General features: G+C 42.7%; 2 protein-coding genes across 4 annotated transcripts; one reads left to right on the top strand and one right to left on the bottom strand.

The window, feature by feature from the left end:
• Window positions 1–35,398: 35,398 nt before the first annotated feature.
• LOC126234601 (glutathione S-transferase 1) lies at window positions 35,399–108,033 on the top strand. Of its 2 annotated transcripts, none has more exons than XM_049943320.1 (6): window positions 35,399–35,538; window positions 66,195–66,366; window positions 82,755–82,813; window positions 83,028–83,169; window positions 98,632–98,749; window positions 107,679–108,033. In XM_049943320.1, the coding sequence occupies exons 2-6, from the start codon at window positions 66,223–66,225 to the stop codon at window positions 107,915–107,917; spliced, it is 702 nt and encodes a 233-aa protein (XP_049799277.1). In that variant the 5' UTR covers window positions 35,399–35,538; window positions 66,195–66,222; the 3' UTR covers window positions 107,918–108,033. The 2 variants fall into 2 exon arrangements, with proteins under 2 accessions (XP_049799277.1, XP_049799278.1); XM_049943321.1 differs by having other exon boundaries at window positions 35,512–35,538; window positions 66,183–66,366.
• A 1,955-nt stretch (window positions 108,034–109,988) lies between these two features.
• Window positions 109,989–138,690, bottom strand: LOC126236957 (uncharacterized). 2 transcript variants are annotated; one of them, XM_049946655.1, is made up of 6 exons: window positions 138,526–138,690; window positions 125,384–125,651; window positions 118,562–118,779; window positions 116,288–116,605; window positions 115,259–115,339; window positions 109,989–112,468 (listed from the first exon to the last, which is right to left on the bottom strand). In XM_049946655.1, exons 1-6 carry the CDS (start codon window positions 138,568–138,570, stop codon window positions 111,746–111,748), a joined length of 1,653 nt encoding a protein of 550 aa, XP_049802612.1. In that variant the 5' UTR covers window positions 138,571–138,690; the 3' UTR covers window positions 109,989–111,745. The 2 variants fall into 2 exon arrangements, with proteins under 2 accessions (XP_049802612.1, XP_049802613.1); XM_049946656.1 differs by lacking the exon at window positions 125,384–125,651.
• Between the last annotated feature and the right edge of the window lie 5,489 nt (window positions 138,691–144,179).

Below are 144,179 nucleotides of genomic sequence, written 5' to 3'. Positions count from 1 at the left end.
ATATTTTACCTCCGGAATATTTTACCTAAGAGGACGCCATCATCATTTAACCAGACGGTAAAGCTGCATGCCCTCGGGAAACATTACGGCTGTAGTTTCCCCTTGATTTCAGCCGTTCGCAGTACCAGCACAGCAAGGTCGTTTTGGTTAGTGTTGCAAGGCCAGATCAATCATCCAGACTGTTGCCCCTGCAACTACTGAAAAGCCTGCTACCCATCTTCAGGAACCACACGTTTGTCTGACCTCTCAACAGATACCCCTCCTTTGTGGTTGCACCTACGGTACGGCTATCTGTATCGCTGAGACACGCAAGCCTCCCCACCAGCGGCAAGGTTCATGGTTCTTCGGGAGGAGGTGGAAGTATGGAAGCGTTAATTTTGGTGAGTCTGTAGACCATTTTGCGTTTCCTGAACGATCGTTCGAATGATCTCCAGGTTCCATCGCAGCTTCTGCGGTATGGGAGGTACATGTCATGCTGGTACAACATTGATTGCCTTATGAGCAATGGGATGTCTTACAATAACTGCGGCAGCAGCATGCCTTAGGATGTCGAGATACTTCAGAGAATTTAGATTCCCATCAAATAAAACGAGGACCAATAATGCGGGTCTTGAAAAACACGCATGTAACGTTGATTCACCGAGAGCGGTTTTTTCATACACTTCTTTAAGTCAGAGTGGATTTTCAACTGACGATTAGTGCATATTGCAAAGACTGACTTTCCAGTGGTCTTGCATAGATATATAATACCATTTTGCACTTTTCGTAGTTGAAATGAAATGTCGTGTGACGAGGGCCTCCCGTCGGGTAGACCGCTCGCCTGGTGCAAGTCTTTCGATTTGACGCCACTTCGGCGACTTGCACGTCGATGGGGATGAAATGATGATGATGAGGACAACACAACACCCAGTCCCTGGGCGGAGAAAATCTCCGACCTAGCCGGGAATTGAACCCGGGCCCTTAGGATTGATAGTCTGTCGCGCTGACCATTGAGCTACCGGGGACAGACTTTTCGTAGTTAACATTAGGAGAACTGAAACCAGTTTTAGAAGTCAGAGCCAGGAAACTCTAGATGTAGCGAAATGTGAAGAGGGTAAAATGCAATGGAATGAAATGTTCACAGAACACTCATTTGGTTGATCTCCCTAGTACCCTAGAGATGTCGCTTAGTGACAATTGCACCGTGTGTTACTCCTGCTAAATCGTTGGTCTCGTTTCTTTCATCGGTTGTTTTTCTTTTTCCTTGAATATTTTTATTCGTCACACTTCCAGTGTCTAGAACTTTCTTATAAAGTTTGAAAAGACAGGTCGTGAGTGCTTGGCACGATCTGGATACTCTTCGGCACACAACCACACCTCTGCTCTAATAGCTTGGCCACATTAGCCATAAACGGTATTCACTTTTTTGATTGTCATATACATTGTGATTATCTCAATAGCTTTACGAGCCAGTTACCTGATTGCTACTACAACAGATGAGCTTCAGGGTGACAAATGAACACAAGCATAATACCTAAAGTACGTCTTGGCTTACATTTGGTATAATAAGGCAGACGCTTGTGAAACATCTTCTCCTGATGGCGAAACCTGTTATCTTGATACTACAGGACTATTCAAAAAGAAAGGAACAGATTTCAAACATTTATTGCTTTCAAACTACAAAAGATACCAACACAATCCAACGTTCATGGAAAGAGAAAAGTTCAAATTTTTGTTCAAATGGTTCAAATGGCTCTGAGCACTATGGGGATTAACTTCTTTGGTCATGAGTCCCCTAGAACTTAGAACTACTTAAATCTAACTAACCTAAGGACATCACAAACATCCATGCCCGAGGCAGGATTCGAACCTGCGACTGTAGCGGTCACGCGGTTCCAGACTGTAGCGCCTAGAGCCGCTCGGCCACTCCGGCCGGAAAATTTTTGTTCATTCAACGTTATCACTACGTGTTACACGACAAATATGAAAACGAGGCTCATTCCCTGCCACACATTGAAGCGGGTGGTCTCTCGTTATAGAATTCACAGCTTCAACAATGCGATCTTCCAGACTTTCAAGAGTGTCGGGCATAGGGGAGATAAAAAAAAGCGATCTTTTACATAACCCCACCTAAGGTGTGAGCTTTGGAGACTTAGCAGGCCACCGGCGATGAAGTTCATCTTCTGCTCTTCCTCTTCCATGTGACATTGTGTCACATTTAAGGCATAAAAATTTGAACTTTTCTCTTTCCATAAAAAAAATATTTGAACTTTTCTCTTTCCAGGAATTGTGTCTCTGTCTTTAGCATTTTGGAAGCAATAACTGTTTGAAACCTGTTCCTTCTATTTTAATAGCCCTGTATTTCATGTAGTAGCAGTTCTCTTAGTAGCTTTTTTCAGATCGAATATTTAAAAAAAGTCGGTGTCGTAGTTCGGCAACTATAAAAGATAAAAATTACTTGCAAATGTTAGGAAATTCGCCATATTGTCTGTTATAAAGTCGCGAAAACTGCACCTCGATGTATTATTTATTCTGGATATATTTGGAGTGGCCCCTCTTAGCTGACTCATTCTGCATTGAGGGATCCTACAAGGGAAATGAACTGGAAGACAGTATTATAGACAAGGAAGTGGAAGAAGATGACAATGTGATGGGAGGAATGATACTGCCAGAAGAATTTGACAGAAGACTGAAAGAGCACTAGGCCCAAACATGGCCATAAGAGCAGACGTAGACGGCATCCCATCAAAATTATAGAGACCCTTGGGAGAGCCAGCCATGACAAAATATTTCCACCTGGAGTGCAAGACGTATGAGATAGACTTAATACCCTCAGACTTCAATAAGAAAGTAATAATTCCAGTTCCAAAGAAATTAGGTACTGACAGGTGTGAATATTACCGAACTATCAGTTTAATAAGTCGTGGTTGCAAAATACTGACACCAATTATTTCCAAAAGAATGGAAAAATTCATAGAAATCGACTCTGAGGAAGATTAGTTTGGGTTCCGGAAAAGTGTTGGAACACGCGAGTCCATACTGCCCCAACGAATTAGAAGACACGCTAAATGAATGCAAACCTCCTTTTATATCATTTGTAGATTTCAGGAAAGCTTTCGACAATGTTGACGGCAATACACTCTTTGAAATTCTGGAGATATCAGGGATAAAATATATGGAATCGGAAGTTATATACCGCCCGTACAGAAACGAGACTGCAATTACAAGAGTCAAGGGTATGAGTGGGAAGCAACGGTTGTTAAGAGCGTGAGACGTTTGTAGCCTATCCCAGATGGTATCCAGTCTGTACGTTGAGCAAGCAATAAAGGAAACAAAAGAAAAATTTGGAAAAGGAATTCAAGTTCAGGGAGAAGAAACAAAAAATCTGAAGTTTCCCGATGTTGTTGTAATTCTGTCATGGAAGTAAAGGACCTAGAATATCAGCAGGAACGGAATAGACGATTCCTGAGGGATTTTCGTTCTGTAGTTGCAACTAAAGGAGATTGAGTGTTTCTTTTTCACCACACGTGTTTCCTTTATTGAGGTTAAGCATCATCAGTGCTGTGTAATTAAAGAGATATTGGTTTGTTTTTGAAATCGAAAAGCAGTTCCTTAATAATATTTTGATTTTTGCTTGCTGTCATTTGCGCTTGGTTTCTCGCCTACATCGGGAAATGCCATCTGCTACCACATCTTTGCAATTTTTCAGCAGAGAAAGCAACATATTGTTAAAGAACTGTGTTTCAACCTTAAAAACAAACAAATTATAAATATCTTTAATTACAGACCACTGGAAAAAAGCGCTGGTCATTTCCAGTTTTAAGAAAGGCCATAATACAGATCCACACAATTTGCAGACCTATAACGTTGACGTCAATATGTTGTAGAATTATGGAACATGTTTTATGCTCAAGAATTATGAAGTTTTTGGAAAATGAACATCTGCTCTATTAGAATCAACATGCATTCCGCAAACAGAGATCCTGGGAAACACAGCTCGCTCTGTTCCTCTATGAGATCCACAGCGCAATGGACAACAGCGCTCAGATTGATGCTGTGTTTCTTGATTTCAGTAAGACATTTGACACCGTCCCGCATTGCCGTTTAATGAAAGAAACACGAGCTTACGGAGTATCAGAGCAAACCTGCTATTGGATTCAAGACTTTCTTGCAGATGGAACTCAACACGGAACTAAACCGACAGATGTAAAGGTAATACCCGGAGTACAACAAAAAGTGTGATAGGACCGTTGCTGTTTATAATGTATATAAATGATCTGGTAAAAAGCATCTGATGCGCTTTAATATTATTCGCAGATGATGCATATGTTTATACCAAAGTACCAACGCCAGAAGATAGTAATAATTTGCAGAACGACCTGCGGAGAATTGATGAGTGGTGCAGACTCTGGCAGTTGACCCTGAACGTAAATAAATGTACCATATTGCGCATACATAGGAAAAGAAATCCACTACTGTACAGCTACGCTATTGATGGCAAAAAGCTAGAGACATAGTCTGCCGTAAAATATCAAAGCGTAACTACCGAGTGACGTTAAGTGGAATGACTATATAAAAGGGATAGTGGGAAAACCAGATACCATACTCAGAATCATCGAAAGAATCTTAAGGAAATGTAACTCATCCACGAAAGAAGTTGCTTATAAGGCGCTTTTTCGCCCGATTCTTGAGTATTGTTCATCTATCTGGGATACTTATCAGGTAGCACTGATAGAAGAGATAGAGAAGATCCAACGGAGAGCGGCGCGTTTCGTCACGGGATCGCTTAGCTGGCGAGAGAGCGTTACGGAGATGCTAAACAATCTCCACTGGCAGACGGTACAAGAGAGGCGTTGTGCATCACGGAGAGATTTACTATTGAAATTTCTGGGCAGCACTTTTCAGGAGGAGCCGGACAACATACATCTGGAGTATTGAACACGAAGAGAAAATTCGAGAAATTAGAGCCAATGATTGTCTTACCGACAATCATTCTTCGCCGGCCACGGTGGCCGAGCGGTTCTAGGCGCTTCAGTCCGGAACCGCGCTGCTGCTACGGTCGCAGGTTCGAATCCTGCCCCGGGCATGGATGTGTGTGATGTCCTTAGGTTAGTTAGGTTTAAGTAGTTCTAAGTTCTAGGGGACTGATGACCTCAGAAGTTAAGTCCCATAGTGCTCAGAGCCATTTGAACCATTTGAACAATCTTTCTTCCCACGCACTATTCGCGAGTGAAACAGCATTAGGTGGCTTGCGGAGTTATGATGTAGATGTAGGTGCTTTGCCTTAATAAAGCTAAACGCGTCTGTTGAAGAAAAAACGCATTTTCTTGTAGTTGCAACAACAGAACGGTAATGCCCTCAGGAATTGTAACGCAGCTACGGACAATATGGCCACACAAATGAGGAACAGACAGTTTCTTGAATAGAAATAACAAGATGAATGTCAGCAAAAGTAAAACAATGCTAATTGTAACGTAGTCAAATTAAATCAGCCGATGTCGATTATATTAGAAACAATGATACTGAAAGTAGTAGGTGAGTTTTACTAATTTGGACTGCGACTTGACTGTGATGATCGAAGTAGAGAGGATATTAAATGCAGTTTGGTTATAGTAAGAAAAACATTTGTAAAAACAGACGTATTTTTTAACGTTGAATATAAATTTGTACTAGCAAGTCTGTAATGATGGTATTTGTCTGGAGTGTAGTCTTGTAAGGAAGGGAAATGTGGACGATAAGCAGTTCAAACAAGAATAGTATAGAAGTTTTTGAAAAGTGTTGCTGCAAAAGAATGCTGAAGGTTAGATGGATAGATCGAGTAACTGAAGTGATTTGAGGAGGAAACAAATTTATGGCACAATTTGGCTAAAAGGAGTAATCGGTTGATAGGACACATTTATAGGCGCCAAGTAATTGGCTGTTTGGTGTGGGAGGCAGACCAACGGATGGAAACAGTAAGCAAGTTCAAAAAGATGTGGGATACAGTAGTTTCGGAGATGAAAAGGTTCGCGTAGGATGTAACAGTGTGGAGAGTTGCAATAAACCAGTCTTTGGACTGATGACCACAACGAAAATGTATGGATAACACACAAATGAAGGGCTTATTTCAATTGAGATACAGAGTCCTAAAGTTAAGTGAGCGCTGAAAAATCTGCAGTTGAGATACCAGATATATTCAAGCATATGCCTTCTTGCTAGAGATGAACCTTTCTTTCTGTTTGTTTGGATCATTAATTTCACAAGCATTATAGGCAGAAAAGTGGAGGTAATGGACTTGTACCACTATTGAAATAAACCCTTAAAATAAAAGATAAGTATGGATATCATGACATAAACTGAATAGTTTTAGTCTTAAGTAATGTCAATGTTAATAAATTGTCCCATAAGGATGACTGGGTGTCGTGTGATGTCCTTAGGTTAGTTAGGTTTAAGTAGTTTTAAGTTCTAGGGGACTGATGACCATAGATGTTAAGTCCCATAGTGCTCAGAGCCATTTGAACCATTTGTCCCATAAGGACCAGAGGCAGTACAACATTGCAAGGAGAGAAAATAATAAGAGCAAAGACCAGAAACATAATCACGTCATCTACATCTACATCTACATCTGCATTTATACTCCGCAAACCACCCAACGGTGTGTGGCGGAGGGCACTTTACGTGCCACTGTCATTACCTCCCTTTCCTGTTCCAGTCGCGTATGGTTCGCGGGAAGAACGACTGTCTGAAAGCCTCCGTGCGCGCTCGAATCTCTCTAATTTTACATTCGTGATCTCTTCGGGAGGTATAAGTAGGGGGAAGCAATATATTCGATACCTCATCCAGAAACGCACCCTCTCGAAACCTGGCGAGCAAGCTACACCGCGATGCAGAGCGCCTCTCTTGCAGAGTCTGCCACTTGAGTTTGCTAAACATCTCCGTAACGCTATCACGGTTAGCAAATAACCCTGTGACGAAACGCGCCGCTCTTCTTTGGATCTTCTCTATCTCCTCCGTCAACCCGATCTGGTACGGATCCCACACTGATGAGTAATACTCAAGTATAGGTCGAACGAGTGTTTTGTAAGCCACCTCCTTTGTTGATGGACTACATTTGCTAAGCACTCTCCCAATGAATATCAACCTGGTACCCGCCTTACCAACAATTAATTATATATGATCATTCCACTTCAAGTCGCTCCGCACGCATACTCCCAGATATTTTACAGAAGTAATGCTACCAGTGTTTGTTCCGCTATCCTATAATCATACAATAAAGGATCCTTCTTTCTATGTATTCGTAATACATTACATTTGTCTATGTTAAGGGTCAGTTGCCACTCCCTGCACCAAGTGCCTATCCGCTGCAGATCTTCCTGCATTTCGCTACAATTTTCTAATGCTGCAACTTCTCTGTATACTACAGCATCATCCGCGAAAAGCCGCATGGAACTTCCGACACTATCTACTAGGTCATTTATATATATTGTGAAAAGCAATGGTCCCATAAGACTCCCCTGTGGCACGCCAGAGGTTACTTTAACGTATGTAGACGTCTCTCCATTGATAACAACATGCTGTGTTCTGTTTGCTAAAAACTCTTCAATCCAGCCAGACAGCTGGTCTGATATTCCGTGGGCTCTTACTTTGTTTATCAGGCGACAGTGCGGAACTGTATCGAACGCCTTCCGGAAGTCAAGAAAAATAGCATCTACCTGGGAGCCGGTATCTAATATTTTCTGGGCCTCATGAACAAATAAAGCGAGTTGGGTCTCACACGATCGCTGTTTCCGGAATCCATGTTGATTCCTACATAGTAGATTCTGGGTTTCCAAAAACGACATGATACTCGAGCAATTAACATGTTCTAAAATTCTACAACAGATCGACGTCAGAGATATAGGTCTATAGTTTTGCGCATCTGCTCGACGACCCTTCTTGAAGACTGGGACTACCTGTGCTCTTTTCCAATCATTTGGAACCCTCCGTTCCTCTAGAGACTTGCGGTACACGGCTGTTAGAAGGGGGGCAAGTTCTTTCGCGTACTCTGTGTAGAATCGAATTGGTATCCCGTCAGGTCCAGTGGACTTTCCTCTGTTGAGTGATTCCAGTTGCTTTTCTATTCCTTGGACACTTATTTCGATGTCAGCCATTTTTTCGTTTGTGCGAGGATTTAGAGAAGGAACTGCAGTGCGGTCTTCCTCTGTGAAACAGCTTTGGGAAAAGGTGTTTAGTATTTCAGCTCTACGCGTGTCATCCTCTGTTTCAATGCCATCATCATCCCGGAGTGTCTGGATATGCTGTTTCGAGCCACTTACGTAAGACCAGAACTTCCTAGGATTTTCTGTCAAGTCGGTACATAGAATTTTACTTTCGAATTCACTGAACGCTTCACGCAAAGCCCTCCTTACGCTAACTTTGACATCGTTTGGCTTCTAATTGTCTGAGAGGTTTTGGCTGCGTTTAAACTTGGAGTGAAGCTCTCTTTGCTTTCGCAGTAGTTTCCTAACTTTGTTGTTTTACCACGGTGGGTTTTTCCCGTCCCTCACAGTTTTACTCGGCACGTACCTGTCTAAAACGCATTTTACGATTGCCTTGAACTTTTTCCATAAACACTCAACACTGTCAGTGTCGGAACAGAAATTTTCGTTTTGATCTGTTAGGTAGTCTGAAATCTGCCTTCTATTACTCTTGCTAAACAGATAAACCTTCCTCCCTTTTTTTGTATTCCTATTAACTTCCATATTCAGGGATGCTGCAACGGCCTTATGATCACTGATTCCCTGTTCTGCACATACAGAGTCGAAAAGTTCGGGTCTGTTTGTTATCAGTAGGTCCACGATGTTATCTGCACGAGTCGGTTCTCTGTTTAATTGCTCGAGGTAATTTTCGGATAGTGCACTCAGGCCGGCCGAAGTGGCCGTGCGGTTAAAGGCGCTGCAGTCTGGAACCGCAAGACCGCTACGGTCGCAGGTTCGAATCCTGCCTCGGGCATGGATGTTTGTGATGTCCTTAGGTTAGTTAGGTTTAACTAGTTCTAAGGTCTATGGGACTAATGACCTCAGCAGTTGAGTCCCATAGTGCTCAGAGCCATTTGAACCATTTTTTTGATAGTGCACTCAGTATAATGTCACTCGATGCTCTGTCCCTACCACCCGTCCTAAACATCTGAGTGTCCCAGTCTATATCTGGTAAATTGAAATCTCCACCTAAGACTATAACATGCTGAGAAAATTTATGTGAAATGTATTCCAAATTTTCTCTCAGTTGTTCTGCCACTAATGCTGCTGAGTCGGGAGGTCGGTAAAAGGAGCCAATTATTAACCTAGCTCGGTTGTTGAGTGTAACCTCCACCCATAATAATTCACAGGAACTATCCACTTCTACTTCACTACAGGATAAACTACTACTAACAGCGACGAACACCCCACCACCGGTTGCATGCAATCTATCCTTTCTAAACACCGTCTGTACCTTTGTAAAAATTTCGGCAGAATAAGGAGGAGAATGAAGGAATACATGGTAATCGAGTTTCTGCAGTTTAAGAGTCCTTCATTGCGAGTTTTAGATCAGAGAGAGGTTGGAAATAAGGTGGAGCGGTTTTTTTTTTTTTTTTTCTAGGTGGTGTACGTACTGTGCTGATTACTTGCGACAATTTAAAACTGTTCGCCGGGGCTGGAGTGGAGCACAACGCGTGCTTTCCGCGTGCAGTGGTATATCCCATAGCGCCATCCGAGTACGGCTGAATGAATCGTTCAAACTTTTTTCTTCCCACTATCTGCTCGCCGTTCGTTGTCGACGGTACGGACGCTCTCCGCGATGACTTTGGTGAGTAATGGATAGGGTTGAGAGTTTTTACAGTACTTCCGTTGTTGTAAATAAGGGTAATATTATTTTACTATTGGTAAATGATTTGTGCTATGAAGGACAAGAAGCCCGATGGCTGTGCACCTTTGGGTCATCAATAGTGATATATGCCACTGAATAATCGTGGACTGTAAAACATAAACCTGAATTGAAGTCGATTCCTGAGGCCACTGACACACACACACACACACACACACACACACACATACACACACACACACACACACACACACAGACACACACACACACACACACACACACACAGACAGAGAAAGGGAGAAGCACACAGCCACTTCCGAGCTGGTCTCGTCTGTGGCCGTTGATCAGGCAGGATTCGCTAGTCGTTATTTTCACAAAAAGGCAGAATACTCTCCCTCTCGCTTCCCCTCCTCTCCTCTCTCTACCATATAAATTTTGGCTCACACAGCAACTGGATAACCGCAAGTACCTGTATTTGGAAGCAAAGGCAGAGGCAAAGAGTGTTCTTTATTTATTTATTGAGATGTGCCTGCGGCAGTGTACACCAACAAGTAACAAGTTTGTCTGTCTGTCTGTGTGTGTGTGTGTGTGTGTGTGTGTGTGTGTGTATACGTGTTGGTGTAAATTGGCTTAAACAAAAAAAAATGGTTCAAATGGCTCTGAGCACTATGGGACTTAACATCTGAGGTCATCAGTCCCGTAGAACGTAGAACTACTTAAACCTAACTAACCTAAGGACATCACACGAATCCATGCCCGAGGCAGGATTCGAACCTGCGACCGTAGCTGTCGCGCGGTTCCAGACTGAAGCGCCTAGAACCGCTCGACCACACCGGCCGTCACTTAAACAAAAGTGTGTGGTTATAGACAGATGTAGAAGAGTCTTTTTCCCTAGTTTTGCGTCCAAATCCAGGTTGTCATATTTATGTGGATTTTGAGTGAACAAAAATTCCCCCCTCATAAAATATCTACACCAAAATTCCCTAGTTTGAATTTGCTATCAAGACAAATTAAGGAAATTTATCTACTTCTTAAAAATAAGTTGTATGTCAAGTTAAATGTTAAAAAAATTACAACATCTGATTGAAACACTCCCATGTGAGTCCCAGCGGTGAGTGTCTAGTCTGCATTCAGTTTCCATGCAGGTCCTCGGCAACGTGTTCAGAGGCATGGTACAGATGACGTCCACAACTGGAATACGAAGGTCTTGAATGTCCGCCGCACTGCAGTGGGGAACACCCTATTCTCCACGTAGCACCACGGAAAGAAATCCAGTTTTATGATGTCAGGAGAACGTGAAGGGCAATTCACTGGTCAACTCGTCCAATTCAGTGTCTTCGAAATGCCCTTCTCAGAATTGCCTTAACATTCAACGACCAATGAGGCGGAGAATGTCTTGTTCAAACCAAAGGTTTGGTTACAGGTCTTCAGCCTGGGAAAAGCTGTCATCTCCAACACATATAGGTATGTCGTTCCTGTAGCAGTCTCGTCAGCAAAGAAGAACGATCCAATTAACATGTAGCTCAGGAACCCACACCAAACGTTTACTTTCTAGCTGTCTCCCTACTTTTTCCTGCTACTGTGTGGATTCTGTGACCCCAAAAAGCGAACCTCTTGCTTATTCACAATTTCAGAGGCATGGAATGAGGTACCATCATAAAACATTACGCTTGACAAGGAAGCTCGTTTAATATCGATTTGGTTAAGCATTTCACATGCAAATTCATATCGTCGTTGCTTGATATCTGGCTTTATGGCCTGCAGAATCTGCATCCTGTGTGAATTTAAACGCAACAGTTACGAAAATTGTTGCACATGACACCTGAAGTTCCCGTGACTCGTGACGGATTGATTTGTGTGGATTTCGTTGGAACGCTTGGCGGACATTCTCAGTCTGTTCTTCAGACACACACCGACCCCTGCAATCCGCTTCAGAATGATGTCAGTGTCCAGAAACTGAGACACTGCCTATGCCACGATTTTATCGTTTTGGCTTTCTTCTATACAGAACAAAACTGTCTTTCCACTATAACAATGGATTTAAACTCTGCGTACCAAAGGGCATTCTGTCCTTCTCCTGAACTGACGTCATTTCCGCTTGGACGGACAACAGTGAATCAATGAAAACGCACTAAACGTTAACAAAGTTAGGCAGCAACTTTAAGTCCTTCTGCACGGACAAGAAGTACCTGAAACAAAGAAGGATTTACTGTTTTTAAACCGTCTCAAAAATAGGCCATTTCGGTATAGACAACTTGTACAATTTGAATTCTACTTGCCTGTGATCATATAGCCCATCCAATCTGGTGAAGAAGTCAACCTCATGGGATATGAAATGCAGTTGTACCGTTTGTCCTTCGTTTTCAGGATTTTCGTTACATTATGCAAAAAATAATAAACATAATGCATTCTAAAACGCTAAAATGTGCTGTTTAGTATTAAGCGTCCTAGCGCAAAATGCTTTGTATCCAAAATTTACGTAAAAAAAGTAGTTTGGAGTTTAGCATAACGTGGCGTAAATGTCATTATAGACAATGTGCTGGTTCAGTTGGCGAATAAGTAGGTCTGTAATCGGCTATGTCCCTCTTGAAGGAACCATCCCATTATTCGCCTTAGGTGGTTAAAGACAGTCAAGAAACTTAAAATGAAAAGGACAGAAGAGGACTTGAAATTCAGTTTTCCCGAAAATGAACCAAGCTTACTAACAACTGCACCGAGCGTGGTGGCACAGTGGTTAGCATACTAGGCTCGTATTCGGGAGGATGACGGTTCAAATCCGCGTCCGGCCAACCAAATTTATATTCTCAATGATTTTCCTAAATCGGCCCAAGCAAATGCCGGGATGGTTTCTTTGAAAAACACTGCCGATTTGCTTCTCCGTGCTTATAAAAATAAAAAAAAACGAGTTTAGTGCTCCGTCTCTAAGGACTTAGTTGTCGACGGGATGTTAAACCTTAATCTTCCTTCCTAACAATTGTTCCACCTTTCTCGATGTTTTTCTTTACTTCGACTTGTTTTTTAGAAAGAAAATTTACTGATGTGCTCTACTTCTTGTAGTATCCACTTATACTTCCCTATCCAACAAGTACTCCAGTACTACCTACTGAAAATTGTTTGTTTACCACATTTCACAGTCCGTTACACTCGCCAATATGTATTGTTATTAAACAGTAAGCTGAAAAAATATTTTAATGGTATATAGTACGCCAGAGCATTGTGGGCAGTTTAAAGCGGAACAAATAAATATTTAAAATGTGTTGCACAGATGGATAGGAAAAAGATCTTTCAGGAACTTGTACAGGCCCTACTCTGCTTCAACGAGATCCACAGAAACTGATGAATTAAATGGAGAAAATGCTTCTGTTTTACTTGCAAGGAGGAGAAACGGATAGTAGAAAATTTACAATCAATGGGGACGTGTCTACCGTCTATTCTTTCTACTGCTGACATGACAGCCAACGAAAACATGGTTTCCAAAGAACCAGGTCGACTACTCACATACAGGAGAAAACATATTAAACGTCAAACAGAACAGTATTTTTCGGAGCGTTCAAAAGAATTTCACAGTGAAGTTAACGTTATCCGTGTAGCCATGAACCGAAATTTCTGGGAGAAAACTAACGGTACGTCGTCTAGAGACGGTGGCAGGTTCTCCTATCTTGAGGAAGAAATGCATCTCACGCGATCACAGTCTAACGACAGAGGATATGTCGATGTTTTAAGCTTTCTTTAGGAATATGTTACCAGTGAAAATCTCAAAATTTCGAGACGCATTTTAACTGTTGAAGTATGCTGATGGACGGTGGAAACGTTATACAGGTCACGAGCCCAGGAGAGAGTTTAATCAGATTCCGATGTAGACTGCTACGGTCACCCTAACAGCAGATATAACTCCTAATACATTGAAGATAGTAAGAGTTGTTTTCATTCCGAAGCCAGGGGTAACTGATAATACGAAGGCCAAGGACATGACACCGACCAGTCTATTCTCCTCACCCTTATACGTAGACGTTAGAAAAAAGAGTTAATGTGCACGCTAGCGAAAGCATGCCAACTAAGGTTCCTCTATATGTAAAGCAACACGCATATCAACCAGGCAAATCATACGAAACAGCACTTCACCAAATTGTTGGTAAGTTGGAAAAGCGCTAAACTTTCAAGAAACTGTTCTCTGCATCTTCCTGGATGTCGAGGGGCTTTGGCAATAAGACCATCAAAGCCATGGTTATGGTTGCGGAAAAGCATGGCTGTGTGATCATCACATGTAGGTGGATTAAGATCATCTTGAGCAGAAGAAAGGAAGAAGCCACCATGATGAATGAAAAAACGATCAACAACAGCGGAGGTTGCCCACAAGGAAGGGTTTTGTCCCCAGTACTGTGGAATCTAATGGTTAATGAACTCGTTGATCAGGTAAATACAAGAGACTACTTTTGCCAAGGATACCCAGAGGTGTTAGTCATAGTAATACTTGTCAAATTTGCTAGTACTGTTAGATATATGGCACAATGTGCATTTAAAACAGTGCAAAAATGGTGCAGGCCAGCCCCAACAAAACTGTTATAGCACCATTTAGAGAAAGAGTTTCAACACAAGTACTGGAACCTTAATCATGTCGATGAAACTCTACCTTAGAGCGGTAGTGAAATATCTAGCGGTAATCCTGGATGTGAAACTATCATGGACTCCTCACCTACGATATCTTGTGAGCACTAGAAGAGCATGTGGAAACAAGTGGAATCTAAACCTCGAGAGTATGTTCTGAATATATACTACCACTATAGTGGAACATATGATTTATGAGGCTACAGTAAGATGGAACAAAGTACTCACCTACATTTACATCTCAACACATGCTCCGCAAGCCACCGCGTGGTGCGTGGTGAAGTGTACGCTGTACCACTACTCGACATTTCCTTTTCTGTTCCACTCGCCAATAGAGCGAGGGAGAAACTACTGTCTGTATGCTTCCATACGTACCCCAATCTCTTTAATGTTATCTTCACAGTCCATGCTTGAAATGTACATTGGCAGCTGTAGTATCGCTCTGCAGTTAGCCTTAAATGGGGGTTCTCTAAGTTTTCTCAATAGTGCGCATCGAAAAGAAAGTCGCTTCGCTCCAGTGATTCCCATTTGAGTTCCCGAAGCACCTCCGCAATACTTGTTTATTGTTCGAATCTACCGGTAATAACTCTAGCGGCCAGCATTTGAAATGCTTCGATCTTTTCCTATAAACCGCCCCGGTGCGGACCCCAAGCACTCGAACGGTACTGAAAAATTGGTTCCTCTAGTGTCCTACATGCGGTTTCCTTTACAGATGAACCACACTTTCCTAAAATTCTCTCGATATACCGAAGTCGACCATTCGCCTTCCCAATACAATTCTTTTATGCCAATTCTATTCCATATTGTTTTGCAACATTAGCCTTAGATATTTGACCGATGTGTTTGTGTCAAGCAGGACAGTATTAATATTTATTAGAAAACAATGGATTTGTTTTTCCTACTGATCTACATTAACTTACATTTTTCTACATTTAAAGCTAGCTGCCATTCATCACATGAACTAAAAATTTTGTCTATGTCACCTTTTATCGTCCTACTGATTTCATATACACCACGGCATCATCAGTAAACAGCGGTATACTGCTGCTAACCCTGTCAGCCAGATCATTTCTGTATATAGAAAATAAAAGCGGTACTGTCACACTTCCCTGAGGCGCCTGACGATAACCTTGTCTCTGATGAACACTCGTCGTCGAGGATAACATGCTGGGTTCTGCTACTCAATAAATCTTCGACCCACTCGCATACCTGGGAAGCTATTCCGTATGCTTGTTCCTTCGTTAACCGTCGGCAGTGTGGCTCCGTGCCAAACAGTTTATACAAATATAGGAATATGAAAGCCAAACCACCTGTTGCCCTTCATCGATGGTTTGTAAGGTTTCATTTGAGAAAAGGGTAAGCTGAGATTTGCACGAGCGATGCTTTGTAAAACCGTGCTGATTTGTAGACAGAAGTTTTTGTCTCTCCAGGAAATTTATTATTTCGAACTGAGAATATGTTCAAGGATTCTACAGAAAACGGATATTAAAGATATTGGTCTGTAATTTTGCTGGTCGTTATTTTACCCTTTTATGTACTGGAGTCACCTGCATTTTTTTCCAGTCGCTTGGGACTTTGCGCATGGTGAGGGATTCGCGATAAGTGCAAGCTAAATAAGGGGCCAATGCTGTAGAGCATTCTTCGCAAAACCGAATTGGGATTCCTTCAGAAGCTGGCGACTTATTTGCTTTCAGCTCTTTGACTTGTTTCTCTAGACTAGTGATACTTGCTATGTCCTCCATACCCTAGGCTGTGCGTGGTCTAATGATAGCATGTTTATACGATTCTCTTGCGTGAACGATTTCTTAAGTGCGAAGCTATCTCCTACAGAAAATGGCCTGCTAAGGAACTTAGTAAGCTGCAGAGACTAGCCTGCTCATCCGTAACAGGCGTATTCGCAGCACGTCCGCTGCTGGGATGGCAACCATGCTGGACATGCCGCTGTTACACCTGCGGCATAAAACGGAGGCAGCGGCAGGGGGATATAAAAATTCAAGTAACTGGGTACCTTTAGGACACCCTTAATCCGTCACTGACCTAGGGTACGTGATAAATATACGAATGGTCTGGGAAATGCCGGTTGACTACACAATAGCTTCTAGGTGCTTCAATAAATTTTGCATGCAACAATTGGAAGTAGGGAGCAGTGAAAGAACGAACCACGACACCGTGCGGGAGACAAAGTCTCGTTGACTGTCGGGTCGGAAACAGACGAAGGCACTGGGGTCGGTTTATACGTGGTACAGCCGAGACAGTCTCTCTAGGGAAGCTGGCCGCGCTATTCCTGGCCGAAACATCAGCTATCAGACTGTGGGCGGAGGAGAATTTGCGTAGGAGCTACAAAGATCATAGCATCTACATTTATTCAGACCGCCTAGTGACTCTAAAATCTACATCCCTTGCAAGATCGTCATACATCTTTGCAGACTATCACAAAGCCCTTGTGAGGCAATGGGAAACCAACGGAGTAACCCTGCTGTAGTTCCCTGGTCACTCAGAAATCAGTGACAATGAAGACGCTGACAGGCTGGCCAGGTCATTTGTGACAACATTTATTGGACCCAAACCTATTCTAACCATCACTAAGGTTCATCTGAAACTGTATCAGGAGGTACCATGTAGAATGTAGGACCATGATCGAAAAACAAAAACATGGCAAGCTGATGGTGCCAAAGCCATGTTATAAGGGAAGTTCTGTAGTCCTGGGCATGAACAGGAAACAGACTAAACTCATTGTAGGACTAATAACAGATGATGATGTTCAGATTTGTGTGGAATCTTATGGGATTTTACTGCTAATGTCTTCAGTCCCTAAGCTTACACGCTACTTAACCTAAATTATCCTAAGGACAAACACACACACCCATGCCCGAGGGAGGACTGGAACCTCCGCCGGGACTAACCGCACAGTCCATGACTGCAGCGCCTTAGACCGCTCAGCTAATCCCTCACACCGACTAATAACAGACCATGGGAACTTCAAGAAAGACCAACACATGATGGATATAGAGAAAGAAGCCCCTATGTGTAGCCTGTATAGTAAAGGTGATGGAGCTACACCACAACTAATAGTCCAGTGCAAAGCGGTGGAGATCAAAAGACCCATAATATTCTCGTAATCAAGTCCTGAAGGAAATATCTCTAATGAAGAACTAGTAAAGGGTCTCCTTCTACTCTTTAATGGTACTGGTTGGCTTTACTAGAGGCACAGATAATGAAACCGCACCATAAGCCCTGTTTCGGTGCCTGCAATAGTGGGTTAGGACTGCTGTTGGTTTTACCTGTGCAAATAAAATAAAATGAAATAAAATAGTCAACTGAACACCAGACCAACAGCCAATACTAGATGTCCTGATGTCGGGCAGCAGTGCCGCGTTCAACCCCCAGGAGCATACCAGTACGGTGGCTGATAATGTGTAAGTAGCTAGGAGGGTACCTTGGCGGACATCTCGCAGATGGACCACAGACAGCTTGGTATACGTCAGCCAAAGTCCCTCAGGGGCGGTGGCTGACCTTACACGAGTCTCGCATCGGTGAAGTTGGAAGACCAAATCTTAAATAAAGTAAGCATTAGGTTGGTTTAGTAGTTTTCTATCCACAGCAACTGTGGTCATATACAGGTTGGTCCATTGATAGTGACCGGGCCAAATACCTCACGAAATAAGCATCAAATGAAAAAACTACGAAGACCGAAACTCGTCTAGCTTGAAGGGGGAAACCAGAAGGCGCTATGGTTGGCCCGCTAGCTGGCGCTGCCATAGGTCAAACGGATATCAACTGCGTTTTTTAAGTAGGAACACCATTTTGATTACATATTCGTGTAGTACGTAAAGAAATATGAATGTTTTAGTTGGACCACTATTTGCGACTTCATCCAAGTGTCCTGACCGCCCGATAGTTACGTTATTTAAGGAAACAGGACGTGTTCAGCAACATGTGAAACGTCAGACACGACCTGCAACAAATGATGATGCCCAAGTAGGTGCTTTAGCTGCTGTTGCGGCTAATCCGCACATCAGTAGCAAACAAATTGCGCGAGAATCGGGAATCTCAAAAACTTCGGTATTGAGAATGCTACATCAACATAGATTGCACCCGCACCATATTTCTATGCACCAGGAATTGCATGGCGACGACTTTGAACGTCGAGTACAGTTCTGCCACTGGGCACAAGAGAAATTACGGGATGATGACAGATTTTTTGCACGCGTTCTAGTTAGCGACGAAGCGTCATTCACCAACAGCTGTAACGTAAACCGGCATAATATGCACTATTGGGCAACGGAAAATCCACGATGGCTGCGACAAGTGGAACATCAGCGACCTTGGCGGGTTAATGTATGGTGCGACATTATGTGAGGAAGGATAATTGGTCCCCATTTTATCGATGGCGGTCTAAATGGTGCAATGTATGCTGATTTCCTACGTAATGTTCTACCTATGTTACTACAAGCTGTTTCAGTGCATGACAGAATGGCAATGTACTTCCGACATGATGGATGTCCAGCACATAGCTCGCGTGCGGTTGAAGCGGTATTGAATAGCATATTTCATGACAGGTGGATTGGTGTCGAAGCACCATACCAGGGCCCGCACGTTCACCGGATCTGACGTCCTCGGATTTCTTTCTGTGGGGAAAGTTGAAGGATGTTTGCTATCGCGATCCACCGACAACGTCTGACAACATGCGTCAGCGCACTGTCAATGCATGTGCGACACTACGGAAGGCGAACTACTCGCTGTTGAGAGGAATGTCGTTACACGTATTGCCAGATGCACTGAGGTTGACGGACATAATTTTGAACATTTATTGCATTAATGTGGTATTTACAGGTAATCATGTTGTAACAGAATGCGTTCTTAGAAATGATAAGTTCACAAAGGTACATGTATCACATTGGAACAACCGAAATAAAATGTTCAAACGTACCTACGTTTTGTATTTTAATTTAAAAAACCTACCTGTTACGAACTGTTCGTCTAAAATTGTGAGCCATATATTTGTGACTATTACAGCGCCATCTATCACAAAGCGAAAAAAATGGTCCAACTAAAACATTCATATTTCTTTACGTACTACACGAATATGCAATAAAAATGGGGGTTCCTATTTAAAGAAACGAAGTCGATATCCGTTTGACCTATGGCAGCGCCATCTACCGGGCCAACCATAGCGCCATCTGGTTTCCCCCTTCAAGTTAGACAAATTTCGTTCTTTGTAGGTTTTTCGTTTGACGCTTATTTCGTGAGATATTCTGCCCGGTCACTATCAATGGACCACCCTGTATAAGGTTGTACCTGTCGATAAGTATAAACTTCTGAAGAGGGGCACTAAGTGCCCGAAACCGGTAAATAAATTAAATTTTCTTTATACAAGTGGTTGCTTATTATTTCATTATAAGTACGTTAACTGCAGTGATCAAACGAGTCTTCGGCCTGAAGAGAGCAACAACAACAATAACTGTACGTTAACCATCTCGGCGCTATGCATATTTCCTCGTATAGGATGTAAATTTGCGAACTGTGGAGGTTACGCCTATCGTCGTATACAACGTAGTTCATTTACACGTTCACTGAATTCATTTCGTAGGGAAGTGTCTGTTGTGACACCGTTTACAAAGCTTCATGTACAGCTATCTAAATGTAAGACTCTTTTTAATAGTGAAGCAAAAATCATATAGGCATGGATTGTAGTAACCATAGGCTATGCATTATATCGACTCATTAACCAGTGGCATAGATCTATAGTTTATTATTAATGAAATTCATAGGCGACCCCACTGGTAACATACACTGATCAGCCAAAACATGGTGACCTCTGCCCTCCGCGACGTTGGATGCCACCTTGAAGCGCTGCGGCACGTGCTGCGCTAACAAAAGCGAAGATATGGGCCGTAAATGCGGAAATCCATTGAGATAACAGACTGTGACAAAGGGCAAATTATTATTACCCGGAGCGTATGAACGAGTATCTCGTAAACGGTGCAGTTGGTCGAATGTTCGCTTGCTGCTGTAATGAGCATCTACGGAAAGAGGTAGGACAGTGAAACTACCATTACGTGCTAAATTGTTGGACGTCCACGACTCTTCACTGAACGTGGGGTTCGGAGGCTTGTCTGCTCTATAAAATAGGGTAGATGGTGACCTGTGGCATCTCTGCTGGAAGAGCACAATGCTGGTGCACGCACAAGTGTTTCTGAGAACACCGTTCGTCGTACTTTGATGAACATGGAGCGGCGCAGCAGACCACCCCTACTTGTTCACATGCTGAACCAACGACATCACCAGTTATGTTTGCAGTGGGTATGGTACCATCGGGATTCGACCGTAGATCAACGGAAACGTGTCGGCTCTTAGGGCGAATCATATGCTTGCTTCACTAGGTCGATGGTCGTCTCCACAAACGCGGTCATCGAACGGCGGCTCGAAACGTGCAGGTCACTACGGACGCAGGCTGGTGGCAGCAGTATTATGCTATGGAAGACAATCTCCTGTTCTTGCGTGGGACCTCTGGTAATAATCGAAGACACACTGACAGCTGCGAACCACTTCCATCCCTTCATACTTGATGCCTTCCCCGACGCCGATATCGTCTTTCAGCAGTGTAATGGTCCGTGTCTCGGAGCGAGAACAGTGCTACATGGTTTGGGAGCATTACAGTGAACTCACTTTGATGTCTCGGCGATCAAATTCGCCTGATGCAAATCCTGTGAAACGAATTACGTGATCTGTGCGTAGACATGTAATGCCACGTACCTCCATACACCTACCAACAAACTGTCGGATTCCTGATACGCAGTATCAGTGATTTATTTGGTTCAAAAAGGGACAGACAAGCTAATAAGTAGCGGGCCATAATGTTTTGGCTCTTTAGTGTAGATTACCAAATCCACATCTTCCTTGTAGTCGTTTGTTGTCCAGTGGTGTAAGTCCATGCCTTCCTGTAATGAATGAGTGGTTTTTTAACATTGTAAATTATGAATAAAAACTGAGTGGTTATTATTGTTCTCGAGAAAAACAACAACGTGAGCTCGATGCCCTGAAATGTCTCGCAGTTTCAATGGGTCAGTGATACCCCCTTCACTACAAAGAGAAAGAGAGGGCGTCCGTTTGGAAGCATACTCACATCGGCTATCCACACATGTCGATAGCCTCTCAAGAGAATTTCTTTAAGAGCTATTCAGAAAAGAATCTATACTTAGAAGATTCGCTTAAAGAGTCTCATCTAATTTTAATTATAATGATTAAGCTACCAGTAGCAGTGCAGGAAAATAAATAGGAATGGCAAAAAACAGACGTCAGTGCCGTTGTGGGGCGCTGGACCAGTTACATTCCTTCTCATGTAATAGTGAAAATCTGTAAGGTTGGCTTAGAAATAGGTGGAAAGGTAACAGACAAAACGATGTGCCAGGAAGAGGAGAATTACCGCCTCCTATTTTTAATATGAGACCTGTGCAGACAGACGAGCAACTTGACTGGAAAGCGAGCTCGCAGATGTCATTTCCACGTCATCAACAAAGCCTAACGACGGAAATACGACGTAACTCATGACACAAATCAAATTTCATGTAATTTTCAGCTATACTGCCAGCCAGTTATGCAGACAGTTCATTGCACTCAAATGATTTTGGGAGTCCCTCAAAAACTGACAGCTATGACTGCGTGCAAGCCTATGTATAATATACTGATTGAACCGCGATGAAAGAGGGTGGATTGGTAAAATGTTTAAAAAATTCAAAAACCAAAATCACAGGAGAAATCCATACATATTATTATAAAAAGGTATGTATGTCTGTTCCAGATCTCCTAAACCACTGGGCATGTTTCAAAGTAACTTCGTACATATATCACACACCGTCTGCATGCGGTTAAAACCACCTACTTGTCAAAAGGATAGACGTGCGAATACCCAGACTTTATTAACCCAGTTAAGAGAATGAGAGCACTTATTGACTTGCAACAAAGTTAACATATAATTTCAAAGATTTAGGAAACCTTTACTTCTTGATAATCCCCACAAAATGATTATAGGGAAAAATTTTATCACTTACTACATTTTCGATGATCGTGCAGTAAAACTGATCAGGTATGACGTTCTAATTTATTACATCTTCACTGTTGTTGTTGTTGTTGTGGTCTTCAGTCCTGAGACTGGTTTGATGCAGCTCTCCATGCTACTCTATCCTGTGCAAGCTTCTTCATCTCCCAGTGCCTACTGCAACCTACATCCTTCTGAATCTGCTTAGTGTATTCATCTCTTGGTCTTCCTCTACGATTTTTACCCTCCACGCTGCCCTCCAATGCTAAATTTGTGATCCCTTGATGCCACAAAACATGTCCTACCAACCGAACCCTTCTTCTTGTCAAGTTGTGCCACAAACTTCTCTTCTCCCCAATCCTATTCAATACCTCCTCATTACTTACGTGATCTACCCACCCTATCTACAGCATTTTTCTGTAGCACCACATTTCGAAAGCTTCTATTCTCTTCTTGTCCAAACTAGTTATCGTCCATGTTTCACTTCCATACATGGCTACACTCCATAAAAATACTTTCAGAAACGACTTCTTGATACTTAAATCTATACTCGATGTTAACAAATTACTCTTGTTCAGAAACGCTTTCCTTGCCATTGCCAGTCTACATTTTATATCCTCTCTACTTCGACCATCATCAGTTATTTTACTCCCTAAATAGCAAAACTCCTTTACTACTTTAAGTGTCTCATTTCCTAATCTAATCCCCTCAGCATCGCCCGATTTAATTTGACTACATTCCATTATCCTCGTTTTGCTTTTGTTGATGTTCATCTTATATCCTCCTTTCAAGACACTATCCATTCCGTTCAACTGCTCTTCCAAGTCCTTTGCTGTCTCTGACAGAATTACAATGTCATCGGCGAACCTCAAAGTTTTTACTTCTTCTCCATGAATTTTAATACCTACTCCGAATTTTTCTTTTGTTTCCTTTACTGCTTGCTCAATATACAGATTGAATAACATCGAGGAGAGGCTACAACCCTGTCTCACTCCTTTCCCAAGCACTGCTTCCCTTTCATGCCCCTCGACTGTTATAACTGCCATCTGGTTTCTGTACAAATTGTAAATAGCCTTTCGCTCCTTGTATTTTACCCCTGCCACCTTCAGAATTTGGAAGAGAGTATTCCAGTTAACGTTGTCAAAAGCTTTATCTAAGTCTACAAATGCTAGAGACGTAGGTTTGCCTTTTCTTAATCTTTCTTCTAAGATAAGTCGTAAGGTTAGTATTGCCTCACGTGATCCAACATTTCTACGGAATCCAAACTGATCTTCCCCGAGGTCCGCTTCTACCAGTTTTTCCATTCGTCTGTAAAAAATTCGCATTACTATTTTGCAGCTGTGACTTATTAAACTGATAGTTCGGTAATTTTCACATCTGTCAACACCTGCTTTCTTTGGGATTGGATTTATTATATTCTTCTTGAAGTCTGAGGGTATTTCGCCTGTCTCATAAATCTTGCTCACCAGATGGTAGAGTTTTGTCATGACTGGCTCTCCCAAGGCCATCAGTAGTTCTAATGGAATGTTGTCTACTCCCGGGGCCTTGTTTCGACTCAGGTCTTTCAGTGCTCTGTCAAACTCTTCACGCAGTATCTTATCTCCCATTTCATCTTCATCTACATCCTCTTCCATTTCCATAATATTGTCCTCAAGTACATCACTCTTGTATAAACCCTCTATATACTCCTTCCACCTTTCTGCCTTCCCTTCTTTGCTTAGAACTGGGTTGCCATCTGAGCTCTTGATATTCATACAAGTGGTTCTCTTCTCTCCAAAGGTCTCTTTAATTTTCCTGTAGGCAGTATCTATCTTACCCCTAGTGAGACAAGCCTCTACATCCTTACATTTGTCCACCAGCCATCCCTGCTTAGCCATTTTGCACTTCCTGTCGATCTCATTTTTGAGACGTTTGTATTCCTTTTTGCCTGCTTCATTTACTGCATTTTTACTAACTGTAAAAAATTCAAATGCCTCTGAGCACTATGGAACTTAACATCTGAGGTCATCAGTCCCATAGACTTGCAACTACTTAAACCTAATCAACCTAAGCCGGCCGGTGTGGCCGAGCGGTTCAAGGCGCTTCAGTCTGGAATCGCGCCACCGCTACGGTCGCAGGTTCGAATCCTGCCTCGGGCATGAATGTGTGTGATGTCCTTAGGTTAGTTAGGTCTAAGTAGTTCTAAGTTCTAGGGGACTGACGACCTCAGATGTTAAGTCCCATAGTGCCCAGAGCCATTTGAACCCATTTTTAACTAACCTAAGTACAGCACACACATCCATGCCTGAGGCAGGATTCGAAACTGCGACCATAGCAGCAGCGCGGTTCCGGGCTGAAGCGCCTAGAACTGCTCGGACACAACGGCCGGCGAATACAGTCAATGCGGTTCTAGGCGCTACAGTCTGGAACCGCGCTGCCGCTACTGTCGCAGGTTCGAATCCTGCCTCGGGCATGGATGCGTGTGCTGTCCTTAGGTTAGTTAGGTTTAAGTAGTTCTAAGTCTAGTTGGCTGATGGCCTCAGATGTTAAGTCCCATAGTGCTCAGAGCCATTAGAACCATTTTAACTGTATTCGCGATACTTTTTGCGGACAGTATTCTCATATACACTGAATGTAGCTGTAACATTGTATCATCGTACGCCATATAGTTTAGGGTATAAGGCGTAATGAACGCTGAATGCGTGAAAAACTGCAGCATCACACATGACGTTTAAATGTATTACTTCCTTGTAACCAACTCCATTCGTAACACATTTCGCATACAGTGACACACAAAATTATATCATTGTACGACAAATAGTTCAGGAGATATGTCGTCATAAATAGTGGGCTGCGTGTAAACGAAACTGCAGGCTGAAATTCACTAGAGATATATGTGAACTATCTATGCAAGTAATTGGTAAAAATGTAAAAATATGTGAAATTCCTGTGAAATGTGCGTAGGCAGGAAAAGCCACTGGTAGAAAGCTTCTAAACCCCTCGATCGACGTCAAGAAAACCTGGTACATATACTACGTACCATCTGGAAAGAAATTGTAGAGAGAGGAAGGATAGGAGGACATGGATTGACACATTGGGAAGAAGGACATGGATACAAGTAGGGGGAGAAGGAAATAGACAGAGAAAGGGGGAAATGCACAGAAAGAGAAGAGGAGGAGATCGATTGAGAGAAGGTGGATAGAAAGAGAAACGAGGAAATGGTCAGAGAGAGGGGAAAGGAGAAGATGTACTAATATAAGACTAGAATAAAAATATACAGAGGCAAAGCCGGGTACTAAGCTAGTGTGAAAATAAAAGCATTATCGAAATGTTATCGTTGACACACGTCAAACGATTTCGTTTTCTCAGGTGATTACGTGAAACTAATTGTCAGAATCTAATTATTATCACACGTGCATCAATTGAGCCACGTCAATTGCTTCAAAAGTCTTTCCTAAAAAAAATTATACTTTGAAGTATACTCTTATCAGCGTTTGCAGGATTAGTTGACGGAAGCTCTCCCTCACAAAAACATATTATGTGACTGAATATGAGGTAGTTCTGACTTCCAAAAGGTGTTAGTAAAGAATGAGGATAATTTCTACAAGAAAAACCAAATACGGAAACTTGAACCACACGAGAAAAGCTCAGATACTAGATACAAAAAAAAAAAAAAAAAAAAAATAAAGATCGATGTGGAAATAGACGGATAATTTTAAGAACATTTGTGTAGTGACAGAAAGTACCTTATTATGTTACATCAAAATCAGATTTCATTACGAGAGTTTAGGATACGATGAACGAATCAGAAATTGATTTGGAACAGATCTATTGGCGGCAGTCAAGCTCGGATTTATGAGAAGGGTGGCAATCTGGATAGAATTACACCAGTGAACCTCTACCAACAAATCTTTAAGGATCGAACTTCCGTGTACAAATAGTCATATCTGCCGAACTATGTTTCGTACAACGATCTAATTTTGGAAGTACTTTCAGTGGTATATGTTGACACTGCCTGCAAAATGTGTTCCAGATAGAGTTAGCGGTAAACAAGTACTTACTTTTACTTTTAAGGGCTTCTCCACTCTTTTGGAGATGCCCTCTACTACCGATCGTCAGCTATCACTATTATGGCAGTCTTCCCAATGCAGATCCCTCTTCCTCATCGTTGTAATTACTCCCACTCTTCATGTTAATCTCGGCTGTCCACGCTTCCTCCTTCCTGGTGGCGACTATTCCAGGATTGCTTTTGGCCATTGTCCTTTGCTCCATTTACCGTACATTGCCATACCATTGAAGAGCTCTACTCTCAGTTCTTTGCCCTTCATATCCACTATTTCCCTGATTTTCTCATCTCTTCTGTGCTCTGTTCTGGATATCCTGGCTGCCCTCCTTATTCCATTCATCTCTACTGCCTGCATTGTTTCTCTGCTGCTCCCCAGGGTCCATCCTTCTGCACCATGTGTTAATATAGTTTCCACTACTGTTTGCACAATCCTCATCTTCGCCTCTTTCGATATTGCCCGCTCCACAGAACTCCGTTCAACATTTTAATGTCTCCTCTTGCCAGCTGGATCCTGCGTTCCACATCTGCTTCACACTTCCCGAGGAATCAACAATCAATCCCAAGCTTTGTTTAATAGTTCTTCGCGGCAATACTATCTCCCTTCCATCTCCTCCCTCTACTAGATATTCTGTTTTGCTCATATTTATTCTAAGCCCGCTTAGTTCAATTCCTTCCCTTAACTTCTCTATCATAAATTTGACATCCTCTCTACTTTTTGCTATCAGTACTTGATCATCAGCATTATTAATGAGTAGACACACCACGCTGGAAAGGAATCCCCATACCTCCGCGTGGCTGCTATCGAACGTTCTAATATATACTGCATATGTATTTTTAACAGAGACGGCGAGATACTGCAGCCCTGTCTAAGTCATTTCGATAATCGGAATGGTTCACTCAGTTTCTTCCCTACTTAAACTGCTGTGGGCGATTGGTGTATTCTTCGAATTGAGGATATTTCTTGTGCTTCTGCATCTACGTACTCCATCGTTTCTCATAGCATGTTGATGGGTACAGAATCATATGCTTTTTCTCAAACGTCCGCAGCTCGTGGTCGTGCGGTAGCGTTCTCGCTTCCCGCGCCCGGGTTCCCGGGTTCGATTACCGACGGGGTCAGGGATTTTCTCTGCCTCGTGATGACTGGGTGTTGTGTGATGTCCTTAGGTTAGTTAGGTTTAAGTAGTTCTAAGTTCTAGGGGACTGATGACCATAGATCTTAAGTCCCATAGTGCTCAGAGCCATTTGAATCATTTTTTTTTTCTAAATCAAGAAATATTAAGTGTACTTTCTGACCCCTAGAATGCTTCTTCTCACTAAAAAATTATCCAAACAAGATTGTCCAGCTGTAAAACCTGCCTGGTGCTCTTGCATCTTTCAATCTCATTCTCCCACCTGTTTTTCAGTCTGGCCCTAAAAAGTCTGCTGATATTCCCCTGCAATTATTTGTGCGCTTCTAGTTTCCTTTGTTGTACAAGGTGATAATTATTGAACTATATGAAAAAAAATCGACTTTCAAACTGCACAGTACTCCGCGGGGTATCATAAGAATTAGTACGCGCTGTATGGTTTGGTTTAGCGACGAAGCCCACTTTCATTTGATGGGTTAGTCAATAAGCAAAACTGGCACATTTGGGGGACTGAGAATCCGCATTTTGCTATCGAAAAGTCTCTTCACCCTCAACGGGTGACTGTGTGGTGAGCAAAGTCCAGTCACGGAATAACCGGTGCGATATTGCTTGGTGGCACTGTGACTACCGAACGGTACGTGAAGATTTAGGTAGATGATTTCACTCCCATTATCCAAAGTGACCCTGATTTCGACAAGATGTGGTTCATGCAAGATGGAGCTCGACCCCATCGGAGCAGGAGGGTGCTGGACGGGCATTTCGGAGAGCGCAATCTGGTTCTGGGGCACCCAGAGGCCACTGGCAGGGGCGTCGATTGGCCGCCATATTCTCGGGATCTGAACAAATGTGACTCCTTTTTGTGTGGCTATATTAAAGACAAGGTGTGCAGCAATATTTTGCTATTCGTCTGCGCCACATCATCGCCAATGCTGGCAGGCGTATCGAACATGTCATAACCCAAATCCGAATACTGTTGCGATGTTTACATGTTGAATAAAGTGTGTACATGCTGTAATTTGTAATTAATTTACTTTTTTTTCATGTAGTTTAGTAACTGTCACCGTGTAGTCTAATGCTTTCTTGGACGACAAGAGACAGTGCGGTGTTGTGTTGCTCGACTCACACGTCTCTTCCAGTTGGCACACATCGTGCGTGCAGTCGATCCTCTTCTTTGGATTATCAGCTACGTCGCTCTCACCGTTTAATTCATCTCCGAAAACTGTATCAGGTTAACGTGAATGTTATTAACCAACTGTCTATACTTGAAATAAATTATGTACTCGTAGGCTCTTGTTATTTCAACAACAATATGTTTTCAACTCTCGTCCCAAAGTAACAATTATTCTGTACAAACTCCAGAAAGCCAACTAGTTCCAAGGTAAATGTCAGAATCGAGTAAACACTCATACAGTTACATACTTTCTGCCTCATGCAGAGCCAAGACATAAAGTAAAGTCTCTATATAACACGCGCTTCATCTGTCTCTGTAACAATCCTCATGACATCACACACCATGGAACATGATCCAAATACTCTTTGACTTTCTGATATAACTTCTACGGCATTGCTGGTAACCACTTGTTGGGGCCGCTCGTCTGACACAGCTCCTGCCTTCTCGTGACAGCTGTACTTCCTGCACACACAGACATGTGTGGCGCAGTAAAAAGGCTCTCTCACCCTTGTTATTAAAATATCGGGTGTTCAGGACGGTGGAGAGCCAAGTGTTTCTAGAATTTACCCCGAAATTCTCGAAGCACTGCAGCAGATAGCAGATATGTATGATACAAACCACTCCCTTGACATTTAGTCTCCCTCCACAATCCGACTTAACAGTTCACCATCTGAGGGAGCCCATATTGCCACAATTCCATCACAACTCATTCCGGTCTCCTTGCCTTTCCATTTCTTGCCTTTCTCAGTACCTCTCTCACTTCTCCTCTGGTATATGTTTTGTATTAGCTAATGCACTGTTTTTGTTGCAGAAGTATTAAATTAAAATGTCATAGTTGATGCCGCAGTTTCGCTGCACGAACAGTGAAAATGTAGTAAGCGATAAACTTCTTTCCTCTAATCACTCTGTGGGTGGTGTCCGCGACAAGATGTGACAATTACGTGAAACTTTGTTAGAAGTCGCCAAGTGCTCTCATTCTAAAGTACAGGGTGAATACTTGCTGATTTGATCGCCGTAAGTTACGCTGCATGAAGACATACACACAGTTTGCCACTGTAATATTGTGTTAAATCTTTGACATAATATTATAACTCTTAATCAGTATAATATTGCAGGATTTAAAGTTTTTGAATTTTTTTTAAAACGCTGGAAAATAACATTATTGTTACCCTTGGAAGCCACTGGATAGGCAACCTGCAACTAGGAGTTTGCCACAGGTTAGCCACTTAATAATATACAGGGTTTACGTAAAATCCCATCACGGACCTTGAGGACAGGTTCCTTAAAGCAAAGAGAATAAAATGTCCTGTAAACTTCGGTTCTAAAGTGCACATCTTAGGAGCTACGAACACTTCTTGATCTTCGATAGTCTGAAACACATCTCTTCTACTGCAAGCTCTTTGCTTTCCATATTCTGGGAGAAGGTAGTGTGGTACAGAATAACAAATAAATGTCCAGTAAACATGAGCTTTAAAATGCATGCTTCAAGAGCTATGAGTGCCCGTTCGTCTTAGCTACTGTGAGAAACTGCCCGTCGGCTGAACAAGCGCTCGGAGTTCTTACGGTATACGTCTTAGAGCTCATGTTTAATGGCCTTTTTTCCTTATTTCGGTCCGTACTAGCACCTCCCAAAATATGGAAAGCAGAAACTTGCAGTAGAAGAGATGTGTTTCACAGTATCGAATATGAAGTGCTTGTAGCTCTTAAGCTGTGCACTTTAGAGCCCATGTGTTTAGACCCTTTGTTTACTAGACTTTTTTTCTTGTTTTGGTTGAGGAACCTTACCTCAAAATCTGTACGGGAAATTTCGTTACACACTGTATAAGGGGCCTTCAAGCAGAAACGACACTTAAGGAATAAAGTGAACTGTTCATTATCTCAAAAGTAATCCTTATAACTGTTAATACATTTATGCCACTATAAGACAAGACGATCAATGCCTTCATGGAAACATTGTTCGCGGTTGCTTACGGAAGCATGATTGTGCTCAGGCGTGCACCTCTTCGTCAGAAGCAAATCGATAGCCACGAATTTCTTTGTTGAGGGCTCCAAAAATATGGAAATCGTATGGCGAAAGATCGTGACTCTAAGGAAAATACACTCCTGGAAATGGAAAAAAGAACACATTGACACCGGTGTGTCAGACCCACCATACTTGCTCCGGACACTGCGAGAGGGCTGTACAAGCAATGATCACACGCACGGCACAGCGGACACACCAGGAACCGCGGTGTTGGCCGTCGAATGGCGCTAGCTGCGCAGCATTTGTGCACCGCCGCCGTCAGTGTCAGCCAGTTTGCCGTGGCATACGGAGCTCCATAGCAGTCTTTAACACTGGTAGCATGCCGCGACAGCGTGGACGTGAACCGTATGTGCAGTTGACGGACTTTGAGCGAGGGCGTATAGTGGGCATGCGGGAGGCCGGGTGGACGTACCGCCGAATTGCTCAACACGTGGGGCGTGAGGTCTCCACAGTACATCGATGTTGTCGCCAGTGGTCGGCGGAAGGTGCACGTGCCCGTCGACCTGGGACCGGACTGCAGCGACGCACGGATGCACGCCAAGACCGTAGGATCCTACGCAGTACCGTAGGGGACCGCACCGCCACTTCCCAGCAAATTAGGGACACTGTTGCTCCTGGGGTATCGGCGAGGACCATTCGCAACCGTCTCCATGAAGCTGGGCTACGGTCCCGCACACCGTTAGGCCGTCTTCCGCTCACGCCCCAACATCGTGCAGCCCGCCTCCAGTGGTGTCGCGACAGGCGTGAATGGAGGGACGAATGGAGACGTGTCGTCTTCAGCGATGAGAGTCGCTTCTGCCTTGGTGCCAATGATGGTCGTATGCGTGTTTGGCGCCGTGCAGGTGAGCGCCACAATCAGGACTGCATACGACAAAGGCACACCCGGCATCATGGTGTGGGGAGCGATCTCCTACACTGGCCGTACACCACTGATGATCGTCGAGGGGACACTGAATAGTGCACGGTACATCCAAACCGTCATCGAACCCATCGTTCTACCATTCCTAGACCGGCAAGGGAACTTGCCGTTCCAACAGGACAATGCACGTCCGCATGTATCCCGTGCCACCCAACGTGCTCTAGAAGGTGTAAGTCAACTACCCTGGCCAGCAAGATCTCCGGATCTGTCCCCCATTGAGCATGTTTGGGACTGGATGAAGCGTCGTCTCACGCGGTCTGCACGTCCAGCACGAACGGTGGTCCAACTGAGGCGCCAGGTGGAAATGGCATGGCAAGCCGTTCCACAGGACTACATCCAGCATCTCTACGATCGTCTCCATGGGAGAATAGCAGCCTGCATTGCTGCGAAAGGTGGATATACACTGTACTAGTGCCGACATTGTGCATGCTCTGTTGCCTGTGTCTATGTGCCTGTGGTTCTGTCAGTGTGACCATGTGATGTATCTGACCCCAGGAATGTGTCAATAAAGTTTCCCCTTCCTGGGACAATGAATTCACGGTGTTCTTATTTCAATTTCCAGGAGTGTATGTAAGGGCTTCCCAGTGAATCTTCGCGTAGAAGAGTTGCATGCCTGCTACAATCATGGTTCCGTAGACAACCGCAAACATTTTTCCATGAAGGCATTGACCGTCTTGCCTCACAGCGGCATAAATATATTAAGAGTTATGTCGATTATTCCTTTTGAAATAATAAACAGATTACTTACTTTTTTCCATCTGTCCCGTTTTGATTTGACACGGTCCAATCAGATTAATGTGATCGCCATCTACGTCAGCGTACAACAGACACTGACAGACGGCAGATGGCAACAGTAGCAGTGGAGGGCATATTAAAGGCGTCAGGAGAAAACAGTGCAGTCGTTGTCGGATTGCGGGAGCGGAGCAATTTGTCTAGCGTCCAGTAGGGCGTTATAATTGGCTTTCAGGCCAAGGCTGTAAGTATTTCCGAAACAGCTAAGTTTTTAGGCTGTCCGCATGCCACCATGGTTAAATTACACCGTGCATGCCGAAATGGCACTATCCAAACCGGCGCTGTGGAAACTATGGTGCATCACTAGCCATAGACATCAGGAGTGAACGACTGCTGCGGAGGTATTTACAGGCGAATAGGCCGTGCGACTACTGAGCAACCAAGGAACCTGATGAACAAGCGGATACCAACAGTCTCTCCTCAACGGCCGTTCAGCGAACGTTTCTGCCATGGGCTTCCACAGAAATCGCTTGGTTCATGAACGCATGTTGGCTGGTGTTCATCGACAAAGGAGGCTGAAATTTGCACCCCAATACCATAAAGGGGCGTCCACCGAATGACGACAGATGGCCTTTTCAGGTGAATCCGTTTTATGCTCCACTGGACAGATGGACAGTGGCGTGTAAGGCGCAAAAAGTCTGAAACAAACATCCTGCAGTAACCGTCGGAAGGGTCCAGGCCGGAGGGCATTCGCTGGATGGTCTCGTCATTCTGGCAGGCACAATGGATCAACACAAGTATGCTTCTGTTATTGGGGCTCATGTCCACCTCTGCATGGAGTTTGTTTCTCCTCGACATGATGGTATCTATCAGCAGAACAGTGCAACGTGCCACACAGCTTGCAGCGTACGTGCGTGATTCTATGAGTACGAGGATGAGTTTCCCATAATCCCCTCACCACCAAACTCCCCGATTTAAATTCAGTCGAAAGTCTGTGGCACCACCTCGATTGGGCTGTTCGCGTCACTGATTCTCAGCCGAGAAACATAGTGTCGGCGTGGCTCCATACACCTGTCGGTACCTCTCAGAAACCTCACTGACTCTCTTCGTGTGCCGCGCGGGATTAGCCGAGCGGTGTAAGGCGCTGCAGTCATAGACTGTGTTGCTGGTCCCGACGGAAGTTCGAGTCCTCCCTCGGGCATGGGTGTGTGTGTTTGTCCTTAGGATAATTTAGGTTAAGTAGTGTGTAAGCTTAGGGACTGATGACCTTAGCAGTTAAGTCCCATAAGATTTCACACACATTTGAACATTTCTCTTCGTGTACGTCTTGCAGCGGTCCGCGCTGCAAATTGTGGTAATTCAGGTTTTTGAAAGGTTGTCACATTAACGTGACTAGATGCCAAAGAATTATGATGTTTGTTGCAAATGAACGTCTCCTGTATAAAAATCAACATGGATTTCGCAAACAGAGATCCTTCGAAACTCAGCTCGCTCCGTTCCTCCATGAGTTCCACAGCGCAGTGGACGACGGCGCTCAGGTTGTAGCCGTGTTCATTGATTTCGTTAAGGCATTTGACACCGTCCCGCACTGCTGTTTAGTGAAAAAATACAAGATTGCGGAGTGTCGGAGCAGACTTGCGATTGAATTCAAGACTTTCTTGCAGACGGAACTCAACACGTCGCTCTTACTGCAACTAAACCGACAGATGTAAAGGTAATACCCGGAGTACCAAAGGGAAGTATGTATATATATGATCTAGTAGAAAGCGTCGGATGCTCTTTAAGGCTATTCGCAGATGATGCAGTTGTCTGTACCAAAGTAGCAACGCCAGAAGATAGCAAGAATTTGAAGACCGACCTGTAGAGAACTGATGAATGGTGCAGATTCTGGCAATTGACCCTGAACGTAAGTAAATGTAACATATTTCGCATATATAGGAATAGAAATCCACTACTGTACAGGTACACTATTTATGGCAAACAGACGGAGACAGCGTCTGGCCGGCCGGAGTGGCCGTGCGGTTCTAGGCGCTACAGTCTGGAGCCGAGCGACCGCTACGGTCGCAGGTTCGAATCCTTCCTCGGGCATGGATGTGTGTCATGTCCTTAGGTTAGTTAGTTTAAATTAGTTCTAAGTTCTAGGCGACTGATGACCTCAGAAGTTAAGTCGCATAGTGCTCAGAGCCATTTGAACCATTTTTGAACAGCATCTGCCGTAAAATATCAAGTCGTAACTACCGAGTGACCTTAAGTGGAATGACTATATAAAACGGATAGTGGGAAGAGCAGATAGCATACTCAGATTCATCGGAAGAATCTTAAGGAAATGTAACTTATCCACGAAAGAAGTGGCTTATAAGGCGATTCGTGAGTATTGTTGATCTATCTGGGATACTATCTATCAGGTAGGACTGATAGAAGAGATAGAGAAGATCCAACGAAGACCGGCGCGTTTCGTCACGGGATCGTTTAGCTGGTGAGAGAGCGTTACGGAGATGCTAAACAAACTCCACTGGCAGACGTTTCAAGAGGGGCGTTGTGCATCACGGGGAGATTTACTATTGAAATTTCGGGACAGCACTTTTCAAGAGGATTCGGACAACATATTACATCCCCCCACATCCATCCCGCGTATTGACCGCGAGGAGAAAATTCGAGAAATTAGAGCCAATACAGAGACCTACCGACAATCAATCTTCCCACGCACTATTCGCCAGTGGAACAGGGTTAGAGGGATCGGATAGTGGTACAGAAAGTACCCTACGCCACACACCATGAAGTATGATGTAGATGTAAATGAGTTGTGTGAAACTGACATTCGTATTTCATTTATACTGGTGTGATGGAGCAGGATACGCTTGTGCGGCTGTGACGACGTGTGGAAGCATAGGCAGGCAGCAGACCGGCGCTGTTCGTTAGCTGTGAGGCGGTCTGCGAGGCGCGCTCTCCCACCCACCGCTGTGCAGCGGAGAAAGCGCGACCCACATTCCTGGGCTGCGCGGCGGCCGCTGGCCGGATCAGAGCAGGCAGTCAGTTACCTCTGTGCAGTTCGCGCCGGCACATCTGCCGATCCTCAGGTGAGTGGGATCGCCTGACACAGTATGTTAACGCTCACGCCCATTTCAACAGCACACACGCGCACACCGATGTGTAAGCAGATGTCTGTGATGTTACCTATACTGTAGGTAGTTTCTCATTGTATCTACGAGGGTTATTCAGAAAGTAAGATGCGATCGGTCGCGAAATCGAAACCGCAGTGAAAATAAAAACAGTTTTATTTACATCAGTTTGCTACAATGTTCATCTACTTCTCTACATAGTCGCCACTCCGACTTAGACGCTTGTAGCGTTGTCCCGACTTTCCAACATCCTCGTCGTAGAAGGCATCCTCCTGTGCTTTGCGCCGCTTCTCTATTCTGGTCTGCTATTGTCTATGCCCAAATGTTGTCTACATAACCAGCGGCTCATGTGAGCAGAAATGAATATCAGAGGGAGCTAAGTTCGGGGTGTATGGTGAATGATCAAACACTTCTATCGAGAAATCTGCAGTGGCTTCATCCATTGCAAGTGCAGTGTGCGGCTGATAATTATCATGGAGAAGGAAATGTATGACAGGTACGTTATGTGGGGTTGCACGAAATCAGGCGAAACTGCTCAGCGGAAGACACTGCGGTTCTAGGCATTTTTATGTGCTCACTTCGTTCTCAGAACGGAAAAGAGCGACGTGACGTGATCGACAGGCGCGCTAGAGACACTGCCCAAAATATCTTTGCAAAGCTTCATCATATTTACACTTCCGTTTCTATTTCGCGACTTCCTGGAACTTGTATTGTATTGTATGTTAACCGGGGACCTAGAAACGACGGAGAGGCTCCGTCCCCACCGCAGCCGCAGTGGTCCACAACCCCACGACGACTACCGCAGTCTACTTCACCCCTCCGCCGCCCCACACCGAACCCAGGGTTATTGTGCGGTTCGGTCCCCGGTGGACCCCCAGGGAACGTCTCACACCAGACGATTGTAACCCCTATGTTTGGGTGGTAGAGTAATGATGGTGTACGCGTACGTGGAGAACTTGTTTGTGCAGCAATCGCCGACATAGTGTAACTGAGGCGGAATAAGGGGAACCAGCCCACATTCGCCGAGGCACATGGAAATCCTTCTAAAAACCACCCACAGACTGGCCGATTCACCGGATTTCGACACAAATCCGCCGGGCGGATTCGTTCCGGGGACCAGGCGCTCCTTCCCGCCCGGAAAGTCGTGCGTTAGGCCGCATAGCCAACCGGGCAGGCTTTACGCATCAGAATGTTTATGTATTCAGGATGTTCTACGAGCAATGATCAACATTCGGAGATATGACAGAAACGGCCATTCGAAGCAAAAGAGGCTATTGAACCTGGCTCTCAAAGGCATACCTTAAGATCTATGAGTGCTTGTTTATCTTCGCTATTGACAATCACGTCTCTTGTACTGAACAAGTGTTCCTAGTTTTTAAGAAGTGCATTTTAGGCCCGATGTTTACCAGACATTTTTTCTTATTTTGGTCCCTACTACCTCCTCATAAAATATGGAAAGGAAAAGGCTTGCAGTAGAAGAGATTCGTTTCACAGTTTCGAAGATACTCATAGCTCTTTAGGTCCGAATTTTAGAGCCCATGTGTACTGGACTTTGTTTGCTTCGATTGATCATTCTTGTCATCGCCTTCAATATTAACCATTCCTCCTGTGACAGCCTGGGTAGAGAACACGAGCGGTTCTGTCAACTTTCCTGAGGCACTTCTGATGAGCACTCGTCGTTCAGGACAACGTACTGAGTTCTATTACTCAAGAAGTCTTCGAGCCTCTCACATTTCTGGGCACCTATTTTGTGTACTCGGACCTTCAAGAGTCTGTAGTGGGGCACCATCTCAAATGCTTTTCCGAAATCTAGGAATATCTTATCTGCCTGTTCCCCTTCATTCATGGTTCGAGGGATATTGTGTGAGAAAAGCGTAAGAGTTTTGCACGAGCAGTGCTTTATAAATACGTGCTGATTTTGGGGCAGAAACGCGGAAATTCATTATATTCGATCTTAGAATATGCTCAACAAATCTGCAGTAACTCGTTGTTAAGCGTATTGGTCTGTAATTTTACGGATTTGTCCTTTTACGCTTCATATATACAGGAGCCCCTTGCACATTTTTCCAGTCGGTTGGGGCTTTTGTCCTGGGAGGGAGATTCACGATAGATGCAAGCTGAGTAAGGGACCAAAAACGAAGAGTACGCTTTGTAAAACAGAACTGGGATTCCATTCGGACTCGCCGATGTATTTGGTTTCAACTCTTTCAGTTGCTTCTCAATGCCAGGGAAGCCTATTTCTGTTATCTCCGTACAGGAGTCCATGGGACGGTCAAACGGTGGTATGTCTGTGCGATCCTCCTGCGTGAATGATTTTTAAAAGCGAAATTTAAAATTGCAGGTTCCGTTTTGTTGTCTGTCTACTGAATAGACACTTTCGATCCGCTTAAGTGACAAACAACGGAAAAAAACAGAGAAGACGAGTCAGATATCATCTGACTAGCTCAGTGCTAAAAAAGGAAAACAAAAAACGAATGCTTCTTGGGTTCCCTGTTTAGTAACAACTTCATCACGATGAATTGTCGCAGAATTAGGACAGATTCGAGAGAAATCACACGTGTGGACCACTTTTTGCTTTATTCATAGACAACATCCTGCAAATAATGTGTGATGGTGAACAGGTAAATTCCTTCTTCCTAGATTCGCAAATGGCGTTTCACAGTCTACCACTTGGATAATAGGAACCGGAACTGAAATCAAACACGCCACTGCGGCTCCTTTATACACCTACCGTAGTTCCACCGCGCGTGCGCGAACATATCTGCCCTCTAGCGCAAGCACAACAGCATACCGGTGGTGAAAACTCGCGGAAACAATAAATCGCTATCAAACACTATTGACAGTTTTCGAAGACCGAGACAAGGACTGCTGCTTCTTAATGTCAAACAAAATAAGGTTCCAACTCTTACTTAAAGCATAGCCCTTACCTCTGTTTATAATATTGTCAGATAGCCGGATTTCAATGGCTTGTTTCACTACACAGTCCCAGTACCACGACGCAGGGGCAACCACTTGGGTCTCATCGTACAACATTTTATGTCCTTCAGTAAGACGGTGCCCCGCCACTGCAGATTTTTCTGGTTGAAATAAACGTGTGTGGCGTTGATGCTCCTCGTATCGATCCTGGACCGCACGAATCGTTTGTACAGTATAGGTTTTCCCGCAATGGCAGGGAATCTTGTAGACCCTGGGCTTTCTCAAAGCCAAATCATCCTTCACTGAGCCCAACAGAGCTCTGGTCTTAGCTGGCGGGTGAAATAAACTTTTAATATCAATATTCTTTAAAATTATTCCTATTTTTGAAGATAAGCTTCCATCAAAATGTAGGAATGCCACCGGATTTCTTATATTCTCTGCTGGTTCCCGTGTAGGTTGTGTAGAGCACGACGGATCTGTTTGTCAGTATAACCGTTCTGCTTGAACACAGCTTTTAGATGATCCAGTTCTTGTGTCAAACTATCTGCATCTGAGGCGGCGTAAGACCTTTTTAACAATGTACGTAGGACCCTATTGGGTTGGTACAATGAATGACAACTTGATGCATGAAGGTATCGGTACGTATGCGTGGGCTTATGATAAACACTATGTCCTAATGTCCCATCATCCCTCCATTAGACCAATACATCTAAAAACGGAAGTCTTCCACCCTTTTCAACTTCCATAGTGAACTTAATATTGAGATGCAGACAGTTAAAATGATCTAGGAAACGATCCAGAGCATCCCTTCCACGTGGCCATATCATAAATGTATCGTCGACGCACCACCAAAAACAAGTTTGCTTTAATAATTCCGTCTTGAGAGCCAAAATCTTTCATAAACAAACTGGCGACTATTGGGGATAATGTACTCCCCATAGCCACTCCAGCCGTTTGTTCAAAGTATTTGTCAATAAATAAAAAATGCGTCGACGTCAACACATAGCGGCAAAGCTTAGTTGTTTATTCGTCCAATTTTTCACCAATTAACTGCAAAGAATCTGCAAGAGAAATTCTGGTAAAAGGAGCCGCCGCGGCGTGTTTGATTTCAGTTCCCGCGAGTTAGTGCGACGGCTTACTCACCTGAAGATAGCGGCCAGATGGAGCGCCGAAATATTGCGTCCAGATGACGATATGTTCCGGCTGGAGACCCAACATGAATATCAAATTTACTACGCCGGGAAAGTTTATGGAGCCACAACTACACTAAGATTGGTCGGAGGAGTTCTGAGAAAATTCAGTGCATCTGTAAAAAAAACCATATACAAATCGTAAGTAAGACCGATTCTAGAGAACTGTTCCAGTGTCTGGTGCCCTTATCAAGTAGGTAAGGCAACAGACATCTAGCGAATTCAGATACGTGCTGCTCGGATCGTCACAGGTCGGTGTGGTCCCATTCGAGAGTGTAACGGCAAATCTTGAGAAACGTAAAGGGGAAGCGTTGGAAGGGAGGTGACACAGTTCTCGCGAATCCCTGTTGGAGAAATTTAGAGGACCTGTACTCCAGAGACACTGTGCGGCTATTATAATGCCACCAACGTATAATTCGCGTAGGCATGACGAAAACGCTCAGTACGGGAATGGTGTAGAAAAATAGATAGTACCCTCTCGCGCACTGTGCAATGGATTACATGGAATGTTCAAAAATTCAGTGACTAGACTGATAGATATTACGACGTAGCAAACAACAAATATATTTCGCTTAGCAATCAGGTGTCGGAAACACATTATGGTTGAGTACTAAGTATGTACCAGAACGCCCGCTGCGAGCACCATTACAATGGATTTCGTTTGAAGCACGTAGCGTTGTGACGTCCTGGCTTTCGCAGTGAGGTAGTACGAGGAGACGCTGATCAGTCCTTAGTTTTATAAAGAAAAAATGATAGCATGGCTTTGAAAAAAAAAAAAAAAACTCAAACATAACATATTTGCGCCATTCATCCGCGGCCAGAAAGGCCTCCTTGGTGTTCAGAAAGCGTCTCCTTTTCAAATATTTGTTAAGACTTGGGAACAAATAATAGCCTGAGGGGACTAATTCAGGTGAACTGGGTGGATGTTTGAGTATCTGAAATTGAAGAGTTCCAAATTTTCCCTCCATGATGGTCGCCTTATGAAGAGGGTATTGTCGTCCAGAATGAAGAACCATTTTCTCAGCTTTTCTCGCCCTTTGGAGACCAGTTGGCGGCTTCAGTTTGTCGATAAGTTCAAAACAGTATTTTTCCATGATCGTTTTACCATGTTATATGTCGTCAATATTTAGGATTTTATCTTCCTCCCAAAAGACGAATGCGAGCAAGTTTTCTGCTGATCTTTGTGTTTTGAACTTCTTTGGACGTGGACTGTTCTTGGTCTATGGATCATAATAATACATCCATGTTTCATCCGTAGTGACTGGACGATCTAAACCCCCCCCCCCCCCCGACCCCAAGATCCCGGCGAAATTGGTTCTAAATGGACTGTGAAGCAATCACACGTTCATGCTTTTGATCTGCATTGAGATATTTGGGAACCCATTTGGCTGAGAGGTTTTTCATGTTCAAGAACCCATGCATAATACGTCCCACACGTTATGGGGATATGGACAGGGTCTCTGCTGTCTTTGTAGTTGGCCTCCGATCATCCAGGATCACGGAAGGAGCAAGATCCGCGGCTTCCGGAACTGTGACTTGAGTTGGCCTTCCTCAATGCTCTTCATCTTCAGTGCTGAAATTCACTGTTTTAACTGTAGCAAACCATTCTTGATAGTGGAGTATGAAGGGTAGTTAGCATCAAATGTACTGTATGCATAATGATAAATTTATTTGGCAGTGTTCCCCTTAAAAAAAGAAAAACTTAATCACAGGACGACTCTCTTTCACCATGAGTTCTCTTTTATTGCGCCAGGTTCATAAAAACCAATGTTACTGGAACGCCGTTAATGTTGCATATAATGTAAACAACAAGGTATAATGCCAAAACATCAGAGTTAATCTACATCCAGTTTAGTTAGGAGAAGCCAAGGACTAATAAGCACCTCCTGGTCAACAGCAAGTATCACTGTAGTCGCCGTGTGTTCAGCAGTCGATGCTTAGGTCAGGGAGGACCTGTACATTGGTTTGCAATATCCCGGGACCTCAACCCATTAGAATTACTTTCTTGTAAGGAATAATATTTTACCGCCCGCATCTCGTGGTCGTGCGGTAGCGTTCTCGCTTCCCACGCCCGGGTTCCCGGGTTCGATTCCCGGCGGGGTCAGGGATTTTCTCTGCCTCGTGATGGCTGGGTGTTGTGTGCTGTCCTTAGGTTCGTTAGGTTTAAGTAGTTATAAGTTCTAGGGGACTGATGACCATAGCTGTTAAGTCCCATAGTGCTCAGAGCCATTTGATTTGAATAATATTTTACAAGCACGACGGTGGAATAATTATACTAGAAATTCCATGACTCGTCGCAAAGTCGTAATCAGGAAGGCAGAAAACAATCCTTACGGCAATTGGAAATCTAACTCAGTAGCAGGCAACCGGGATCCAATAGTGCGTGATGTGGATGATGTGTACAGTCTTCAGTCGGTGCGTAGAGAGACTGTGAGTCTTCCGGCCACTGGTTATACTCTAAGTCATTTGGTCACCTGGCGCTCTGCTTATCGTGTGCTGCTGGGCGCCGCAAACTCATTGCCTCGATAGCTTTGATATTTTCCTTGACAGAATGGAGACGTATCTATCCAGGTGAGACAAAAGTCTAAAAAACAAAGTTATGGAATATTGTAAGTAGCTTTATTACTGTGAAGCGTAGATGCAAGTAAATTAACAAGAAAATTATTTGAACTTTCATTGTGAGGTTCAATTTTTGGGTAAGCATTTTAACTGAACAAAATAAATGAAAAATTTGCCTGTTTGTTACATTCCTTTTGGAATCTTGTATTTTCTTAACATTACTTTTCCTTGTAATTACAAGACGTGAAACTTCTATATTTTATTCTGAAACTGCTGAGTAAAACTGAACGTACTGTCACTTTGCTTGTCTGTATCGTTTGAACACTGACCTACAGAATTTTCCCCGAAAAATACAGCCCAAACTTATTCTATTCATTTATGACCCATAATACACCAGGACAACGCAATCTGACTATTAATTAACACAAAAGAATGGCCTTGAATTAGAAGGAATCCTAACAATAACCCAAACATTTCATAAGTCACTTACCTCACATAAAATCTTCATGACACGAATCACAGCAAATACAGCAAGTATACAGCCAGCCAAATAAAAAGATTCTAACTACTGTAGGCTCTAACTACTAATAGGAACGTGGTTAGCAAAGGAAAGATTTTGTTGCCGAGCAGACAATGTATTTAGCAGATTTTACGTTAATCATGTGACATTCAGTTCCAAAAAATATATAATTGTCCATGACATCCAGTTGCATAAATTATATAATCGTCAATAATTCCATTACCCACATTTTACAATCCATGTCCGTCCAATATTAAATCTCCATGACGGACACACGTCCATGCCGTCCGCTCGCGCCAACAGTGCTTCCAACCTCCATCACTGCCAACTAACTTGGCACTGCGAGTCTGACCATCCACAGAGTCTCTTACACAGGCCGCAGTGCTGTCAATGATATTAATGCAGTCTAAAGTGCTGCCAACATACAAACATATTAACAGGGTACTCACAAACGTTATTTTTAAAATTGAATACTTATTTTTGCATGGGCAGTTTTTTACCTTAGTTCTTCAAAGTGTTGCTAATATATTTTGTTGGATGATTTTATTCTTTAAATTCATCAGGCCGGTCGCTGTGGCTGAGCGATTCTAGGCGCTTCGGTCCCGAACCGCGCTGCTGCTACGGTCGTAGGTTAGAATCCTGTCTAGGGCAATGATGTGTGTGCTGTCTACATCTACATCTATATCAACATTTATACTCCGCAAGCCACCCAACGGTGTGTGGCGGAGGGCACTTTACGTGCCACTGTCATTACCTCCCTTTCCTGTTCCAGTCGTGTATGGTTCGCGGGAAGAACGACTGCCGGAAAGCCTCTGTGCGCGCTCGAATCTCTCTAATTTTACATTCGTGATCTCCTCGGGAGGTATAAGTAGGGGGAAGCAATATACTCGATACCTCATCCAGAAACGCACCCTCTCGAAACCTGGACAGAAAGCTACACCGCGATGCAGAGCGCCTCTCTTGCAGAGTCTGCCACTTGAGTTTGCTAAACATCTCCGTAATGCTATCACGCTTACCAAATAACCCTGTGACGAAACGCACCGCTCTTCTTTGGATCTTCTCTATCTCCTCCGTCAACCCGATCCCACACTGATGAGCAATACTCAAGTATAGGCCGAACGAGTGTATTGTAAGCCACCTCCTTTGTTGATGGACTACATTTTCTAAGGACTCTCCCAATGAATCTCAACCTGGTACCCGCCTTACCAACAATTGGTTTTATATGATCATTCCACTTCAAATCGTTCCACACGCATACTCCCAGATATTTTACAGACGTAACTGCTACAAGTGTTTGTTCCGCTATTATATAATCATATAATAAAGGATCCTACTTTCTATGTATTCGCAATTCATTACATTTGTCTATGTAAAGGGTCAGTTGCCACACTCCCTGCACCAAGTGCCTATCCGCTGCAGATCTTCCTGCATTTCTCTACAATTTTCTAATGCTGCAACTTCTCTGTATACTACAGCATAATCCGCGAAAAGCCGCATGGAACTTCCGACACTATCTACTAGGTCATTTATATATATTGTGAAAAGCAATGGTCGCATAACACTCCCCTGTGGCACGCCAGAGGTTACTTTAACGTATGTAGACGTCTCTCCATTGATAACAACATGCTGTGTTCTGTTTGCTAAAAACTCTTCAATCCAGCCAGACAGCTGGTCTGATATTCCGTGGGCTCTTACTTTGTTTATCAGGCGACAGGGCGGAACTGTATCGAACGCCTTCCGGAAGTCAAGGAAAATAGCATCTACCTGGGAGCCTGTATATAATATTTTCCGGGTCTCATGAAAAAATAATGGGAGTTGGGTCCTTAGGTTAGTTAGTTAGGTTCAAGTACCTCTAAGTCTAGGGGACGGATAACCTCAGATGTTAAGTTCCATAGTGCTTAGAGCCATTTGAACCATTTGAAATTCATCAGATAATTAAGTCAGAAAATGCATAACAGAACATCATATAATTAAATTAAAAACCCCAAACGCTGCGTAATAGGCTTTTAATTTGGGAGTTGGTCTAAGGGAAATTTTTGCGGGTTAGTTGTTACACCTCCTGGTAGGTCTCACACTACACATTCAGCCTGTGGGTCTACATACGCTAAGTATGGCGGTGGCCAAATCCCTGTCCGCCAAAATCCCGAATCAAAAAATGGAGCACTGTGCGTTCATCAGTTGCTGAAGTGGTATGCGAGGACTCTAACCGCCCCAAACCCGACTGTTATACTCGTTGAATCACCACCCACTTCTAAATACGCCTTGTGGGTAGAGATGACATTCCCCGCAAAACTGTCGTCAACATTTTGGTTTACCAACACCCAAACGGCAAATTCATGCTATTTCAAATCGTCGGTTGGCGGCAACCGTTGCGTCTGTTATGTCAGGTACGGGAGTGGCTAAAGATCCTGTGTCAGAATTCACTCACTGTGTGGTGCTCGCTGAAATGTTCAGATCTTGCTTCCGATGGCCAGTCGAGGGTCGGAGGCTTTGATCTACACTCTTTTACTCAACCAATATTTGGACTAACCGACTGGTACGATTTCTCTTTGACATACAAACATCAGCAACTACTCACTTTTTCTCTATCTTTTAAATTACTCGTAGAATTGTTGGTTAATCTGGTACGTTTCGCTGATCTTAAATTATGAACAATTTGCGTAATTTGCTTAAAGAAAAGGAGGGAAGAGGTCAACAACGAGGTCTTTAGAGACGGAGCACAATCTCGGTTTGACACTGAAGAAGCCCTTTCAAAGGAACCATCACGGCATTCTCTAGTAATCGTTGTCCACCGATCGGAAAGAATTTGGCAGCCAATTTAAACTGTGTATAGTTATTAGAGCAACGCCTATATTCTGACTTAAGTTAACAGACAAGTGAATGCAATACAAAGGCAGCCGATCGTGGACGAAGCTATACTTTGTTTCGTCGTAGCAACAGTCACTAAAGTTATAACTAATCTGAGGCTAGAACTAAAAGCCACTGCAATTTCGTGGTCAGTCCCATAACGGAATTCATCCGATCTTCGCTACCTCGCATTTTAATAATCCGTGTTAAGAGTCGCAGACCAACGGGCAGTACTCGAAAGTCGGTCGAACGGATGTCTTGTGAGCTACTTACGAGTCTCATTATTCAGCAAATAACTTCAAATGCTACGATAAGGGCCAAGTCGAAATATAAATCACTCTGCAACAAGAATAGATTGGCACACATTGACAGATATAACATACTCAATGTAATCAGTATAAGTGCATCATAATTGTAATTTTTTCTTATCTCCTATCAGTGTCTAAATATACAGCAAGTAACCACAACGATCTGTACTTCATAGTCAGAGTTCGTGTTCTGTACAATTTGTCACTACAGTGCTCCTAAACGAGAGGTAGTGATATACGGTTTCTGATCAGAGAACTAGAGACCAATGCTGGACATCTACGATCTCTCCTATGCGTCATGTGGTGAGAACGTTATTTTTCCTTCAGATGGGAGACGATAGCCGCAGCGATGCCCTTGGCGCTGTTTGGGTCATACCGACACCAGATTTCACCCTCTCTGTTCTCTCTCGCTCTCGTCACCACAATCGTACGAGCACTCATAGTAGTCGTCTACACGACACGTGCCTCTGACATTACTTTGAGGTAAGAAGAGATTTCTGACATAGTATTTCAACATATTCGGCTAACAACGAAAATTTGTGAGTTCAGAATAGAAAAAATGGCTGGGCACAGCATACACACTGCTCCTCTGAAGAGTTGTCACATTGACCTCCGGTCGTTCAGTTCTTCCGTAAGGCTTTCCCATACACTTTTCAGCAAATGTTATCCATTTATTTTCACAGTTCTTCCTTTTTCTGTTACTTCACATTTCTCCTATGATATATTTGCTTGTCTTTACGTTCTACTGATTTTATGTCTAAACTACTAAGGCTACTGGCTTCCTTTTTAAATTCTGCGAATCGTAGGTTTCCTTCATTGACATATATTTTCGGTGTGTCTTAACTAACAAAGTTTGTATTTTCTTTTCCTTCTTGTACGCATAGAAAGCTATTCGAGACAACTTTTTTTCTTTGCGCTCTATTTCTGCCCAAGTAAGTGCGTCTCAGTGTTATTTTTCATCCGAGCTATTGTGCAATATTCTATAATAATAAAGGATTCGTTGACCTACTAGTGGCATGAATACAGAAGGAAACAATCAAGAACTCATCACCGAATAACACCTATTATATAACACGGACTATATATCTGAAAGGATAAAAACTTGCCATTGTACAAGTTTAATGTGAAAAGGTAAGGAAAAGTAATATGTAATATTTGTCTAACTAAACTATTGTATACGTCTTACAGTGACACTTTAAATAGTTCTAAAATTTCTCGGATATAGTTTACTTAGTTCAAGGACATGCTATGGCGAGCAGATTACCTATGAAGAAAACAATTCTGTCACATTTGACAATAGAAGGCCCAGATTCCAATCAATTACGCACATAGAATGCTTCAATAGTTCCTCCTTGATATTTGATGTTAGTACTCGTTACTGAATATGCTTAATGTAACATTAATCATTAGAAAACAACTGTCATGTTAACTGCATGTAAGAAATTAACAGTGTGTCCAGGAGCTGGGTATCAAAGACTTTCGCAAGTTGTGAGCGCCCATTTAATTAACAGCTCTTGGCTTTCTGGACAGAAGCAATTTTTAGCATGCAACTTTATTTGTGACTGTTCTTATATGTAAGAGATTTCATCCCCTTTTGGTGATTTATAGCACAAATCATGATTGTACGCTATGATCGCTTTCTCTAACCTACGAAGGGGTGAAAAGTAATACCTTAGTATTATTTATGTAAAAACTCAAAAGGTTTTTAAAATGAAACCAACGTTTTTAATATTCCACATCTTTATTCTTCATGTCTACTTATTTATAGCGTGTAACTTGCTGGTGTGTAACTTAATTATGTCTATGCGAGAGTAAGAGCGTGCTGTAACCGAGTATCGACTTTGAAGAGTTCATCTGCACACTGAGTACCCTCTCCTGCAGGATGACAATGACAGACCACAGGCGAGTGCTGCGATATTTGCAGCAATCTGACGCCTCTGATTCACATTCATCGGTCATTCTCCATTCAGTCCCGAATTAGCTCCATCGGATGTTCGGCAATTCCCAATACCTAAAGAGCACCTTCGAGAAATTCATTTTGAAAGTGATGAGCGGTGGTTGGGAAGGAGGTACGGCGTTTCTCCTCTGGACTAGAACATAGCTTTGGATATTCTCGGTCTAAAACTTCTTGCATATTTTGATATTGCTGTTTTTATTTTTGTTTTTATTGATCTTTGAAAACACCTGATACACCCGCCCACATGGAAAAAACAGATGTACATGCAAACGGTGCGCATAACGAAAGAAATTGATATAACGATGCAAAATTATCTAGTTTTCTTTGGTTTAGATATATTAATTATGAACTACCAACAAACTGAGAAAAAGAACATGCACATGCTCCTGAGATAAAAATAAAAATAAAATAAATATAAACAACATGCGTGAACCGCGCCAGGTTCTTTGATTTACATTTATTGGGATATGCATTTCTTTTGCGATTCGGTTAGGAAGGAATAAACTTCTTTATGTTTTCTACAGTTGGTGAGTGATAAAATTGTAGGCAGTAATTTCGATAACTGATACTCTCTTCTAGCATTCAATCATAACATTTTATATCAGGTCTCACTGGTTAATGCATCCAAGAAATATGTGATTCTTTCCCCCTGTGTCGCCACAGCCACAAAATAGGTGTGGTACAACACTTGTGGATGTTAGGTGCTGTGCAAGGCTGTAATGAGTGAGCTACAACCGTCCCACGGCCTGGCTGGTATTGCCGGTTTTATTTGAAACTTCCTGGCAGATTAAAACTGTGTGCCCGACCGAGACTCGAACTCGGGACCTTTGCCTTTCGCGGGCAAGTGCTCTACCAACTGAGCTACCGAAGCACGACTCACACCCGGTACTCACAGCTTTACTTCTGCCAGTACCTCGTCTCCTACCTTCCAAACTTTACAGAAGCTCTCCTGCGAACCAGGAGAGCTTCTGTAAAGTTTGGAAGGTAGGAGACGAGGTACTGGCAGAAGTAAAGCTGTGAGTACCGGGTGTGAGTCGTGCTTCGGTAGCTCAGTTGGTAGAGCACTTGCCCGCGAAAGGCAAAGGTCCCGAGTTCGAGTCTCGGTCGGGCACACAGTCTTAATCTGCCAGGAAGTTTCATATCAGCGCACACTCCGCTGCAGAGTGAAAATCTCATTCTGGAAACATCCCCCAGGCTGTGGCTAAGCCATGTCTCCGCAATATCCTTTCTTTCAGGAGTGCTAGTTCTGCATGGTTCGCAGGAGAGCTTCTGTAAAGTTTGGAAGGTAGGAGACGAGGTACTGGCAGAAGTAAAGCTGTGAGTACCGGGTGTGAGTCGTGCTTCGGTAGCTCAGTTGGTAGAGCACTTGCCCGCGAAAGGCAAAGGTCCCGAGTTCGAGTCTCGGTCGGGCACACAGTTTTAATCTGCCAGGAAGTTTCATATCAGCGCACACTCCGCTGCAGAGTGAAAATCTCATTCTGGAAACATCCCCCAGGCTGTGGCTAAGCCATGTCTCCGCAATATCCTTTCTTTCAGGAGTGCTAGTTCTGCATGGTTCGCAGGAGAGCTTCTGTAAAGTTTGGAAGGTAGGAGACGAGGTACTGGCAGAAGTAAAGCTGTGAGTACCGGGTGTGAGTCGTGCTTCGGTAGCTCAGTTGGTAGAGCACTTGCCCGCGAAAGGCAAAGGTCCCGAGTTCGAGTCTCGGTCGGGCACACAGTTTTAATCTGCCAGGAAGTTTCATATCAGCGCACACTCCGCTGCAGAGTGAAAATCTCATTCTGGAAACATCCCCCAGGCTGTGGCTAAGCCATGTCTCCGCAATATCCTTTCTTTCAGGAGTGCTAGTTCTGCATGGTTCGCAGGAGAGCTTCTGTAAAGTTTGGAAGGTAGGAGACGAGGTACTGGCAGAAGTAAAGCTGTGAGTACCGGGTGTGAGTCGTGCTTCGGTAGCTCAGTTGGTAGAGCACTTGCCCGCGAAAGGCAAAGGTCCCGAGTTCGAGTCTCGGTCGGGCACACAGTTTTAATCTGCCAGGAAGTTTCATATCAGCGCACACTCCGCTGCAGAGTGAAAATCTCATTCTGGAAACATCCCCCAGGCTGTGGCTAAGCCATGTCTCCGCAATATCCTTTCTTTCAGGAGTGCTAGTTCTGCATGGTTCGCAGGAGAGCTTCTGTAAAGTTTGGAAGGTAGGAGACGAGGTACTGGCAGAAGTAAAGCTGTGAGTACCGGGTGTGAGTCGTGCTTCGGTAGCTCAGTTGGTAGAGCACTTGCCCGCGAAAGGCAAAGGTCCCGAGTTCGAGTCTCGGTCGGGCACACAGTTTTAATCTGCCAGGAAGTTTCATATCAGCGCACACTCCGCTGCAGAGTGAAAATCTCATTCTGGAAACATCCCCCAGGCTGTGGCTAAGCCATGTCTCCGCAATATCCTTTCTTTCAGGAGTGCTAGTTCTGCATGGTTCGCAGGAGAGCTTCTGTAAAGTTTGGAAGGTAGGAGACGAGGTACTGGCAGAAGTAAAGCTGTGAGTACCGGGTGTGAGTCGTGCTTCGGTAGCTCAGTTGGTAGAGCACTTGCCCGCGAAAGGCAAAGGTCCCGAGTTCGAGTCTCGGTCGGGCACACAGTTTTAATCTGCCAGGAAGTTTCATATCAGCGCACACTCCGCTGCAGAGTGAAAATCTCATTCTGGAAACATCCCCCAGGCTGTGGCTAAGCCATGTCTCCGCAATATCCTTTCTTTCAGGAGTGCTAGTTCTGCATGGTTCGCAGGAGAGCTTCTGTAAAGTTTGGAAGGTAGGAGACGAGGTACTGGCAGAAGTAAAGCTGTGAGTACCGGGTGTGAGTCGTGCTTCGGTAGCTCAGTTGGTAGAGCACTTGCCCGCGAAAGGCAAAGGTCCCGAGTTCGAGTCTCGGTCGGGCACACAGTTTTAATCTGCCAGGAAGTTTCATATCAGCGCACACTCCGCTGCAGAGTGAAAATCTCATTCCGGTTTTATTTGTTTGTAATGATTTACTCTAGTTATCTGAGACATTTGCCACTCTTCGTCCCATTCTTTACGAATATTCTTCTCGTATTTTCCTGACTTATACTATACTCATCAGAAACAAATACATAACTTTCTTTACGTGAGATCACTGCTACATTAGCAAAAAGATCGGCATTTTCATTCACGGTACAGTGTTTTAATTAATTACGTGGAGCCTCTGGCGCCTTTCATTTCCAAATGGCTTCCACAAACTTATTATTCTCTTTTTTAATGAGAGACATGCTTGTATAGATGTATCATCAAACAGATTACAACTGTGAAGCGATTCGATTATCTCGAGGAGTATAGGTTGGTTTATACACCGTCGATTTAAGGAAAATCAGCGCAGATCCTACGACAAGAGGACTCTGTTTTGCACAGATACCATATGACAATGGTTGTGGACCCCCAAGATCACTGTAATCTCGTCATTATTGTAATTACGTTTCGCAGCTTTTACATAAATTCTTCTCGCGCATGCGAATAAAAGATTTAAAACCCTGTTCCTTGCTCGTTCTTTGAATCTTCTGGATAGAGCTTCCTCGCCTGTGGGTTACTGGATCGATGTTTGCTGAAGGGGAGTTGGGACGCCGTATTCCGACAACATTAAATTGAGTGGCTTGGCTTCCCTGTATTTCAGGAACCACTTTAGTCATGGACATGAAACTTTTACAGGTCTTTAGACTGTATGTTCTGAGCCTACTGAACAACAATAATTGAATTTCAGCCACTGGTTTCGGAAATAAAATTTTTTAATTTCACGGTAAATATTTTGTGTACTTTTTTGTACGTTATCCTAAATAATTTTAACTATACATAACATTATGTTCTTCTTTCAGTTCATTAGACTCAGTATATGTATTTTATTACTCCCTGAAAATTTGAATATTCTACTCGAAGTGGTTTCTGAGATTTAGGAAAAAATGCAACATAAAATTTAAATTTTTAGGAACGGCTTCTGGAGTTTCAAAAGATTGAAACTCAATATATGCTTAATTTGTTATTTTTAGTCATTCAGAAGCACCCTGAACCATACTGTATATCATCATCTTCATCTTTTTCCAAGTTTTTTCTTCTTTTCTTCTTTCTGGACTCCTTAGTGGCCAACTGTGCTGCATACTCTGCTTTATCTATGCGAACCTTGTCCATCCGTTCGAGTTGTCTGATGCAGTTTGCTGCAGGATTAATTGCCATATGCTGTAGCACTTTCACCCTACAGATGTTGCCATCATTAAAAGCAATAACAGCATCATTGACGCCCCCCCTGCCCCCACTTCAGTGTCTTCATTCCAAGAAAAACATTTTTTGGTAAGCGAGTCCATACAACGACTCAATGGGATTCTGAGTCTGACGATGCAGACACTTCTTCAGTAATTCAGGTTTGTCAGGTCTCTGTAAATAGGTTTTATGATATCCGTGACTGGTGCTGGGATGGACTGTTTACGGCTGTATGAACTGTTTGAGTACTGGGCATTTGTGGTAATTGCACCATGAATCAGGTCCAGGAGGGCAGAAGTGGTGTACAGATTTTTCATCAGTAAACAGTCTGTGGAAGAAGGTAGGCCATACTGCCTGTTTCATTTTCAACAAATAATCAGTATTATACCTAATGGCCATCCCATAATAATGCTGTAGTTCATCAATCATTGTGTCTGTCAGCCTGCCTGTTATGGTTTTACCATCAGAAAGTTTCTTGTCTCACAAACTTCGTTTCTCAACCTGGTGCCCATCCTCTTTTGGACATGACCTTTATAGCACAGCAGTCCACAGCCTTCTATACAAAAAAAATTATCGGTTTTATTAGATCTTGAAGTAATGCACGTAAAACTTTTAACATTTTCAACCAGTGTCATACTCCCCGTGTGAGTTTATAAGTTAGATATATAATTTTATTCGGAAAATTGCAAATCTTATAATGAGATAAAAATCCGAAAATTTGAATTTCTTTTTCTTTTTAACTCCCCTTTTTTAAAGTCGTTTAAAATAGTTAATTTGGCCGGCTAGTCAAGCCTCACATCGGGTTAAAAGGCGGTATAGAAGTAACTATAAGGTTTATAATTTATATAAAAAACAGCTACCAGCCACATGTATGGTTTAAAAAGGTTTATTATCTTCAGACCATGATCGGTTTCGGATTTTTCTTTACAAATCCATCTTCAGATGGCAGATTACAAGCATTCTTAGTTGGACCTAGTTTTGTTTGTGTTATTCGCTTGCTGCACTGGGAAAGAAAGGAAATATTTTTGTTGTCATATCGGTACTGGTATTTTTACGTAAGATTTACTTCTTTTACAAAATCTAATTGCTCATGAGATGGTTTTCATAAACATTAGTAAACTTGCAGGTTAGTGTACTTACGAGCTGTGTAGTTCTGCCTGACGAAATATTCGTGCGTTTATGTTTTCGAACGCAAGCTTAATATACTTTTCAATATGCACTATGCGAGTGCTATTCCAGTCAATGGACGTCACTTTCAATCTCATCATCTTAATTACACACGCAGCACACACGAATAACGTTTACAAAACGTGGCCCAGCTTCACATTACAAACGAGAACAATATTTGCAAAGAGCTTACAGTCATAACGATGTTAACTTACAGATGCTGTATAGTCGATATGGGTACAGTAAAATATCTCTTTGCTATTGTATGAAATTAATCTAAAACGGAATAAATAAAATTACAAACAATAAGATTACAAAAATTATATGTAGTACAGAATTACTGTCTGTTACTAATTGATTGTTACAATAGTAGGAGATATATTCTAATATATGACATAATATGGCATGCACATGTTTTCATTATGCAATTTTTCAATGACATATAAGCAGTTGTTGGGGCCTGTATACTGAATATTTTATGATGGAATATTGGGCTTAAGTTATTTTGAAAAAGTAAAAGCTTCTTCGAAGTTATTTAAGAAGGGGGTGTTGACTGACTCTGTCTGTTCATTCAAAATGAGATCAGGGAACCTGTTTTTATGTGTATGAATCTCAATCTCCTCTAGAAGATTCAATGTGAGACCTTTGTCTTTGAGGTGTAATATCTGCAGGTTGTTTTCTATATTCTCAACTGTATGATTGTTTTCTGCAAGATGGGTGGCAAAAGCAGATTTGCTTAGGTTTTTCAGACTTAGGGCATCAAGGTGTTCCTTCAATCTTGTTTCAAAAGCTCTACCTGTATGGCCAATGTAGAATTTATGACAGTTATTACACTTGAGTTTATAAATTCCAGATCTTTTATGGGGTATGCTATTGTGTGGAAGTGAGTGTATGACTCTTTGTTGGAGTTTGTTATTGGTAGAGAAACTGATTTTGACATGCTTCTTCTTGAATAAGTTGGAAATATTATATGAAATTGGGCCTATATATGGTAGGGCTACATATTTTACTGACTTTTTGTCTTTCATATTTATTGTGGCTGTTGCTTGTTGCAAAGATTTATTGCCAGCAATTTTTACTTTTGTTTTTTGAGAGAGAGTGTCTATGATTGAAGTATCATAGCCATTATTTTGGGCAATTGATTTGATTATGCTGATTTCTTTGTACTGTTCAGTGGGGGTGAGGGGGACTTTATGCATACGATGTAGCATTGACCGGAAATTAGCCATCTTATGTTGGTTAGGGTGGCAGGATGTGTTACTGATGGTAACATCAGTGGTTGTTGGTTTTCGAAAGATACCAAAATGGTGTCTGTTATTTATTTTTGATATTTTGAAATCCAGAAAATTGATGCTATTATTTATTTCATGCTCCACTGTAAATTTGATGTTGTTGTGTAATTTGCTCAGATCTTTAGCTAAGGCATCAATTTCGCTGCTGTTACCATCAAAAAGTAATAGAGTGTCATCTACGTTTCTCTTGTAGTAAATTATTTTACTGTTCATTTGGTTATTGGATGAGAAGAACTTTTGCTGAAGATGGTTAATGTAAAAATCGGCTAATAATCCAGCAAGACTGCTACCCATTGCAAGGCCATCATTTTGTTTATAGACTTTATTATTGAAGGTGAAGTAATTATTAGACAAAATGAGTGTGAGTATCTCTATTAACTCATATATTTCTGGTAGATTGATCTTCTTGTGTTTTAAAAGGTTACTTTTTATTATGTTGATTGTTTCATCTACTGGGATGTTAGTGTATAGGTTTACAATATCTAGTGAGGCAAATCTAGCTGTTGGTGGTATGTGGATGCCTTTGATATGTTCTACAAGGTCCACTGTGTTTTTAACTGTATAAGTAAGTTCAAACATGTAGTAAGTGGTAAGGAGATCCTTCAATTTTCTGCTTATGTAGTATGCTGGGCTGTTTCTTGAGTTCACAACAGGGCGTATGAGGGAATTTTCTTTGTGGATGTTAGGCTGTGACCGAAGCAAATCTGCTTTTGCCACCCATCTTGCAGAAAACAATCATACAGTTGAGAATATAGAAAACAACCTGCAGATATTACACCTCAAAGACAAAGGTCTCACATTGAATCTCCTAGAGGAGACTGAGATTCATACACATAAAAACAGGTTCCCTGATCTCATTTTGAATGAACAGACAGAGTCAGTCAACACCCCCTTCTTAAATAACTTCGAAGAAGCTTTTACTTTTTCAAAATAACTTAAGCCCAATATTCCATCATAAAATATTCAGTATACAGGCCCCAACAACTGCTTATATGTCATTGAAAAATTGCATAATGAAAACATGTGCATGCCATATTATGTCATATATTAGAATATATCTCCTACTATTGTAACAATCAATTAGTAACAGACAGTAATTCTGTACTACATATAATTTTTGTAATCTTATTGTTTGTAATTTTATTTATTCCGTTTTAGATTAATTTCATACAATAGCAAAGAGATATTTTACTGTACCCATATCGACTATACAGCATCTGTAAGTTAACATCGTTATGACTGTAAGCTCTTTGCAAATATTGTTCTCGTTTGTAATGTGAAGCTGGGCCACGTTTTGTAAACGTTATTCGTGTGTGCTGCGTGTGTAATTAAGATGATGAGATTGAAAGTGACGTCCATTGACTGGAATAGCACTCGCATAGTGCATATTGAAAAGTATATTAAGCTTGCGTTCTAAAACATAAACGCACGAATATTTCGTCAGGCAGAACTACACAGCTCGTAAGTACACTAACCTGCAAGTTTACTAATGTTTATGAAAACCATCTCATGAGCAATTAGATTTTGTAAAAGAAGTAAATCTTACGTAAAAATACCAGTACCGATATGACAACAAAAATATTTCCTTTCTTTCCCAGTGCAGCAAGCGAATAACACAAACAAAACTAGGTCCAACTAAGAATGCTTGTAATCTGCCATCTGAAGATGGATTTGTAAAGAAAAATCCGAAACCGATCATGGTCTGAAGATAATAAACCTTTTTAAACCATACATGTGGCTGGTAGCTGTTTTTTATATAAATTATAAACCTTAAGTACAACAGCCACGTTTCTCAACATGTCGACTTTCGACAAAATAGCGAGAAGTAACTATGTTTAAAAAGGTGCTGAAATGGAATTGCTACTTTCGGTACAGTCCCTCGCGGGTGGAGGCATTTTCCTACACAAGGATGCAATTGACTTTCAGGCAGGTGTTGTAATCTGTCCTCTGTGTTGCGCTTGTCACTGCATTCAGCACGTTGATATTCTCCTCATATTTTGTTTATACTTGATTTATATGTACTGTTATTACACCTGGCTTCGTAAACACAGAGGGAAAAATATTAATTTTTTCAATGAGATAAGTGGCTGATACCGTGCAACACTGTCTCCATCCTTGATAATAGCCTCAGTTCGACGACTGATGAGCTAAAAAATTGCGGTTAGATTGATTCCTTCGCTTCAAACGCTATGCCAAGTAGTCTCGGACATTTTCTATATAATTAAGATCGTGTGATTTAGCTGGCCGATGGAGGAGTGATAGGGTACGTAGATGTTCATCAAATAAGAAACGTGTGATGTCGTCGTCTTGGATGACGAGAAAGTCCACAGCATGCTCATCTTGAAGCTGTACAATGACCATTCACAAGAATGTGAGCACCTGCCAAAAGCCTGAATAACGCCCTTTTGCAACGCAAACCACTTCGAGACATGCAAGAAGAGAAGGCACCGACAGGAATGTGAAGAAGCCACGCCGGCCCATGTGCCGTGACCAGTTGCACTAGGTTTCTCGGATGACGATCGATGATGCGAGCAGCCTGATCGAGGTGGTGACACAGATTCTCGATTTATGTTTAAATCTGGTAGGCCTGGTGCCCAGAGGAGCACGGTAAACTCATAGTGGTGATCTTCGAGCCACGCACGTATACTGCGAGCTGTGTGATACGCTGCATTGACCCTTTGGTTGATGCCATCGTGCCGAGGAAAAACAAACTGCTTGTAGGGGTGGGCATGGTCCGTAAGAATACATGCATACCTGTATTGATCCATTCTGCCTCCCAGAATGACGAGATAACCCAGGAAGTGGCACGAAAAGATTCCCCAGACTATAGCACTCTCTCCTCCGGCCTGGATCCATCTGATGATTGGTGCAGGGCCGTGCACGCCAATGGCCATCTGCCTGATGGAGAATAAAACTTGATTCATATGAAAAAACCACCTGTTACCCCTCGGTGGACGTGCAGTTGCGGTATTGGTGTGCAAATTCCAGCCTTCGTCACCGATGAACAGCAGTCAGCATGGGTGCATGAACCAGGTGGCTGCTATAGAGACTTTTGCTGATCTGTTATGGATAAGACACTGTTGGTTGCCCACTGGTTCATCTGGACGGTCAGTTGCTCAACATTTGCAGGTCTGTTCACTCATACGTATCTCCGCAGCCATTGTTCACACCTGTCATCTACGGACCGTGGTGCACCGCTGTTGCCTTGATGCCAGTTTTGGATGACGTCCTTTTCCCATGCGCCCTATGCTTTAACCACGCGCGGCACGCGTACAGTTTACGAACTTCACCGTTTCTGAAATGCTTCCATCCTTCACCCGAAAGCCAATAGTCATACGCTCCTCGATGTCAGGTAAATCGCTCAGTTTCCCCATAGCGACAACGACTGCACTGTTTTCCGTGTCCCCCACAACATGTTTTATATACCACTACTACTAATGCTGCCAGTAGCCGTCTATAAGTGGTTATTGCACATTAAGGTCGAACATATGTGGTGGTCACGTTAATGTCCCTATACCATATACAAGAAAAGGCAGCACTTTGTCACTGAGAATGTTGAAATAAACCTTTTGGTCTATGTTGACGGTAACCCGAGTTGGTCTGGGTCATAGTACGCAAACTTGCATGGTTATGTGGCGCTGAGAGGAATGCCCTTTTGCAAGGTCCTTCGCAGTGTTCACTGCTACTGGTTGAGATCCAGCTGCTTTCCCTGATGTCAGCAGTTCCCATTAGGTTTGAAACCGATTGGCAATGACAGGGGTGACACTCGTCTCCGGTCCCCTTCGTTTAGTATCTTTATACGACCACTGTGCTCACTTCGCATTACATGATTGTGAATGGTACAACAATGATTGTAGAAATGTTGGACGGTGCACGTTGACAAAACAATATTCCAGGCAATTCCATTCAGGGTGTGGTCATAGCACATCCAAACGCGATAGCTCCTTTCAGTGATTGTATCGCGTCCCCACAGTGACTCACGTTACTGCGCTGATTCCGCAAGAGCGCCTCTCACACCATTTCACTGCCATCACCTACGTCAGCAGTGGAACGTCACATGACCACCTGGTACCAGTTCGACACCGTCTAGGTCTTTCCGAGGCGACCGGCGTACTGTTTTAAGGTTGTGACTAACACTTAATCTGGTGATACTACCCTGAGTACAATAAAAAATTAATAATAAAATAAAGAAGGAACTATCATGAAGGAATTATCCAAATAGGAAGGAAATGTGTAGATGTCGTGTACTCGTACAGACAAATAAATGATAATAATTTCAGAAAAAAATATTTATTTATTCAGGAGAAAGAGCTTCACATATGGAGCAAATATAATGCATTGGTCCACATCTGATGCTTGGCATTGATTGACAGAGTTGTTGGATGTTCTCTTGAGAGGTATCGTGCCAATTTCTAACCAACTGGTGCGTTAGATCGCCAATATCTCGACTGGTTGGACTGTCCTGACCCACAATGCTCCAGACGTTCTCAACTGGGGAAAGACTCGGCGACCCTGCTGTTCAGGATATGGTTTGCAAACACGAAGGCAAGCAATGAAACGTCGTGTGCACAAGGACATAATCTACCCGGTCATCGGGTCTTATTTCGAAGTGGGACTCATCACTGAAGACAATTCTACTCCAGTAACTGAGATTCCAGGACGAAGATTCGTATGGAAACGCTGTGGATAGCGGTGGGATACCAGTCTGACTGTCACCCGCCATACTGCCTGACAACCAGAAATCATGGTCTGGGGTGCCATTTCCTTTCATAGAAGGACCCGTTTGGTTGTTATATACGGCACCCTTATAGCACAGCGGTACGTCGACGATACTCTACACCCCGTTTTATTGCCCTTCATGGCAAGCCATTACATTTCAGAAAGATGATGCCAGCCCGCACACAGCTTGTCTTCGTGCTTATCAGATCCTACCTTGGACAGAAAGATCCCCAGATCTCTCCCCAATTAAGAACATTTGAAGCATAATGGAAAGCGTCCTCCAACCATCTCAAGATTTTGAAGATCTGACGTGCCAGTTGGACAGAATTTGGCAGGATATCCTCAGGAGGACATCCAATAACTCTATAAGTCGATGCCAAGCCGAATAACTACTCGTATAAGATGGGAAGTGGATCAACGCGTTATTGACTTGCTCAACTTGTGAAGTTCGTTCTCTTGAATAGATCATCTTATTTTCTGGAATCGGAATGGTTTGTTTGTCTGATCTACTAGTTTCCGCCATATTGGGATAATTCGTTCGTAGTGGTCGTTTTCTTCATTTTTTATTTTTATTCTTTTTTTTTTTCATAGATTGTATTGCATCGCCACATTCATCGCCAGCAATTATGCTCCTACTATCATGTTAGTGGAGATCTCTTGCATCCTCTTTGTGGTATATATACTCACGGCAGCCTTGTTCTGCGATGTAATTAACCTACTTTCCTATGACCAGTTTTCAAGAGTTATCACCTCTACATGCATTTCGTGATGTCGTTCTTCAAGGTTGACACTTGTTGTGTATAGACTGTTGTCGAAAATGACATGCACATCTACTGTGTACATATTATATAGCATTGATCGGAGTACTGATGTTTGTTGGATTTCCATACTCAACCCAATTGGTCCCGTGCTGTTATTGCCAACTTTCATGGCAACGAAAATAAACATTTGCATATCACAGCATCTTCTTCCTGCCGGTTAAATTTCGCGTCTGTAGCACGTCATGTTCGTGGTGTAGCAATTTTAATGCCCAGTAGTCTATTAAGCAGAGCCTGTGAACAAGTATCTCGAAAACCGCGAAGCTGATCGAACGTTCACGTGCTACTTTCGAGAGCATCAACAAAACAAACAGAGGTAGAAGGACGGTGAAACTACCACTATAATCTAAATGGTTGGACGTCCGCGACTCTTCACTGAACGTGGGGTTCGGAGTCTTGTCTGCTCTCTAAAGTAGGATAAATGGTGACCTGTGGTGTCTCTAAGGAAAGAACACAATGCAGGTGCACACACAAGTGCGTCAGAGCACACTGTTCATCGTACATTGTTGAATATGGAGCTCCGCAGCAGACCAGCCCTAAGTGTTCATATGTTGACCCGACGACATCATCAGTTACGATTGCAGTGGGCATGGGACCATAGAGACTCGACCGTCGATGAATGGAAGTGTGTCGGCTCTTCGGGTGAATCACATTTTTGCTACGTTAGGTCGATGGTCTTAGGCCGATGATCACCTCTACAAACGTCGTCATTGAGCTGAACGGCGGCTCGAAACGTGCCGCGCGCCACGAACGCGATCTGGCGGGAGCAGTATTATACTGAGGGAGACATTCTCCTGCGTTTGCATGAGACCTTTCGTAGTAATCGGAGACACGCTGACAGCTGCTAACCACCTGCATCCCTTCATGCTTGATGTCTTCCCCGACTGTCAGCAGTATAATTGTCAGTTTCTCGGAGGCAGAACCGTGTTACAGTAGTCTGAAGAGCATTATAGTGATTTCGCGTAGATGTTTCGGTGACCAAATTTGACTTATGTAAATCTTATGGAACCCATCAATGTCGCTATCGGGCGCCATCACCGCGTGCGTAAATCAGCGGCCCGTTATTTACTCTAATTATATTACCTGTACTTAGACATCGAATGCCATGTACCTCTACCAAACTGGCGACTAACTGTCGGATTCCTGATACGTAGAGTCAGTGATATATTTCGTTCCAATGACGGACAAACAAACCATTAAGTGGATGGTGATAATGTTTAGGTCCATCAGCGTACGATTATCATAATAAAATGAGAGAAATCTGAGCTTTCGCACAAGGTTGGCGCAGGTGGCGGCACCTACACCGTGCTGACATGAGGAAAGTTTCCAACCGATTTCTCATACACAAACAGCAATTGACGGGCGTTGCCTGCTGAAACGTTGTTGTGATGCCTCGTGTAAGTAGGAGAAATGCGTACCATCACGTTTCCGACTTTGATAAAGGTCGGATTGTAGCCTATCACGATTGCCGTTTATCGTATCGCGACATTGCTGCTCGCGTTGGTCGAGATCCAATGACTGTTAGCACAATATGGAATCGGTGGGTTCAGGAGGGTAATACGGAACGTCGTGCTGGATCCCAACAGCCTCGTATCACTAGCAGTCGAGATGACAGGCATCTTATCCGCATGGCTGTAACGGATCGTGCAGCCACGTCTCGATCCCTGAGTCAACAGATGAGGACGTTTGAAGGCAACATACATCTGCACGAACAGTTCGACGACGTTTGCAGCAGCATGGACCATCAGCTCGGAGACCATGTCTGCAGTTACCCTTGACGCTGCATCACAGACACGAGCGCCTGCGATGGTGTAGTCAACGACGAATCTAGGTGCACGAATGGCAAAACGTCATTATTTCGGATGAATCCAGGTTCTGTTTACAGCATCATGATGCTCGCATCCGTGTTTGGCGACATCGCGGTGAACGCACAATGGATGCGTGTATTCGTCATCGCCATACTGGCGTATCACCCGGCGTGATGGTATAGGGTGTCATTGGTTACACGTCTCGGTCACCTCTTGTTCGCATTGACGGCACTTTGAACAGTGGACGTTATATTTCACATGTGTTACGACCCGTGGCAATTCTCTTCATTCGATCCCTGCGATACTCTACATTTCAGGTGGATAATGCACGACTTCATGTTGCAGGTCCTATATGGGCCTTTCTGGATACAGAAAATGTTCGACTGCTGCCCTGGCCAGCACATTCTCAATTGAAAACGTCTGGTCAATGGTGGCCGAGCAACTGGCTCATCACAATACGCCAGTCACTGCTCTTGATGAACTGTGGTACCGTGTTGAAGCTGCATGGACAGCTGTACCTATACACGCCATCCAAGCTCTGTTTGACTCAAGGCCAGAGGTGGTTGTTCTGGGTCTGATTTCTGAGGATCTATCCACCCAAATTGCTTGAAAATGTAATCACATGTCAGTTCTAGTATAATATATTCGTCCAATGAATACCCGTTTATCATCTGTATTTCTTCTTGGTGTAGCAATTTTAATGTCCAGTAGTGTAATAATCTTCTTTTTGTCAAAGTCGCTTATCTCAATGGATTTGCCCGTTTGCAGCCCATATCTTCGCTACGGTGATCCCCCATCCGTGTACTCTCCGCTGACATATTTTTGTTACCGTGTCACGTGTCCGCAACGGCACATGGAGGCATTCAACGTCGCTATAGCCAACGCTCATAATACCTTGCTTCGTGTATCTGCCCATGTAGGCGAGCGCCAGAAAATTTTTTTCACATTCAGAAGACGACCCTGACGATTGAAATTTCATGAATATGTCCTGCCGCAATGAAGAACGTCTTTGTTTCAATGATTGACGCCCCAATTCGCATATCGTATCCGTGGCACTCCCTTCCCTATTTGAGAATAATGCAAAACCAGCTGCCCTACTTTGGGATTTTTCGATGTCCTCCGTAAACTCTATCTGATGCGGTTCCCATACCGTTCAGCATTACACCAGAAGAGGACGGAAAAGAGTATTTCTAACGGTTTCTAAGTAGACCTGTTATATTTTCTAGTCGTCTTTGGTTTGCTTTGCGCACAATATTATCTATGTGATCGTTTCAATTTAAGTTATTCGTAACTGTAGTCCCTAAGTATTTCGTTAAATTGACAGCCTTTAGATTTGTGTGATATATGGTGTAGATGGTTGGTTGGTTGGTTGGTTGGTTGGTTGGTTTGTGGAAGGAGACCAGACAGCGTGCTCATCGGTCTCATCGGATTAGGGAAGGAAGTCGGCCGTGCTCTTTCAGAGGAACCATCCCGGCATTTGCCTGGAGTGATTTAGGGAAATCACGGAAAACCTAAATCAGGGTGGCCGGACGCGGGATTGAACGGTCGTCCTCCCGAATGCGAGTCCAGTGTCTAACCACTGCGCCACCTCGTATCGTATAGATTCAGTTATCACCTTTCCTGGTGTAAATCATTTTGCAGTTGTTTTTGATCGCCTGATGACTTTAAAAGAGGGAAAATGACAGCATCACGTGCAAACAAACTAAGTCAGATGCTCCGATTGTCTCCTATGTGGTTTATGTAGATCAGAAACAGCAGAGGGTCTACAGCACTTCCTTGGGAAACGCCAGACATTACTTCTGTTTTACTAGATGACTTTCCGTCAGTTACTACGAATTGTGACGTTTATGACAGGAAACCACGAATCCAGTCACACAACTGACATGATACAGCCGAGTCACGCAATTTGATTAGCAGTTCCTTTTGAGGAACGCTGTAAGAAGCCTCCTGGACATTTAAAAATATGGAGATCCGCTGTCGGTAGCACTCATTACTTTGTGAGAGTAAAGAGCTATTTGTGTTTCACAAGAGCGACATTTTCTGAATCCGTGTTGGCTGTTTCTCAATAAATCGTTTTCTTCGACGTAGTTCATAACGTTCGAGCAGGGTGTATGTTGCAGAATTCTACTATGTATCGATGTTAGAGACATGAGTCTGTAATTCAGCGGAGTACTCCTAGTTCATTTCTCTGGTATTCCCGTCTTTAGCGATGAAACGGTTGTGCAGGGTAGAGCAAATAAAAGTGGCCCGAGAACAGAGTTCAAGGGTACACAGATGATGATCAAGTCCCCAGAGGTCCTAGTGGAGGTAGTTTGCCATTGTCTTCCTCCGACCGTAATGGGGATGTATGATGTTGATGAAGACGACACAACAGGTGAAAATCCCTGACCCCGCCGGGAATCGAGCCCAGGACCCCGGGCTCAGGAAGCGAGGACGCTACCGCGAGAACACGAGCTGCAGAAGGGTACACAGAAACACAGCAGAGGCACGAAATACCGTACTACCGTCACTATAGTTGATGTTGAAAGTGCTTACCAGTCATCTCTTGCCACTTTTCGTCCCTGGTCAGCAAGATGATGAAGCTGGGTCGAAGCTGGACTGCTGGAATTGATGCAACCTCAACTGAAATGTTCTGCTGCAGTTCTTGAAATACATCGGGGTTGATGTGATACACCTCAGACTTGAAGGCTCCCCACACATAGTAATTGCGCACTGACCGATCAGTTGACCTGGATGAGCAGATAGGGCCGCGACCAGACTGACCTCTGTTAACAGTTCTGTCAGTTATGAAGATTGTGTAAATGTGCTCCAAGGTTCGGCCGGCTGTATTGCCAGTTGCTCCATCAGCGTCTGACGAAGGAAGATGGGACCAAAAATGCGGCGTGCAGACACTGCACACCAAACCCCAACCTTCTGATCATGCAATGGTGTTTCGTAGAGGTTATGAGGATTAGCCGCTACCCAGGACCTATAAGTCCTTGAGTTGACATAACCACTCAGATGAAACCAGGCTTCATCAGACATGAAGAACAGATTCATGTCCACGCCATTCATTATTATCTCAGTGAACAGCTGCTCACAAAACCGGAGACTACTCCACTGTGAGTATCACAGTTCTCTTCGCACTGCTCCACTCACAGTAACATACACATGCGCTTATGACATCGTAGTTGAGCGCCCCACAAACCCAACTCACACGAATACAGCCCTCATATCGCTCTGAACCGGCGTCGATCACGTGGCGGGCGTACGCGTGTGCGTCTTACGGGGTGTCGTTGTATGCATACATTCACGTCCAATCGTATCCAGTCATAAGGGCTCTTTTATTTGCCCCACAGTGTGTATGACTGCTAATCGTGGAGCTGTCGTATCAGCATACTCTGAAAAGAACCTGACTGGTATACAATCTAGACTGGAGACCTTGCCTTTATTAAGTGATTTAAGCTGTTTCGCTAAAATCGAGGATATTTGCTTTTAAGTACCTCACGTTTGCTATTGCTCTTGATGAGAATTCTGGAATATTTACTTCTTTGGTGAAGAAATTTCAGGGAAATCTGCATTAGTGGCACTGTCATCAGTAACACCATCACTGTTATCGCACCCTGAAGGTACTATCACGTCTTGCCGCTGGTATACTTTACATACAACCACAATCTCTTTGGATTTTCTGCCAGATTTTGAGAAGAGTTTCATTATGGAAACTACTAAAAGCATTTCGTATTGAAGCTAGTGCGAAATTTCGTGCTTCTGTAAAACTGCGACAGTCTTGGGGCCTTGCATTCTTTTAAATTTGGCGCGTTTTTTTCGTTATTTTCTGCAATAGTGTTATGACCATTTTTGCGTAAAATAGAGCATCAGGACCATATCTTATTAATTTGGTAAATATCTCTCCATTGTTGTCGATGCTATTTCTTTGAATTTAAATCTCATGTGGTCTACTCTCACGTAATCAGACTGGAAGGACTGGAGACTCTCTCTTACGAGGGCGTCAAGAGAATTTTTATTTGTTTCTTTAAACAGATGTATTTTTCGTATATTTTTACTGGTTTTGGATGTTATGATATTAAGTGTTGCTACAACAACTCTGTGTCGCTAATCCCTGGATTCATTTTGACGCTCCTTCAACACAAAATCCGTGATCGGGTACACTCCACGTTCGAGCAAATGATTCTTTCTGTAACTTAGTAATTAATTAGAGCACAGAACATTCACTACGCGCTTTGGACGTGCTGTAAGTTTTTGACGTTTTCGTGACGCCAGTCCTGTTTGCAGGTGACGTGTCGTCCGTACTGTGTCCGAGATGCCTGGCCTGAAGCTGTACTCGGTCAGTGACAGTCCCCCATCGACGGCTGTCAAGATGGCGCTCGAGGCTCTAGCACTCGAGTACACCAACATAGAGGTGGACTTCGCAGCCGGAGAGCACCTCAGCGAAGAGTTTTCCAAGGTATGGCGCCACTACACCTTGCAGTCATTAGGACGCCAAAAACCGATCTATGTGTACGAGGAGAGTCGAACGATACAACAGTGTACTGCGACATACGTTCCTGAACAATGTTGAATTCCTTATCATTCTACTGAAGACTGTTGAGTCTGACCATAACCACCTAAAAATACTTTTAGCAGTACTTGTAATAAAATAAAATAAGCTTTTGAAAATATTTGTGGTTGTTTGCGGTAACCCTCAACGATCTTGAACTAATAAAGGTGCTAATTACTAGTAATTATTGCCTATAGGATTAGAGGCGTGACACAGTGAAGTTTGGTAAATCGTAAAGCAACTAAAATCGCGCAGGATTGGGTAACTCATAGCTTTCACATGAACTTTGTGATAGAATTGATCCTTATTCTTCCCACAGTTTGTTGTAGATGTATTGGATAATAGAGTATTCTCTATCAGTGGAAATGCACGCTTCGAAACAGTTTTTCAAAGCTGTGGCAGAACAGATACAGTTAAACATAACCGTAGCATGTCAGTCAGTAGGAACGTGCTTTGTTCTCACGTATAACAACTTCTCTGTATGCTGAACTGCCCGTTCGCAAGAATCATGTCGCCTTCTTAACACAGAACTTGTGAGTAGTTCGTTCTTCTTCCTTTAGAAATTCAAATGATTGCTGATAACTGGACCCAAGTTGATACTGTGAACCTTGCCTTCCAGAAAGCCTTTAATACTGTCCTGTACTACTGAGCACTGTTTCTTGTCGAAACACAACTCAGCAAGTCTTTCCTAACTGGGAGACATGGGAAGGAGTAGGGTATTTATCGTGGAAGCATAATATGATCGTCGCCATTGTTCACAGGATGCTCACATCATCAGAAAGTTGTTTAGAAATGTAGGAAAAGCTGCAGGTAATCCTTACGGGGAGAAAGGACTGTCGTAGCTGATGCTCGTCAGTTGAAATGGCCACAGGTATCCATCTAGAGCTGTTTCAGTTGGAACAACGACATAACTCTTATTACGGATGTAAATAAGATGACAAACAGATACATACATGCAACTCATCCACCATTTCTTGGTCGTTTTGGCAGTTTAGAAACTCTGTAAAGTTCTGTTAATGGAAGAAATAGGAAAACTTGCAAAACGAGCCGCTGGTTTGTCATGTGTTTGGTCAGAAATTGTGAAACTGTACGAAAAAGAAGTAACTTATCCTCGAAAAAGATTAGTACTGAAATTGTAGAGAACGCTAATGCACTGGTGTTTTATCCTGTTTCGAAACGTACCTGCTGTACTATCTCGTTTATTACGACAACTACCCTGTGCTTGGATAACGGAACAGTATATTTGGCGACTGCCAGGCGTATCTTTGTCCTTCGCTACATAACGTACACAAATACTGGATTCACATCCTGTCAAATGTAAGCATAGAACGCGCACACGTTAGTCATATGCTCTGTCTCAATCATACTTCATAGTAACATATTCAAACAAGGTAGCACGTTTTTAAAGTCCAGACATATCAAGATTGTACTGATATGAATAAATCTCTGTAATGCATGTGTAGGCAGAATAAGCAAACAAGTGTTTGACAAATTATGTCAGATAAGTAAGTAGACTGTACAGAGTCCTCCGTTGTGAAATCAGTTGTGATGCTTGCTTTTATAATTAATGACCTGTGGTAACAGACGACTCCAAGAAATGATTCCGTTAATCATTTAATATCCGACCCTCCAAAACTAGTTGACAAACGTAAATTGTTTACTGTTCTGCTCGCGCTATCCGTATGAAGTAATACATGATATTACAATGCAGTTAAGTTTCAGTGGTATGTCGAATGCTGTTACCAAACTGTCAATCAAATACTTCACTCGTCTCAAAAGCTGACTGTTTATATTATAGTCTATTAATTATGAGTTTTTCCTTTCTCTCTTTTTGTTTTGCTTATATAACAGTGAGTTTTCTTGAGAGTGAAAACCATCTACCTTTTACTAGATTTATTTCTGATTGTACATTAGTACTGGTAGTCGTAAATTTTACGCTTTTAAATAAATATTGTCATACGAGGGCGTCAATATCTGTACCGCCTTTTGGGGATGACGTATCCTCACTGGTGCTGCAGTAAAATCTGTGATGTCCGCTACACCAGGACAAAATGAACGATCTTGGCAATAACGTACTTGCTAAGGTTAATATCACGTTAAATCTTAGGGTTTTGAAGTTCTGCAGTGAGAGTCCACCGGCCGATCGTTCGCGACATGCTGAAAGCCTCAGCAGTTCCAACTAATGCTAGAACAGCTGTTTGGTGCTCAGTTAGGGCAATATACAGTTAACACAGCCAGCGCCCGTTGAAAGTTTATTTTATTACTGTGTTCACAGTTTAGTCCATACGCGCAACACATAAAGTGCAGGAATGGCCGGTACAGTCGGTCAGCTTCTGTCTGCTTAAACTTCACTGAAAAACAAATCACAGTTAGGTACACCTCAGCACCTAATTAACACAGTTCAAACTTCTCATCAGCGATTTTCACTTGTTAAACTTTCAGTTCCACGAGGACAGTCTTTCAATAATGTTCCGGTTTAATACAGTAGTCACCTCCATTTACATAATAATTCTCCGTAAGAAATTAGTATTCCACAGCTCCCTCGACGGCTTCACGTTCCCAAGTACAACCAAAGGGTCTCTGTCGAACCAGTAATTGAGGTCCACTCTCAAATCCGTTATCAAAATCAAATCCAAATGTCCACACAGCGTGTCTGCATAAACACGTATCCTCCTCCCTATAAGGCAACTCACTTCCTCTTGTTTCAACAACAAACTCCCCTGAATCTTGACATCATTTTACTCACATAAAATATCTCTTGAAATGAGCCATCGAATAATCTTAGATACAGAATAATATTTTTGGATCATTTTATAATTACAACCCAGACAGTATTTTACATATGTGGAAACAAGAGTATAATTCTACAGTTTGTCACATGACAAAAAAAGCCATAAGAGGAATTTTAAACACTAAAATTTAAATATGAACAAATGAATGCATATAAAAATCAGCTGATTATCTTAATTAACAAAAATACATCCGTTTGAAATACTTCTTAAATACGTCACGAAATATGTCTACTACTCTTACAAATACCTCACAAAATACAAAGAGAAATAAAATAGAGAGATTAGCTACGCACGGAAGGGTACATTAACGTGTACATCCATACTCTGCAAACCAGTGTGAAGTGAGTGGCAGCAAGCACGCAATATTTTACCCGATATTAGAGTTTTTTCCCGTTCCACGTATGGAGCTCGGGAAGGATGAAAGGATGACTGTTTGTATGCGTCTGTTTGTCCTATTATCAGTCTAATCGTGTCCTTATGAACCCTACGGGGGCGATATGTAGGGGGATCTAATATGTTCCTACAGCAGTATTGAAAGCCGGTTCGTGAAACTTTGCAAGTAGCCTTCCTTGGGATAGTTTACGTCTACCTTTATGTGTCTGCCAGTTCAGTCCTTTCAACATCTCCATGACACTCTCCATCACTTCAAATAAACCTGCGACGATTTGTGCTGCCCTTCTCTGTGCGCATTCGGTATCTCTTGATAGTCCTATGTATATGGCGCGGGTCCCACTCGTTCGATCGTCATACTTAGATGGGTCGTACGAGTGCTTTGTAAGCAATCTCCTTTGTAGACTGATTGCATTTACCGGGTATTCTACAAAATGATCCGAATTTGCTACCTGTTTTATCAACAACTGATTTTATATGATAGTTCCATTTCATGTCCCCGCAAAGTATTAGACCCAGTATTCGTATGATTTTACCGAGTCTACTGTGACTCGTTGATACTGTAGCAATAGGATACTGCGGGCTTTGGTTTTGTGAAGTGCACAGTTTTACATTTCTGAACATTTAAAGCAAGTTGACAATCACTGCACCACTTTGAAATTTTATCAGTGTCTTACTGAATATTTGTACAGCTTCGTTCAGGATGTACTTCCTTCTGACTTACTGCATCATGTGTGAAAATTCTGAGGTTACAGTTAATATTGTATAGAAAGTCATTAATATACAACACGAACAGTAAGGGGCCGAATATACTTACCTGTGGTACACCTGTTCTGTCACTTACTCGCCTTCCATGATAACATGCTGCGTCCTCCCCACTGGGAAATGTTCAGTCCACTCACAAATTTCGCTTGATGTGGATACGACTGTAGGTTAGATAATAACCTTACATTTAGTACTGATTCAAATGCGTTTCGGCAGTCAAGTAATATTACATCTTCTTGACGGCCTCGACAAATAGCATCCAGTATGTCATGTTATAAAATTATGGGTTTGGGTTTCAAGTGATCAACGTTTTCGGAATTCATGGTAGACTGGTGTGACCAGTGCTTTCTTCCAACTACTGGGAAGAGTTCTTTTTTTTTTTTTTTTTTTTTTTTTTGGTGGGTTCAAATGGCTCTGAGCACTATGGGACTTAACAGCTATGGTCATCAGTCCCCTAGAACTTAGAACTACTTAAACCTAACTAACCTAAGGACATCACACAACACCCAGTCATCACGAGGCAGAGAAAATCCCTGACCCCGCCGGGAATCGAACCCGGGAACCCGGGCGTGGGAAGCGAGAACGCTACCGCACGACCACGAGATGCGGGCTTTTGTTGGGAGGGGGGGGGGGAGCTATGGTATATTTTAGTTAAATGAGGAGCTAAATCGTTCTCAGATTCGATATTTCTGATTTTATTTTGCTACTCTCAATATCAGTTCCTGTCTCGTCCGTGATGATGATGATGATGGTGTTTGGTTTGTGGGGCGCTCAACTGCGCGGTTATCAGCGCCCATGTCTCGTCCGTGAGTGACTAGGCACTAACTTTAATGCGACTAAGAGCCTTTACATACGGTCAGAATTTCTTTAGATGTTGTGAAAGATCTTTTGACAATATTCTACTACGGTAGTAACTGAAGGCATCTTAGCAGCGTTCCCACGCCCGGGTTCCCGGGTTCGATTCCCGGCGGGGTCAGGGATTTTCTCTGCCTCGTGATGGCTGGGTGTTGTGTGCTGTCCTTAGGTTAGTTAGGTTTAAGTAGTTCTAAGTTCTAGGGGACTGATGACCATAGATGTTAAGTCCCATAGTGCTCAGAGCCATTTGAACCATCTTAGCAGCGCCTCTCTGCCTATATTCCTACGCTTTGTTTTACATCTATTTTGCAGTAGTCTCCGTTTCCTTAGAAGTTTATTTACAGTGACTGTATACAAGGGGAGGGGGGGGGTCTTTCCCATTATGAACTGTTCTACTGGGTACTTTTTTTTTTTTAGTTTGAGACGCATGCCCCCTATCCTGAGGTAAAAGTTTCGTGTCCTTCATTGAGATATGAATCTAATGCTTGATTGTCTAGTTCGCTGAATGTGTTTCTACTTGTTTCCCTTCCTACATCGTTATTCACTGTCGGTAGAACTGCCTCAAGAGCGGAATCCTCAAGAGGGTAGGTCTTTCTGTCACCATTAGGTCTGATACATTTCCGTGATCAGTGGGGTTTCGATCTACCTCTTCTAGGCAGTTTTCGGAGAAGGCATTTAGTAATACTTTAAAGGCTGTCTTGTCACTCCCACCACTAAAAAAACTATAATTATCCAACTGGAATGTTGGATGTACCAGTCATACCAGTACTTTATCTTTCCGGAATCGGGTATAACTTGGTATTGTTTCGTTAAGTTCTTTACATGAAATATTTAACAAGGTCTTGTGGCCTGCTGCTACATATGTACGTCTAGATGTCTAAGAAATAGACGAAGCATCCACAAATAGCCATCTCATACAGTGTGTAGTCACCGCTTAGCACATATGTAACATTGGTCTATTGATATCCTGAAGTTTGACATAACGGAATAAGAGAAATCTCTAGGTAACACAAATGGATGGTGTTGGCCTACCTGTATTACGTATTCCTAGCGTTTGCCGCTGTAATTCGCATACATCGTAGCAGTGACAATGCTAAACGAGGCCGATACATAGCTCTTCTACACAACATTGCTGCATACGTCCTTATTCATACTACTGTTATCATTTGATCAGGAAATGTTTCTAGGCTGGCTTTCTACATTCAGAAGAAAGTTCGTATTTTCTGGATTAAGATGTAATGAGCCACGACATTTCTATCGCTACTTATATACACAACAAACTGCTCCCCCTTTCCTAGTGAAGTAGTTACGATATTAGAAAAAGAATAGATTGTTCGCCGCAACCACCCGCATTTAACTTTGTTAATTTTTTACACATGCGCTTAGAGACTTAAATCGCTTACCGTCAGGTACATGCCACGTAGAAAGAAGAACAGACTTGTGCCATGTCATAAATGTCATGAAAACTTCGTACAGACAAACATCAACGCCAATATTATATATATCAAATATTTTACAAGATTCACGGTATTGAATCTCGAAGAGCGTCGTACAAAATTACTACATGATTTTTTTGTCAATGTGAACATTCTATTGTTATTAGGCTCTTACATTATACAGTCATAGTAGATATGTTCTACAAATATTTGTTTTCAAACAGAACAGTTATGAAATGTAGTTTCCATATGGTTAAATATGTCATCCACATATGATACACTTCTGAATTTTATTAGGATTCTAAGCGTATTTAATCTATAGGATTCTCCTAGTTAAAATTCTTGCCTTCCTGTCCTACTGTATTACATTTTGAAATTGTGAATGACCATTCTCAGTAGCCATTTTCTACTTCAAGGTTTTAATTTAAACCGACAGAGATGATTCAGTATTGTTCATACAGCATTACTTCTCTGAATAGTTTCAGCAGAGACATATTTGGAAACATTTTCACCTCCACTTACCATTTTAACTTTTGGAACTTACTCCTGTACTCAACCCACACCATTTTTCAATTATTCCTGTAGTCAAGAAGAAACAAAGGAACATGTGCTGAATATATACCATGAATTTACATTCATCTGAATTTTGGAAGAACATCTTTGCCTCCTGGAAAATGTCACGAAATGGCATTATTACATCTGTATGTAGGATAGTAATACAGCATACGGTATCTCTAGTGAGTGATCGTACATGAAAATTAGTTTACTTTGCTTATTTCCATTCGCTTATGTCGTATGGTATTATATTTTGACGTTCGGGCAATAGGGGTTGTAAGTTTACGAACCTCTTGTCGACCCCTCTTCACGAGTCCGGGTATTTCGACATTGGCCTTTAAATATATACATTTCTTACTGTCATTTCTTGTTAACAATATTAGCTTATTCCCAAGAATACTCGGCAGCGATCAAAGCTGCATTTGGATCGGACTTCCTTAACTCTTGTGTAGAAAGGTGTGCAGTATACTGCTGCATCCATTTTCAACAAGCTACCGCTCGAATTCAAAAATCTTTGCAGTAATCCAACCGCTTCCAAATCGAAACTAAAGAGTTTCCACATGGGTCACTCCTTCTATTCTGTCGAGGAGTTCCTTTAAAAATTAAGCTGATTCTTATTGTATTATTGATTGCGCTTACTTAAACTTATGGACTGACTTTTTCGGGTTCTTAAACATTAAGTTTTTATCTGTTATTACTTTTATGTTGTAATTTCATGTACTGACATGTTCCATGACCTTGGAGATTTGCTTCTCAACTTGTTCCTAAGAAACTTGACGTAAATAAATAAATAAATAAGTATACGTCGGATTGCACAATAATTCCTTGACTGATAGCAATGAAATAAGACCTGCTAAAAGTGCTCTAAATATTAAATACAAGCGATCTAAGGATAAACTCATAAATCTGAACAGAAATTAACTTAGTTAAATACAGAATCAGTTGTTATAAAATTCACTATTAGGTCATTACCTTTCTCAACATGGAACAATGTGATCTTTGCTTAGTAAAAAATATGATTACATCCTGTGTAAGAAAAGCATATATAAGATTCCGTGATATGTTCTACACGGAAAATCCAAAATCCAGCGTCTCAATGGTATCTGCGCCTTCTCTTAGATATTGCTCTTCTTGCTCTCTGCTCTTAGTTTCGGCGTTTGTCGCTTCGCTTAAGAGAGAATATATCAGCCCCGGGTGATGGACTTTACAACTCAGATGTGCTTAATCCCTGGCTAATACACACATCGCACGCTAAGCAACTTACGGGAGTGACTTTGCCTACGATTTCGGCGTTAGGCAACTGGGTGGTCGGTGCTGCCAAGCAGTGTCGTTTGCTTACAGGGTAAACCGATGTCCGCTGCCGAGCCTCAGCTGTGAAAAATAGCGCCAAATAGTCTACGGTCTCGTTTCGGTCGTTTTTACACTTGAGAAACCGTGAAGGTGACCGATATGAATGCTACTGACCGTAGGTTGAGTGATAATGGCGCGTTCAAGTAGAAAGACGTCAGAGGACTTGACACCATATACAAAGTGGGTCAGGAATTTCCGGCGCTTGCGACGTACCATGCATGAAGGTGAGTAAGTAACACTGCCAGGCAAAATGTCTTTTGCACATGGCAGCTACCACACAAAAACAGTTGACTGCAGCGATTCAGAAGAAATTTTTTTATTTCTGCGGAGAGCGGCTGTATCCATGTGTGAAGTTAGTATTCTAATAAATGTTTTGGTTTTTAATTCCGCGTCATATTTTGCCCTACCGTGTTTCTCAGTATATAATAAGGAAAGGTTACTGCTAAAGAGTTAAATGTTTCGTATCTTACAGTCTCACGTCAGCACCTTATGATTAAATGATTATTATTCCGTTATTTGCCATGATCAATATAATGTTTTGAAATTAATTTACCAAACAACAAATAATTTTGCATGGTAGAATGTGCTCGCTGGACATTTTACGTTTGGTACACTTTGTCATACTTTTCTCGCATGTGAAATGTAAGTAAGACTAAGAGAAACTTGGGTGGTAGGCCATTAATCCCTCCTTTCCAGTGAATAAACTTATTTATTCACTGGCGGAATCACTGTCGAAATCGCTGTACTCCAAGAATCTTCAATTCAAACGCAGTATAAACAAAATTTGCATGACATTTATAGTTAACTTTCATTTTCAAAGAGTCTTTTTGATCCAGACTCAGTGAGTTATTTACAGTCTGCAGTGTGAGATTTAGTCAACAGAAACAGTGTTAAATAACCAGAAATCTTCTGAAGTTTTTCGTTTCTTCTTTGAATAGAGTTCACACGTTATTGTAGCAGGAAGTTTTTTGTATGCAATACAGAAACGTCTGTGAAACAGTAGAGTGAACATTCATCATGCCTGAAGGACAACCGCGACCAATGACTGAGTCCGCATCATCATGTTATGGACAGAGGGCTTGTCAACCAGGGAAACTACGCGACGTGTCCACTGGCGTTAAAATGATGTGGTGCCAATGTGGAATAGACTCCAGCTGACAGATAGTGTTGAGGACTCACATCGCACAGGCCGTTCATGTCCGACAGGTCCACAGGACGGTCGATATCTACTGCTTTCGAGTCAAAGCATCCGTGGGCCGAGTACCCGGGACTGAATTCGGCTTTCGAAGAAGCAAAATGACGGCATGTATCGCATCAGACTGTCAGGAGACGATTGCGTGATATGAACATCGCGACCACTATGTCACACATCACAATTCCATGGGCTTCGGGACAGATGGGCAAGAAATCAGTGCAGTATGGACGCTTCAGGTTTGGCGTCAGGTGCTGGTTGCGGACGAATCTAGGATTTCTTTGTACCCTGATTATCGCGGACAGCGAGTTTGGAGAAAACCTGTTAATATAGACTACGGAGGCCAAAAACACGAATAAAAAACCAATAATATCCAACGCCCTCAACACTGTGTCCCACATGTGCAACAAGATAGTGGTGGAGTGAAGTTCAGCGATGGTATTGCATGGGACCACCGTGCAACTCTCATGGTTGTTGAGGGTGGGTCTCACTGCTTTATGCTACACGGACGAGATTCTGAAACCAATACTGGAACAGTATTGCCAACACATTGGTGGCAATTTCATCTTGTTGAATGAAAACCTGCGTGCTATCGTGCTGTTCTGGTGACTTCGTTCTTTCAGGATGCTAACTAGGATCACTAAAATGGGCCGGCCGAAGTGGCCGTGCGGTTAAAGGCGCTGCAGTCTGGAACCGCAAGACCGCTACGGTCGCAGGTTCGAATCCTGCCTCGGGCATGGATGTTTGTGATGTCCTTAGGTTAGTTAGGTTTAACTGGTTCTAAGTTCTAGGGGACTAATGACCTCAGCAGTTGAGTCCCATAGTGCTCAGAGCCATTTGAACCATTTGATCACTAAAATGGAGTTGCCTGCCGGTGTGTGTGAATTCCGAAGGGACCGAACTGCGGTGGTCATCGGTCCCTAGACTTACACACTACTTAAACTAACTTATGCTAAGGACAGCACACACACCCTTGCTCGAGGGAGTACTCGACCCTCCGCCGGGAGGGGCCGGGCAATTCGTGACATGGCGCGTATAACCGCGTGGCCACTCCGCGCGGCTAGCCTGCCTGTTTCTGGAACATTAACCCAATGGGAAATGTGTGGGGTAGATTGAGGCGAGTTGTTTTTGGACGTTGATATCTACCATGTGTACTGCGTGACTTACGCACAATCGTCACTGAAGGTTGGGACAGTTCGGAATAGGGCTGACCTGATGTTCCCATCGGTCGTTAGCCTAGACAAACTGAAGCCTATATCCGAGCAAGGAAACTTTACACCACGTATTGATGTTGCTCGGGAGTGTTGTGAAAACTTCCCCATTGGAAACAGACGATTTTGCAGTTCCACATATTTTTGTCGTATGGATACATTGTAAGTGGCTATACATGCTGGCCTCACAGCCATATTCTTATTTTTTGTGCCATGAATTTAGAATTAAAGGGGTGATGTAAAACTTTTGTTGATGGGTGTATATTAATGAAATCTTCTAGGTTATTACCCTAGTATGTTGTCGCAAGGTTTCGACCTTGAGGGTAAGTGTCGATTTCATCTACAGACTCCTTTGTCGATGATCCAACGGGTGGGTTAGTAGCTTGCCTTCGGGAAAGACGTCACTGCCTGTGGTGGACAGCTCCTCCGGTTTGTTACGTGGGACATGATTGGAGGGGGAGGGGGGGGGGTGTTCCAGGCGTCAAGTCTTGGTACAGCCTACCTATTTAGCTCGCTGTCGCCATCCCTTTCACACCGGCACTTTCCTAAGCGGAGACGAATTAGGAACTGTTGTACAACATGAGCGGCATGTGTGTAAAGCCACTGATAGCGACATCGACATAAGGCAGATTATTATGGCCCGGCGCTTAGGAAAGAGAGTCTTGGGAACAGTGAAAGTAATCGCCTGTAGTGAAAGACCGTGGAAGAGCGAGTAGTCGACGCAATGTTGGACCTCAGCGTCTTGTCACAAAAAGTGTAGGACGCAGACTTACCTTCTCTGTAGAGCAGGATGGGCGACTATATGTGGCAGATCTGATAATATGGAACATTTTTGGTGTAGGAATAAGGGTTTTCGGAGCAGAACACTGATCGCACATTTTTAATCACGGGGACCGCAGCAGAGGATCCCTGCGTGTCCTACGTTGACTCAACAACATCGTCAATTACAATTTCAGTAGACGCGGGATCATCGAGATTGTACCGTTGATCAATGGAAGCGTGTCGCAGGTTGGATGAATCTCGATTCTTGTTTCAGCAGGTCGATGGTCTTGTCTGGATACGTCATAATCCAGGAAACCAGCTGTTCGGAACAGGAAGCAGGACGGTGGGGATAGTATTATGCCACGGGGGATATTGACCTTGGCTTCCATGGAACATATAGCGTAATCGGATTTACCTTGACAGCTGAGGTCTATAAGAACACTATTGCGCACCACCTGCATTCCTTCATGCTTGACGGCGATGGCCTCTTCCAGGTGGACAATTACTCGCGTCTCAGAGGCAGGACAGTGCTCTATTACTTTGAGAAGAAAGTTAGTGAACTCAAACTGAAGTTTTGTGCGTCGACTTTGCCTCATCTGAGTCAGCTGGAACACATCTGTGACGCTCTCGGGCGCAAGATCCGTGCCCACAATCCACTGTCCCCTGATTTACGGGAATTGCGTGACCCATACGTTGACACCTGGACACCTGGTGCCACATATCTCCGGAAACGCACGTAAGACTCCATGACACGAAGATTACATGTCACTCAGCATCACCGTTGTTTTTCATTCTAGGTGTGAACCGATGAGCTATTTGGCAGATGTTCATAATGTTTGCCTCGTCAGTGTGGACTGGAATTTACTGTGATCTGCGTGTTATGACGTCCCTTAAAGCACTGACCTTCTACCTAGATGTGCCTACGAAATAAAATCCACACAGAAAGTCCAGCTCACTAACAAGCAGCGGAATGTAACTGAACTCGATCCCTTCTCTGCTCCCTGGGAGTGAGCAGGGGAGAACGTTGTGCTTGGAGCACATGTCGTTTTTTGGTCGGTACGTCAGTTTAGTGACTGATTTTAGACCCACACGAAGGAATGCGCACGGAAGACATCCGTAAGCAGTCTCCACTACTTTCTAAAGTTTTTGTAGTCATTTTACATGAGGTCGTGTATTGGGCAACACTGTGAGACAAACAAAACGACGTGGCATCAAGGAATTATTCCAATGGGGCGGAAATCGATAGATGTGAGATATACAGGGTGTTACAAAAAGGTGCGGCCAAACTTTCAGGAAACATTCCTCACTCACAAAAAAAGAAAATATGTTATGTGGACATGTGTCCGGAAACGCTTAATTTCCATGTTACAGCTCATTTTATTACTTCTCTTCAAATCACATTAATCATGGAATGGAAACACACAGCAACAGAACGTACCAGCGTGACTTCAAACACTTTGTTACAGGAAATGTTCAAAATGTCCTCCATTAGCGAGGATACATGCATCCACCCTCCGTCGCATGGAATCCCTGATGCGCTGATGCAGCCCTGGAGAATGGCGTATTGTATCACAGCCGTCCACAATACGAGCACGAAGAGTCTCTACATTTGGTACCGGGGTTGGGTAGACAAGAGCTTTCAAATGCCCCCATAAATGAAAGTCAAGAGGGTTGAGGTCAGGAGAGCGTGGAGGCCATGGAATTGGTCCGCCTCTGCCAATCCATCGGTCACCGAATCTGTTGTTGAGAAGCGTACGAACACTTCGACTGAAATGTGCAGGAGCTCCATCGTGCATGAACCACATGTTGTGTCGTACTTGTAAAGGCACATGTTCTAGCAGCACAGGTAGAGTATCCCGTATGAAATCATGTTAACGTGCTCCATTGAGCGTAGGTGGAAGAACGTGGGGCCCAATCAAGACATCACCAGCAATGCCTGCCAAAACGTTCACAGAAAATCTGTGTTGATGACGTGATTGCACAATTGAGTGCGGATTCTCGTCAGCCCACACATGTTTATTGTGAAAATTTACAATTTGATCACGTTGGAATGAAGCCTCATCCGTATAGAGAACATTTGCACTGAAATGAGGATTGACGCATTGTTGGATGAACCAGTCGCAGAAGTGTACCCGTGGAGGCCAATAAGCTGCTGATAGTGCCTGCACACCCTGTACATGGTAGAGAAACAACTGGTTCTCCCGTAGCACTCTCCATACAGTGACGTGGTCAACGTTACCTTGTACAGCAGCAACTTCTCTGACGCTGACATTAGGGTTATCGTCAACTGCACGAAGAATTGCCTCGTCCATTGCAGGTGTCCTCGTCGTTCTAGGTCTTCCCCAGTCACGAGTCATAGACTGGAATGTTCCGTGCTCCCTCAGACGCCGATCAATTGCTTCGAACGTCTTCCTGTCGGGACACCTTCGTTCTGGAAATCTGTCTCGATACAAACGTACCGCGCCACGGCTACTGCCCCGTGCTAATCCATACATCAAACGGGCATCTGTCAACTCCGCATTTGTAAACATTGCACTGACTGCAAAACCACGTTCGTGATGAACACTAACCTGTTGATGCTACTTACAGATGTGCTTGATGCTAGTACTGTAGAGCAATGAGTCGCATGTCAACACAAGCAACGAAGTCAACATTACCTTCCTTCAGTTGGGCCAACTGGCGGTGAATTGAGGAAGTACACTACATACTGACGAAACTAAAATGAGCTCTAACATGGAAATTAAGCGCTTCCGGACACATGCCGACATAACAGATTTTCTTTATTTGTGTGTGAGGAATGTTTCCTGAAAATTTTGCCGTACCTTTTTGTAACACCCTGTATGTACAGACAAACAACTGATTACAATTTCAGAAAACTTGGACGATTTATTCGAGGGAAAGAGTTTCACAAATTGAGCAAGTCAATAACGTGTTGGTACATCCCTAACCCCTATGTAAGCAGTTATTCTGATTGCTACTGGTTGATAGAGTTGTTAGTTGTCCTCTTGATGGATAGTGTGCCAAATTCTATCCAACTGGCACGTTAAATCGGCAAAATCCCTTGCCGGTTGGAGGGCTGTGTCCACGATGATCCAAATTTTATCAACGGCGGACAGATTCGGCGAGTTTTCTGGCCAAGGTAGGCTTTAGCAAACACGAAGACAAGCAGTAGAAACACTTGTCGTGTGCGGGTGGGCGTTATCTAGCTGAGATATTAGTCGGAGATTGCTTGCCATAAAGGACAACAAAACGGGACGTAGAATAGCGTGACGGGCCGCTGTGATGCAAGGGTGCTGTGAATGACAACCAAAGGCGTCCTGCTATGAAATTAAATGGCACCCCACACCCATCACTCCTGATCGTCGGGCCTTATAGCGGGTGACAGTCAGGTTGGGATCCCACAACTCCATGGGGCGTCTCCAAATACGTCTTCGGCCTGAAATCTGATTGACTGTCTTCAATGATGACTCTCGCTTCGGAGCGAGCCCCGATGGCCACCGATGATGGGTCTGGAGACACCCCAGACGGAGGTGGGATACCAACCAGACAGTCACGCGCCATGTGACCTGACAAACATGAGTAATGGGTCTGGGGTGCATTTTCTTTTGGTAGTGGAACCCCGTTGGCTGTTATCCATTGCACCTTTACTGCACAGTGGTACGTCGATGATATTATACGCCCCGTTTTGTTTCCCTTCATGACAAGCCATCCCGGGCTAACATTTCAACAAGATAATTCCCGCCCGCACACGGATGGGTTTGTAATACTTATCTTCATGCTTGCCAAATCCTACCTTGGCCAGCAAGACCGCCGTATCCCTCCCAGTTCAGAATGTTTGGAGTATTATGGGCGGGACCTCCAATCATCTCGTAATTTTGACGATAAAACGCGCCAGTTGGACAGAATTTGGCATGATATCCTTCAGAAGGACATCCAAAAACTCTAACAATCAATGGTAACACAAATAATTGTTCGCTTAAGGACCAGAGGTGGACCAAGGCGTTATTGACTTGCTCAGTGTGTGAAGCTTTTCCTTTGAATACATCATTCAATTTTTCTGAAATTGTAATCATTTGTTTGTCTGTACATGTACATCAGATTTACCGATTTCCGTCCGATTGTGGGTTCCTTCGTGGTGAGTATTTCTTTTCTTAGGGAATATTTCCAGCTAAACACATTTAAGTACTGCATAAAATATCAAACCTGCAAGTAAAACTGTATTTACCTTTACAACTAGTTACATAATACGTGAACTATTGAACCATACTTCGTCAGTCGTGCACCATCTTGTATCTTGAATAGGAAGCGGGTCTTTTACCGTGAAATGTGTGATATTTCTAAATTGACCGAATTTCGTTAATTTCTTAACAAATTTACTCATTTTTAGAGGGAAATTTGTGTTAGTATTCAATAGGTCCAGTTTTAAAATATATGTAACTGGTTTTTGATAATACTTCTGCTTAGTTGTATTTGATTCAATGGTTACTAGTCTTTCGTAGAACAATTAGCAGATATACGAATAAATAGATTATTTAAAAGATTTCTTGGACGGAAACGCGTTTAAATTTCAAAGGAATATTTGTTCCTAGGCACATGACTATGTTCTTCTTTGGAACATGTTTTCGTATTTGGAAAAACCTTAATCTTCCAGAGTATTTTTTGTAATTTCATAAAAAAGGCTGCAACACTTAAAAACGAATACTATTATTTAAAAATGGAATAACGAAGTATATATTAAACTTCTATTATAGGACTGGCTAGAGGAGAAATTCTGAAGAGTGCTCCAAGGTGCAACACTCTCTCCTACAGAAAGAGTTCGACCGTAGGAGCTGACGCTTCGTTATTAATAACCATTACCTATTGGCACCAGTCTACCAGTAACACATTTCATAATCAGCATGGCGAACAAATAGTATGTGCTGTGGATACCATGCTGTAATATGAAATAATGCTGAAAGAATAAGTAATGTCTTTTCTTTTATTGCAGAAAAACCCGCAACGAGAAATTCCTTGCCTGGACGATAACGGTTTTTTCCTAAGTGAAAGGTAAAAATACTTCTCCATTACATACGGTCTCTGTAATGTTTATGAGCGCTATACAGTAAATTTACACCTACAGAATTAAGAAACGTTAATTTATTTTTGTATGAGACACGCTTTTCTGCAGTATTTATTGTTACGCTGGAGAAACTAAGTTTTCGCGGTTGAGTAACGTAAAGCTGTGAGGTTCCCTCCCGATATATTGCATTTGTCGTTTCAGCATGGCCATCCTGCAGTACCTGGCTGACAAGTACGGCCCCGGACACAGCATTTACCCGCGGGATCCGCAGCAGAGGGCCCTGGTCAACCACAGGCTCGCCTTCAACATTTCCACGTACTACGCTCGAATAGCAGAATATGCGGTTAGTATGAGAAACCTTTGTAACACCAACATTTCTAGTGCATACCTTTAAAAAGTCATCTCACACTCGTCGCTTTACATCGGACGGAGCATAGGCAGTTATTATCAGATACAAGTTCTCGAAGAAGAAAATATTAAACCTGTACTTCACTTTCTGTCCATTTCCACCTCCCAAGGTCTTGCCAAGTTCACCTCTCTTCTTTCGTAAGTGGAAAGTAAGTGACTCCAAACGTGCCACAAACCTGATTTCAACAACGCCATCATGTCATCCTGTGTCTTCGTCAAGGTCAAGTAAAGTCGCGGTGTCATGACAAGTTAGATGCTGAGGTAAATTACCTAAGGGGTGTCGGTGGAAAACAAGTAGTCTCCAAAATTACGTCGAAACATTTGTTTATTTATTTATTTTTAGCCAAAGTACTGTGACACAGCACAAACCTCAGGTTCATTTCAAATGATATCGTAAGGAGGTCGGACCTTCTATTGAAAGACAAGGTTCTCTTTATCGACATTTCAGAAAAGTTAAGACTTAATGACGACTTCATATTTCACCATCCCTTTCCCCTCCACAATCCCCCTCGCGACTCCATCTCCGTCGGTAACACCACAATAAACAATATCAGGCAACTTTGCTATTTCTGCTTGAGGTAACTTCGGGTTGCACGTTTAGTAATTCTTTAATTCCAGTTATTGAAAAATAAAAATATACTTTTACCGTCCCGAATAATCAGCGAAATGTCAGGTGGAATCGAAACCTCTAAAAAGATCATGAAATACATAGCTCAACCTATGATTAGAGAAAAATTATTTCTTGTTGTATTATCAAATAAGCTATTTTTTTTAAGAACGGTCTTTTGAAACAGCCAGAAGAAATGTCTCATTTAAAACAGTGGAGAATTCTCACAATACAATGTTGTAGACGGAGTCGCGTGAAGCTCAAGATCGACGGGCTTAAGTTAATTTGTTTCTGAAAGACTCTTCCACATTATGAAATATTTTGAGCCAAGAAAGGTTCAGCTTTTGTCTTCACACGACAACTAATGTGCAATAGATGTACACCTTCTCAGTTATTAGACAGGACGATTTCCGTGTCGGTGGTACTAATTTTAACGCAGCTACGTACGACTGCTTTCTTGCCAATCATACATCTGCCCAGGGTCACTGCTAAGGAGATGAGGTGGGTGATTTGCGCCCAACAACCGTATCTCAGTCCGAGAGAGGTCAATGCTTCGATCTGTAAAGGAGGATTTTGATATTATGATCTTACCGGCACATAAAGGCAAGGGCAATTTCCGTCCTCTGCAGACCGATGTTCTTAAGCAAGATGAACCAGCTATATGATGACTCTGAATGTCACGTGACCTTATGGCCAAAATACGTAAAAAAAATTTGAGCTCGTCAAGAACAGCACGATCTCTGACGCTGTGGCCAAGAGGCTACATATACAGGCACCCCTTCTATCCCAGGCTACGTGGATTGCCTAAAATTTATAGCAGTAGCATTCTGCTTCGACCAGTTGTGAACAATACTGGGGTGTCAACAAACAAGTTGGCAAAACATCTAGCAACCCAATTAGGCCCTTTAATAGAATATGAGCTTAGAAGTCTTCGTTTGTCGGCTCAAGAACTAACGACTCGCACCATCAGATATGCTCCTGATTTTTGACGTAATTTCACATTCCACTCGACTGCCATTGCAGGAACCTCTGTTGCTCACTGGTGAAAATATGGAAGGGGAACTTGTAGATTTGTTCAAGTACGTGCTCACCTCGACCTATTTTTATTCAATGACCGATACTGACAGAAGTGTCGCAATGGGCAGTCCTTGTCACCCATTGTGCTTAATCTTCTTATGGAATGTTTCGAGAAAGGAGCACTCCAATCGGCTGAGCGACTTAAAACCTACGTCCTTTTGCTGATAGATGACATCTTTGTATTTTTGCTCGCGGCATTGCATCGCTGGACGTATTTGTACAACATCGAAATTCTCTTCATTCTAACGTCAGTTTCAAAATGCTCGTGGAGAAAACCGGCGAACTACCGTTCCTGGACGTGTTCGCGCGGACAAAAGAGGATGACACCTTGGGTCGTGCTGTATATTATAAACCAAAACACACAGACTTACACTTACAGACCAGCAGCTGTTACCATACAACGAATGGCGCACTTAGGATGTTGGTCCACAGAGAACGAGCCCAATTTGATTCAGCTTACCCGATGAGCTTCGTAACCTCCGTGTCGTATTCCTACAAAATTGACATGCTGATCGGGAGATTCGGCGTGTATTACACACGGCGCATTTTAAATAATATGAGAACTAGAATAAAATGAAGAAGAAAGAGGGCATCTTGCCACACGTCGGCGTTTCTACAAAAATAGGAATATGCTAATATTCCTAATATTCCAGATTTAGCTTTATGTTTCTTTGCTAAATCTGTCTCCTACCCGCCAACGGATTTCAGTGACGGACAGTCTTGGTTTGAGAAGGCTCTTGTAGCTGTGGAAAGTCACACATTGGACGAAGCTGTCACCTGGTGGAAGACAGATCCAACGTACATCGACGACACGCAGCTCCAGACCAAGCAGGGAAATCTGCAATGGCAAAGCACTGTCTCAGAATCGGGTGCAATAAGTACAAAAGGACCAAAATTCTCTCATCTACATCTTCTTTCTAGGATATCGCAATTAAAGAAGAGGTGGAAATTCGCAGCTTGATAAAGATTGTGAACGGAGATATAGGGTTTCAGCTTAGCATAGCATGGGACCCAGCGCTGGCAATATTAAAGTCACAGCGAACACAGGGAGAAACCATGGGTCATAAAACGAATTACTCTATGGTGGCGTCTTGAATATTCGGATGAAAACAGCGACGATGGCCGCATTCCAGCGCGGACGCGTATTTCGGGAGGCGGTTTCATACAGTCGGCGCTGGGGCGGCCTGCAGCAGCCTTAGCGCGTGTGTCGAGCTCCTTCGTTCATCATCTCTTGTGTGGTGTAGCTGTCCTTGCCAATATAGATCCGGAAATTTTCACTAATGGTCACCGAATTTGGCACCTTCATTCCCATGCGTTTACTACTTAGACTGACATAAATAGAATACTTCAGTCATAACTCAGCAAGTTTGTTCGTCGCACCTGAAGATGTCGGTCACTTGCGCCGATGAAAAATTGTAGGGATTTCAGAACGGCATCCAACGAGTACCTCGAGAACCGTTTCTAAAATCGGTCCGTCACGAAAGCCTCAAGCAACACATAGTATCCGTTATCAGGTTGTTCCACGGTATACCTTAAAGTGTGTCAGCACGATACCACCGCTACCGAATAAGTTGATTCTGAAACTACACGCACTTTTTTAGGCAACAGTAATTGATTTTCGGAACTTGTAATTTAACTGCTAAAAGCATATTTCAAAAATCAGTCGGCAGTACAATGCAAAGTTTACACGGCTTCCTAGACAGTTGAGAGCCACACACATTGTGCCATTTGCGACATTTACCTACAAAAACTTACGTCCCTGTCTAAGATAGTTCCTTGAAGGATCCCAGATATCAGAAAGGTTAAGGCAGTAATGTTTCGTTGGTGTCGACGTTGTTAGAGAGAAAGCGTAGCGAGTACAAGAGAAAATGTGCTGACTGTCCTAGTACATCGGTTCCGCCGCGAGATGTCAGTTGCTCCGCTTATGCCCCAACGAAGTAACGTACATGTCACTAAGGCGAACGCAGCACTCGGTCTATCCATTCGTGAAATTTATATTGTGATCGAACGGAGCCACTGCGAAGTGATGTGGAACAACATAGGTTTTAGAGCGTAGAACAATAAGCGCTTATAGTCACATCAGAAAATGATTTTATTTAATATAGGACCACCTGTGCCTATTTACAGGTGGTTTACATTCAGTTACATGTTTCAATGTGCTGGAGATAACTGTTTAAATCAAAAACAAAGAATATGATCATGACTAAATAGAGACAAATGAAACATTTGGAAGAGGCTAAGCGAAAGTGTAGCAAAAAATTATAATACTTAGATATAGTTGGTGTATCCATATCATTTTCGCGTTACATTTATCACCTTTTTGTACAGCAATACTTCGCTTTTTACACATAACTATATGTTAGTTACCATGATAATTATTGGTGCTTCCATATTATGTCTTTGATCAAATAGTTTCACTTCAGATGTCGGTAACTTCAGACACAAGCACTCACAATGTAGTTATTTGCAAAGCAGAGGTTATCTTCAATCAGCTTAAGTCAAAGAAGTAGAAAGATTCTGCATTTACAGATACATAACTGTAAAAATTGCTAGTTGTGAGGGAGCCATGCGTAAAGTTTCTTGATTTTTAAAATATTTCATTACAGATGTATACAAATGACTTTCGTTAAAACTCAGTTTATTCACTGAGAATTAGGTGTAGCGATCTGGACCCATGGACCTAAACTTCGAGCTCTTCAAGAAGATTCATTTTCTGTCGTTTATTGACAGTGTATACTATCTGTAGGTTATCTTTAACGTCTGTGGCTGAGTGGTCACATTCTTTTAGATGTGTTGCAAAAGTGAATTTATCAAAATTATTGTGCTAGAAGACATCCATGTGTTTCCAGTATCTTCTAGTGAAACTCCTTCCTGTGTGGCCTATGTAGAATGTGGACAGTTGTAAAATAAAAATATGTCAATATGTGATTAGCTGTGAGGCTTCCTGTTTGTCTTGTTACAGTGAATGATGTGCTGTTGTAGCTTATTCTCAGTACTGAAGATATTTGAATACCACTGTGATAAGAAAGGTTAGTTACTTGGTATGAAATTTTTCCTATGAATGGGCTGCAAACTAATGTGTGTTTGTTGATGTGACTCTGATTTAGGAGTGGTGTACTGTTTTTAATTTGTTGTGAAGTTTATCAATTATACTTGGATTGTATTCATTTCTGTGTGAAATTATTTTTATAATATTAATTTATTTTTGTTCATCAAGAGGACTGAGTGGGACTTTGTGTATTTGAATGAGTGTAGATCTGAAGAATGCCATTTTTTTGCTGTATTTGGTGACAGGATGAGTTGCTTATGGTAACATCACTGCTGACGGGTTCTGATAAATTTTGAAAGGTATCTTTGTTGTTTATATAAGAAAATGTGAGATCAAGAAAATTTATTCCTTTATGTACATGATCTTCTACAGTGAAGTTAATGTTGTTGTACATGCTACTAACAGTGTTTGCAAGTTTTCCCATCTCTTCATTTGTAACAATGAAGAGGACAGTAATATCATCAACACACATTTTATAATAAATTAACTTGTCTGTAAATGAAGATTCTGACTCTAAGAATTGATTTTTTACATAATTAATGCAAATATCTTCAGGGACTCTTCCTAAACTGCTATTCATTGCAAGACAATCTCCTTGCTCATAAATTGTGTTGTTAAAATGTAATTATAATGTGATATGACTAGTTTCAGCAGTTCAGTGAGTTCTTATGTCTCAGCCTTGGACAACTGTTGCGTTTTAATTGGTTGTTTTTAAATATCTGCATTGTGTCATGTATAGGTATGTTGGTGCTGTGGTTAACCATGTCCACTGAGTCAGATTTGGCACCCTGTGGTAGTGGTACATCTTTGGTATCTTCTATAAGATTTAACTATTTTTCATTAAGAAATTATTTTCAGATATATAAAATTTTCTGAGTATGTCTGTAGCTTCCTGCTTATAAAATATGCTGGACTATTTCTTTAGTTACATATAGAATGTATAGGAGAACACAACTCATGAATCTTTAGTTGTGCATGTAGCTTTCGTGCAGATGCGTTAATGACAAGGCATTTTAAGGCATCAGAGTCAGATAACAAGAAATCAGAAGAGTTCAGTTGTCTCCTGAGCTGATCTTGAAATTTGGTGGTGGGTTCACTCTGTGTCTCACCATGTTATATTTACGAAAAAAATACAAGTTTTTATTGATGTATTCAGGTTCATAGATTACAATGGCTGAGTTGATCTCGTCAGATTTCACTGCAACAACTTTGTTTCCAGATAGTTTTCTATTTGTATTTGTGATCAGTTTGGAGACAGTATTTGCATAAGGGTGTTTTTTTTTTATTTTGTAGATTTTTGTGTATGATATTCTTAATTTTGAGTGCAATAATAATCTGTTCGATTCTTTTCATTTCTGCTGAGTCACATGCCATGTCAGAGCAGACAATTACATGCTTGATATTGTTATTATCGAGCAGTGATAGGATATTATGTTTGATGCCTTTCTCAAGTAACCCACTTTCCATCTTTGTAAAATGTGATAGTAGTGGAGTTTATCACACTGTCATAAAACGTTTGTTTTGGTATGGGAGGAGATTCTAATTGTTGTCTTATGTTAGAATTGAGAGCAAATAATTTCTGATTATGTCTAGTTGACACAACTAGTTCTTCTTTGCTAACTTGGTCACTGATTTTATCTATTATCTACATGATATTATGTTTGACACCTTCCTCAAGTAACCCACTTTCCATCTTTGTAAAGAGTTACTCAGTGGCAGGTGCAATTTGAGCATTTGCATGTTGAGAATATCTTTGTATTTATATAATGTAATATTTCAACCACATAGTGTTACAGTTTAGCTTTGCAGTTTTGGCTGGCTGAGTGTGCTCCTTACGCTAATTGTAATGTAATTTGGTGTTACTTTAGAAAAAAAGGTAGTTTTTGTTAAATTTCATGGCCAGAATGGTCTTCATCATATTGATTCCCATGTGCTAAATGCACTCATCATTTGTGATGCATGGCTAGGTAACATGAACTGCATTTTATCCATAATGGATTCAGTTGAACTTTGTGACTGTTCTTTGGTAGAGTGTAGAATAATAACCACCGTGTGGCAAAATATTACAATACATACATAAAACTGTTGAATACATAACATTTTACATTACATTTATCAGATTTTTTAACAAAAATATTTCGTTTCTGACAAGATAACTGTACATTAGTCACTTTATATTATGTCTTTGATAAAGTAGTTTCACTTGTGAAAAGAATTTCTTAATTAAAAACAGCTATAATCTTATGGAAGATATCAAAGATGTACCAATACTACAGGGTGTCAAATCTGACTCAATGGGTGTAATAAACCTTTACACCAACATACTTATTCAAAACACAATGAACTGCGAGAACTAATCCTGTCACATAATTATTTCACTTTTAACAAATAAAATTACACGTAAGAATATAATCTTGCGGTGGGTGGAAGTACAGCAGGAATCCATGTAGATATTTACGTTAAGCATGTAGAAAATCAATTGTTAAAGTCAGAATCTTTATTTAAAGACAAGCTAATTTATTACAAAAGGTATGTTGATGATACCATTATCTTGTAGAATGGTACAACTGAAGAGATTGAGAAACTTGCAAATGCTCTCAGTAGCACACACAACATTAACTTCAGTGTGGAAAATGAAGTAGATAAAGGAATCAGTTTTCTTGATCTTACAAACTCTAATGTAAACAACAAATATGACTTTCAAATTTACAAAAAACTGATTACCAGTGATGTTACCATAAACAACACTTCCTGTCACCAAATACAACAAGAAAAAGACATTGGCGTTCTTAGATCTACTCTCAACTGTATACACAAAGTCCTACTCAGGCCTCTTTATGAATAAAAAGAAATTAAGATTATGAAAGAAATTGCATACAGAATGGATACAATCCAGGTATAATTGGTAAATTTCAGAAAGAAATGGAAAATAAATAATGCACCACTTCTAAATCAAATTCACAACAACAACCATACATTTGCTCACATCCTGTTTATGGGAGAAATTCAATGCCAGGTAGCTAACCTTTTTCGTAAAAGCGGTTTTCAAATATCATTCAGCACTAACAAAACATTACAACAGCACGTCATTCACTGTAATAAAATTATCAACCAGTGCTGCAGCTAATGAAGTATTTACAAACTTCTATGTTACAATTGCCCATAATTTTACATAGGCCAGACAGGAAGGAATTTCAAGGACTTCTGCCTATATGATTTTGATAAATCAACTTTTTCAACACATCTGAAAGAATGTGACCACTCAGACACAGACAATAAAGACAACCGACAGATACTACACACTGTCAGCAAAGGAATGAAAATGAATCTTCTTGAAGCGCTCAAAATTTACATTCATAGGTCGAAATCACAACAATTTCCAATGTACAGATAAATGTTACAAGTAAGTCATTTCTAAACAACTTTAATGAAATATTTTAAAAAACAAGAACTGTATATTATGGCCCCATCACAGCTAGCAATTTTTACTGTTATGTATCTGTACATGTAACATCTCTGTACTTCTTTGACCTCTGTTTTTCAAATGTAAACACGTTCTGAGTGCATGGTTGGCAGAAGGTACCAACATCTAAAGTGAAACTATTTTATCAAATATATGACATATAAGCACCAATAAATAGCATGGTGACTAATATAGAGTTAATTCGTAAAAAACGAAATAGTTTTGCACAAAGAGGTGATACATGTAATGTGAAAATGATATAGATATACTATCTTTATCTAAATATTACAATATTTTGCAACACATGTCACTTGGCCCCTTCCAAATGTTTCATTTTTGTCTACTTAGTCGTCATCATATCATTTGTTTTTGATTTAAATAGTGATCTCTAGCATTGAGTATGGGAACTTGCTACTGAATGTCAACCAGCTTAAGATGGACACAAGCCTGAAAACGGTCGCATGCTAAATAAAATAACCTTCTGTTGTGACTGGTACCAGTCATTACTCTACACCGTATAAAGGAACGGTCGCAGAGGTAAACTGCATCATTTACGGATAAAATACACACATTGTTTTCTTAATTATGTTTTCCTATTTCAGAACTCTATCTGTGTTCTTTTGCTGGAAATGTCTAGCTAGTCTCCGCATTTGCCTTATGTATAACGTCAACAAAAATTCACATTTATGTTCGCGACTTCCAGAGATGATAATGAAAGTTTTACAGGAATATAAATGCACTGCAACATGTGAAATTGAGGTAATACATTAATGATGGGTGATCATTGGAAGTCAGAGACCATACGACACTCAAATGACGTTGAAGTGGATCCTTGTTAAATTTTGCCCTCAGGACGTAGTGGGATACTCCGAAGGCACTGCCAATGTTTGCTCTTAGAGACTGGAGAGTTTTTTTGGGAGCGAAGCTGTTACTCTTACCAGCGAGAATACTTCTCCATTTCATCAACGTTTTGTGAGCCTTTTACGTTTCATACAAAACACCATTACGAAAATAAGTGTCTCCACTAAGCTGTTCATATATCGAATGACTCATCCCGTTGATTCGCTTTCTTCGAATCACATTGTTTTAATTTGCCTAAAGCATTTTACACCGTTAGCTATCGAATCATGGAATAACCGCAGAGCTAATCTTACATTCATTCGTTCAAATGACTTCTTGTCCAACTGAGCGGACGTTAACTTGTGGTAAACTTTCAATTCAGCGAATGTTTGGAAAGTATCTTCTGCATAAACTCGTCGAAAAAAATTACAGTTCATCATCTCACCGCTGAAAAGTACATAAGTTTTATCGCAGAAATTGTTTCTTACGCTACTAGTTGTATGACGTCTGAAAACATCCATACTCTAGAGCAAGTAACTGTACTTTTTAGGCCCTAGACCTGTATTTGGTTGACTGCCGTAAGAAGCGAATGCTATAGTTCTCGCTCCAGCTTGTTCTAGCTAGATAATTATTTGAATCAATATCTACGAGACAGCGCCAGGAGTTGTGTTGAGACTTGCATACGCAGCAACAGACTGAATCCAGTTATGCAGCAGAGGAAGAAACATCAACACCAAAGCATGATTTTCCAAGAGTATTGCAGTTGTTTGCAGTATATTCCCCTAAATTGACGGAATAGTTAACTTTCAGCGAAGTGTTTCTGGAGTAGTTTTCCTTGGAGCTTAACTTAATAAAACAACACTCCTTTGTTTCCATCTTGTCGTTCCTGAAAATAAGCCTTAATTGCTTCCACAACCTGTGTATTAATTCCACATGAGAATTAGACATCATTTACTAAATTTCGAGGATGCGTTTCGAAGGAAAGTGGCAACAATCCCTGATTCAAATAATGTCTGTATCCTGCGGGCTAAATAATTTTTAAGAGTACCCTGTCCAGAAGAATCTCATCATATGGCATCCCTTATTGTTTTTCAATTGGTTTTTCTTTAACGTAGTGTCAGTTATAATTTTCTATATCTTACTAAGTTTTCAATGAACTAGAACATTTGATTGAGCCGTGAGAGATGATTTCACAAGAGATTTATTCCTGCAATCGATGCTCTTAATTTGTTACGTAACCGCACAACTTCCAGTTTCTTGCATTTCTATTTTCTTTTTAATTAAATTAAGCTCCGACCGGTACCTATCAGATTTGTACATTTTCTTCGACAGAGGAAACGCTGCCAGACATCGCAACTTCATCTTATTTACCGCCTTCTTTGCCGCAGGTTCTCTTTCGCCAGTGTTCTACGAGAAATTATCCTTTGTGTAATGTTTTCGATACGTATTTTAGTGAAAAGAGAAATAAATGAGCAACCGTTCATGGTTTAAGAAACCACCTTTATCTTGGAATTCCGACTTCTTTACCTGTGATACATATGTCTGCTTTCGTTTTTCGTCGCCGACGTGTGACACGCATTCAGAACAATTGAGAATCATATCTCTGTCTTCACGAATAATTGCTCTAATACATTTTGAAAATTCTACTCCGTTTTTTAGCGGAGCAAAAAAATATTTACCTTTGCTTTCTCTGGAGCTAGATCTGCACGCTGGAACGAAAACAGTGAGCATACTTTGTTCTTACAAGGTAACGATTCAATCCGACAAGCCAAAACCCACCCTGAAATTTCTTTTGCAGGAACAACACAACGAGAGAAATGCGTTACAAAAATTTTAGTTGATAGGCCACACTACTAGCATCTTTTAAAAAACGTTGAAGTTGATTATTTTTGCCGCTCGAAGAACCGCATATGACAGCGGTTTGTAAAGTTCTTCCTGTCTAACGCGTGATCGGCCGTGAGAAGACAGCATATCACCGTTTAGTGTAAATATCCGGAGTGACACAAGCAAATTTGAAGCATCTAAACCATACAAAAAATTTTACGTATCATTAATGTTTTGAATAAAAGGCAGCTAGTAACGACATCTAAACTTTTGCATGTGTAATTCATATAAAGGTAACTAACACAGGAAAATAATTCAAGGCAGTCTCTGATGTTACATTACAGACGATTTTCATCAATGGTGACTTTAATTTATTGAAATGAATTATATCTTACACATACATCATTTCACACAAACTCCTGTACCACAGACCTTATGATAATTTTTGTATAATATATATTTAAGTAACAATAAAATAGTTCCTTATTTATTACCCATAGTCGTCACAATAAAGCGAAGTGTCATTTGTAACATTTTCCTCACATCAGGAACATCTGACGAAAGAAAATTTAATGCTTTCTGTACACAGTAATTACTATTTTTTTTAGACAGAAGTGCGTTGAAGTAAGAAATGGTTCTGGTCGTTGTTCTGCTTATTTATTTAATAAAATTGCAGCCAAATAGCCATATACAGTTACTTTGCTTAAGATTTTATATTTCCATTTCCATTTTACATTTTCGCATATTCATTTATCGATTTCACTCTTTTACTGCACAGTTCTATGTGATATAGCTCGCAGGTTGGTTGGTTGGTTGGTTCGGGGAAGGAGACCAGACAGCGAGGTCATCGGTCTCATCGGATTAGGGAAGGACGGGGAAGGAATCGGCCGTGCCCTTTGGAAGGAACCATCCCGGCGTTTGCCTGGAGCGATTTAGGGAAATCACGGAAAACCTAAATCAGGATGGTCGGACGCGGGATTGAACCGTCGTCCTCCCGAATGCGAGTCCAGTGGCTAACCACTGCGCCACCTCGCTCGGTGATATAGCTCGCAGGCTTCGTTTCACAGTTCACATACACATGTTATGGTTGGGTCGTGATAAGTTTCGTTTTTGCAAATTAGGTGATGAAAGCCGTGAGTAGAAATATAGTTACGGCATGTCGCAGCTCGAAGTTTGGTGCTGTCCATGTGCGGTTCGTCATTGCTTCGGTGCCATAGAACTCCGGTCATACTTTTTCTCGTTTCTCCTCCATGATCTTCAGTTGATTTCTCGAAGCCCTGGTGTGTGCCATCATATACCGAAGATTGATGTCTTCAATTACGAATGTCTCTCTCGCTAGCAGGTACACTAGTCTAGATGTTTTTTTCTGTCAGGTGGTCCCATACAACCTCCATCCCGTAGGCCAGGATTGGCAAGATTTTTGAGTTGAATAATTTCATGGATGTTTCTAGACTGAGTAGGCTGATCTTTTTGATATCCTGTATTGCTATTATTGCTTGGGCTGCACGTTTTGTTGTATGTTTTGTGAAGCATTTGGCTGTTGGTTGCAATGTCACCCCTAGGTATTTAAAGTCTGATGAGATTTTTATTTTTTGTCCTCTGATGTTGATTTCCGCATTCTTGGGTGTTTTGCCTCCTTTTCTGAAAATCACTATTTCTGTCGTTGTTATGTTTATGTGTAGTTTGTGTTCACTGCACCATCTGTCTATTTTCTCAATGATTTTCTGCAGCTTCTGTATATCTGCTGACCCTACGGCTATGTCGTCAGCTTATGCATATACGTATATATCTTCTTCATTTTCTCCAATTCGGAGTACTTCTTCAGTGGCAAGAATGTACAGCAAAGGGCTCATTGAGTCACCCTGTAAGACTCTGTTCGATTGCAGAATGAGATTCGAAAAAGAGAGGGTATCTGATATTGTGATTAAGTTGTATTCGAGGATTGACTTGACTATTCTTGCCCATATGCTATCTTCTCCCATTGTGTTTTCCAGCTTTCGGATTATGAGATCTCTTTCCAGTAGGTCAAAGGCTTTGGTAAAGTCTATGAACACTGTGTTGCTCTGCTTATTGTACTGCATAGCAAGCATACTCAAAGCAACTCGTAAATTGTGCCAATGCAAACTGATAATGCACAGATGACTGAAATTTAAGGATGCTGTTATCCTGATATACCTGAAATCACCCGCAGCTATCGGATATTACGTTGTTCGACAACTTTCTTACAAATACTTCCCACAGATGAAAAAATTCCTCATCGAGAGTTATACTGGTTGTTCAGGGTGGAATCTACATTATATCAACTGTCTTTTCGTCGTCCTCCTGAAAGACAGAGGTATCGTTATTTCCAGGCAAGGATCCAACAAAAACAATGAATTAATTTCTGCAACTGGTTAGAAACTGTTTCGAATAAAATGTTAAAAATTGTTGTCTCCTGTTTTTCCAGAGTTTGAAAGGTCGGTTATAATATTTTTGACACTAAACAGCATTACTTCAATTTTGGTCCTAAAAAGCCTTGAGTTCCCTGAAGACAGAGATAAAGCTGCAGTAACCCACTCATACTTATCATTGTCATAGTTGTATATGAATGTGTCATAGCATTAATTGATTGCACAACAGACTGTGTCTTTTTATCACCTGGAAATGATAAAGTGCAGTTTTCTCGCAGTTCTTTCACAAAACCTGACTGATCGTCGTTACACACAACAGATGTGAGGATAATGGAAACTTGGTGTTCAGGTTGACTGTAAATTAATGGCGTCTCCTCTACACTTTTACTTGAAGGAAACTTCGTAGTTTTGCAACTTCCCGTACTGTACGATTTCTAGAATTTGCTTAACTGAGTCAAAGAAGACTTAAAATCAGCAATGTTCATCTGAATTGCAAATCGAGGAGGCCAGTCTCGTAGACCTCCATCGGTAACAGTGCATCGCCTCTCACTAGCAGCTCAGAAACCTCCTGTAAATAACTGGTGTTCATGTTTTTTATTCGGGTTTAGGGGTTTATGTTGGTTCTTGGGGTAACGGGACTTCGTGGGCACCCCGTAAAGTAAATCTTTCGGAAGTTTCTCTTTCACAGTTTCGCGAGTTTCATTTCGGCACGTATTTATTACTCCGTGTAAGTCTTTCTTACATTATTATATCGTTCACCGCCAGCTTTTACCAAGCAAACCGGGTTTACACACTGCTTAACATTAAGCATTAAACAAAGTGAATGTTAATCATTTTTAACTTCACTGTTAACTTACATTAGCGCAAAAGCAACTGATAATTATTACGGATATTAAGTAAGTTGTAAATTTGAGCGAACGGTAACTGCAGACAATTGTTACAAAGAAATTATGACGAAAACTTAAATTCAACTTACACGTTACGATCGCACTGGCTCGTCTTAACTTTCTACCAATGTACCTTTAACCAAGGACATGCTAATGCGGTCGTCGCATGGAACCACTCCTAGGAGTCCAGCAGTTGGATCCGAAGAACCACTGCCCAATTAATGTAGACCTCGCACCCTCATATTCACGATGTGAAATCACAATGCAAAAGTACAGGCTCAATGCCGTCTTGGAGGCCTTGTTGCAGATGCACAGTCCGCTAGGACTCTGCTAGGGGTGTACATGTCTCCAGCCGCTTGGCGACCTACGAATCTGGCTATTTTCAACGTTAAAAAAATTGCAGGGCATATTAACAGCCAAAATTTTGACAGGGTCTTTCTTCTGGTGCATTGTTACTATATAAAAAAAATATCAGGGCATGTTTTCACTTTTCGAATTGAATTATTCCGTTGTTAGATTTCTATAACTACGTGCAACTATAACTCTTAACATCTCTTTATCGCCACACCCTTCCATCTTCAGCGTTCACTCATAACGCCGTAAACAAACTTACAAAATAAATGCAGACAAAAGCCAAAATTACCGTACGATTACGCAGTTTCAATCGACAGTGCTGCTCACAGTTCACGGGCACGCCACCACTCCTATGCTACCTGACTAAACGCGCGGGCAGTCAACACACTTTCTCTTTTGCTCGATATGGTGGAAGCATTGGCCCTGATGGACAAGATTGGACAGAAAATCTGAGAAACCGTAGGAATCATCCCAATATCCTCCTCCTGCGATTTAGAATAGCGACGGCATATCTAAATGATGATAACTAGTCGGCGATTTGAAAAACACTTCTCCAGAATATAGTCTGTTGCCTCAATTATTTGTTAGGATTCACCACATAGACCGGACACCACATAGAGTGTAGTAACAACCCTTCAATATAGTTCACAAATGGCATCTGAATCACAAATTTGTCTTTCGAGTGGAGGATAGACATTCTAGATCCGTCATTGAACATCTAGGCTCCTGTGTATAATTTATCTAGTAAAATGGTGGAAACGGAAACTATTGACATTCTGAAAACTTTGGACGAAGAGTGGTGAACGTTGCATAATAAGAACATTAAGATATCGTTAGTAGTAGTAACACTTTAATTCGTACTTTTCATTCATTTGAATGTAGGTTAAGACACATTTCTTTTTGCAGGTGGCACCGATATTCTTTGATTACAAGAGGACTCCCGAGGGTCTTAAAAAACTGAAGATAGCTCTGAACGTCTTAAACACCATCTTAGAAAGACAGGGAACCAAATTTGCAGCAGGAGGTTTGTATTAACTTACATCTTTATATTGTTTTGACCAATGCACAGAATCATTATTAGGTTTCTTACTATGTAGGCATATTTTATTGATGTGTATATTTCTTTCTCTCTGAGATTAATCTGTGTTTTTGGTACATTGAAATAAACTTAATACTCACCACTTGACAATGTAATCAACCACAAACACCAGGGTTGATAGTCGTTACCGTGTGACAGTTATAATGAAGCGTTTGTTGTGCGCTGTACGTGTACATACCTGATCAAGAAGAAACGATATTAGAGCTGACAGGCTACAACATATTATGAGAAAAATAAGGTGTAAGATGTATGTTTTCCAGCAGTTGTATTTTCTTTCTTTTTTTCTTGAGTGATATGAATATGGTTACCGTGGAGCAAAATAGAGCGACTGATGACAATTTGTCTGTGATCACTGACTGACATTAAAGAAAAAAAATTCTTCATTTTCCTGGTCCACTGCCTTTATTCCAACATCAGTTACACATTATTCTTATAAGTCGTTCTGGATGTATCTGAAATGCTCACACCGATTCCAGCAACTTGTATTCCTAACATATATGGTCTCTCTCAACATATATGGTCTCTCTCTCTCTCTCTCTCCCTCCCTCCCCACCCCCCTCTCCCTCTCTCTCTCTGTCTCTCTTACATCCCATGAGCTCTACCCTTTTCACTAGGTTCCTCTTTCCTCTCACGTATCAGTGTACCTAAAATATTTCTTGTCAGCCAGCTTTCATATCAACAACGTAGTTTACACCTCCTCACACAGTTATGAACATGTCAGCTAATTTAATCATCTGATTTCAGCTCACCGTGTAAATATATACAAAAAGTAAGATATTTAATATTTTATAATAAACTATCCGTACTGTCTTTGATCAGATCTTCTTGTAGCAATATCTTACTTATTTGACAGCTTCTGGATTTTCTAACGGTACCCATATGTTCGCAAATACATTTAAATGTTTTCGGTGCGATTTATTCTACTTTGGAACTTTCAGTGTTAGTAAGAGCTAGTGAATAAACTAAGATTGAGTGACATTACTATTTAAGTCAACAATCATCCTGGAAAATCTGTTAACGTGTGTGCGTTTTGCGTCTGCCCACTAGATCGAAGTATTTCATACTGAAGTGTGCTTTATGGGGAAACATGAATATGAGGCTTTATGATTATAGCTACGTCTCTCAAAATGCAAGTTTCGTGGTAATTACAATCACCCTCGTAGATTTCCCGTCCGAGTATAACAAATAAACTTTAATACCACTCAAATACGGAAACTGCAAAAAGTACTAAATTTTAATGTCTTACCATTGAATGTTTCGTATCCATTATAGATCAATAATTTAAAGTCATTCCAACACGCGACAGGATGCTGAAGTCTAGGAACATGGTTACTTACGCGAGAAACACTAGAAGAAAAACTACGATTTGGAATATACTTAAGTAAGCAGAGTAAAAATAATGTGAATTATTTGATAAAAACTTGAATTTCTCAATCTAAATGAAATCATAAATTACGTTCCCTAGAAGAAATTTCGGTGACATCTTACGGCACACTCTCATTTTCCTATAAATTCTTCCTACCTTTACACATACAAATCCTCTCGAATTTGCAATATGAAGGAATTACGTGCGTAAATATTCATTAGGCTCGACAACAAATCATACGAAAATTTCTTTGTGTCCACTAAAAAACGACATGTAATTGACTTTAATGTAGAAATACCAACGCATTTTGTCTTAAATTTTACGAACGTAGCTCATGTTATTGCATTCACTGATCGCATTTTTGATAAACACCACATCGCTATTAGGAAAATATTAATAAGTTGTTAATAATTTAATAATCAATTGAGTTCTCCAGTTTTCTGCTAAGTCTCACATTACAGCTTTGCAGAATATTCTATGTATGCTATACTATCAGTTTGAAAATGTGTGTGTTCTTGTGTGTGTGTGTGTGTGTATGTGTGTGGTGAGAGTGAGAGGGAGACATTGTTCTTTATATTTATGAGAATGTACGTGAGGTCTAATTCATGACTGTCCTAAATCTTTCCAAACGGATGCTGCCATAGATCAAGTCACATTTATTTTGTCGTATTTTCTTGAAAGTGCAAATAGATGAGTGCAAACATGCTAATACAGTCACGATGGACTCGATTTACAAATTTACACGATTTTCAGAAATGCGACAGCTAATGGTTTTATTGAAAAAGATTCCACGGTCACCACAAATTGTCTGAGCGATTAGATTGTATTACAGTGGCTGTGGAGCGAAGCTTAATTTTATTTCGAAAAGGCCTTCACATACGAAACTGTGCAGCAAATGAAACATAATATAGGGACATTTAACTTCGTCCATTCAGCGCAACAGTGGTAAAATGTGTCATCCACCAACAACAGTAGTTCTGCGTGCTTAAAGAAAGACATCCCCTTCTTCCCCTTGTGCCGCTGTCAAGTAAAACACAGTGTTCAGTTCCAGAACAAAACGAATTTGGCACCTCTGCTACAGCCTTCATCTTTGTCTATTTTAGTCTTTATTAGAGGAAATAATGACACCAGCCCAAAAATTTGTCACCCTCATAAGTTACCAAGCTAATAACTTCGAACACCAACTCAAGGCACGACAATGGCCTCACGTGGGCGAGTAAGGAAGTCTTCAGGTAGGCCAAATCGATTTGAAGCCGCTCATTGAAGATTAGATTCCGTAGAGGTAAAAAACAAAATGCGGAGGAGTATGAGTAGGGCTCGTTCACCGAGGTTTCTGTTCAATCTTCGTCATGTTTGTAGATAGTTCATCCATCCCGGGAATCGAGAATTTCGACGACTTTTGCCTCTTGTCGATAAATCTGGCAAGGTATCGAAATATGTTACATAAATGACTGTATCTTTTGATTGTATAGACTTACAAGACTAAATTGTGTTGCATTAACTAGGGACTGTAGACTTTAGTATGTAATATTAATTTGAAATTGATACGTCTATCTGTTCCTGAGAAAATGGTTCTTAACTGTTGGACAGACAGGTGGACAGACTGACAACAAAGCGATCCTACATGGGTTCCGTTTTTGCCGATTGAGGACGGAACCTTCAAAAGTGAGGGAATGTTGGCTGCTGTGTTTGAAAAGCTGTTGCAAATGGTATCAAACATTTTCTGTAGGATTAAGAGCGCGTGATTTAGAGGGGACAGTGCAGATGTGATTGGTCTGATAGTTACAAAATAAGGAACGTATGCGCGCATCCCTTTGAACAAGGCTGTCGTCATCTTGGAAGACAGGACAGACCACAGGGTATCCTGTATGAAGATGTACAAAAAGAGCAGCATGTGATCACCGATAATGATAAAAATTATCATCTTCATGTATATATGCAGACCGAAGCGACGAATGAAAATGTCTACCAATGCTGGGATTCGAATCCCAGATCTCTTGCTCATTAGGCAGATGAGCTAGCCACTATACCACCCTGACACAGGCTGCTAGAGTTTAGGGGGAATAGCAAGAGCTGAGGCTTTCAGTCCGCATATATACTGTCATAGATGTTTCAAACTTGAAAACATCTCTGAAACCATAGTTTCATTTGATTGAAGCACCTTTTCTCTTCCATTTCCAGTGAGGAGTCCGTCCCTGCAGTTTGTCGGTTTTATTAATGCTCACAGTACATTTATTCACTTATAATTTTTATAAACAATTCATCAAAGCTTTAGAGCAACAGAGATATTCAAAAGCACAACCCCAAAAGGGAAACTGATCTGCATTGCCCTTAACTTACAGACTTCTATATCCCCAAAGCTGGCAACAATTCTTACTACCAAAGTAGCCGAACATAAATGTTTTAGTAGGTCTACTATATGGTTTTTCATTGTCAGTTTTCATCAATACGCACATCTGAAAACTTACAATTTTCTGCACCGTCTATTATTTCTTGTTGGCACACTATGTTAATTGGTGGTGGGCTATTTTTGACAGTACGAAACTGTATGAAAAAATATTCAATATCTGTCTATATTTATGCTCTGAAAATCACTGTGAAGGACACGGCAGAGGATATGTCCTATTCTACCAGTTACGACGGTCGTTCAATAAGTAATGCCCCACATTTTTTTCAGAACATATTTATTGTTAAGAGTCAGAATTTCGCGACGTTCGCTGACCGTACGCCACCTTTGTGGAAGATCATTTATTCTCTGCTGGTAAAAGCTCTTCTCCCGTAGGCGTAGTCACTGCATGACTGACACTCTCGTCATCTTCAATGTGTGTTCCCCGTAGAGAATCTTTAAACGGCCCAAAGAGATGGATGTCCGATGGTGCCAGGTCTGGACTGTAGGATGAATGAGTCGATGATATCCAACCCAGTTTGGCGATGCGTTCCCAGGTTCGCAAACTTGTGTGTGGGCGTGCATTATCATCTTGGAGCAAGATTTCTGCTGGATTCTTGTCCAATCGAACACGTCGGAAATGTTCTTGAGTTTATTCAGAGTCTTCGCGTATGCTTCTGAATTCATTGTTGACCCTCTTGGCATCACATTCACGAGAATGACGCCGCTAGAATCCCAGAAGGTTGTCACCATGACTTTTCCGGCAGAGAGGGTTCTCTTGAATTTCTTCTTTTGTGGTGAAAGAGGAAGATGCAATTCCATGGACTGCCTTTTTGTTTCCGGCGCAAAGTGGTGGACCCAGGTTTTGTCCTCCGTAACGATCCGTCACAGAAAGGCTTCCCCGTCAGTCTCAAAACGCTCCAACAATTCAGCTGAAATGCCCTTTCTGTGCGCATTCGTGGAACACATCGTGAGCACCTCTCTAATCATTGCAGACGCACTTCCAATGCTGACCGACAACTGTAGAGCCAACTGTCGAGTTGTGATGCGCCGGTCGGCGTGAATAATGGCATCCGCACGATTCAGCGTGTCCGGAGAAGTGGCTGTGACAGGACGTCCCGAGCGTGGCTGATCATAGAGCTCTGTTTCTGCATTTCCTGAGACTGTAATTTTCTTTACCCATCACTCAGCTGTACTCCTATCAACTGCAGCATCGTTATACACTGCACACAAACGTTTGTTGATGTTCATCACGGTTTCTTTTTCCGCACACAAGAATTAAGTAAAAGCACCTTGCTTGTAACGTGAGTCGTATGTAGACGCATTTTGACGCAGTACTGCGGCACTACCATCTGCCAGAACGGTTAAAAACTCCACCTGTGCATAGAACAGACATAAAAAGTGAACCACCAGCAAGGACGTTTGTCTATGTATATTAATAGCTTTCTAAAAACAATGAGGGGCAATATTTTTTGGACGACCTCGTATTAGGACTTTTCCCATTCCGTTCAGATATGGAACGTGGGAAGAATATTTAAATGTGTCTGGGAGTGCTGTAATTATTCCAATCTTGTCATCGCTATCCCTACGGGAGCGGTACGTACGGGGTTGTAGTATACTCCTAGAGTCATCATTTCAAGGCGTTTCTTGAAAGTTAATAAGTAGACTTTCTCGGGATGGACGTAAACTATCTTCAAAGGTGTGCCAGTTTACTTCTTTCAACATCTCTGTGACACTCTACCGCGGGTACAACAAACTCGTGACCATTCGCGCTGCCCTTCTCGGTATCCGTTCAATATCCCGTATGAGTCCTATTTGGTAATGTTCCCACACACTTGAGCAATATTTTGGAATTCGAAGCACACGGGATCTGTATGAAATAACTTTTGTAGACTGACTGCATTTCCCTGGTATTCTACCAATAAACCTGCTTTGCCCACGAGTGAGCCTATGTGATTGTTCCATTTGATATTTCTGCAAAGTGCTACATTCTCGTATTTCTAGGAGTCTACCGATTCCAACTGCGACTCATTGAAACTGTAGTCGTAGAACACTACGATTTTTCGTTTTGTGAAGTGCACAGTTCAACTTTTTTTTTTAAGCAAGTTGCCAGTCTGTGCACTAATTTGAAATCTTATCAGTCTGACGGCAGATAACTGTATCATCTGCAAGGAGTCTGAGGTTGCTATCAATATTGCCCGCAAGACCATTAACATACAACATGAGTAGCAAGGGACCCACTAAGAAATCTTCAATTCACTCACAAATTTCGGTTGATACCCCAAACAATCGCATTTTCGGTTATCGGTAATCGGTAAGCGTATGTATCGTACTGAGTCAAACGATTTACAGTGTGACGTTATACTGCATCTCACTGCCTGCCTTGACCAGTAGCCTGCACGATGTCATGTAAGGAAAATGTGATTTGGGTTTCACATGATCAACGTTTTCGGACTGTATGCTGGCTGGCATGGAGGTCTTTCTATTAAAGGTACCTAGATCCTCAAAATATGCTTTAGGATTCTACAGCAAGTGGATGTGGAGGTGACCTGAAGGTAATTTTGTGGACACTTCTGCTGCCTTGTGTGACCTTTTAGCCAACTACTGTCCGCCTGCTTAGCGGCTGGCACGGTAGCTCAGCGTGTTCCGTGCGTGTGTTTGTGAAATCTTAAGGGACTTAACTGCTAGGGTCATCAGTCCCTAAGCTTACACACTACTTAACCTAAATTATCCTAAGGACAGACACACACACACCCATGCCCGAGGGAGGACTCGAACCTCCGCCGGGACCAGCCACACAGTCCATGACTGCAGCGCCTTAGACCGCTCGGCTAATCCCACGTGGCTCAGCGTGTTCTGTCAGACGGCTGCTCGCCCTCTGTGATAAAAAAAAACTGAGTAAAGGAATCAACGATCAACTTGAACGGATGTCTTGTGACGTCCGCCCAGACCAAACGCGACGGAAAAAAAAGGTACTGGGAAACGTACTTGCCTCCCGTGCAGCGGGCCCGGGTTCGATTCCCAGCCTGGATGGAGATTTTACCCGCTCGTGGAACAGGTGTTGTGTTGTCTTCATCCTCATCACCGGCACGCAAGTCGCCCAATGTGGCGTCTACTGAAATAAGACTTACACTCGGCGCCCGAACTTCCCCGAATGGGACCACCCGGCCAACAATGCCATAAGCTCATTTTTTTCTTCTTTTTTTGCCAACTACTGGGCAGAGATTCTTGTCCGAGGAATCTACAATAGATCATAGTTTACAGAGAGGCCAACTCAGCCACAAATTGGTATAGAATCTGATAGCGATTCGACTGTGGAGTTTTGTTGACTTTTATGATCAATGCCATTGACACTAATATCTGTTTCATTTTACGAGAATCAAACTGGGCAATACACCTGGGCCTTCCATTGTAAAAGAATATTTGAAAATTGAGTTAAGTATTTCTGCTTGTGCTTTGCTACCCTCAGTTTCAGTTCCTGTCTATTCGTGAGTGGCTGGACACTAACTTTGGTGCCACTAACAGCCTTCAAAAAAGACCAGAAATTCTTTGGGTTTTGTGAAGGATCACTCTGGGCGTCAATGCACTTTTGTGCTCGGTTCATCATATTTAGAGTCATCTGGCGCTAAACGCTACAGTCAGCTGCGTTGATTTCTCGTTGAATTTTACCCTACAGCTCATCGATATTGTGAGCATTAAATGCATAAAGTCTCGCCTTTACGTAGCACCAAAGCAAAGTATCGCAAATAGCGAACGCTGGGGAACGTGGAGGCCATTGTCCACTGCGATGAAGTGAAACGTCTGATGTGTGACAGGTTGCTCCGTCTTGTTGGAAGTGTGTGTATCCTTTTTTATTATTACTTAATTTCGCATAATTTTCTCTCGAAAATTGTTAGGTAAACTTCTGTACCAGAGAGTCCACTGAAAAAAAAATATTGGTTCCACTACACGATTACCGCCGGCCAGGATGGCCGAGCGGTTCTAGGCGCTACAGTCTGGAACCGTGCGACTGCTACGGTCGCAGGTTCGAATCCTGCCTCGGGAATGGATGTGTCTGATGTCCTTAGGTTAGTTAGGTTTTAGTAGTTCTAAGTTCTAGGGGACTGATGATCTTAGAAGTTAAGTCCCATAGTGCTCAGAGCCATTTGAACCATTTTTTTGAACACGATTCCCTGTAACGTCACACCAAACAACAATTTTCTCGTCGTGAAGTGGAGCGTGAGCTATCTCGTGAAGATTCCTTGCGAACAGATACCTGGTGTTCTGCGAAGTAACGTGGCCAGATGAATCTTTTCGAGAAGCCAGTTGCAATAAGCAGTTCGTTTTGAGTCTCCTGTCTGCTTCACTTGGCGCAAAGGTGCAACATACTATGGTTGAAGTTTTAAATCAAAAATTGGTTCAAATGGCTCTGAGCACTATGGGACTTAACATCTGAGGTCATCAGTCCCCTAGAACTTAGAACTACTTAAACCAAACGAACCTAAGGACATCACATACATCCATGCCCGAGGCAGTATTCGAACCTGCAACGGTAGAAGTCGCGCGCTTCCGGACTGAATCGCCTAGAACCGCTCGGCCACCGCGGCGGGCGAAGTTTTAACTGATGAAGAACTTTACGAAATTCTGTATATTTAACGCCAGATTGTTGGGATAACTAGCATAGTGACTTCTTTGGACTGGGTTTTGGAGTCCTTGTGGAAGGTTGCCTATTTCGTTTTTCATTTGAAATAGAACCTTTTTTTAAATTAAATCGTGCATTGTACTCTACGCTGGGGTACCAGCAATCAGAAATTTTTCTGTAATTATTTGATATGTTTCCTTTTTTTTTCTTTTTTTGTTCGAAAGTTTGAGGGCTAATATAAACCTCAACTACAGCTATCCTCTCCTGAGTTGGATAAGGCAGTTTGAAAAAACACAAATTCACTCGCAGTACAGTACAGTACTGTCGAACGGCAGCGGCAACCAGCAGTACCGTGCACATCCGCTAGTCGCGCTAGTTTTGCGAGAGTCTTTCGTAAACAGTGTCGGGTAGCGATATCATTATGGGATCGGTGTCGTGTTGCTCACACTTTTGATGCTGCTTTACATGTCTGTTTGGACAGAGCACGTGACTCTGGCGGATCTGTCGCTGGTGGCTGCGACCATGTGCCTGGAGGCGGTGGAGTTGGAGCTGTCGCCGTGGCCGCGCGTGCTGCGGTGGTACGCAGACTTCAAGCAGGCGGCGCCACGCCTCTGGGCGGTCGCGGAGCCCGCCATGCTGGAGCTGCGGACGTTCAGCAAGAGCCCGCCGGACCTGTCGTCGCTGCAGCACCCCTACCACCCCGTCAGGGCCAGCAAGTAGCGCGTCGTTGCGTCCCCGTGTCCCGAGCCTGCACCACGAGTTCCTTCTGATTTTTTCTGCAGTTTCCTATGTTTTTGTAATAGTGTCCAGATGAAAACAATAAACGGTAAAATTCTTGTGTTTGTCGATAACTTCACCAGTATTTCGTAGGAATTAAATTATGCAGGGCGAATCTGAACTCGACATACAAAATTTCTGAGGCTGCTGATGAATAGTTTCTTCAGCATTTTGGTGGAAGGGAACTGCAGTGCTCGGTGGCTCATTACGGAGTTATAATGTAACTATGATTTACTCGGTTTGTTAACCCAGTTAATTACCTTCGCAACATTGAAAAGAACCAGTAATTTGCAATCACCAAAACATACAACACAAAAAGCGAAGCGATGTAAATAATTTTAGACGAAACATATAATCTTTTTTCGTTCATCGCAATCGACGATTTTAGAGAGCCTGCAGTTGTGTCATTCATGATTTAAACAATAAAACAGTGCACCAGTTTTCCTTTACTTTCCTATGTAGCACTGCTCGTTTCGAGAATTTATAATCTTTATCAAGTGCAAATATTTACTTTGGCATATTATGTTACGTTCTCGTGTGTGTTGTCCTGCCTCTCTTGCGCTCCAGTCTTTTTGTCTTTTTATTGCAATCGAAAACACCAAAATATAAAATTTCTGATTTTTGCTTGTTAATATTAGAATATAGTATTTCGTCTGTCTACTTACCGATACTGTGCCGACTTCATTGCGCAGACAGACTCTCTCAAGCCGGCCGGAGTTGCCGAGCGGTTCTAGGAGCTACAGTCTGGAACCGCGCGACCGCTGCGGTCGCAGGTTCGAATCCTGTCTCGGACGTGAATGTGTAATATATCCTTAGGTTAGTTAGGTTTAAGTAGTTCTGAGTTCTAGGGGACTGATGACCTCAGAAGTTAAGTCGCATAGTGCTCAGAGCCATTTGAACCATTTTTTTCTTTTTTTTTTTTCGTACGTTAATGTGGTTGCTGACTACGAGTATAATGTGTAGCGGTGCTCCGTTGAGTGGAAGATACATATAGTTTTGTTGTGTAGATACTTTCAGTCCAATACAGATATAGAGATAAATGTGGAGGAGGGAGGTAATAAATCTCTGTAAGAAGTCTGTAAAGAGCCACAGGAGATGGCAGGTTCTGTGCACCAAAATACTCAGAAAATAGCCGTGGACAACTTCTGAAATTCTGTTGCCGGAATTCTCATGCACTCTGTATGTGTCAATTGAACAAAACTGTTTCTCACGTTTCTTCGTTTGGGTACCAATAAAGTACCAGGTTGCAAAGGATGGAAGTGCATTCAGATATAGCAGCTGTGGTGAAACATGGAAATTTAATATTTAGTGTGTCTTGTTTTAAGGGGCACACAATTTAAATCTGCTTTTTATCCGACAAACGAAGCAAAAATTCCAAAATTACGTTACGGATTGCGCAACCGGATGAGCATGAGTACACGCTAGTAAAGCTTTATTCAGTGTGTCAAAATTAATATTATGATAATGGAACAGGGAAACAGAAAGAAAATGAAAAAGACTCTGGCTATGGAATGCACTATACTCTTATATTCTGTTTTTTTGCTGTATTACGGATTGAACTCAAGTCTCACCACTTTTTACTGTCTCTTTCGTCCTCTATGTCCAGGGTTTTACCTTATGTTTACCTCAGAAGAAAAGTTCTGAGATTTACTTTCACTGGAAAGAACATACACCCAACAAATAATTGCAGTTTCTTCTGAGCTGCACCTGCTGATTTTGAGGTAGACGTTTCTGAAATACAGTCATCGGTATGTAAGAACTACTACTTTTTATATGTTTGTGGAGTAACGCGTCTTTTCAACAAATAGAAGCTGAGTTAAATCAATGAATATACTGAGTATTTCATACATATTTAACACAGTTTGAGTGACTAGTGGATAGGAATTTCATGGGTTATGAGGAAGATTGTTTGGGTAGCTGCGTACACTTCTATTCATATTTGAGACAGCTTAGGACCCATGTAACAGAAAATGACAGAAATATCTAAGACAATTTAAAAATGGAATATCTTGCAGCTGCTTTATTTTGCATCAACTACAGAGTTATCGAAACTTTACCGTACAAAAGAGAAGGATGTAATAGAAAATAAAATGTAGACTTCTTCACAGAAGGTAGTCTTCCATAAATATCAATAAATTAGCTTTGTAGCACCAAAACAATAAGTTAATGCACACAACAAGAAACAGTGCGGTACTGAGTAGGTTCAGAACACTGTTAGTGTCAACACAAAACAGAAAACATACTGCTAAATGAGTATCTTTATATATTTTGACTATCCTTAGGCTAACATTTAACCTACGTCTAATCAACAAACAACTGCTATTGTCTTTCAAGTACATATGAGGGCTACGCAACAATCAATGCGCAAAATACTAAAGTAGTAAACGTTTTTACGTTTAAGATTTGTACCTGCTAAATTTATCTTCACGTACAACTCTGGTATACAGTTATTAGTGCCGAAGTTGCGTTGTCCTCAAGTTCCTAGCACTCATATTTTAAAAATAATTAAAAATTAAAATCTAGTTGTAGATTTGAGATCAGAAATTTATGAACTCACTGGATGAAGTTCAACAGTGATTTAGGGGAAGACACCTTGTCTGCAGAAAAGGAATAGGAGCTGTTACTTTCTTGAACTGATATTCACTATTAGTAACCTTTTTCACGTCTACGCGACATAGGATAGTGAATTTTCATTGCCAAACAAGAGAAGTTTCAAGTTTCATATGGCCAGGCATATCAAACGGCTTACTTCTTGTAGCCTCTGAAGCCACAGAACAACAAATTTGTTCGTGTAACAACAGTAGAAAAGCAATTGCACCGTACAAACATACAACAAGTACAGTACCATAGAGCGCTATGAACGTCTTATTAACATGTCTATAAACTGTAGCACAAGGCAGGTAAATCCAAACTACTTCTGTATTGAACGAAAAAAAAAATTTGTTCCATTAGCAAGTCACCTGAGAAATGTTACTCTATTCTCAGCAAAACCAAACTAATTAACGGTAAACTTTACGAATAATTCCCTTCAACTTCTTAAGATATTATTGAGAGATCTCAAAATCGAGAACCTCGAAATGATGATTGTTATTTCCTATCATTTTCTATTACCGAAAGGCGACTACATGGACAATGGCGTGAAAAAAGTGACCAGCACCTACTTCACGATAGTATTATCGTGTTGATTTTGTTGGCATCACCACCTGGAATTTTTCATAAATTTTCTAATATTCTACAACTAGTACACTAACACTAATCGAATAAATATGCTGCACATTTATTTTTGTACTTCCTCTTCAATTACTCTGGAATAATCTTACATTGAAAGACATTCTTAAATTAGAGTATAAAGTCGCTAGACTGAACATGTAATAAAAACACTAATCTACCCCTGAGTGGAAATTATCACAGCTTTTCAAAGATGTAGCCATTATTTCTTTTACGAGCTACTGTGGACGTTCTGTTGCTGCTAATAGTTTTAAGTGTCTTCTAAAAACCCAAAATTAAACTTTTAGGAAAAACCGCCTTGTCTGGGAGACTTTTACAGTGACGCAAATGGGGTAATCGGATTTGTCCAAAGATACATAAAATACTTTGCACAAGATAGTTACTGAAATGCAAGCACGAAGCTTAAACATACAGCCAAATTGGTTCACAATTGAGAGCACCACGCGATTCTATCATTAAATTAAAAGTATCGCAGTATAACTTAAATTACGTCTTCAATGTCGTTACACACCTTGGAATCTATATTTTGCAAGTATACCGTCCTTAAACCATCAAAGGTGCAGCCAGTAACACCGGAACGGCGCTGAAGAGCGTGCCGGCGCTGTCCAGCTGAGCTGTTTTCTTGTTTACGATGTCAGACTCGTACAGAGATTCGTCGGAGAAGTCAGTGCTGAGGTTCGAGAAACTCCTGTAGAGACTCCACGTCCCGGAATCGTTGGTGGCAGACACAGCGTCCAGATCCACGTTCGACGACCACGAGCAGAGCGAAGATTTCGACTGGAATAGCAGACAGTCGTCTCCAAAACAAGAGTCGTGGTCAGCGTTGTCGACCTTTGCGAGCTCGACCGGCTCGGGAGAGCGGTCGCGGTCGCGGTCGCGGTCGCGATCAGAACAGTAGCCCTCGCTGGCTCGCTCCAGGCTGTCTGCATCTGGCTCGGGTTCCTGCATGTCGTCGTCGCTGGGGGGCCGAACAGCTGAGTTGATTTCGTCGCAGGGCGTGACGTCACTCCCACGGCCGTCGCCGACCTCCGCCGCTTCGTCGTAAGTGGTGTTGTTGAAGAGCGACACGGCGGCTGCATCGCAACTGTTGTTGTTGGCCGTCGTCACGGTTTCGGTGCTGGTGATAGGTCGCCTCGGCACGTCCGGCCTCGTCTTAACGCACACACAAGCGCAGTACAAAATGGTCAGGTAGAAGCCGGCCTTTCCGTGGGCCTTCTCTGGTGGCAGAAGCTTCAGCAGCATTTCTGCCTCAATTATGGCGTATATCTGAAAAGGAGATAAGCAAAAGGTCAAAATTCGTACCGAGAACAACACATGAAGCCTGTAAAAAAGTCTCTTTTGTGATGCGTCATAGCGCCATACTGTTGGCAGCGCTGTATTCGTCACAATCTGCTGAGTAACTGCATTGCTTCACATTGTAAGTATCTCGCTTATTTTCCAAGCTACTGTTATCGGAATGAGAGATACAAAATGGCTGCATTGTGTCGCTGCAGGAAGACAGGAACCTTATTTTGCCATCGGATGAACAAAGAACAGCCTACTAGCTCACCTATTTTTCATCGTGATGTTTGGTTTTGGGAAAAGTGGGCCAGATTCAGACCTAAGGACCTAATCCATTAAGAGGATGGCATTTTTTAGTGGTGGCATGAGCTGGCATGCCTCTCTCTCTCTCTCTCTCTCTCTCTCTCTCTCTCTCTCTCTCTCCTCTCTCCCCCACTCATTTTTACGACGTGCACCGCTTGATGCATGGCTAAATAGATGGCCTATTTCGCCGAAACTGATAACTGAAATAAGAATACGAGCCATGTACTATGCTTTGCTCATACATGGTGGGTAAGAAAGCACGCCCTTTTTCAGTCAATTGCGACTGCGGGTGCGTGCGAAGGTTGTCGGTGATACCCTAGCAGCGTTGAAAGGGAGTGGAAAATTCAGTTACGATGGAGAACTAGAGTGTACAAGACCGTGTCCTTGTCGTAGAACTTTACATTGAAACGAAGTCAACAGTAGCGACACAACGAACTTCCCGCAGATTAAACCATCCCCGTCCAATCGCACGATATCAACAGGACGGTGGAATACAACACCGCCCGCTTGTCAACGGACGAACTTCGTGAACCATTTGCTGGACGTATCACCCCAGATTTGGTGATTTGGCTTGGCCAGCGTGTTCACCCGATCTTACGACTCCCGATTTATTCCTCTGGGTGTTCCTCAGAGTGTTCGAAACCTACCCTGCAAACCTCCAGGCGCTGGAGGCGAACATCTGTGGGGAAGTCACCGCTAATCCAGTTGCAGTACTGTGTGAAAACTTTATGTAGCACCTTAATAGCTCGTCTACGTGAGCACTCCGACAAAGACGGTGCTCATCTGAGTGGTGTGAACTTTAAGAAGTGAGCGCTATATGCCGCACGAAACTCCAATGTCTCACTAACACGCTTGCACTTGTAAATCATGAAGATCTATGTTATTAAAGTTTTTGTAAACAGTTGTAAAGGGGTGTTCTGTCTGAGTCAACCTGTACAATGATTGAAAGATAGTACAATTTTCCTGGCGATATTTGCAATTATTTTCGATGTTAAAGACGAAACCTCAAATTTTTCCAGGAAGCGAGAATGACAATAACGAAAACGTTTCAACTTATGGTGAGAGTATAGATAGTGTTCTGGACCGAATGATGTTCCGAATGGCTCTCCTGGATCGAAATTAGTCGTCAATCAATCTGAAATGACTCTCGGCCAGGAAGGTTGTCAACGATGGAGCACAGTCAGAACATCAAGAAGCTGGGGCGCCAAATATCATTTTACTGCCAGAAAACCTGTCTGAATCTCAACTGGTTCGCCTCTTAGGATATTAACCGAGAAGCTACACATTTAAAGGATAGCAGTACAAAAGAATTATCAACTGTACGTTTGCAAGGTAATCCTTGAAGAAGCTTTCGAAGACGAATCATCAGGATTATAAAAGGAGTCGAGTTTTGGTTTTATGGCTATGACGTCAACACCTAAATAAAGTTATCACAACGAGCTGGTAAACGACTTCTATACCCAGGAAGATACAAAAGTCTCGGTTTACTCTTTCGATGTCAGTGGCATTGTTCCTTTCGAGTTTTTTGCCATAGAATCTTACAGCCCACAACCAATACAGAGTAATGATTTTGAGAATTTATCGAGAGGAAATTCGCAGAAAGAACCGCAGTTATAATAAGATGCACCATGGTTCACCATGGCAATGGGCCTGTACATTCCATTATGTCAATTTGCGAGTCCTGTCCAAAATTCAGATAATATTCAGCCCCTAGCGATTCTGCCCGCCAGACGTCGCTCCGTGGTACTTTATCTGCTTCGAAAACTAAAATCGGTACTTAACGGATGACTAAGAATTCGTCATGGGCACCGAAGATATTTCCAAAAAGAAAAGAAAACAATGTTACAAAAGACGTTTTTCACGACAGCACGGCGAAGCGGAATCACGACAGGGACAAGAGTGCAGATAGAGGAGGGGACCACTTTGAAGGATACAAGGGCTAAACATCTTTACGTTTATTAAAAATAATATTTTAAAAGGTTTGAACAGACTTCTTCATGATATATGTTTGGTATAATTATAGCAAACCCTCCTGTCCTGCATTTTATAGCTCATCTAAGTAGCTCCACAAAATACCTTGCAACTAACACCCTAATCTCCAGATGTAAGACACTAAGAGCGGTACCAAACGTCGTATGCCGATGGAATATCAACCAAAAGTCCGATGTAGTTCGTAGTATGTGCCGTCGTCCAGCAGAAGAGGCGTAAACGTTTAATAAAAGTAACACCAGAGCTACAGAGTACAGGAAAAGCATGCTGTATGTAGTATCAATGGCTTCCGTGAGGACGTCTGTAGAGATTTATATCGTCCTACCAAGGGTCGTGGGTTCATATCCCAATGATAACAAATTTTTTTACTCTATTATGGGTGAAAATGTTGTATGGGTGAGAAAGTTTTAAGAAGGTAGTTCTCAGAACGATAGATTCCTTATCTCAATATCCAGTCAACTTTTATATTTTTGTTTTACTCACCATGCCGATATCCATCAGTATCCAGCTGATCAGTGGTATCAAGTTATCAGAGTTGACGATGATTCCGTTCTCCTCCTCTGCCTGGAGACAAGAAACAAAAGAGGCACGTTAGCATCCCTGTAATTGACCCGCTTATCACGAACTGAAAATCTGTATTGAATCATTCTAGTAGAAAATTAAGGAGACGGGTCCAGGATAAGTTGAAAGAAACAGAGGTTGTTAAAAGTTTCAAATGGAGCATTATGCACCGATTCACTGAAAGAAGGAAAGGAATAGAGTAGACTACTGTACATCTGTCCGAGATGCCTAAAAGGGATGGTGTACCATTGGCAGCCATGTAACACGGCGTAAGAACAGTGGTCATAAAAGGACCCTAACCGAGAGGGAACAGAGACCACTGTCACGCGTCAAGGGGCCGAGTGTCTCACGATTACGATCGGATGGCTGTACACGTTCTCGAGCAGAGTGTGAGCAAGTGACTCGTGGCAGCAAAGCACAACGCAGGTGAAGCTATGCAACACTGTACGAGCACGGAACGGGACTCTTAGCCACTATCGTGCGATGTTAGGTCGTGATCCAATGGGTGAACTCACGGATCGTAATTCAGAGTTGGTTTCTGATGAGGAAATGGAGATGCTGATATTGCGTAACTTGCAAACAGAGTAATTCAAAATAGAAAAAGAAGATACATGAACAATAGGAGAAGCCACTGTGAATTCTCTTTGACGTCTGACTTATGATGATCTGTTCAGAAAGTACTTCCGTTTGGATCGGAGTGACTTACACGAGCCGGCCGCTGTGGAAAGTCTAGGGGACTGATGACCTCAGATGTTAAGTCCCATAGTGCTTACAGCCATTTGAACCATTTTGACTTACACGAGATTCAGCACTGTGCCACACTCGCTACTTTGTTTAGAAAGGACCTTTTGAGTCATAAAATCCACGCACTACTCCGCCTGGCCCAACATGACCGCCTGGATAGATAGAAAGGACAGGTAGAGAGAAAGAAGGGGGCGGAGTAGTACTCACTATCTTGGTGGCGTCCTCGGCGGCGGTGGCGAGGAACTGCAGCTTGTCGCAGGGCAGGCGCGCCGACTGCATCCTGAGCAGCGTGGCGCGCACGCGCTCCGTGGCGGCGGGCGACATGTGCGGCGCGCCCAGCCAGGCGGGCGACACGCCGACGCGCCGGTGCCGGCGCACCATGAGCGCCATGTCGCGCACGCAGGCCTCCCTCCACAGGCCCAGCATGGCGCGGTGGTACAGCTCCTTGAACACCGGCTCGTACAGCAGCTTCTGCACGCACCGCTCCAGCGCGTCCTCCTCTTCCTCGCTGCCGCCCGTGCCCAGCTGCGCAACAAAAGCGAGCGTTAAGGCGAGGAAAGTAGTGCACTCGTGGTGCACGTGGCGTACTCGAAGTCGACAGTACGCTAACACCCAAACCTCCAGATGTTACACTCTCATCGGTACCAAACACTGTGTCGAGAGTAGTTAGTGATGCGTGCTGTCGTCCAATAGAAGATGAATAAACGGTAAGTAAAAGCAACACCAGAACTACGGAGCAAAGGGAAACTGCGTCTGTGTGTCTAAATCTACATCAACATCTACATATATACTCCGCAATCCACCACACGGTGTGTGGCGGAGGGTACCTCGTACCACAACTAGCATCTTCTCTCCCTGTTCCATTCCCAAACAGGACGAGGGAAAAATGACAGCCTATATGCCCCTGTACGAGCCCTAATCTCTCTTATCTTATATTTGTGGTCTTTCCGCGAAATATAAGTTGGTGGCAGTAAAATTTTACTGCAGTCAGCCTCAAATGCTGGTTCTCTAAATTTCCTCAGTAGTGATTCACGAAAAGAACGCCTGCTTTCCTCTAGAGACTCCCACCCGAGTTCCTGAAGCATTTCCGTAACACTCGCGTGATGATCAAACCTACCACTAACAAATCTAGCAGCCCGCCTCTGAATTGCTTCTATGTCCTCCCTCAATCCGACCTGATAGGGATCCCAAACGCTCGAGCAGCACTCAAGAATAGGTCGTATTAGTGTTTTATAAGCGGTCTCCTTTACAGATGAACCACATCTTCCCAAAATTCTGCCAATGAATCGAAGACGACCATCCCGCCTTCCCCACAACTGCCATTACATGCTTGTCCCACTTCATATCGCTCTGCAATGCTACGCCCAAATATTTAATCGACGGGACTGTGTCAAGCGCTACACTACTAATTGAGTATTCAAACATTACAGGATTCTTTTTCCTATTCATCTGCATTAATTTACATTTATCTATATTTAGAGTTAGGTGCCATTCTTTACACGAGTCACAAATCCTGTCCAAGTCATCTTGTATCCTCCTACAGTCGCTCAACGACGACATCTTGCCGTACACCACAGCATCATCAGCAAACAGCCGCACATTGCTACCCACCCTATCCAAAAGATCATTTATGTAGATACAAAACAACAGCGGACCTAGTACACTTCCCTGCGGCACTCCAGATGATACCCTCACCTCCGATGAACACTTACAATCGAGGACAATATCTCTGCCAGATGATTTGGTAGAGCGTCAGATCACCGTACGAAAGGTCCCGAATTCGAGACCCATAAGCTTCTTTTAACAGATTACGCGTGAAAGTGTTGCACGGGATAACATTTTTCTGCCATGGAAAATGACGTTTCGGAGTTTGTAGCAATGTTGTTTTGGTAGACTGCTTCTGCTTCGTTAGTAGCAAAGCTACGGAGTCCATAGGTAAATAGGTGTTGTATTATCTATACATGTGTTCTATAGGTTTCCTACTTTCAACTAACGAAGTGAAAGCAGACTGCCAAAATAACATTGATACAAACTCTGAAACGTCACTTTACCTGGCAGTTACCTTTTCAGTTCTGAGCGCACAGTGACAACGAAAAGATGCCTAGGAAACAGTGTCTTCCGCCAAGTATGACAGCCCGGTGAGAGATTTCGCCTGATGTCGTGCAGACCACATAACATAACTGTCATGCGTTTCCTTCTGCATGACAATTCTAGGACGCACTCTGCAGGAGCAATGAAGATCGTCCTGCAGCGTTTGGGATGGGAGCTGTTTGACCAACCACAATACAGCCCGTAATTGGTTCCCTTTGAGTATTATCTCTCCTCACATGTACCGCTGGCTATGAAAACAACGAGCTGCAGACCAGCACAGAGAATTGGCGGAAACCTTTTCACAGTGGTTTCCATTTTGCGACCGATCGGACCTTGCTTTCCGAATAGCTCTGATAATAATAATAATACACAAATGTCTGAAGCACTGACCTTGCGGGCGAGGTAGTTCCTGGTGGCGGTCATCTGGTCGCGCGTGTCGTCGAAGGCTGCCTTCCAGTCGCCGTCGGGCTGGAGCAGCGGCCTGCGCCGAATGGCTGCCACGAATGCGTGCACCTCCTTCGCCAGCTGACTGCGGCGGTTTCCGGCCAGACGCATCACCCGCTTTTCCACCTCCTGCGCGCTGAAGCAGCGCCGCTTCCCGCCCCACCCTGAAACACGCCGGCACGCGCCTCTTACAGGTACCAGTCTACGCATTCACACGATATTTATAAAGCATACCAATAGGGGGAAAGAAGAAACACCAAGAAATCAGTATACTTTATGGCTATGGCTCCAGCAGCTGCCCACACCACCGCAGAAGAACGATATCGCTCGGTTCCAGGTCTCTCCAGCACGTATCGTAAGTTTTCCATTGGTTAGCAACTGGCGTTAAGTGGTACAGAGTCATGTTCGAAATTATCCATATTTTCAAGATTATTTTCCTTGTACTGGCGAAATATCTTCTGAAAGTACATGAGCTGAATAGTGCGTTGCATAGTCAACAAGCAGCCGTTGATGGCAGTCACCAACAACAAATTTTCCGGAAAAAAAATTCATTGAATCTAATGAACAATATTTCGCGCTCATTCCGCTGTAGACTGAAAATTCATTCTCGAAAAAAATCTCCTAATCTGTAGCTAATCCATTTCTCCGCTTATCCTTTCTGCCGGGGTGCTAATCCATCGAGGTGTGCAGGAGAACTTCTGTGCAGTTTGGAAGGTGGTAGAGAACGGACTGTTGTTGGGGACTGGGAGGGGTGGGGTGTACTGTTGTGCCTGGGTAGCTCAGACGGTCGAGTATTTGTTCGCTAAAGATGTAGGTTCAGATTTCGAATTTTGATCCACCACACCGTTTCAGACTGCCAGGTAGTTTCAGTGCGAACAAACTTTTTCATAGGATCATCCAAAAGGAGGTATCTGTTTCTTCTCTTCTACTGATCCATGTTCTCAAATGAGGAAGTTCTTTCTGCAATGTGACCGTAATAGTACCATTGATTATACTTCTCACGTTCTCTCATACCATTCAGTACATATGTATTTCTAGTGTGTAATACACTGTATCTCGTCAGTCACATCGAATAAATATTGAGACTAAGTTTTTTTATGGCAACGTTTTGTGGTCAACGCTGTCATAGCTACAGTGAACGGTAACAGCTGAACTTCAGCATCCAAGACAGGCGGTTAACTGAAGACTAGAAACAAGGAATATCTGCAAATATTCGAAAAGCAATAGACTTTTCTTAGCGGCCCGGAGTAAATACTCGTAAGCGCAACTCGCCTTTCAGTCGGGTTCGATTCCCGGCCAGGTCAGAGATTTTCTCCACTCGACGACTGGGTGTCGTATTGTCCTTACGGTCGTATCCTCATAATTGAGTTTACACAAGTGAGATGGCTTAATGGGATCTGCCAGAAAGACAATAAAAGAAAAGGAACTTCACCTTTCCCCAAACTGCGTTGTCAGGAAAACTGATGAATCGGTAACTAGCACTGTTCCTAAATAAACATACATAGGCTTCTTTCTAAAGTCAGAGAAAGTAAAACTAGTAAATTATTGGTCAAAAAATCAGTCAAACTAATAAAATTAAATGCCGGTGCTGGTACCATAGATGATAAGCATGGACAAAGATATGCAACTCCGCGTATACAGAATTTTAAGAGCTAGGCAAAGAATGGAATCTGTCTCTCTCTCTCTCTCTCTCTCTCTCTCTCTCTCTCTCTCACTGTGTGTGTGTGTTTCGAGTATATTATGAACATGCTGTTAGGAAAGGAAACAATATTTCAACTTAAGTTCAAATGTGTCAGGACCACTGCTCTTGTCTAATGAGAATGTTATTAATAAATGATTCGAAAATAAACTAAAATCACGAGACTAGATGTGTACATGTAAGTAAAATATTCGTATAACGTCTTCAGTGAGAACACATTAAGGTAAACCAGTCGCTAATGGATTCATTTCGTGCAGTGTGGAGACATCAGATATCATCAGAAGGTCTTTGCGAGATATTCAGCACATATGGCAACAAGCCAAGAATAGCATTCGCCATCTATCTACTCCAGCAGCTATATTAGCAGCAGCGGTTGTGCCGAGAGCTTACTCATCGCACTGAGAGCGGTAAGGATCAGTTGGTCACACTCGCGCTTAGTCACCACAGGGGACAAAGGCGTGGCCGTTATCTCTGGCCGGCTATCAGCAGATGAGCCCCGTATACCCCAGGCGGTCCATTACAAGCCGGCTCCTCCACGCCACCACAGTGTCAGTGTGTGAAACGCAAGCAAGCCACGCCGCGTGTCGTCGGACCGTTGACCCACGCTGACTCAAGCTGGCGCTACGTCTATCTTACGCTCTGCTGCACGACGCTGTGCTCTCAGTGAATTAACATTAACGTTATCTCAGCGCAGGCAAATAAGTGTATTGCAGCTCGAATTACTGATGCGTAACTTACATCTATGCAACCTGCTGCACAGAGCTGCCATGTGGAGTGAGTAGCCTTCAGGCTCTTCCCATGACTAACTGCAGGAACAACGACTAGGTTAGGCTCCGTTTAAAATGTTCCTCACGATTGCAGCCCGAGAGTTTAGAAAAACTGTTTTCCTGGCGTAATGACCTTGAATAACCACAGTTTCTGCCGTCTCAATCCGAACTGAAAAACTTTTTTCCAGTTTTTATTCGTTTTTCAGTTACGCATTTGATATATCTTTGAATGCTGTGGAATCATATGATTTCCAATGTAAGAACCCTGTGTGTACTCAAGAAGAGTTACGCATTTTATATACCAAAATTTATCATAAACTAGTCTGTCAAATGGGCGGGTAAAATTCAACAAATGGGATCAAAGAATTACGCAAAACAATGACAGAAACTCATTTACAAGCATACTATGTACATTGTATATAGTTTCAGGGCACTAATGATGCAGTTGTCAATTAAAAATAAAAAGCATTGGGTGTAAATACCCGTCGTAAATTTATCGAGCAGTCTGAAAGTTATTAGTAAATGATACGGTAGAGAAAATATATTTACTGCGTATTGTAACTGTGATTATCGTTGGCCACTGATCTGCTGTGCGAAGATTGGGAAACCGGTTTCGGAGACAGTTGCGTTTTGTTCATGAAATTTATTCATAGCCTGGGGTTTAGAGCAACAAAACCTGTTTTCACTCACAAGCGCACGCACACGCACACGCACACACGCACACACACACACACACACACACACACACACACACAAATTACCTTCACGGATATGGCCACATCTGTGCCAGCTCAACGCGTTTTCACTGCGTCTGCTGCTAGCTTTTCTGTATTGACATCAAGGCCAAAAAGTTTATTCAAAATAAATAAATTAGTTTTAACCTTCGCCTGCAACTTAAAACACGGTCTGGAAGGTTTAGGAACGACCCGTTTGTATCTTGAACTGGAATTCTAAGGAAAGTGGTATAGGTGTAGTGGTAAGGAGGTACGGAACTCAATTTGAACCCAATTATTTCTGTCATAGACTTTACTCAAAATGGTATATTACCTATCACTATAAAGTTCTTCTGTACCTAAGAGACTATCACTTAGTTAAGAGACGAATACGCTCTGAATGCATCACACTGTTACAACAAGAAAGAGTAACTTAAAAAACATCGCAATTAAAATCGAAGAGTTATTTAAAGACCTTGTAGAGGCTATGTCAAATTACGTTTACAGCTGTGAAATGTAAATAGAGCTTTGTTGCATTTTAGTCAAGAAATACATCTTATGGCCCGTCTCGGCTTCAATTCAGGAAACATGAGGTCCATATAATACTTTGAGTATGGAAACTTCTTTTTTCCCCGGATGAAAGTGAACTCTTCTGTCAGGCGGTATTTTGCTGGACGTCCTCTGTAGTTGGCACCACCATTCATTCCCCTATTCTGCTATATTTTCATGTAACATCCAGATAGCCACGTGTCTCTTCCCTTCGATTACTCCGGCACCTAGAGTTGACATCTGGATTCCGAGCTTGCCGTACACTATTAGTAACTGCTGGATGCCGCAGAAACAGTTCCTTAGAGACTCTGTTTTCTAAAATATCATTATTAGAAGTACCCTTGTTCCTTTACGGAATAGTTATTAAGAGTAACGTAATAACTAGTAGCTGCACAGTGTGCAGATTAACTCGCAAGGGCCGGCCGGTGTGGCCGTGTGGTTATAGGCGCTTCAGTCTGGAACCGCGTGACCGCTACGATCGCAGGTTCGAATCCTGCCTCGGGCATGGATGTGTGTGATATCCTTAGGTTGGTTAGGTTTAAGTAGTTCTAAGTTCTAGGGGACTGATGACCACAGATGTTAAGTCCCATAGTGCTCAGAGCCATTTGAACTCGCAGGGGGAAAACTTGTGTTTCAGTTTGATGGTATGTACTAATTTGCGTACAGAAACAACAGACTAGAACATGAGAAGTAGTTTCGAATTATGTGGTGGTGTGTACGACTTGTGGAGCCGTGATGTGGAAGGTGTCAATGGGACAACAAGGCATAGACGTGCATGTTTTGATATGATAAATCAACAATACTAACATCAATAAAAGAGAACAGTATTTCTTATGGAAACAGAAATGCCTCAGTCGTACTTTGTTTTCATTTTATTTATAGATATTTTTTCGCGATTAGTGAATCAACAGTGATGCCAAATCCTGCTCAATAGCTTGGCTATATACAAGTTAATCACAAGTAAAGTTGTATTACTCGAGTCAGCGTAGACGGAATACTATTTATCATATGGATAATAGGAATGATGTTAAGATTGTCTGCCGCAGGATTTGCTTTGTTAGTAGTGTTAGTATAATGACTTGCCGTTACGCGGGTACTGTTAGGGCTCAAACAGAAGGATCAGTGTGCGCTGCAGTCAACACGTGGTGAGCAGAGCTTTCCTCGTAACAACGTTTTGTCAGAACTATGGTAATATTGCTGCTGCTCATCGCGAGTGTCGATGCCCTTTTACCGTGCCGGGATTGAAGAACGCGATTCACAAGTTCGAATTAACTGACGATTTGGGAATTGCTTCTGGGAGTGGCCGACCGCCAACTCCGCCACAAATTGCTGCAGAAGTTGCTGTTGCCACGACTAAGAATTCTGGACGCAATGTGCGATCTTCAGCCAGTGTACGAGCCGTGAAATGACAGCTGAACATTCCGTGGTCTACCGTTCGAAAAGTGCTGCTAACTGTTGTGAAATGTTACCTCTAGCGCGGTTGCAAGCTGTAGTGGACGCGGATGGTCTTCACATTGAGGAATGTTCGTGAACCCAATCGTAAACATGGTACGCAATTAACGAATGTTACCCTCCATTAAAAAGTGTTTCTTCCAACGGTTTATGCGTTATTCCTCTTTCGCATGACCTTATACGAGTGTTGGAACTTTAATAGTGGAAACTATTTATTTACAGCTGGTACAAATTAGATATGTGTTTCAAAGTTCGCTACGGTCGCAGGTTCGAATCCTGCCTCGGGCATGGATGTTTGTGACGTCCTTAGGTTAGTTAGGTTTAACTAGTTCTAAGTTCTAGGGGACTAATAACCTCAGCAGTTGAGTCCCATAGTGCTCAGAGCCATTTGAACCATTTTTTTGTTTCAAAGTTTTACTGTCCTTCGAAGTAGTCACCAGTAATATGTATAAACTGTTGCCAGCGATGTGGAAGTCGTAGGATACTCTTAGCAGTGACAGTTGTGCTGACAATTCGAACGGCGCGGTCTATTGCCCGACGAATTTGTAGCTGTTCTGAAGCGAATGCCGTGAAGTGTTTCCTTCAGTTTAGAAATAAAGTTGAACTCAAGAGGGCTTAAGTCACAGGAGTGCAGTACGTCGTATAGCACGTAGCAGCCCCATCAGTCAAACAAATCAGCAACAGATTGCACTGTACGTGCTTGAGCATTGTCTTGCAAAATGATGGTAAGGTCCTGCAGAAATTGTCATCACTTCTGTCTCTAAACTGGTCGTAGGTTGTGTTCCAAAAATTAAAAGCACAGAGACAGAAGTAATGACACTTTCTGCAGGACAATGCTGAAGCACGTACAGTGCAAACTGTTGCTGATTTGTTTGACTGATGGGGCTGCTACGTGCTATACGACGTACTGCACTCCCGTGACTTAAGCCCTCGTGATTTCAACTAGATTTCTAAACTGAAGGAAACACTTCACACCATTCGCTTCAGAACTGCTACAAATTCGTCGGGAATAGACCGTGCCGCTCGAACTGTCACCACTACTGGCATTGCTAAGAGTATCCTACGACCCACATCGCTGGCAACGGGGTATGCACAATGCTGGTGACTACTTTAAAGGTCAGTAAAACTTTGAAACACACATCTATTTTGTATGAGCTGTAAATAAATAGTTGCCACTATCATATTTCCCACCCACGTAATTGTTTCCAATAAGTTTCATTTTCCTACGATCGCACTCGTTCGTGGGGGCCACTGTCAAATAGCGTAAGTTCAGTTATAACCAGCCTGTATACGAATGAGGGTGCAGGCGTGAAACTAATCGTAAAAAGATTAATATAAAGAAAAAAATGAAAACGACGAAGTAAGTGTGGAACTTCTGTGACCAAATCAGATACTTTAAGAGTTAAGAACCTGAAAACAGAATTTCGTTTCGAAACTTATGGAGAAGATTACGAAGATCAACGGTAGCCAATGGAGCTTCTGGCCAATAGCAACTGATCAGTTTGAAGGGCGGGGCAGCTACTGGAGCAGACAGAAGTCTAAAGCGGACAAGAAGGATAGCAGAGAAGAGGACAGAGGCGGGACGTACTAGCGCGGTGGAGCTCAGAAGATGGCGCCCCCGACGGAGCTGGTGGCGCTGACAAAGCTGCGAGCGTCCCAGTCGTCTTCGTCCCAGGAGTCGGTGGCGGAAGGCGCCTCGCCCGAGACAGACGGGCACGGGGACGCCCACGACGACTCGAGGGTCGCCCTCGCCGATGCCACCTCCGCGTGCTCCGGCAGCTCCACGGAGCAGCGCAGGGGGCCCGACGGGGCTCGACGCCCGGACACGTCGGCGGGGAACGCGCCGCACCGCCAGCCTGCGGCACCGACCGACGCGCTTGCACCCGCGGCTTCTGCCCTCGCTATAACCACCACCACCACCACCACCACCACCACCACCAGAAGCTACCGCCTCCACTTAAGCCACAAGACACCACAAAAGCGCTCAGACCACGTGCTCTGACTACCAAGCAGCAAGCTACACAACATGGCTGTAAGAATAAACCGAATTAGTATGTTTTTCAGGAAAACCGGCCAAATGGTTCAAAATGGCTCTGAGCACTATGGGACTTAACATCTATGGTCATCAGTCCCCTAGAACTTAGAACTACTTAAACCTAACTAACCTAAGGACATCACACAACACCCAGCCATCACGAGGCAGAGAAAATCCCTGACCCCGCCGGGAATCGGACCCGGGAACCCGGGCGTGGGAAGCGAGAACGCTACCGCACGACCACGAGATGCGGGCAAAACCGGCCAAAGTTATTCCTTCCAGTTTCTTTTTCGAAACTGAGCGTTCTATGGACACGGCCGTCATCCAGTACCCGCCCATCTTACCCCTTCACACGCACTTACCACCTCCCCCATCTCTATTCACGTCTTCACGTCCATCTACTCACGCCCATATTCGTCAATTGGAACTTAAACACGATACTGAATATGAAACTGCTCACGATATATTGTAAAGGACCATAAAAAGAAGAAGATATCAGACAATTGACGACATCAAGATTATTGCGCCATAAACAGCTACGAAAAGGAAGGCGTAAAACTGGAAGGAGTGAAGAATGATGAACTTGCAGTGACAGACCTGCGTTATGGACAGAATGCATCATGACTTCTGTGATCATCATTATCGTCATGAACGATGTATTTTCTGAAGTCTCTGCTCCTCCCACCGCCTTACGCCACACTACCATGCGCCCCCGTTACCATTCACTATTCACACTCACCTAAACACGCCCGTTTTCATCAGTTGCAGTTTAAACACGCAACTCCATATGAAACTGCTCACGATATACTGAGAAGGACTAGAGAAAGAAGAAGGTATCAGCTAACTGACATCAAGATTAATTAATCAAAAACAGCTACAAAAAGAATGGCGGAAAACCGGGAGCAGTGCCGGCCGCTGTGGCCGAGCAGTTCTAGGCGCTTCAGTCCGGAACCGCGCTGCTGCTACGGTCGCAGGTTCATATCCTGCTTCGGGCATGGATGTGTGTGATGTCCTTAGGCTAGTTAGGTTTAAGTAGTTCTATATCTGGGGGCTGATGACCTCAGATGTTAAGTCCCATAGTGCTTAGCGCGATTTGAACCGGGAGGAGTGCAAAATGCAGAACTTGCATTGACGGATCTGCGTTATGAGCAGAACATGTCATGATCATCATCAACGGTGTATTTTCTGAAGGTAGTGTCCGGAAAATTCTGACTATTTCAAAAAGAAAGTGACGATCGCCGAGAAGTTGCAACGTGGCTGTTTGTTAAATGGCTAGCTTACATTGAATTACCTGCTTCTGGTCCATGTAAAAGGCCATACTGACTAGTTAGGGCGAGAGAACGGCTGGCGCTAGTAAACTAGTATGAGTGTTTAAGTTGACGAGGACAAGACAATGCCATAGAAACTAAACACCGAACAAACAACGTCATCCTGCAGCTTGTTGGCAGTCCTGTCTTTTTCAAAAAAATCTTTCAATGGACGCTCTATATTCATAAAGCCAGTTTCACTCTCGACAAATTTTCATTACACACCCATTTAAAGTGAAAATTTCCAACATGGTTGATTTGAAATCGATATGCCTTCTTGCTATCGCAAATTGTGTATCCCTGTGTTCCTTCAACCGGAAAACAGCTAATCCAATCGCGTTTGTAAGCGGAGGATAGGGGGAGGGAATGGGGTAGGACAATCAGTTTAGTATGAAATGGTAACCATATCGATATTTATCATTTTCACAAACAACAAGCACAAAAAATGTGAAAGCAGCGACGCATCGCATGATATATGCTAGGATTAACAAAGGATAGAACCATAAATCACTAACCGCAATGATGGTTAAAGTGATCGCTAGAGCAAGCAGAAATCTTGCTGGCCCCTGTTTTGACCAGAACCGAGGTGGAATCTTCCAACATGTCGGTCAGGGGCATGAAGATGGCGTAGTAAATAGCCAAAACTAGACGGCTGAAAGGTGTTTGATTTGACATCCTCTAAAACAGTCGAGTCCCGCAACCAGCTCTGAAAAGATGGACCTACACAGCCATAAGACTTTGGTTTTGTAGTCTTAGAAATGCTTCCATACATTTCCTTAAGGTGACGGTCATAATAATGTGCTCCAAATCACTATCAGCTAAACAAGAAAGTCGATTTATATGCAATTCTCACTTTTATTTGATGGGGAAATTTTCAGACAAAATTACTGATTTAGTCTGCTCATTCTTGTCACCTCTAAGCAATCATTTACCACTCGTATATTTACGCCAGAGCATGACCCAGTTTTTTTCCCTTGAAACAGGTTCGAGACCATAACTGTTACGGCGTAAAGTTAAGCGCCGGCACGCCAGTGGGGAACGAAAGACAAGAGGGCTGTGAGAAGAAGTCAGCCAATAGCACGCTGACCGACCCTTCTTCAGGACGACAACGCGACAGCTGCGGCCCCTAGGTGAAGAGGACATAAGCGCCGCGACCGAGTGGTGAGGACCCAGTTCAATAGCAGCTTCAAGATTAGCGAGTTCTACAGCAACGTAAACTCTAGTTACTTCGCTTGTACTCTCTATGTATCATAGACTTGGGAATTGTCTGTAACGAAGAAGATTGCTTATTTTGAATGTCGCCCTTTGCTTGCGACATATCTGTGTAATCGCAAAAGTTAAGTACAGTAATTTATCTTATTGTAACAAAACTCATTAATACGATTTGTTTGAATTGCTTATCTAGCAAACCGACTATGCACGCTTCCTAGACACCACACTAACTATAAGATGAAAACTGTGGAGATAAGCAAGAATAAAAAAGTGATTGTGATCACGAAATTAGAAATCACCTTCACACTACTCAGTAACAAACAGCTTAGAAAATTGAGCCCCTTGGCCTAAATTTAAAACAGCAAGTAGCGAATGAATTGGCGGTTGACGACGTCTACAAGAGTTTGGTCTACAGCTGTGTCGATTTCTACTTCGACAATGACCATAAATCCTTGAACACCCAGAGAGAAAAATAAATTACTTTCCATTCTCTATGTTAAATTAAACGTGTCGCAGACATAATTCCAACAGAGAGAAACTCAAGGCTATTTACAGGCCAAAAATGTCGTGCAGATCGATTGTACAGATCAAAAATAGCGTGTAGATCGATTTCCGAACAGAGGACTCCTTGCCTCATTTATCGTTCAACAAATACTGTGGAACTCTACTCGAAAAAATAAAGAAAAAAAGCACACACACAAATGGATATTGCAGACCTATCGATTATATGTTTCTCCCAAACAGTGATACACAATGTTTTCTTATAGAAGTGGTTCATAATTTACAACTGAACTCGTCCGATTTATTCGGGCAATGGCAAACAACCCCAGAGAGTGCTGCCCTGGAGTAGTGACCTTCGGCTCTGACCCGTGGCGCCGGGACATTGATATCTCTGTAGAATAAACTCCAATAAGGACTATCGCCGGAAGCAAACATACGGATATCGATTGATCTGTGGTATTTGTTTGCTCATTCATACTGGAAACAGAATGTTCGTCCTTAAAGGACACTCTCGCCTACCTGTAGCTTCTAGCTTCTGTTTCTCCTCTCCAGTTAAATTACCTATCAGCGCAACGCACTTCGTAATTCAGTTCTAAATAGCCTGCGCTAAACACTTCGCTAACGTTGGAACCTGTATAATTACAGTGCCGAAACTGCTCGCACTCAGATTCTAGATCTACATCTACATCGATACTCTGCAAATCACACTTAAGTGCCTGGCAGAAAGTTCATCGTACCACCTGCACAATAACTATTATTCCACTCTCGAACAGTGTGTGGTAAAAAAGAACGTCTATATCGTTCCGTATGATGATCGTTTCTCTCTATGTAACTCGGCGTCAACAAAATATTTTCACATTTGGAGGAGAAAAAATGGCTCTGAGAACTATGGGACTTAACATCTGTGGTCATCAGTCCCCTAGAACTTAGAACTACTTAAACCTAACTAACCTAAGGACATCACACACATCCATGCCCGAGGCAGGATTCGAACCTGCGACCGTAGCAGTCGCGCGGTTCCGGACTGAGCGCCTAGAACCGCTAGACCACCGCGGCCGGCTGGAGGAGAAAAATGGTGACAAAGTTTCAATGATTTTATTCCTAGTTTATCAAAAGTTTTACGCTTCTGAATCGTCTGAGAGGTAGGTCCAGCAAAGACAACGCAACATACTACATATGCACCTCTTTAAGAAATACAATAGTCTTATAGAAACAGTCGACTGGAAAAAAAGGGATGGTATTTTTATATCTTGGGATGATTCTACGGATAGAAGAGCGTTAATCCCTCAGTCTTCATGGATTTTGTGTATCTTCCCTTCCCCTATAAATGAGTTAGCAGCCAACGGTACCATTCGCATTACTGAAAGGTGTTTTCGTCTACTCACGCACACCGTAACATTCGTAAGCCACTGTACGGTGTGGGTTGGAGGGAAGTACAGAAATACTGTCCTTCGATCTTTTGCACACAGCAGAATAGGAGAAAGTAACACATGATACCATATCGAGCACGGAAGGAGAAAGTGCCAACTATTACACAACAGCTGTCTTCTTGAAGTATAAACGATATTAATGTTCCAGAAAAATTTCTGTGTATAGCCTTTCGAAAGGTCATTTGAGGACCGCAGTGGTATGCCTAGCTTTCTGACTGACAAACTGGTGATGAAAAGCAGAGATCAAATTTGTGAAAATCGTCGTTTCATTATTACGGAACTTTCGCAACTACCGCCTCTTCCCAGCAATGAAGACATGGATCACTACACAGCGCTTTGATACTGACGTTAAGCTGCACGCCGGTATAAACCAGGGGTTCCACTGGGAGGTGGAAGATTTCTACAGAAAAACTTGTGTCACGTACAGTAATTGCCTCAGTTTGAAGGCGATTATGTAGAAAAGCAGCTTCAGAGTGTACCTTTAAAATGTATACAACAAAATCTCATTCGTCCATATTGTTAATTTTTTTATTAAAAAACGTCTCTTACTTTCTGAGTAGCCCTCGTTCTCAGAAAATGTTGTTCAGTTGCTTTTAGTACAGTTTCCAGGTAGAGAGTTGTCTACTGGCATCTCATCCTGTAGTCCAGCAACAGAAAATGTGTTTTACAGACGTATACCCAACTCTTTCCTTGACGAAGTTATGCAGAAGGCAGCAAGTCTCTATCATAATTTTCGACAGATTTTGTTAAGAATTTAACGAAATATCCTATTTTACACGAGGTGAACAGAGCTTCCTGCACGTTTACGCACTGTAGCAGCTCTATCAGTGTCAGCCAAGGCTCTGCTTGCTAACCATAGAGCAGCGCTACTAAGTGGCCCCTTGTGAAGCCGGTCCAAAAGTTACGCGAGTGCTCCTCCCGAGTGACTTTGCCTGATAAGAACATCTACCAGTGGTGACGGCTCTGGTTTGGATGGGAGATGGCAGCTGGCGCCTGCGGGCAGTCTACCCGCAGTGCGGGGTACTTGCTGCACGACCGGCGCGGCTGCGGAGTTCAGGGACAGCTGCAGCCGCCGGCAGCTGGCAGCTAGCTGCGGCGCGTGGCTCAGCTGCTGCTGGGACTGCCCGCCGCCAAGGCCAACAAGAAACGCTTTCCGCACGCCGGCTCTCCCAGCACCATGACGCACCTCGCCAGCCGCTGTCTGGCAACATACACAATGGTGAGCCAAAACATTACGGCCGCCTGCTTCCAAGCCTGTTGGTCCACCTCTGATACGCAATACCGCAGTGATCCTGCGTGCCATGGATTCTACACGTACTTGGTAGGTTCCCAGAGATTTGTGGCACCAGATGCGTACGCACAGTTCCCGTCTTTTGCGGGCGGATGATTTGTGAGTGAGGAGCTGGCACCCGATAGCGTCCTAGTTGTGTTTTACAGAATTCAGACAAGCAGAATTTAATGGTCAAGACGTCACGTGAGTTCACTGCGCTGCTCCTCAAACCACTGCAGCACCATTATGGCCTTGTGACACAAACTGCCGGCCGTTGTGGCCTAGCGGTTCTAGGCGCTTCAGTCCGGAACCGCGCTGCTGCTACGGTCGCAGGTTCAAATCCTGCCTCGGGCATGGATGTGTGTGATGTCCTTAGGTTAGTTACGTTTAAGTAGATCTAAGTCTAGGGGACTGATGACCTCAGACGATAAGTCCCATAGTGCTCAGAGCCATTTGAACCATTTGACACAAACTGTTGTCCGGGTGCAAGATGCCATAGATATTGAGGAAGACATCAAGCATAATGGGATACGTCCAGAATGATATTTTCACTCTGCAGCGGAGTGTGCGCCGATATGAAACTTTCCTGGCATTTTAAAACTGTGCGCCGGACCGAGACTCGAAATCGGGACCTTTGCCTTTCGCGGGCAAGTGCTCTACCATCTGAGATACCCAAGCACGACTCACACCCCGTCTTTACAGCGTTACTTCTGTGAGTACCTCGTCTCCTACCTTCCAAACTTTGCAGAAGCTCTCCTGCGGTAGAGCACTTGCCCGCGAAAGGCAAAGGTCTCGAGTTCGAGTCTCGGTCCAGCACACAGTTTTAATCTGCCAGAAAAGTTTCATAATGGGATACAGGTGGTCCCTAATAGTCCACAGCTGTCATGGTGCCTTCGGTCCCATGGAAGCCCAGGTGAATCCCCCACCCCCATAACATAATTCTGCTCCTACAGGCCTGTCTCTGTGATACGGTGAATTCTTCGAACAGCTGTTCAAAAATGGCTCTGAGCACTATGGGACTTAACTGCTAAGGTCATCAGTCCCCTAGAACTTAGAACTACTTAAACCTAACTAACCTAAGGACATCACACAATCCATGCCCGAGGCAGGATTCGAACTTGCGACCGTAGCGGTCGCGCGGTTCCAGACTGCAGCGCCTAGAACCGCTCGGCCACACCGGTCGGCAACAGCTGTTCGCCTGGATGACTGCGTGTCTGTAAACTACCATCGACCCGGTTTGACCCACTGTCTGATTTCACTACAAGCATAATTGACGATGCTGTCGGATCAACATGGGAATACGTAGGGGTTTTCTGCTGCGAAACACCAGTTCAATAATGTGCGCTCAACAGTGTACTCCGCAACACTTGTGTCTCCGCCAGCATCGCACTCTGTCACCAGATCTGCCACAGATCGCGCTAAAATGAACGGGCAAGCCTTCGATCCCTATTTATTGTGATGATGTATGGACGTTCAAATTCTTGTCGCCTATTCATAGTTTCTTCATCTTCATCCATATTCCATAGATACTGAAGACACAGCACGCGAACAGCCGACCAGCATCGCCGTTTCCGAGATGCTCGTCCCAGGTGCAGCACCACAGTAATTTAACCTCCGTAAAAATCGCTTAGTGGTCTAGCGGTTCTAGGCGCTCAGTCCGGAACCGCGCGACTGCTACGGTCGCAGGTTCGAATCCTGCCTCGGGCATGGATGTGTGTGGTGTCTTTAGGTTAGTTAGGTTTAAGTAGTTCTAAGTTCTAGGGGACTGATGACCACAGATGTTAAGTCCCATAGTGCTCAGGGCCAAAAATCGCTTACGCCAGTGTATTTCCCCATTTGTGCGACTTATTGTCGCCAGAATGATTCCCCATTCGTCTCTGCTTCGCTCAAATGCTTCCCTTACCACGTCACGTGCCCACAGAATCACAAGTCAGCATTCAGTGTCGGAATGGGTGTTGGCCATAGTGTTTTAGCTTATCAGTGTATGTCCGTATCTACACAGGTACAGGATGAAAATACATTAACTCCGCCAAACATCTCACTACCGAAGCTAATTATTTGAATTTTGTGAATCATACTGTCCCGTCTACGGTTTCTTATTATATTACATCATGTCGGGAACTACTGTTAACCGACAGTATACCTGGGGTCGCCATAATCTACTGTCAGGACGGACACCGTAGACTTCCATGCATGGAGAACTTTCGGTGCTATAGCAAAACAAAAATTAGATTGAAAATTGCGATAGCTAAGGAGCCGTTGAACAAAGAGAAGAAATTGTTTAGTGGGTCATTGAATAATAACCTAAGGGAGATATCGGCCAAATGATTTACAGGATGATCAGAAACAATCTGGAAAACTTGTAGGCGTATTGCAGGGTAGATCTTGCTGAGAAAAAATCCTTAGCAATAAACTTTCGATACGTTACGCCGTTCCCGAATTAATTAGCATCGAAATTAGCCAATTATGGCGTTGAGCGCATAAATTCAATTGGCCCACCAGAGATGGTGTAGCCAAACGTGTTTTTCCTTTGGTTTCTTAAAACCGAACAAAAGAGCTATACAAAAATTGGATGCAACCCTAGTCAAAAGCTGAGCAGTCTCGTGCCCTATCATCTACGCTATGAGAACAACTGACAATTTATCTAGCGGGCAGCCTGAATTCGTGCACAACGACCTGATTGGCTAACTTCAATGCTAATTAACTCTAAAACGGCGAAACGTATCGAATTTTTTTCTTAACAATTATTTATCACCACAACCTACCCTGCGATACCCTTACACGCTCGTCAGACTGTTCCGAACCACCCTGTGTGCTGAAAATAGGTTTTTGTACGTCGCAGAGACTTGGACGTTGAGAAAGATGAGGAAGAAGGCTAGACGTACTGGGAGTGTGAGTATAAAAACTAGAGGGCTCGAGTTGGAAAGAGGGGTTAAGGGACGAGGCGGTGTTGGTAAGAGTTCAGGACTGGAACCTCTTACAAACCACAACGAAAACAAATGAAAATTGGCTATGCTATACCCTGAGAATACTGCTATTACTGCAGCAAGAAATTGAAGAAATAGTGAAGAGAAAAAGGGTGAGAAGAAGGGGATATCAATTAACGGACCGTGTAATGGAGGGAAGCGAGATCTACGCATAACTGAATAGAAATGCTCAATAAGGGAGAGGCCCTGCCGCATGGTTGAACAACTACTGACGATGATGATATCAACAGTGTAGCATACAAGGTGGTTTAGGGTGCTATAAATACACAGGAGGAGGAAAATAAATTACTCGACATGAGAGTGTATTCAGAATCCTGCTGCCACGATTTTAATTCTGACCTTCGTAATACAAAGAAAACAGTACTTACGATACTGTTCAAACAAAAACATAAATGATGACGTTAATATTGACACAGCCCCACAGTCTGCATTGAGAAATCAGCAGTTCTCGCAAAGCCTCATAAACCGCTTTGTCCTGCATATTCTTAAGGTATTTTCTCTGTAAATACAGCGTAAGTGTCACGATTGTAACTGACGAGTTATAAAAATGGGAATAGCTAATAAAAATACTACCAATGTCAACAATGCTCTTAGATGTCCCTACAACTAAGACTGCATTCTAGATGAACCGGAAATTTTGGGTAACTTTGTATTTCGTCTCAAATGCCTGTTACAACTAAAAATGACTCTCCAGTAATAGTTTAGTTTGGACTGACATGTCTTTACGAGGGCTCCGAGTTTCAAAACCCTACCGGACAGGTACAATTGCCGTTTCCACTGTTTAGACACTTTATGTTAACTACTCAAGTAATGACAATCAACAACTGTGTTTCTAATGTGATTACACGATTCCTACGAACAGTAAGTTGATAGCTATTTAGAACATTAAGTTTACACTGGAAAGCTGTGAGTTTGTGAGGCCCATCAATGGCTGATAACTTGTGTTTCAGTATCGTCAGTTCTTTTATCGAGACATACGTGAAACTCATACGAATATATAAGCTCATGCTTGCGCAAATGCAAATGTAAAATATACTGCTGGGATGCGAAGGAATTACGTTCGCTGCGTTAGACAATCATCATAGCCATTATATCTCCTCTCTCGATTAAGAATGTAGAAGCGAGAAACAAGAACTCCTTCAGTTCATGTAAGCGGATCCAGGATGCAAGCGAATGATGTAATTTTGTTACTTAAGCGCTGATGACGCTGAGGTAACTTCCCGACCTCCAATACAGACCGGGAGCTGTAAACTAGTGGGCCTGTAAGTGACGCAGCCCGCGAAGCACTCGTCCGCCTGCTGCGCTGTCTGGAGCGACCTGCATGCCGCAGGCGTGTTTACATTAAAACAGGAAAGAAAAGACCGTTGCATCTATGACCAAGCACGCCGGGACTGGACAGACAGGTACATGAATATTTCCTTGTAGTCGACCAGTAGCGTAAGCTCTAGCGACTCTCGCAGAAAGCGCTACTGGTGTGACGTGTTCGCTTAGTCAGAGCCAGTTTTCCTCATCTACATAACTGACAACGTAATGTTGATTATTAATAGTTACACAATTGTTCAGTTAGCTACATTCAGTGAGAGGTAATCTTGAAAGTCCTTACCAGAACTCAATGAATATGTTGCAACGAACGCAATAAATGAAAAAGATGCACAACATTGTCTTACTTTGTGTCTCAGTAACAGCACAGTATGAAATTATTTAAACAATATTTAGTTCCTGGTGTTAATGCTAATTTTTGTGATGTGTTTCTTTTCCCAGTATGTAAACCTTCACTGAGTACTTCGCAAAATTAGTCTGCTTTCCGCTTTTCTACTCGATATGGTTCAAATGGCTCTGAGCACTATGGGACTTAACATCTTTGGTCATCAGTCCCACAGAACTTAGAACTACTTAAACCTAACTAACCTAAGGACATCACACAACACACAGTCATCACGAGGCAGAGAAAATCCCTGACCCCGCCGGGAATCGAACCCGGAAACCCGGGCGCGGGAAGCGAGAACGCTACCGCGCGACCACGAGCTGCGGACTACTCGATATTTTGCAGAAAGACGACCTTATTTTCACGGAACGCTGTTGTGGAACACAGGAGCAATGTTATAATTCTGACTGTTGGGTAATTGGCTAAGAAGCATATAAACAACGTACGACAGATCAGGGCACTTCTGGAGGCATACAGACAATAATCTTCCTCTTTATGTATTTGGGAATGCAGTAGATAAGGAAGTATTATATTTGCAGCATATTATTCATAGTGGATCCAGCGAATACGTAGCTGTTGTTAGAAATCTGAATAAATAAAAGCTACAGCTGACGGGCATTATCAGGTGTTCCGGAGTTATTGTTGTGAATACTTTGTGTCCCGGCGCTGAAGGTGTTATTTCCTTAAATAAGATCGTTAAAAGACCTATGTCAAGCAAAATACAGAGTACTATCCTGATGAGAAAATATCATGCAAATAAACTGAAACTCACGGCTAGTGAGCTGCCAAACACTTCACTGCCACGCAGTACACTATCTTCCCACGTTAGAGTATCACCTTTTGGCATTATTTCAAGACTAAAGTTTACGGATAAGCATTACAAATAAGAGACTAATTGTTCGCTTGCATTTGAACTATTTAGTGCGCTTTAAACTAGCGCTACGGTCGCAGGTGCGAATCCTGTCTCGTGCATGGATGTGTGTGATGTCCTTAGGTTAGTTAGGTTTAAGTAGTTCTAGGTGACTGATGCCCACTGCAGTTAAGTCCCATAGTGCTCAGAGCCATTTGAACCTTTAAACTAGGAATCAAATATCAGCAGCGTTTAGTGGCACAGAATTTATCTGCACGAGCTGGAAAGAATAGCAAGGTCTTAATGTGAACTGCAAATGAAAATTGTCACTTGGGCCTCTCTTATTCCTGACAGCTTCAGACAACTGTTTATAAGGAAACATTCAGGAATATGTTTATACGATTTCTTTTGTCTTCAGAATGGGTAATAATGTCACCTTTTACGCATACCCGATTCTTGTAGAAACACTTTATATTTGGCTTTGTGAGACGAGAAATTTATTTTGTGTCATTCTGACAATTAACTGATATTTGTTGTGTCAACCAGCAACGAATATCTGTGTATGAAGACACACATCAACAATAAGACACAGTACACGTTCATTGGTCACAGACTACAAAAATGTAGTCGAGAGCTTAATATATCAAGGAAATCTCAGTGGTAAACAAAAATGGAAAGAAATACATGTTAACATAAAATAGAGAATATTTCTGGAAACCAGTAAAGTAGTAATTTAGATCTTATACGAATATGTATACATCTGCTCGTTTCATATGCATTTGTACTTGTTAGAGTATTGTGTTACGGGTACATGCACTGTCAGTACTAAATTTGGAAAAGACTAACGTTGGTGACAAAACAGCTTGCCGAAATATGGAAACATTTAGATGTCTCCACACGAGAACGTATCGACGTCACCAAATGCTGGAAAATCTAAACTCTATCGAAATTGTGCTTGTTATAGTATTATTTTATAAAGGTAAAAAGTTCACTGTACAGGAAAGAAACTAAATTCCGATCGTTTACTTATGTGTTTCAGAGCATTATAACTCCAATTCATTTCATTCTTTTAACTTCGTAGGAGTGGTGGTGTAACGTCAGGCAATCAGAAGATAACATACACCCTCTATGAGCCGATTGGATGACTTGGAATTACATTTGTACAACCATAAAGGAATGAACAAATTGTTGATCAAAATTAATTTTTAATGCTGTGAGATGTGTATTACAAGAAACCAAATTGTTTACCTAAAAATTAATTCCTTTACACCACAAAGAAAAGAACTACAAGACCAGCACATTCCAGCATAGTGTGAAAAAACCTGAAGCTATACCACTGTGTTACAAGTACGTTCACGTTAATTACTCAGATCTACTTGCAAGCACTACACTGCTAAATAAGTAACTAAGGTGCAACAATTGGGAGCGCTTACGTCTGAAGACGGAGCGAATGCGGCGGCAGAGTTCGGTGATGCCATTCGCCAACACGTCGATCGCCTTCTGCAGGAGTCGCAGCAGCGGACAGTCGGCGCTTTGTTGCGCGAAGCAGCTGGCCATCTCTGAAGTGGGTTGGCTCGGCTCTCTTCCGCGAGCTCAGCTGACAGTAGACTGCGCCGAGACCCGCTCGGCGACCACTACTTAGGCGCTCCGCGGCGCCCCACCACAGCCTCCGGCTGGCCACGTCACGGGATGCGCGCGCAGCATAAACAAACAAAGCGGGCGCAGTGCAGGTCAGCATCGCGTTCGGCCACGCCGTGGACCGCCTCCACAATATTTACCCGGCGTACTATTGGCCGTGGCGATGGTTGCAGGGACGCGCCGATAATGCTGCTACGTCACACCTCACACAAAGAACGTCCTCCCTAATGTCTTCCTCTTACGCTGCTCGTCACGTGACATCTCCGTAGCACCTCGCATTGCACGACTGGTACTGACTTGCAGTTCCAGCCGTTATCTCGGCCGACGTCGCTAATTACACAATAGGCGCACGACCTTGAGGTGGTCACTTCGAAACTAGGTCGTGTAAAACAGTTTCATCGCCAGTATTTAGGCGGCAAGGGGGAAAAAGGTGACGGCCCAAGAAACATGGTCACTAGAAGGATCACTAGTTTTCTTACTAGGGAACCGCGCCTACTCGTCATCATCGATCTCGTCCAGATTTGTTGTATATGCAGGGCTTAATCAGAAATGAAAGTGACAGAAATGGAAGCTCCACATTGCCAAGAGTTTATAAAATGATAACATCTTTGGTACAGGTCAGACAGGGTACGAACCATATACAGGCTGGTTATATCAAAATTTTCTCTACTTGGACCAGCGTTGACGAAAAACTATTGACTAACGGGCACCCAACTATATAGGAATGACTTTCAGAATGTGCGCTGCAGGATTTGTGTTATTAGTAGTGTTAGTGTCATGGCTTGCCGCTAGGTGCCGATACTGGTACGGCCGTAGGGCTGAAACACCAGCGTAAGTGTGCGTTACAGTCAACATGTATTTACACGAGGTCAACAGGACTTCACTCACAAAGCTGTTTTATCAAAACAACAGCAATAGCGCTACTGCTCTTCGCGAGTATCGATGCATTAAAGGAATACGCAGAGGCCCTTTTCACGCGCCGGGGTTGAAGAACGCTGTTCGGACGTTCGAATTAACTGCCAATCTCGGAATTGCTCCTAGGAGAGGCAAGCGGCCAACTGCGCCACAGATTGCTCAAGAAATTACTTTTGCCATGGCTGAGAATTCTAGACACAATGTGTGATCTTCAGGCAGTACACGAGTTGTGTCACGACAGCTAAACAATCAATGGCCCATCACATTAAAGTCGTTTCGGGCAACTGTAGCAGATGGTCGTCACATATGAGCAACGTCCGTAACCTGGAACGTAAACATGGTACGCGACCAGCAAATGTTATCCTCATTCTTCCGAATGCCCTACAAATGATTCCACAATGTTTCATTGCCCTAAAACCACTCGTTTTTCATTTTTAATTATAATCACCCAGTATGTTAGCCGAGTTTCCACGCAGCGGAAAGAGGGCAGAACGATAATCCGAGGGTCCTGGGATCGAGCCGTTATGTGCAATTTCTTTTATTTTAATGTTTACGTTATTTACACTGCAGACAAACCGAAATAATGCTCAGTATGTTGTATGTATTGATATTTTCACAAAAGGCATAAGAAGAAACGGTAAAGAAAAATTGGAGATTGCAAATAAATTTCCAGGTAGCGACTGCAAGCGTGCATGAGAACGCTCTATAAAATTAGATACTTTCATTATTTTGCGGTTGATGATTTACACGTTCTGCGGTGATATTCAACTTACAAACAAGAAAAGGCATAGCTTTCTGGGCATTAGCATGCGTTATAGAAACCTATTTTTTTTTTCAATTACATGATCGAAGAACTTTGTTCACAGTCATAAAAGTTTCTGTTTTATCGCACTATTTGGCAGCAAACCACACGTAACGCCTGATTTCGCCAAATATTGGTGAGCACAGCTGGTGATGTACCATGGAATGTCCGGCCGGACTGGCCAAACGGTTCTAGGCGCTTCCGTCTGGAACCGCGCGACCGCTACGATCGCAGGTTCGAATCCTGCCTCGGGCATGGATGTCTGTGATGTCCTTGGGTTAGTTAAGTTTAATTAGTTCTAAGTTCTATAGGGGACTGATGACCTCAGATGTTAAGTCCCATAGTGCTCAGAGCCATTTGAACCATTGAACCATGGAATGTATTCTGATGCAGTCTGATCGAATCCGAAAGTGAAAACAAATGGGATACGAAGACCTATACGTCTTAATTGCAATCTCCTCTTGGAAAGTTGTTTGCAGAGTCCTCGTAGGTGATGTAAGTACAGTCATGTCTTTGAAATTAATTTGCAGTTTCAAATTTGCTTTTTCTTTTGATTAATAAATGTGATGTATAGAGCACTATTTGGGTTTATTTTCAGTGTAAGTAGCGTAAAGATTGAAAATAACTTAAGTTTCCATACAGGGATTCAACACCACTACCCCTGGATTACCTTCCTGCACTCTTTCCGCTGCGCCAACCGCTGCGTGCTAACTACTCTAACATATCCGGCTACTGCGTTAGCCGAACCTCTACGAAAATGTTTTTTTTTTTTTTTTCTAAACAGTTGGACATTTGGAGCTCCCACTTCTATCACATTCATTTTCGACTGAGCGCTGCATCCACCATAAATCTGAACGAAATCGGCAATAACCAGAAGGCGCGGTCCCTTTGTTGGTTAAATATCAAACCTTTGAGGAACCAAGTGGTGGCATCTACACCTGTATATAGGTATGTTCAACACAAGCCGCTGTACAGTGCATGGCGAAGCGTACTGCGTACGAGCAGTCTGCTTTTTCTCATTCCTATTCCGTTTTCATACAGAGCGAGATAAAAATTACTGTCTATATGTTTGTGTACGTGCCATGATCTCCATTATCTTACATTCATGAGCCGTACGACAGATATTCTATGTGATCAAAAGTATCCGGACACCCCGAAAAACATACGTTTTTCGTATTAGGTGCATTGTGCTGCCACCTACTGCCAGGTACTCCATATCAGCGACATCAGTAGTCATTAGACATCGTAAGAGAGCCGAATGGGCGCTCCGCGGAACTTACGGACTTCGAACGTGGTTAGGTGACTGGGTGCCACTTGTGTCATACGTCTGTACGCGGGAATTCCACACTCCTAAATATCCCTAAGTCCACTGTTTCCGATGTGATAGTGAAGTGGAGACGTGAAGGGACACGTACAGCACAAACGCGCATACGCCGATCTCGTCTGTTGACTGACTAAAACCGCCGACGGTTGAAGAGGGTCGTAATGTGTAAAAGGCAGACATCTATCCAGACCATCACACAGGAATTCCAAACTGCATCAGGATCCACTGCAAGTATTACGACAGTTAGGCGGGAGGTGAGAATACTTGGATTTCATTGTCGAGTGGTTGCTCATAAGCCACACGTCACCCCGGTAAATGCCAAACGACACCTCGCTTGGTGTAAGGAGGGTAAATATTGGACGACTGAACAGTGGACAAACGTTGCGTCGAATGACGAATCACCGTACACAATGTGGCGATTCGATGGCAGGTGTGGGTATGGCGAATGCCTGGTAAACGTCATCTGCCAGCGCGTGTAGCGCCAACTGTAAAATTCGGAGGCGGTGGTGTTATGGTGTGGTCGTGTTTTTCATGGACGGGGCTTGCACCCCTTGTTGCTTTGCGTGGCACTACCACAACACAAGCCTACATTGATGTTTAAAGCACCTTCTTGCTCCCCACTGTTGAAGAGCAATTCGGGGATGGCGATTCCATCTTTCAATACGATCGAGCACCTGCTCATACTGCACGGCCTGTGGTGGAGTGGTTACACGGCAATAACATCCCCGTAATGGACTGGCCTTCACAGAGTCCTGACCTGAATCCTATAGAACACCTTTGGGAAGTTTTGGAACGGGGACTTTGTGCCAGGCCTCACCGACCGAAATTGATACTTCTCCTCAGTGCAGCACTCGGTGAAGAATGGGCTGCCATTCCCCACGAAACCTCCCAGCACCTGATTGAACGTATTCCTGCAAGAGTGGAAGCTGTCATCAAGGCTAAGGGTGGGCCAACACCATACTGAATTCCAACATTAGCGATGGAGGGCGCCACGAACTTGTAAGTCATTTTAAGCTAGGTGTCCGGATACTTTTGATCACATAGTGTATATCGCTGACGCACGCAAGCCACTCCACCTACGGCGGGGTACATGGTTCGTGGCTGCAATAACACTTCCATTCTTAATATGTTGCGCAAACAGTTCCGTATACATTTTCAACGGATTGTACTTCGCGCAAGAATCGGCCACGAACACGTGCTGTTTTGTCGTGTATACTATTTTGTACTGTACATGTCCCTTCACGTTTCTACTTCGCTATCATATCGGAAACAGTGGGCCATGGGATGTTTAGGAGTGCGGAAATCTCGCGTACAGACGTATGACGCAAGTGACACCCAATCACCTGACCACGTTCAAAGCACACGAGTTCCGCGGAGCGCCCCATTTTGCTCTCTCATGATTTCTAATGATTACTGAGGTCGCTGATATGGAGTACCTGGCATTAGGTCACAGCAGAATGCATCTAATATGACAAACGTATGTTTTGGGGGTGTCCGGATACATTTGATCACATAGTGTAGACAGCCGTACCGCAGATGCAACCACATCAGAGGGTTATTTGTTGAGAGGTCAGACAAACCTGTGCTTTCTTTAGAGGAGGAGCAGCCTTTTCAGTAGTTGCAGGAGCAGCAGTCAGGATGATTGACTGATCTGACTTTATAACATCAACTAAAACGGCCTTGTTGTGCTGGTACTGCAAACGGCTGAAAGCAAGGGGAAACTACAGCAAAATATTTTTCCGAAGGCATGTGGCTCTTCTGTATGGTTAAATGGTGAAGGAATCCTCTTGGGTAAAATATCAAGGAGGTAAAATAGTCACATATCCGGATCTCCGGGTGGAGAAGAGAACTTCGACATCAGGAGAAACAAACTGGAGTTCTACGGATCGGAGCGTGGTATCTTGGATCCCTTAACCACACAGGTAGGCTAGAAGATTTGAAAAGGGAAATGGATAGGATGAAGTCAAATATGGCGGGAATTACTGAAGTTCGGTTGCAGGAGGAACAGGACTTCTGATCAGGTGAATACAGCATTATAAATACAAAGTGAAATAGGGATAATGCAAGATTAGGTTTGGTAATGAATAAGAAAACAGGAATGCAGGTACGCTATTATGAACAGGTAAGATAGGCAGAAAGCCAACACCCACCGCAGTAATACAAGTTTATGTGCCAACAAGCTTCTAAAATGATGAAGACATTGAAGAAACGTACAATTAGATATAAGAAATTTTTCAGATAGTTAAACAGGTGACGGCTGGTCCCGGCGGAGGTTCGAGTCCTCCCTCGGGCATGGGTGTGTGTGTTTGCCCTTAGGATAATTTAGGTTACGTAGTGTGTAAGCTTAGGGACTGATGACCTTAGCAGTTAAGTCCCATAAGATTTCACACACGTTTGAATATTTTTTT

Source organism: Schistocerca nitens, chromosome 2, assembly GCF_023898315.1.
Source record: "Schistocerca nitens isolate TAMUIC-IGC-003100 chromosome 2, iqSchNite1.1, whole genome shotgun sequence".
NCBI classification, from domain to species: Eukaryota; Metazoa; Arthropoda; class Insecta; order Orthoptera; family Acrididae; genus Schistocerca; species Schistocerca nitens.
This window is presented reverse-complemented; position numbering and strand designations above follow the sequence as displayed.

Excerpts from the sequence above, each read along its gene's own strand:
- LOC126236957 (XM_049946655.1), bottom strand. The coding sequence starts at position 138,570 with ATGGCATCACCGAACTCTGCCGCCGCATTCGCTCCGTCTTCAGAC. Across the intron at positions 125,652-138,525 it reads CATTCGCTCCGTCTTCAGAC|GCTGGCGGTGCGGCGCGTTC; the intron begins GTAAGCGCTCCC and ends TCGGTGCCGCAG. Across the intron at positions 116,606-118,561 it reads GGAACTACCTCGCCCGCAAG|CTGGGCACGGGCGGCAGCGA; the intron begins GTCAGTGCTTCA and ends TTTGTTGCGCAG.
- LOC126234601 (XM_049943320.1), top strand. The coding sequence starts at position 66,223 with ATGCCTGGCCTGAAGCTGTACTCGGTCAGTGACAGTCCCCCATCGACG. Across the intron at positions 82,814-83,027 it reads GGTTTTTTCCTAAGTGAAAG|CATGGCCATCCTGCAGTACC; the intron begins GTAAAAATACTT and ends TTGTCGTTTCAG. Across the intron at positions 83,170-98,631 it reads CTCGAATAGCAGAATATGCG|GTGGCACCGATATTCTTTGA; the intron begins GTTAGTATGAGA and ends TTCTTTTTGCAG.